Source organism: Schistocerca piceifrons, chromosome 5 (assembly GCF_021461385.2).
Source record: "Schistocerca piceifrons isolate TAMUIC-IGC-003096 chromosome 5, iqSchPice1.1, whole genome shotgun sequence".
Lineage (NCBI taxonomy): Eukaryota > Metazoa > Arthropoda > Insecta > Orthoptera > Acrididae > Schistocerca > Schistocerca piceifrons.
In genome coordinates, this window is record NC_060142.1 from 161,047,555 (window position 1) to 161,191,733 (window position 144,179).

General features: G+C 41.7%; 1 protein-coding gene across 1 annotated transcript; it reads left to right on the forward strand.

Moving 5' to 3' along the window:
• Positions 1-18,391: 18,391 nt before the first annotated feature.
• On the forward strand, positions 18,392-111,935 carry LOC124798219 (probable cytochrome P450 6a13). Its single transcript, XM_047261526.1, has 8 exons — positions 18,392-18,474; positions 43,616-43,912; positions 58,530-58,768; positions 72,246-72,508; positions 79,065-79,258; positions 94,405-94,626; positions 107,429-107,680; positions 111,585-111,935. Exons 2-8 carry the CDS (start codon positions 43,693-43,695, stop codon positions 111,749-111,751), a joined length of 1,557 nt encoding a protein of 518 aa, XP_047117482.1. The 5' UTR covers positions 18,392-18,474; positions 43,616-43,692; the 3' UTR covers positions 111,752-111,935.
• The last annotated feature ends 32,244 nt before the right edge of the window (positions 111,936-144,179 follow it).

The window sequence follows — 144,179 nt, forward strand, 5'->3', positions numbered from 1 at the left end:
ATCTGAACCAGTTATTTAGGGTGCCAAAGTTTCTATTTTAATAGTGCGCTACTGAAATTAGCAAATCATAATATCAAATACTAAAATTTAGTGAGGAGTACAAAGCATGCATTAATCTTTAAAAATATCGATAGTTTCAATATCACTAATTTGTTTTTCTACTATTTGTTATTTAGTGCTGATTTTCATTTTTAAAAATGTGGCCAGAAGTATTGTGACATTACACAAGCCTTCATCTAAATCATATGTAAAGATAATTTGTCTTTTTCATGCGAGGAGGAAGTTGGAATGAGCAGATGTGTGCATATGGCTTGTCCACTCTGTAAAATGCCTTCCAGGAGACAGGTTTTTAAGTTTAGTTTTCATAATTTCATTTTAAAGAGATATGAATTATAATGGACAATATCTTACATAACTTTTCTGTAACTAATACTTTATATATACACACATCTAAACGGTAGGTAACATAGATAGTAGGAAAGAGATATAACACAAACAAAGGATTTTTTTTTAATTGATTGAAGCAAAATTTGTTCCTTTTGCAAGTGACATACTGATAGTCGGCAACAGAACAAGGTGTATTTTGGTATTGACAATTCACTTGCTAGAGTGGTTTCCTTACGGTTCAAAACGTAAGACTTATATGGTCACAGTGTTTCAGGTAAGTTTTGTTTAATGAATTATTATATCATGTAGGTCAAGATAACTACGTAAGTTATGAAAAAACAATATTTATAACGTAATCGTATCGAATTATATTTCATGACGGGCGTCACTTTTCAGGCACACCAAAGATCGCTAAGAGGAAGTTATAGAACAGTTTGTTAAATACAAAATTAAAATCGTGTCTGTTACTGTTCATGTCAATGCAGATTCAGTGGCAGTGGCACACTTGTTTTTAGAAGACGAGAAGAGGATTCCTTACGTTTTGGACCTACTAAATTTTGTAGTCGACTGCGTGCTACACTACTGACCATTAAAATTGCTACACCAAAAAAAATTGCAGATGATAAACGGGTATTCATTGGACAAATATATTATACTACAACTGACATGTGATTACATTTTCACGCAATTTGGGTGCATAGATCCTGAGAAATCAGTACCCAGAACAACCACCTCTGGCTAATAACGCCCTTGATACCCCTGGGCATTGAGTCAAATAGAGCTTGGATGGCGTGTACAGGTACAGCTGCCCAAGCAGCTTCAACACGATACCACGGTTCATCCAGAGTACTGACTGGCGTATTGTGACGAGCCAGTTGCTCGGCCACCATTGACCAGACGTTTTCAATTGGTGAGAGATCTGGAGAATGTGCTGGCCAGGGCAGCAGTCGAACATTTTCTGTATCCAGAAAGGCCCGTACAGGACCTGCAACATGCGGCCGTGCATTATCCTGCTGAAATGTACGGTTTCGCAGGGATCGAATGAAGGGTAGAGCCACTGGTAGTAACACATCTGAAATGTAACGTCCACTGTTCAAAGTGCCGTCAATGCGAACAAGAGGTGACCGAGACGTGTAACCAGTGGCACCCCTTAGCATCACGCCGGGTGATACGCCAGTATGGCGATGACGAATACACGCTTCCAGTGTGCGTTCAGCGCGATGTCGCCAAACGCAGATGCGACCATCATGATGCTGTAAACAGAACCTGGATTCATCCGAAAAAATAACGTTTTGCCATTCGTGCACCCAGGTTCGTCGTTGAGTACACCATCGCAAGCGCTCCTGTCTGTGATGCAGCGTTAAGGGTAACCGCAGCCATGGTCTCCGAGCTGACAGTCCATGCTGCTGCAAACGTCGTCGAACTGTTCGTGCAGATGGTTGTTGTCTTGCAAACGTCCCCATCTGTTGACTCGGGGATCGAGACGTGGCTGCACGATCCGTAACAGCCATGCGGATAAGATGCCTGTCATCTCGACTGCTAGTGATACGAGGTCGTTGGGATCCAGCACGGCGTTCCGTATTACCCTCCTGAACCCACCGATTCCATATTCTGCTAACAGCCATTGGATCTCGTCCAACGCGAGCAGCAATGTCATGATACGACAAACCGCAATCGCGATAGGCTACAATCAGACCTTTATCAAAGTCGGAAACGTGATGGTACGCATTTCTCCTCGTTACACGAGGCATGACAACAACGTTTCAGCAGGCAACGCCGATCAACTGCTATTTGTGTATGAGAAATCGGTTGGAAAGTTTCCTCATTTCAGCACGTTGTAGGTGTCGCCACCGGCGCCAACCTTGTGTGAATGCTCTGAAAGCTCTGAAAAGCTAATCATTTGCATATCACAGCATCTTCTTCCTGTCGGTCAAATTTCGCGTCTGTAGCACGTCATCTTCGTGGTGTAGCAATTTTAATGGCCAGTAGTGTACGTTTTCAGTGCTTAGAGTTCATTATAACGTATTTTAAACAGTCAGTTGCAGCTATGGACCTACCAATAGCTGAGCAGGAAGCATCTGGAAAATAAAAAAAAGAATCGAAGTGTTGTCTTCAATACAAGCTAACAGCGCAAGATGCTAGAGAAATTATTGCTTATCAGCAAATGTAGTTAAAATCTTTTCTACAAAATGTCGGTAAATAGGAACACACCTGATATGGTTACAGCTTACAGCTTAATACATAAGAGATCTTGTTGATCTTCTTGGCCACTCCAAACAAGCCACTGAAGATGTTAGTGGCGCTAACTACATGCAAGCTTAGGCATCCCTATAGCAAGCCTATTTCTACAGGAAAAGGAGCATGTAACTCCTTCAACTGTTTTGCGATCGTCTGTGAAAAATATTCTCTTCGCAGGACTATAAGACAGGCTACTTCCTTTGGAAAGAAATAATTTCCTTGCCGTAACTATAGTTTTCGATCCCCGGCTAAAGCGTATCTACTTCGACTCTCCCCTTTCAGTGTCAGCTGCAATTGCCGAAATAACTAAGGAAATTCATTCCGAGCATAGGCGGATGGGTCAATTGTCTCCTGAACGTAAAGCTTCACATGTAACACAAGAAGATTCTAACAAGCCTTCAATTTTGTCTTGACATGAGAAGCTATTGACCCAGAGCTCAGAGATTTGTCGACCTGTAGAAAAATAGGGAGAGACGAGTAATATACAATATGTACAAGAACCAAGGTGGAACAGTAAGAGTGAAAGGCCAAGAACAATGTGCTCGGATTATAAAGAGTGTCAGATAGGGATCTAGTCTTTCGCTCCTGATATTGAATCTACACACATCGAAGAAGCAGTGATGGAAATGAAAGTAAGGTTCAAAAGTGGAATTAAAATTTAGGGTGAAAGGATATCAGTGATAAGATTAGCTGATGACAGTGCTATCGCCTGTGAAAGTGAAGAAGAATTACAGAATGTGTTAAATGGAATCAACAGTCTAATGAATATAGAATATGGTCTGAAGTGAAATTGAAGAAAGACGAAAGTAACGGGAAGTAGCAGACATGACAACATCGAAAAACTTAATATCAGAATTGGGGATCATGGATTAGACGAAATGAAGGAATTCACTTACCTAGGCAGCAAAATAATCCGTGAGGACATAAAAAGCAGACTAGTATGGGCAAAAAGAGTATTCTTTGTTAAAAAGAAGTTTACCATTATCAGACATATATCGCTATTCGCGGAATAGATTTTGCAGAATACTTGTCTCGAGCATAGCATTGTATGTAAGTGAAATATAGCCTGTTTGAAAACCGGAAGAATACAACTGAAGGAGAAGGATGAATGGAGTAGCGTTTAACGTCCCATCGACAACGAGGTCATAGGAGACGGAACACAAGCTCGGATTGGGGAAGGATGGGCAAGGAAATCGGCCAGGGGCTTCCAAAGAACCATCCCAGCATTTTCTTGAAGCGATTTAGCGAAATTACTGAAAACCTCGGTCTCCCCGGGCGCGGGTTTGATCCGTTGTATTCACGAACACGAGTTCAGAATGCTAACCACTGCGCTACCTCCCTCGGTAAAAGCATCGAAGTATTTGAGATGTGCGGCTATGTCATACATGGTGTGATAGATAATTGTTTGCAACATAGCAGAGAAGTCTGTGAGAATTCGAGGCGAACTGTCGAAATATCGCGCGATGCGCAAGCGCCGAAGCGTGGCATTTGTAGGCCAATTTGAAGTTTTTACCAAGCTTAATGGACTACAAGAGCATCATCTATCAAATTCTTGGTCTGAACTTTCACTAAACTAATATGGTATGTTGTAAACAATTATCGCTTACATCCTGTAGAACGACGTGAGGTAAGCAATGAAGAGGTTCTCCAGAGAATCGGTGAGGAAAGGCTTTGTGGGATAAGAGTGAGTAGAATTATAGGATACTCATTAAGGCAAAAATGAAAAGTTTCCATGGCACTGGAGAGAGCCATAGAGAGGAGACGACAGACATTGGAATATAAAGAACAAAAGCTTGTAAATTAATCAGAGGCATTGTTCTCGTGCACAATTGAACACCCCGCACGGCGCGCATAAGCTTTGTTTCAGCGTTTCCAATGCGAGGTTTTGGAAGCATCTGTCATACGGTTCAGATCTTACACAATGTGATTTCCATCTTTTCGGAAAGCTGGAAAAATATTTGGAGAGAAAGACATTTTCGAACGATGAGGGCGCTAACATAACGGTTCTAGAATGGCTCCTTGACCTAGGAACGGATTTCTATCTTCGGTGAATTGAACGTCTGGCAGTAGGATCCGATCGTTGTTGTGGTACTTTGAAGTCTAGTCCAGCATTCAATGTTACTTGGGCTGCCATATAAATGTGTAAATTACACTCTAAGACGGTAAAAAAGACGACGCACCATGAAGGAATTATCCGAATGGGACGGGAATCGGCAGATGTGATGTACATCTACAGACAAAAAAATTATAATTTCAGAAAACTTGGATGACTTATTCAAGAGAAAGTGCTTCATAAATTGAGCAAGTCAATGAAGCGTTGGTCCACCTCTGGCCCTTACGCGAGCAGTTATTCTGTATGGGCTTTGACAGAGTTGTTGGATGTCCACCTGTAGTATATCGTGCCAAATTCTGCCCAGTTAGCTCGTCGAAATCCCGAGCTAGTTGGAGGGCCCTGCCCATAATGCTCCAAACTTCCTGAACTGGCGAGAGGTCCGGCGACCTTGATGGCCAAAATAGGGTTTGGTCATCATCTAGCGGAAATGTAAGAAGCCGAGGACGGGTTGCCACGACAGGCAAGAAAGTGGGGAGTAGAGTATTGTCGACGTAGCAGTGTGCTGGAAGGGTGCTGTGGATGACAACCAAAGGGGTAATGCTTTGAAATGAAATCGATCCCAGACAATCACTTCTGGTTGTCGGTCCATAGGGCGGGACACAAAAAAAAAAAAAGGTTCAAATGGCTCTGAGCACTATGGGGCTTAATTTCTGACGTCATCAGTCCCCTAGAACTTAGAACTGCTTAAACCTAACTAACGTAAGGGCATCACACATATCCATGCCCGAGGCAGGATTCGAACCTGCGACCGTAGCGGTCGCGCGGCTCCAGACTGTAGCGCCTAGAACCGCTCGGATACCCACCGGCCGGCTGCGGGCGACAGTCAGGATGGCATTCCGCCGCAGTCTGAGACGTCTCCAGACATGTCGTCTGACTGGAATAGAATTGTCTTCACTGATGAGTTCCGCTTCGAAATGAGCACTGATGACCAATGAAGACGCGTCTGCAGACGCCCGAACGACAGTAGGATACCAGTCTGAATGTCGCCGCCATATGGCTCGAATACTGGGAGCGATGGTCTAAGGGTGCCATGTCATTTCATGTACAGGTCTCCTTTAGTTGTCATCCGCGGCACCCTTACAACACAGCGGTACGTGGACGATATTCTACGTCCCGTTTTCTTTCCCTTTGTGGCAAGCCGTAACGGACTTACACTACCGGCCATTAAAATTACTACACCACGAAGACGACGTGCTACTGACGCTAAATTTAACTGACAGGCAGAAAATGTTGTGATTTGCAAATGATTAGCTTCTCAGAGCATTCACACAAGGTTGGCGCCGGTGGCGACACCTACAACGTGCTGACATGAGGAAAGTTTCCAACCGATTTCTCATACACAAACAGCAGTTGACCGGCGTTGCCTGGTGAAACGTTGTTGTGATGCCTCGTGTAAGGAGGAGAAATGGGTACCATCACGTTTCCGACTTTGATAAAGGGTGGATTGTAGCCTATCGCGATTGTGCTTTATCGTATCGCGACATTGCTGTTCGCATTGGTCGATATCCAAAGACTGTTAGCAGAATATGGAATCGGTGGGTTCAGGAGGGTAATACGGAACGCCGTGCTAGATCCCAACGGCCTCGTACGGTCGCAGGTTCGAATCCTGCTTCGGGCAGGGATGTGTGTGATGTCCTTAGGTTAGTTAGGCTTAAGTAGTTCTAAGTCCTAGGGGACTGATGACCACAGATGTTAAGTTCCATAGTGCTCAGAGCCATTTGAACCTACGGCCTCGTATCACTAGCAGTCGAGATGACAGGCATCTTATCCGCATGGCTGTAACGGATCGTGCAGCCACGTCTCGATCCCTGAGTCAACAGATGGGGACGTTTGCAAGGCAACAACCATCAACACGAACAGTTCGACGACGTTTTCAGCAGGTGGACTATCAGCTCGGAGACCATGGCTGTGGTTACCCTTGAGGCTGCATCACAGACAGGAGCGCCTGCGATGGTGTACTCAACGACGAACCTGGGTGTACGAATGGCAACACATCATTTTTTCGGATGAATCCAGGTTCTGTTTATAGAATCATGATGGTCGCATCCGTGTTTGGCGACATCGCGGTGAACGCACATTGGATGCGTGTATTCGTCATCGCTATACTTGCGTATCACCCGGAGTGATGGTATGGGGTGCCATTGGTTACACGTCTCGGTCACCTCTTGTTCGCATTGACGGCACTTTGAACAGTGGACGTTACATTTCAGATGTGTTACGACCCGTGGTTCTACCCTTCATTCGATCCCTGCGAAACCCTATATTTCAGCAGGATAATGCACGACGGCATGTTGCAGGTCCTGTACGGGCCTTTCTGGATACAGAAAATGTTCGACTGCTGCCCTGGCCAGCACATTCTCCAGATCTCTCACCAACTGAAAACGTCTGGTCAATGGTGGCAGAGCAACTGGCTCGTAGCAATACGCCAGTCACTACTCTTGATGAAATGTGGTATCGTGTTGAAGCTGCTTGGGCAGCTGTACCTGTACACGCCATCCAAGCTCTATTTGACTCAATGCCCAGGCGCATCAAGGCCGTTATTACGGCCAGAGGTGGTGGTTCTGGGTACTGATTTCTCAGGATCTATGCACCCAAATTGCGTGAAAATGCAATCACATGTCAGTTCTAGTATAATATATCTGTCCAATGAATACCCGTTTATCATCTGCATTTCTTCTTGGTGTAGCAATTTTAATGGCCCGGACATTACTTCTGTTTCACTCAGTGACCTTCCGTTAATTATTACGAACTGTGACCTTTCTGACAGAAAATCATGAATCCAGTCACACGACTGAGACGATACTCCATGGGTAAGTAATTTGATTGGAAGTTACTTCTAGAAGCTAGTATCATTCATGATTCTGGAGGTGAAAATTTTTCCTATTTGCTAGTACTTGCCTGAAGATAACATGGGGTCTCAAAGATTGGCTTCTGCTCTTCGTAACATTCAACTGTCCTACTGACGGAACTACTCCTCTCACGATATTGAACGGATTTTGTTTTATTTTCGAGGTAATTCAGGCAATCGTGATAACAAGTTTTTAATTCCGCTACACTTGCACAAACAATATCGTCGCTCACCGTATGTGCAAGGATACTAACGAACCAACATTAATTGAAAGTTTAAACCCTAATTATTTTGGTAATAAACACTTTTAAGTCGCGCGGTGTGGAGAACGCTTGGGATTCTGGACGACAGTACGGTAGCAACCATTCCCCTATGGACTAATTTCTTAGCTAAGAAGCAATACTCGTATATTACTCGGATACTCTATCAGAGAGGTTTCTTGGGGAATGTAATTTGATAATCATTTAACACTATGACAGTTCTAACAGGAGTGGAGAACGTGAAAAAGGTGAAGCAACTACGAATGAGTTCCAGCAATTGAACGTTTCTTATATTGAATTCCGTCTCCACACTGAACAGGTACATTACATCAGAACAAACGTAACTTCACTAAGGTGTCTTACACAACAAAGTAGTTATCTAATTAATTAAATGATCAGTAAGAATTGTGGGATTTCATAATCTTTAAGCTAAAAGGAATAGGCTCGATTCGGTCCAAATAATCAATCACACAATGCGAGGAGAAATACTGAATTCATCACACCTAGCAAAATCCAATAATTTCAGTTATATATGGATTAGGGAACAATCATCACGCACATAGAGATTCGTTGCACTCAGTGTAATTAGTACCACGTAATTAAAGAAGGAACCTGGGGCAAGACAAGGGAAGGACAGGGCCACTCTGCAAAGTAAAACACATTTAGTCCAATAAAACTGTTTTACGGAGGATCGTAAGCAAACAGGCAGGGATTCGTTACAGTCAGTGATTTTTGCACTATCTAACAGAATGGTCTTTTAACTGTGGAACCCAGAGTAGAAAACAAATAGTGGACAGAGCCACACAAAGGATGTGTTTGAACTACCGGACGTATGAAATGGTGTAAGGAACCAGAAAGAAAAAGATCCGCAACATTGGAAATGAATCATTCACATAGCACTCCACGACAAAAGCCTCAGCGAAGAACTGACACTGAACAGTCACATCGAAAGATGGAATATTAAACTTAGCAACAACTAACATACTAAGCTCACGTGGCCGGTAACTAAGGACAAAGAATATCTGCACGATCGCACGTAATATACGAAGTCAATTAGATTCAAAATGCGAGCCTCACTAAAAGCGTTAATAATTACTAACTCAATATGGAAACGTTGATTTACTCATAATTACTAACAATAACTGCCCACGTCGAGTTGTGCCGACTCCACTGTAGCTTGAATGGATTTTTAAGTTTGTATTATATGCCCGACTTCTAATTTCAGCACACAAGTCTCCAGGGTTGAGCAGTTATTGCCCGATGACGACACGCAATACAGTTTGTTAAAGCGGAGTTCGCCGTTATTAATTATGTTTTTAGATTTAATTTTATTACTCGTACAGAGACTCAACGTTCCTTTGTTTAACAGCGCGTCGTCAAAATAAGTGTGAAATGCTAATGTCTTTGCAATACATAATGTCGACTATTGAGTTAAGTACGTACCTATTTTGCCATTTTAGAGTAGAAAACCTTAAGCTCTTCCGCTTCTATAGTCTCAGTATCAAATGTTCACTAATTTCAATTTACTTCCTATCTCAGTTCAGTATTTAACACAAATTATATATCAATGTTATTTCAGAGATATTACGTCGGTTCCACACTAACGGAATAACACGTAATTGTCATTTCACTTTTGTTAATAATCCTTTTTCTTATGACGTAAATGTTAATGAATGATCACTATCTAGGAGGAAAGAGGGATTGATCCTAACCATGAGATAATAGCTTTTAATGAGCCCGCAATCGCTAATTAAATAAAAAGTCGCGTTCAAGGATGATATGCGAACAACTTTCGTTACGTCCGTTTTCACGTATCTGTCAAAACTAATCCTGTCGCCCACAATTCAAATTAACACTGACGTTAACCCCTTTCCTAGGAACATCGAATCGTAACTATTACGTGAAAGTTTATTATAGTCCCCGAATTAATTCCTTTCAGATCATAAGTTGGCCAGCTCCCCATGTGAATGATATCAGATTTTTGAGTTTTTAGAGTCAGCTGCCTGTTTTCGCACCAAACAGATGTCTTGCCTGAATCATTTTGTAATTTTTTGATCATCTGATGATTTTCCAAGACGGTAAAGGAAAGGATCATCTGCAAACAATCTAAGAGGGCTGTTCAGATTGTCTCCTAAGTCGGAATAGCCGTTAAAAGTCGGCACCATTCGAATCACTTTCGGTTTGAGATTGTTGCCATCCTCAGCGACCCCAACGTTGTGACACTGTATTTACCTAACGAAGTGTTGTTGTGTTATCTGTGTGAGCGATTGATTAATTGGTGCATAACAGTAATTGCACTTATGTTTAAATGAATTATCCAATATGAGACATTATCACACATCTTTACAAAATTTTATGAATCCCATTTTTCTTTTACTCATTGCGCTGTCTTACAGAAACCTTAATTCAATTCCTTGTTACAAATATGTACCGCGTTTTTTATGGCGTATGTATTTCGAAGACTAGTCTTCGAAGTCACATTTCACAAAAAAGGCATACAATCCAGGTTATGCATGCATCGATATATCTGATTTTCTATACGTCGAGTGCTTAGGGGTAGAAGGTGATGTTAATCAGATGTTGAAACTCAGGTAAATAAAATAAAATAACAACTTCTGAAAACATACGGCTGTTTGGTGATTTTTCTTTAGTAAATATCTTACCGGCCGCTGTCCCATACCCCCGAAGGATCAACTGAGAAATATCAACTTCCTTCCTTCAGCAAACAGACTATGAGTATTATTAGACGAAATTCTAAATTGGACTGGTCACATGACTGCAATGTGCAAGAATTCATCAGCATTTCTCCACGCTATACAAAAATATGAAAAGCTCTTCCCTCTTGACCTGAAAAAGAAACTTCCTCGATCACTTATTTTTCCAATTATTGATTACAACGATGTGATCCTGCATTTCCTTTGTCAGGAAAGCTCACAGAAGCTTAAATTGGTTATGAATGTCTTTGTTAATTATATCTGTGATGTTCGAACCTTTTACGTATTTCATCATCTTATGAACAGCTATCCTGTCTGCATACATACAAGTGCAGAGAGTTCCATAGCCTTTGTCTTCTCTACTGTATCATCCACGAACACTGTCGTTCTTACAACTCCTCGACCTTACCGCTTTTGTGTGAACAACATGGCACGCATGTCCAAAGGAACTTCGTATCGTAATTCAGGATAACACAGCCACTGCAATATCGTGTTCATCCAACAACACCGGGCAAGCCGGTTTTGAGTAAAATGTTTTGCCTCTATGGGAATACACATAATAGATGTACGAGTACAGGTTATCAACCCATGGTTGACGACAAATGGTGAGAGGTGACAGACCACTCTCTCACTTTAGCAACACTCTCCGTCAGATTAATATTCATATTTTAGGTCGTGAACTCGGTGTTCCCCAGTACTACATTTGGTATGTGTGATTTATGATGTTTTGAAATGAAGAAATTGTGGTCAGAATGTTCTTATAACTGCATGTGTAGCCTGTAGAGAACTTGTACCCGAGTGCCTTAGTGGAGACATTGGAGAACAGGGAGAAAGATGGATTACAGGCCATAAATGCAGCCTCCAGCGACCTGGCTGTGCAAGTGATTCTGGGAACCAATGCTCTGTGAATTGTACCTGAAGAGGACTTTGGGCCATGGCACTCCCTCATCCCACTTAGGTTAGAGCAGGAGGGCTCTAGTTCGCAAAACATTTTATCTGGGCCATGCAACAGACCCTCGCAAAGGCAGCCAGTGGACGCAAAGTGGGTGGAAGAAGCCATTTAAGAGAGACTGTTGTAATCTGAGCTTTTGTGCAAATGGTGGGACGGTCGCAGTACTCCAGGCATTCCTGTGTTAGAAGCTGGGATGATACGGACAGAGTGGCTGGTGTACGAGTTTAGTGGAGGCAAGACGGTAACTCGCCTGACGCCAGGAAGTCGCCAGGTTCTTTAGCTAGCGCCGAAAACACGTATTTCATGTGTACGACTGTCTAGGAAGCTTAACAGCTTTCCTTCAGAAATTGGAAATGGACGACCTGTAAAGATTAGATCCCTCTGTAAATGAGGGTCTGTGGTCCCGTCTAGGTAGACGTTTCTTACCGGAACATGACCACACGTACCGTGAGAACGACGCCTCCCTCGTCTAAAATCTTCTTTTTTCAGACAAGAGAGATTTCGAGTTGCGGGTTGGCTCCTCTCAGGATATGCAAAGTAGAGGCTTGCTCCCCCAGCGTGGGAACCCCGGTGCTGTGTCTGGACTGGCTGCCAGACCAGTAGATCAGTTAAGTGGGGAGATTCAATCAGTAGAAAGTACACTACTGGCCATTAAAATTGCTACACCACGAAGATGACGTGTTACAGACGCGAAATTTAACCGACAGGAAGAAGATGCTGTGATATGCAAATGATTAGCTTTTCAGAGCATTCACACAAGGCTGGCGTCGGTGCGACACCTACAACGTGCTGACATGAGGAAAGTTTCCAACTGATTTCTCATACACAAACAGCAGTTGACCGGCGTTGCCTGGTGAAGCTTTGTTGTGATGCCTCGTGTAAGGAGGAGAAATGCGTACCATCACGTTTCCAACTTTGATAAAGACGTTTGCAGCAGCATTGACTATCAACTCGGAGACCATGGCTGCGGTTACCCTTGACGCTGCATCAGAGACAGGAACGCCTGCGATGGTGTACTCAACGACGAACCTGGATGCACGAATAGCAAAACGTCATTTTTTCGAATGAATCCAGGTTCTGTTTACAGCATCATGATGGTCGCATCCGTGTTTGGCGACATCGCGGTGGACGCACATTGGAAGCATGTATTCGTCATCGCCATACTGGCGTATCACCTGGCGTGATTGTATGGGGTGTCATTGGTTACACGTCACGATCACCTCTTGCTCGCATTGACGGTAATTTGAACAGTGGACGTTACATTTCAGATGTGTTACGAGCCGTGGGTCTACCCTTCATTCGATCCCTGCGAAACCCTACATTTCAGCAGGATAATGCTCGACCGCATGTTGCAGGTCCTTTATGGGCCTTTCTGGCTAAAGAAAATGTTCGACTGCTGCCCTGGCCAGCACATTCTTCAGGTCTCTCGCCAATTGAAAGCGTCTGGTCAATGGTGGCCGAGCAACTGGCTCGTTACAATACGCCAGTCACTACTCTTGATGAACGGTGGTATCGTGTTGAAGTTGCATGGGCAGCTGCACATGTACACGCAATCCAAGCTCAGTTTGACTCAATGCCCAGGCGTATGCAGGCGGTTATTACGGCCAGAGGTGGTTGCTCTGGGTACTGATTTCTCAGGATCTATACACCCAAATTGCGTGAAAATGTAATCACATGTCAGTTGTAGTATAATATATTTGTCCAATGAATACCCGTTTATCATCTACATTTCTTCTTGGTGTAGCAATTTTAATGGCCAGTAGTGTAGTTCGATTCCTTTGTACAACATGTAGAGGATTTTTTATTCTCTAATTCGGCTCCCGTACCAAGTCTTGGTGGAGAGTGATTGTGATTCTTTGGCTGTTATCATCTTCTAGTCTTCACCTGCTGGAGTGAGACTTGCGCACTGCAACTTGTGGTGGACTAAGAACCAGTAGCAGTTTCCAAATGTGCCGGCAGTGGAACTGTGTATCGTGTCTGACATATTGTGCGTCACGAGGGTGAAATTATTCGTCCTGAGTCGGCTGTCCGTTGTTTGACAATTCTAGCACGCACCGTCGCGCCTGTGAGTCACATTGGTTTGGTCAGACGTCACACTGAAATCTGCTGGAATTTCGGAGCTCTGATGGGGAAGTTCCCCGCTTTCTAATAATCAGAACGCCAGTCCGCGTAGTTTACAAATTTTCGTGGACGCGTCAGAACATTACAGCTGACTCAGCGCGTCGCTCCTCGCTCACAGTGTACCGTTTTCTGCTGCCACAAGAATCGAGGTAAAAGGGTATAAGGTATTACTGCAGCGGTGTATGGTTGTTAAATGATATTTACAGCTCCATGGTCTCCAGAGAACCATAGTTTGTGGTGTTCTTGGTCGTAGTTGATTGGCCAATCAAGCGCTGTCCCTTCCTTATTTGTGTTTGTCATCTTTTCGTAAAATTTATCAGCCCATTGCAAGTATAAAAGGATTACTAAAAATTAGTCATTATTTTTGTAAACTTAAATACACTATTGTTCTCATTCATACTCCCTCAACTAATCATTGTTTTTATTTTATTGTGGGGATACATGAATACACTAGCAATTCAGAATTCAATCGTATTAAATTATTTAGTTTGACTATTAATCTGAGTTCTGAAAGTGACCGCAGACATAGGCAACAAAAGTGCCATGAGTAAATTCACTAATTTCAGAACATAAAAACTAAGGGTGTAGCTCACAATTTGAGAGTTATTGACAAGGTAATACTTTCATTTATGTAAATATAATAATATTTAGCATCCTTGGACATATATTTATGATTAAAGCAAGTGGCAGCTTGCAATGGAATATGACGTTTTTTGTGCTCATGTTTATCTTTTTAACAGATCGTCTAATGATGGGCAACGCCTGAAACTTGTAATAAAGAGTTTGGATTCAATACAACAATTGGATGGAATACCCAAGATCTCTTATTACCGACCAGTCAGAGTTGTATAGTTTATTAACTTAGGTGGATTTGAGCTGGCCGGTGTGGCCGAGCGGTTCGTGGCGCTAAAGCCTGGAACCGAGCGACCGCTACGGTCGCAGGTTCGAATCCTGCCTCGGGCATGGATGTGTGTGATGTCCTTATATTAATTAGGTTTAATTAGTTCTAAGTTCAAGGGACTGATGACCTCAGAAGTTAAGTCCCATGGTTCTCAGAGTCATTTGAACCATTTTAGGTGGATTTGGTGGGATCGTCGAGATTTCTGGGGTGTAGGATAGAAGGCGAGGAAAACGAGTAGAAGGCGAAGAAAGCGGTGTCATCAGCATAGTGAAGGAGATAGGCTGGTGGGAGTGGATTGTAACCTCCCGACAGAAAAAATAATTGTATAAATATATAACATTCACATTTAGTGTATCCTCCCAACAGTTTATTATACCGTAACCTTGCAATAATAACGTGACTAACCTCCCAATAAAAAATGTGACTCATATATAACCTTTCAATAATTAACTCACTGCGAATCTAAACTGGTAAATTTGGACGTCGGCAGTGCTGCGTCATAGCCCTGAAAGATCATTCTGAATAAATTGAAAATTCTTACCTCAATGAAGTCGCCGGATAACGCGTATATGTCTACTCCTATAAGAAATTTTTCTGGCACAGCCCAGGGCAATGCTGGCTGCTAGATTTGTCATGTATAAAAAGAAACAACTGATTTTTCTTTACGAAAATCGGGATGACCATGGATTGGAGAAATTAGTATATTCTTTAAATTCAGATGAATGATTGTCAAAAGTTAATTTTTATAAGAAAGTTTATTATTAAAATGCTTTTTAAAAAACATTTACATGTTACTTGATATGACAATAGTACAAATTTAGTTGTAACAAATTAGATATGCGCGCAGCTGCTTTTACCTTATATTACATCACTCAGGCACGACCGGCCCAACTGCCCGACTGCGAGCTACCACCACTACTGCCCACACATCTCCTACTGCAGCCGACACTGCTCTCTGCAGCCGACACTGCTCTCTGGTCTGCGATTCTCTTATAGCTTACATATCGCAGGCAGCACGTGAGCAATCCATCGAAATTACATCTGCTCGAGTGCGCTATCAATAGATTCCTTGGTCATTGACCTCTTACAAGTTGTATAAGTTTATTAACTTAGGTGGATTTGGTGGGACCGTCGAGATTTCTGGAGTGTAGGGTAGAAGGCGAGGAAAGCGGTGTCATCGGCTCAGTGAAGGAGATGGGCTGGTGGGGGTGGATGGGCATATCAGCTGTGTACGGGAGATAAAGGAGAGGAGAGGGGGCGGAGCCTTGCAGGACACACAGTGGGATGAGAGGTATGGAAACTGGTATTGTTCGTAGTGAGAAAGGATGGGCGATTAGAAGGCAAGAATAGTGGATTTATGGGAGTTGAGTTGGAGGGATAGGAGATGGGTGAGGTGCAGGAGCAATCAGAGGAGAAACTGGAATGGAAGCTAGTCTCATTAAAAGCAAGAAGGTGGTGTTGGTTCTTCTGTGCCGTCTCGTTGTCACTGTAATCTTGTACCACGGGAAGCAAGGAGAGGATGTTGTTTGGTGGCCGGTATCCTCTTTCTGTAACATAACTGCATACATATATTAAAACGGTTCTTTATTCATAAGAGCAAGAAGTTAATTAACTTAAGATAGTCCAGATGTTGTGGTACTAATCTGACTGATTCTGAGCTACAGGCTGAGCTAACTGCGACTGGGACTCCCACTGGACTGCGAGTGATGACTCGACTCATTGACTCACGGATGACTGACTGACTGGGCCCCGCAGTCCGCGGCGGCGATCTAAATACCGGTGGCAGAGAGGGCATTGGAGGCACGTTTCTTGTGAGTCTGACATTGGCCTCACTCCTGACAGGCTCGCTTGTTCCGATGCCTACTATCGATCTTCTCGTAACCTCTTTGCTGCCCGGTGGGCTGGCGACACAGATTCTGGTGTTGGTGGAAGTCTCAAAAGGGGATAGTTTGGAAGACCTTGCTGAACACTGAAGCGAGTCAGGTAGGGTAGTAGGAGGAGGTATCAGTAGGGCATAACTCATTTGGGAATAATAACCCCAGGCTATGATTACGCTTCTCCTACATCTGAGAATAAAGTTCCTGGAGACAAATGTGAGGTATTTCCCGCATTATTACATGTAGTAGTTGACAGTTTATTAGTTTTGACACCAAAATCTGTAAATTATAGTCGTTATATATAGGATACTCATACAGAACATTTTAAAGCAGGAACATTCCTGGCCTTTCGACATGCTACTGATGACGTGACGATTTATAGCACTAATCTCATCTATTCCAACTCCATTAACTGTACATAGTATGTAGGACGAGTTTAATAAAATTTTTATTAACTTATGTATTTGACCAAGATGGTTCAAAATGGCTCGAAGCACTATGGGACTTAACATCTGAGGTCATCAGTCTCCTAGACTTAAAAGTACTTAAACCTAAGGACACCACACACCCATGCCCGAGACAGGATTCGAACCTGTAACCGCAGTAGCAGCGCGGTTCCGGACTGAAGCACCTAGAACCGCTCGACCACATTACCAAGTTGTTTTGAATTTTTAAATTATATTCAGTTGTAAATTGTGCATCATTAACTGCCGCCACTGGCTAGTTCACACAGTTACCACCATGTGTAGCCGTAAAACATTAGTCGGCGGTTTTAATTACGACCGCCTTACTTGTTTCATGTACATAAGTTTTTTAAAGTATAAACTAATAATAAAATGATACTCGTGCGACTGATGATTTGTCTTTTTATTGTGCAAAGCGTTTAATTTTGTCAGTGACCATGATCATCTTCTCTATTACGTTGTTTAGAATTATATTTTCGTGTAGCTGAAGAGCTGCATACTGTATGCGCTGAAGTAACAATAAAAGAAAGATTAATAAAGTGATAAACATACTAAGTGTAAAATAAAGTTAATACATGATTTCAGTGCATCACACATGTAAGGAGGATGCTGTAGATTTGTATGACGTACACTGAAATCAGCTGTGTTGTAATTGTAAACAGCGACCTCAGTGTTAACTCAACCTCTGACATGAATAGTCCACATATAAAAAAATATTTTTAATGTTTTCAAATGGTTCAAATAGCTCTGAGCACTATGGGACTCAACTTCTGAGGTCATCAGTCCCCTAGAACTTAGAACCTCTTAAACCTAACTAACCTAAGGACATCACACACATCCATGCCCGAGGCAGGATTCGAACCTGCGACCATAGCGGTCATGTGGTTCCAGACTGACGCGCCTAAAACCGCACGGCCACACCGGCCGGCCTTTAATGTTTTAATTTGCATTTACTGGTATGTGTTTTATGACTGAGTCACATTTAAAGCTTATGCACGTTACCTTATTGTAACTGGTTCTTCTGATGTTTTCTTAGCACTGAAGATGGGCACAAAGGGTTCAAATGGCTCTGAGCACTATGGGACTCAACTGCTGTGCTCATAAGTCCCCTAGAACTTAGAACTAGTTAAACCTAACTAACCTAAGGACATCACACACATCCATGCCCGAGGCAGGATTCGAACCTGCGACCGCAGCAGTCATGCGGTTCCAGACTGTAGCGCCTTTAACCGCTCGGCCACTCTGGCCGGCTGAAGATGGGCACATATGACCGAAATCCACATACGTAATAAACATCATTTGCAACTTCTTGCTGTGCCCTTTCCTGCTTGATAAAATGATTTACTTTACTTTTTCGAGGTGATAATTAAGATTTTATGACTGCGTCTCGTTGTGGAAACAAGTGTGAAGTGCACCATTTTTCAGACATCACCGTGAAGAATGTTCGCTGAGCGTCTGGCGCAGCGCCAGCGTGTGCGCACGTGATGACGTGACGCGCCCGCTTCATTACAGCAGCGCGCGTCCTGTGGTAGGCAGTCGACTGGGAGCGTTGCGCTGCACAAACACTACGCCGCCGCCTGCTTTCCGAATGCAGCTTAGGTGAGCAAACTCTTTGTTTACACTCAGTTTTCGGGTGCACAGTGATCTCAGGACGGTTGAATACAGCAGTGTGCGCGCTACCCGCTTTGCAGATTATCTGTGAACAATAAAAAAATCTTAAGAAAATCGAAACCTGAAGTATTCTTTTATAACACGAACAAGTACTTCCATTTATAATACACTATTCGTCATATGACTCATCTCTTACTTCTAAAACATCGGAAGAGTTATACGAACTTTGTTCTGCGTACTCCAGTAACAGACCAATGCATTTCAGCGCCTCGACGTGCGTGGTAATGGTATCCTCTCTATTGCCTCCACTTCGCTCTCTTCCTTCGCCGAATTCACTTTGTTCGCACTATCCGTGATACCTACCTGCTCAAATCCCGTTTCACAGAGATCGCTGTTTAACCACTTGTGGATGCTTCCATCATCTACTTATTCGTACCAAGGAATCTGTTTCAAAACGTACGTCAGACAAGAATAGTATCACATTCCTGACTACTTCACCGATGTTTTGACCGTTAGAAAAATGACACAGTCGGAATATTAGTGTATGGAAAAAGGGCACGGAAGAAAACTTGACGATTATCTCCCGAAAGTGAACAGAAAGCAACTGATAGGAATTGCAATTTTGTAAATATGTTCTCCCTTTCTGGCGAGTAACGCGTAAGTAATGCACTGGACTTTCAAATGCGACATGTGATAGTATTTTTTAAACAGCACTTTCCCGTAAAACTATTTGCACTCTGCATTATCTGTGTTTTTCTGTCAGCCACACAGTCTCGGCCCGCTTAACCTGAAAAATCGGGAGCACTGTGTACCTAACTTTTCTTCTTTATTATTATTTAATTCCCCTAAAGGAGATGGACTGGCAGATTTAAAGTATCTGCTCGTCAGCCGTACTGTTATTGAAAGTAATTAAGCTGGGTATAAACTTACTTGTACGAAAATGTGGTAAAAGAGTGCGAATTTCAAGAATTGAATTATACGATCTCCATTTGGCGATGGATATCTGGGATGGCGATTTAATGCAGCTGGCGATGTCGATATTGAAAGATTTTTAATTCGGTTCCACTACTTCAAAGCCGACCAGTGTGGCCGAGCGGTTCTAGGCGCTTCAGTCCGGAACCGCGCGATCGCTACGGTCGCAGGTTCGAATCCTGCCTCGGGCATGGATGTGTGTGATGTCCTTAGGTTAGTGAGGTTTAAGTAGTTCTAAGTTCTAGGGGACTGATGACCTCAGATGTTAAGTCCCATAGTGCTCAGAGCCATTTGAACCACTACTTCAAGTAAAAAAAAAAGAAAAAGAAAGAAAAAAGAAAATCGGCTCTAATGGAATTGCGGAACAGAGAAAAAAGGTGGGAAGCTCGGTTGATCGCATAGGATCTTACTGCGATAATAGTGTAGAAGAGTAGGGATGCTGTGCAATATGGGATGGAGTTTGTAGAAGCTAGAGGGGGAAAAGTGAAACGGGTGTGATTCTGAAACTATGTAACTGTGGCAACAGTGTGAAATATGGAACGGTTAGTTAGTGTAGGTTGCAGCAAAATATGGGGTCGCTGAAAGAGATGGATGTTTTGGCGAACTGTGGTTAAGAAACAGATTATATCTTCGGTGATTAATAGTTCGTTAACCTGTTAGATCTCTAAACTATTCAGTTTGTCGCAGGTTAATCGAAATACATATCGTTCGATGATAGTAAACGACCATCGCACCAGTAAATGTCGCGGTTGACTGGGATGTTCCGTAGAACTTCAGTCGCGTCAGTGTGAAGACTTCATTCACTCACATGAGTTGCTCAAATTTCCGTGGTAAACTAAGGGGAATGAGAGTACTGTGTCGTAAATACAAATAAATACGCGTCTTTTGAATGCGCGGAGAATATTTTTTTGTGTTCGCGTGGTTGATGACAACGATGTAGGGAAGGGAGGAGTGAAACCCGGTGTTTACACATCAGTTCGTCTTTCCAGGAACGGCTTAAGTTGGTACCCAAATCAGAGGGCTGATCACTGTATTTGTTTCTCACGGGTGCCATGGAAAAATACAGGACCTATTAATAGTTGCTTTCAGGACACCAACATTAATTACTTATGTAGAAAACTTCAAGGTACCCGCATTCGGGAGAACGACGGTTCAATCCCGCGTCCGGCCATCCTGATTTAGGTTTTCCGTGATTTCCCTAAATCGCTCCAGGCAAATGCCGGGATGGTTCCTTTCAAAGGGCACGGCCGACTTCCTTCCCCTTCCTTCCCTAATCCGATGAGACCGATGACCTCGCTGTCTGGTCTCCTTCCCCAAACCAGCCAACCAACTTGAAGCTATCTATACCACACTCGCTTTTCTGTTTCCTGTAATAGTACGGCACGTAATATTTCGGCATCTTGTTGTCATCTTCAAATGTTCATACGTTATTATTATCGTTATTATTATTATTAGTGTAATAAGCATCCTATCAAATATTGTGCTTCTGCCGAGGGCGCCATTTAGGCTAGGTGGTAAGTTTTTGCTCGTAATAACAACAATTTAATATACATCAGTTCAATCTATCGTTTGTATGATTTGTACATTTCGGCACGAGATGTGAATAGGCATCCGGTCGCAGGATCGAATCCTGCCTCGGGCATGGATGTGTGTGTTGTCCTTAGATTAGTTAGGTTTAAGTAGTTCTAAGTTCTAGGGGACTGATGACCTCAGAATTTAAGTCCCATAGTGCTCAGAGCCATTTCAACAAACACAGCTTCACAATTATTCTTTACAAATGCCTTTTATTGGTCAAATGTTGTTATGTTATTCAGATGCTATCGATTGGTTCAGGCGTTAATATTACCAAAATTTACGTTACGATAAGTTATATGGACTACACAGATGAAAATTTTTTCAGAGTACTTTGTGCTTGTTTATGAAACAATCTTTCACCAATGGAGCACTGTTTGAAGAAATTTGCTTAGTTACTTTCTAATTAGTATAACGTGTCATAATGAATATTTTTCCCCTAATCTAATTAACACTCCCAGCAGAAATATTGTATTACAAAACAGCCACTGCTGCACAAAACAATGTAATGGTAACCTCTGATCACCTAAAGACACCAGCGAGCTTCCGAAACGCTTCGTGACAAACTATTTGAAATAAAACAAAATGCCAAAAGCAAAAGACGTGTGGATTCCTACAAATTTCGTTGACAGACACGAACCTTAACTAGTACTGTTGTAATATGCGTAAATTTAAGTAGAACATTAATAGTATCTTCTTGAGACACATATTCATGGTTGCTGTTTACTATTTTCTACGTATGTTGTGCTATACGTGTCAACAGACCATAACACCCCGAAAACGTAATGAAATCTGATACGTTATAGTTTAAAAAAAAAGTTTTATCTTTTTTGAATATTATCACCGAATTCTCATTCGAAAATTATAAATAATATCAAAAAACATCTAGAAACAGACTTTACTTGAAAGCAGCATCTAGCAAGAAAATACTGACGAAATGTTGTGTATAATAAACAGTGCTGCACACTCTTTCCAGCGAGATACCTTTATAAAGATATATCACATACAGAATATCTCACACAATGGTAGAACCTACATACATTGCACAGACAATGCAATGTAGGTAGTCGTCAGTACCAAAGAAATAGATGAAAAAAAGTGATGGTTCAAATGGCTCTGAGCACTATGGGACTTAACATCTGAGGTCATCAGTCCCCTAGAACTTAGAACTACTTAAACCTAACCAACCTAAGGACATCATACACATCCAAGCCCGAGGCAGGATTCGAACCTGCGACCGTAGCGGTCGCGAAAGAAAGTGATGCGTACTTTGTGTTCACATTTTGTGTAATTCTGAAGCGTAGAAACACTTGAGCTCTACTATCAATAGATACAAAACACATTAAAATGTCAAGTGTGAAACGGAGAACAGATTCAAATAGACTGTGTGTTAGCTCAGTTGTTTTATTAATCGGTTTTCTTACCAACCTCTACAAAGCGTTATTAAACAGTGACTCTGCATTCTTGGTACGTGATGTTTCGCAGGAAAACGAATGTGCATGCTATTGTGTTGGAACGAGAGTGGAGTGTAGAGGGGAGAGACGAAGGTTATCTCGTGGACCTGTCCCTCAAGGTCGCCATGAACACTAGCGGCTGAGGCTCAGGGCAAGCTAGCTGCGGAGTCCAGGCACGTTGCCGCAAGAGCTCGTGTCTTGCTTTAATTCTGACTTAACACTGGTCAGTTCCTATGACACAACGCCCCTTCCTTTGCGAAATGCAGAAAATTGTTAACACATGAACGAAGTATTCTGGTGAACTTACTTCCATGGGTGTTGTGCAGTGACTATTCCACAATCACAACTACTATTCGGGGCGGATGGGAAAAACCGACCAGTTAAAACCCATACCACTATTTCAGCTCTGAATAACCAGTATTTTTCGATATTTGTCTTGTCCCAGTTATAACAGGGTTTTTGGTCATAACTGGCAACAAAACCGCTATATCAATTTGCCATAGCACAGCAGCGCAAATATTTTAGATTCTTTTTTAATGGGTAATGTTCATTCGTATAATTTCCGTTGCTTAGAGCTATTGGGTTGCTATAGAAAACGGTGAAGGCTACCAGTGTTATTTTAATAACAATGCTGACAGGTAGAGAAGTGCAACAAACACATACCTTAAGAATCGCTGAGAAATTAATGTACCTCTTGCCATGTAGCGTGGCCGATCAAATGTGTGGACGGTATGCCTTTAAGTGCACTGAGCAAGACTAGGCAAGTCTTGCCTGGTCTATACTGTAGTTTCATGCCATCTACTATCTAAATTGTTCATTTCAATTTTTTGAAAGAACAGTTTTAGTTTTGTCAGCAAAAATTCCTATTAAAAAGTAATAAATGTATATGGCTGCAAAATGTGTTTTACATTCAGAATAAAGAAATTAACGCTACAAATTCTATGCAAATATTATTATCTGGCATTTCTGTAGAATAATAAGAAACGAAATTTTAAACATGGCTGAAGCAGCAACTGTTAAAAATCTTCAAGGTAAACAAACACACCTTTAGAAAAGGATTGTTTAGAAATAGGAATAACTTGAGTAAAATCCATAGCTATCAACAATGGAAAAGACCCTATGTTAATTGACCAAATTGTTAGGAAAAAACAGCTGTAAAATGTTCAACCTCAGGAGATAACAGGGCGATAAGGAGTGAGGGTAAAAACTATATTTCTATTCCATATTTGGGGAACGTATCATACAAGATAAGGAGACTTCTACAGAAGGAATACGATTACAGAGTTGCCTTTTCCGTAAATAATAGTTTGAAACAAATAGTGATTCATATCACTGGGACACGGGAAGAACATGGTATTAGATGCGGAGTTTACATAATTACTTGTAACTGCTGCCCCAACTATTAAGTTGGACAGACAAGTAGACCCATTAAAGCAAGATATAAAGAACACATGCTAGGTAAAAATGGGGAAAACGTGTAAAATTCCACGTTTGCTGAACATCTGTTGCTCTTACAACATACGCCATGTGAACTGGATGACGTAGAATTGCTCCACGAAGTGAGTAAGGGTTACAAGCTGGACCTGTTCGAGGAATTAGAAATTTCTAAACATCTATCTCAAAAAGATGGATTTATTCTTAACAAACAGGTGCAGCCTAGAAACAAAATTTTTTTGGATAGTTTCAAACCCCTTCTTGCTCTGACATAATATAGTCTGGTTGACTAGAAGCTAGTTTTCTTGTCCGTTGATGCTGGTGAGATGCTCCTTTCCTGTCTTGTTGGGATTTTACGTATTTTTGATTACTGTTGTTCGCGATTTTCGATGTGTATGTCTGATTTAAATAATTCTGTTATGTTTTTTATTTATGATGGCAGGATGATTTTAATTTTCTACAGCATCTTGTTCGTTTTCGTTAGTATGTATCCTAGCCTTTAATTTTGCGCGAGATTCTTGCGCGTAACACGGGTGCCCTCTCTCGTTGGATATGTTTCTTAGCGCAACCTTCACCTGCTTGACACTAGGACACAGCCAAATTGATGTTCATATTTTCTATTGTATGCAGGTGTTTTCAATGGTTCTGATATGTTTTATTTATTAAGACAGAGGGTTTGAACTAGCACAACCTTCAAAAATTTTGACGCGCATAAGTATGTATCCCAGGTTTTAATGTGCGCGACTGTCTCGCGCATACCACAAGTGCCCTCTCTCGGTGAAACTGTCTGCCCTAGTGCTTCCACACTCTCTTCACGCAAGTTCACAGGATAAATACTGGTAGTGTGCTGCGTTCGCATCGACCATCTTTTCATAATTTTGCTGTGCAGATGGAGGTGATATTTTAATTTTAACTAGTGGTGCCGCCATTCGCACGATTGTTTTATGCATACCCACTGCAGGATGTGATTTTAGTAGTGACTAAAAGGTTTTGTGTTTGTAATACTTCAGTAATTTTCACTGTTACTTAAAGCTATAAGTGTTTGTTTTTCTCTTCTATCTCTGTTATGTTGCTAAGTTTTTTGCTAATGAAGGTGTTTTCCTGTTCAGGTGTAATTTTGCTTCTGATGAAGGTATATTTAGGTATACCCAAACCGTGGTCAAGGATTTCAGTAAATCTTTATCCTGCATCTGTTTGGCTGTTATCTTTTACCATGAAGATAATAAAGAAAGAAAATTATGGCAACATCAATAAATTACAAACTTAACAATTCATTTAAAGTTTACAATACAAACAGAAAGCAGCCGATCTGCCGCCTGTGTTCAGATGATGTAGTACGTCATGTTCCTTTATCTCGCTGTATTCTTAATGTCCAAATAGTGGTATGACCTTCGATTACAACGTGATTTTTTAGTGTAGTTTCAAAAAAATTAGAAAGAATAAGAGAATACAGATTTCTTGTGGTATTCAACTCATCACTTTTCGATAAAAGCGGCGGACAGTGCACAGACTGAATTTTATTTACTTATTTGATTTGTTATTATGATTCTACGTACCTTGAAACGTATAATACAGATGTCTGAGGAGTGTTAGAATTTTTCAGTCTTTGTTTGGTGTCTATGTTTATTTCTGAACATAACAGCAGTAAAAAGCCGAAAACCGATTCTTTTAATGATAACAGCCATCGCTATTGTTCTGGCGTACCAGCTTTCAGGCCACAGACGTACTCCTTACAGAACCCTCTGATACCAGACATTTTGGACAGAAGATGTTAACGGAAATGAATGTACTTCACATGGTGGGATGATTACTTTTGAAACTGACGCAAATGCAGAGATGTAAAAGCCCGAAGCTCGCTCACTCCAGCAAGAAAGAGTTATTAAAAGATATGTCTTCTGGTGTTCCGAAATGTTTGTACTGTGACCATTCTGTAGTTACCGTAGGAAAAAAAAAAACATAACCGGAGCATTCAAGGCTATGTGTCATTCAGATTAAACATTCGATATAATAGTCTGTTTTTAGATTTTGTTTTATCGTGAGTCAAGAACTGTTATTTCTTTTACGTCAGAAAGACCATTATTTATTAAGTAAATTGCTGTATGGTAACTTGACAGTTACAATCACATAACTATTTTTAGCCTTCCGTGCAATACACACACACATAGACTCAGGAGACAGAAGTCATGGGCTACCTTTTAATTTCTTGTCGGATCTCCTTTTCTCCGGCGTAGTGCAGCAACTCGACGTGGCGTGGACTCAACAAGTTTTTGGGAGTAACCCGCAGAAGTATTGAACCACGCCGCCTCTAGAGGCGTCCGTGACTGCGAAAGTGTTGTCGGTGCAGGATGTGGTTGTGCACCGACTGACCTCGCGATTATGTACCATAAATGTTCCAGTGGATTCATGTCGAGCGATCTCAGTGGCTAAATCATTCGCTCGAATTGTTCGGAATATTCTTCAAATCAGTTGCGAACAATTGTGGCCCAGTGATATGGCGCAAAGTCGTCAATGGAAAGTCAACCATTGTTTGGCAACATGAAGTCCAAGAATGGCTGAAAATGGTCTCCGAGTAGCCATTTCGATTCAATGATCAGTTCAGTATGACTGTATTATAACGGCCAAAAATAGCCGAGACTCCGCCCATTATTGAAACCCATTTCTGAATTTACCAAGTTTCTCAGAACTTTCTTAGAAATTCTTCCCAAAAACATCGTTCAAGAAGGCACTTCTGTAGTGAAATAAGATGTTTCCCTGCGAGAGGAGTCTAATGTCATCAAAGAAATAATGAGCAGTGATACAGCACCTCAGCAAAATGTGTTTCTGCATTTGGAACCGATGGGCAGTTTCCAACATCCTTCGAATATTAGTTGTTTATAGTTGTATTTCACTTTAAGCACTGAAGCTATTTTTTTGTTTTGTAGCCAGCCCACGAGCAAAACGTAAACAGGCATCTCAGTTTACCCAGCTTATTACAGTGCAATGATCTTCATTGGCGAAATGTGCACCATCTTAAAAAATTTAGTTTCGAGTTGTAGCATAACTTTCTCCTCACAAAAATCGAAGCTAATTGACAATAGAGAGCAACATACATTGTCAAAACTTGGACATAATAAGAAAGGAAACCCACAGGTAATGACGAACAATCATTGTAATTTATAGTGTGATACGGAGTATGTCTTACGGTAATTTTATTCACAATATCACCATAAATAACTTCCATATGAGACTACTTCGGTCGTAAAACATAACCTATTTAAAAATGGTACTTAAAGTTGAAAGGGATACGATTAAATAGAAGAGCGATTCATTGTAACATTCTAGAGACGGGCAGAAGTGAATGGAAAAAGGAGTGGGAGACTGAAGATCTCCATAGGCGCACCTGTCAAAAGAAACAAAATTGTATGCTGAAAAATATTGGGATATGAATCCTTGCTCTACTGGCAAAGAGGACAAGAGACTGTTCGTAATGACCCCCGCCAGACTGAAATTCAACCACTGCTGCTACTGTCGACAGTTCCACAAAATCCACGTTTACCATCATCATACTGCGTTTATGGGTTTTGTGGGGAGATCTAAGACGTCAACCACACACAAAAATGCCATACGACTTTACTTTTTTCTCTGGCTACCCCAGGCTGGAAAGAAGTAAGATTGGCTAAAATGAATCCAAACAAGAACTTCCCTCGCATATATTGATGCTGTTGGTAGCAACTGTAAACTGCACTTAGGACTCCTTTTAAGAGTTGACATTAAAATATAAACCACCAGTTGTGCGCGTGAGTGGGTATTTTATTTTGATCATTTACAAACTAGCTTTGTTAATGTAAGCCAACGGTCTTGCCGCAGTGGTAACACCGGCTCCTGTCAGATCACCGAAGCTAAGCGCTGTCGGGTTTGGCTACCACTTAGATGGGTGACCGTCGTCGTCTGCCGAGCGCTGTTGTCAACCGGGCTCTACTCAACCCTTGTGATGCCAGTTGAAGAGCTACTTGATTAAAGAAGTAGCGCCTCCGGTCAAACTGACAACGGCCGGGAGAGCGGTGTGCTGACTATAGAGTGCTGCAGCGCTCAATGTTTGACCGGTCACTGCTCGCCTGTTGACGTGGGGACCGAGCCGCTCGTGTCCGGCCCCACACGACTCGGCTCGGTCACGTACTCGCCCCATGTCTGATGTCCGGATTCCGGACACGCGGATAACCGAGCATGACCAGTCACCGCTGACGTCTCACCTCGCCTCGCCCCGGCTCGCTGCACTGTACTGTACAAATCTAACGCCTCTCTCTCTCTCTCTCTCTCTCTCTCTCTCTCCCTCTCTCTCACACGCACGCACACACACACACACACACACACACACACACACACACGCGCGCGCAAACAATGTATTTATCTCTGTATCCTCTCTTGTTGTTGTATCCTAGCCAGTAATGCCACCCGAGCCCGCTGCCAAAAGGTTGGCAGCATCAAAGTCCGGACGCCGTCCGCATAAGCAGCGCCAGCGAGACAGCAAATCGCCGCAAGTCTGCGCGCGCCACCGCTGGCTTCTGGCTTCTTAAGCGCTGGAGTCGCGAGCCCTAGGACAGTTCTGTATTCGCCGCTCAGTTGTATACTCGCCTCCGAATTGTGTACTTGGTAGTCAGTTGTGTGTTCATCGCAGCAGAGTTGTTGTTTGTCGTCAGCCGACGCTGACCTAGCCGCTCCGACTCGAACTAGACAGATTTCTGTAGACACCGAGTTCACTATTGTGTTTCTGTATCTTCACCAATAAAGATAAGTACCGACTTTTATTTAATCAGAGTGTTTGGGGTTTCATCTTTCTGTTTACTGTTCCAGCGGACCGGTCGGCCCGCTATTAAAAGTGTGGCGGTGACTTCGTAAGCCATTTCTACAGCCAAAGTGTTTGTCGCTACGAACACCGCCACAAAACTTGTTAATGCAAAAGTAACGTTTCCAAGAACGGGTACGTGACACAGCTAAATTTATAAAGCACTTCGAAAGTAAAATGATATTTCATGATATTTCAATACAATCGCGGATAGAAGACGAGTCTCATTTCCAAACGGAAGATATATTTTTCCTTTCATTTAGGAAACATTAAATAAGTGCTGTCCCTGTCATCTAGAAGACAACCATCTTCATAAAGAAAGCATACAAAGAACATTAAACATTTACAGACGTAGCTTGTACTTTTCGCTTGTTTGGAAGAGAAACAAAATTTTAGTTATTGTTGAACGGCAGTAAATCACTAACGTGTTCCGGATTTAATTGGCTGCGGCGATTTGTTAGTAACATGCCGGCTTTACTAAAGCATCTTCCACTAGGTGCACTTGTTGCTGGGATACATAAAATACGTCTTGCAACTGCAGACAGGCCTGGCAGGTCTGTTTCATGTCTGCTCCACCACTTTAAGATGTCATCATCATCATCTCTGGGGTGCATTAAAGTGCAGAGATCTACTTCAGCTGCTGCGTATGATCTGTTGTTCCTCCATTCCTTGAAACGATCTCTCTCTCTGGGTGGTGCTGACTCAGTACTTGAAGGATCTATGATTATAAACAAAAGAGACAAGTAATACAGAATTGATGTGGAAATCATCGAAACGTTCCCGTAAAAGCGAGGTGTTTTACGTTAATGAAATATTATACGAATAATAAAATTCTCGTTCCTCTATAGTACAATATCCACTAACTATGCAAAAGCGATTATGTTAATCCATCTGTGGCCTCTTTAAATGGTCTCAGAAAATCCGTAATTTTTCCTGCAAGCTTATTATCATATCCTTGCAATCTGTAAGCAGAGTCCTTTTCCGTCAGAAAGTAGCAACTTCGTTATACTGAGTGTATGAGGATTCCAGCATAGTGTACAAGCTGTTCCAGTGTGTGAAGACCTCTTGTTTCAACGATGATTTCAAAGACGAGCAGACGCCACTCTTCTTAACGCACTTTACAATCGTTTTACAGTATTTATTGTTCATGCGATGTTCGTGGTATGATTTAACAAGAAGTTATCTTCATCGAAAGTATGGGTAAGTGCTGTGTTTATGCAATCAGCAGCACAAGGAATCCTTTCGTGATTTTCCAAAGCGTTTACTACATTGGCACCCTGGTCGGAGACAAAAACAAAACTGTGCAACATGTCCTGCGAAATGTCCCAATCAGCCATCCGCTCTTCAATTTATTTCATAATATTTACTCCCGTCTTCTTAACGTCCGGGAATTTTGTTATAAATAAAATATTGTTCACTAGAGACCAATCTGTGTTAATGTAATGTGTTGTAAGCGTCCAATAGTGCACCTGATTATGCGAATTAGTCCACATATCAACTGTCGCAGCATATGATTTATTAATAACTTCTGCAAAAACAGAAGGCATTATGCTGCTTCGTATTGCATCGGCTTGTTCTTTGACATGTCTCCTCATAGTAGAGTGATGTGGCATGACATCTGCCACGTTAACTTCTCCATAATGCGCACCTAGATGTATTAATTCTTGGCCTAGTTCTCTGAAACCTTCGCCTGAAACAGCATTAAAAGGTCTCATATCTTTAGCACACATTGCAACACATCTTGCTGTAATTCTATTTTTTATTACTGCCGGTATCTTTGTGAGGTTCCTTGCAACTGTGTTTCTTTAAATGAGTGGTTTACGACTGGAAACACAATAATGTGGAACAGTTTATGCTTCGATACGTACCCAGCAGACGCACTGTTTTCGTCTACAACCAGCAAAAATATGCTCCCTGCTTGGCTTTTTAGACCTTCCCGTTTCTTCAATGTGTAAACATTGGTTTCAATCTTACGTCTTACTGCACTTGCTTCCTCGCACTGCATGATTACAGAGAGAGAGAGAGACACACCGCAAATGAGAAGCCCGTACTGGCTGTAGTCTCACACGGATAATGACACGTGTAATGTGATTGAAGTTGCGTGCTGCGTGTTCGGTCACGGCTTGTATGCTCGGTCACTAGAATTAGTGCGGGCAGCCTATCCAGTTAGGGTGTGCTCGCCCCATCTCGTATTCACTAGAATTAGTGCGGGCAGCCTATCCAGTTAGGGTGTGCTCGCCCCATCTCGTATTTTGTGCTCGCTTACTCGGTCATGCAGGACTCTAGTGCTTACTCGGTCATGCAGGACTCTAGTGCTGACCACATGCCCCTCCATCCGGTGACGACTATGGACAGAGGATAACACGGCGGTCGGTCAGTACCGTTGGATCTTCCGAGGCCTGTTGGACGGAGGAGTTTGTTAACCTGATATGAAGAGACCTTTCAGACATTGTCTTTATTTAAGCATTATCGTCAGTGTCAATGAAATTTGTTATTAAAATACTTAACAACTTTTGAAAAAGACAGGCTGTAAAGGCAACCCTAGAAGTTTGAAATTGCTATATCGATGCACCCAATACAATTAGAAAGTATTTAAAAAACAAAATGTAAGTTAATAAAATTTTCTCGGGCTTCCAGCAGCGTCAGGTGGCTAAAATCCCACGAGCTGCCGACCGAGCTCTCCTCAGTCGTTGTCAGTGCTACCAAAAATGGCTCTGAGCACTATGGGACTTAACTTCTAAGGTCATCAATTCCCTAGAACTTAGAACTACGTAAACCTAACTAACCTAAGGACATCACACACGGCCATGCCCGAGGCAGGATTCAAACCTGCGACCGTAGCGGTCGCGCGGTTCCAGACTGTAGCGCCTAGAACCGCACGGCCACCCCGGCCGGCTCAGTGCTACCACTTGACAATGACTGAGGAGAGCTCGGTCGAAAGCTCGTGGGATTTTAGCCACCTGACGCGGCTGGAAGCCCGAGATTTTATTAATTCATATCGCTGCGAAACCATGCATTCATACAAAATATAACTTATATATTTTATTTTACATCTAAAAACAGCAAGATAAATTCCCATTTTCATTTTTGGTATTACATACCTCAATCGGTAGAAACGGAACCCGTGTAAGACCACTTTGTTGTCTGTCTGTCCGACTGATAAAACAATTTTTTTCAGAAACTGATAGACGTATCAAGTTGAAGTTAAGTCACATATTAAGATCTACGGTCCCTTGGCGGTGTAAAACACTCAAAACTTCAAAGCAAATGCAAAAAAAAAAAAAAAATACAGCCATTTATATCACATTATTTATACCCAGAAACTCACTTATGCAAACCTAAAAGGCACTTTCCGTTGATCTAGAACCATAAAATTTGGCAAGAAGCAAGGTTTCACAGTACAACCAAAGGAAAAAATCCGGAAACTATTAATTTGTAATTATAACGTAAGTAAAAAATTATCCGAGTATCTATCACGTTAACACTCCTTTTTCTTAGGATTGGGCAGACGTACATCTTGCCTGTATCGGTAACAGGCAAAAATCGTTGGGATTCTCAATTTCCAGGTTGGATAAATCACCTATTATACATAATTAGGTTTATATGGAACCCTCGGTGCGCAAGTCCTGCTCGCCCTTATCCTGATTTTTTTCTGTACGGTAAGGATACTTCTACCTAAATTTCACCGTTTACTCCCTGTTCCATGTATTTTCCCCCCTTTACTCACCTTCCCATGCCAAATATATGACATTCACTAGAACACAAAACATAATTACTGCATATCCTATATTTCATATGGTACCTTTTTATGACAATCGTCAAAATTCAAGAAGACAATGCTTTTGAGGAAATAGTATCTAAGAAGACAAGCATTTCTCTTGTATCAAACCCAAAACCAAAGTAAAGGCAAAAAATTTTCACCATGATCCCAAAAGGCAGTGATCAACACAGTCCGTTAAATGGCAGTTTTCTTAAGTTTTTAATAAACGGAACGCATAATTGCATTTCTGCAGTGGTTAGAGTGCAATTACCGCGTATGTTGTTCGGCGTAACACCAGTATTTCTGATCGGCACTGCGGCGACGGCTTTCTGTGTTGCGTCCGGCGTGCGCAACTGACTGCTCAGCGTGTCGTGTCGTGCTGTGACACAAGAAGCAATTAAACGCATCCGCCTTGCCAGGGCCACTCATTCCGCACTTCCTGCCGAGCGAGAAAATAACCGTTCACCACTGTCACGGATACCGCGGAACTTTTCATGCGTTTTACATTTTCCTATTTTTGTGTTATTCAGACAAGATTTGAAAATCGCTCATCTACATCTACTCTACATACTCCGCAAGCCATCTGACGGTGTGTGGCGGAGGGTACTTTTGAGTACCTCTATCGGTTCTCCCTTCTATTCCAGTCTCGTATTGTTCGTTGAAAGAAAGATTGTCGGTATGCCTCTGTGTCGGCTCTAGTCTCTCTGATTTTACCATATCCTCATGGTCTCTTCGCGAGATATACGTAGGAGGGAGCAATATACTGCTTGACTCCTCGGTGAAGGTATCTTCTCGAAACTGCAACAAAATCCCGTACCAAGCTACTGAGCGTCTCTCCTGCAGAGTCTTCCACTGGAGCTTATCTAGCATCACCGTATAGCTTTCGCGATTACTAAATGATCCTGTAACGAAGCACGTTGCTCTCCGTTGGATCTTCTCTATCTCTTCTATCAACCCTATCTAGAACGGATCCCACACTGCTGAGCAGTATTCAAGCAGTGGGCGAACAAGCGTACTGTAACCTACTACCTTTGTTTTCGGGTTGCATTTCCTTAGGATTCTTCCAATGAATCTCAGTCTGGCATCTGCTTTACCGACGATCAACTTTATATGATAATTCCATTTTAAATCACTCCTAATGCGTACTCCCAGATAATTTATGGAATTAGCTGCTTCCAGTTGCTGACCTGCTATATTGTAGCTAAATGATAAGGGATCTTTCTTTCTATGTATTCGCAGCACATTACACTCGTCTACACTGAGATTCAATTGCCATTCCCTGCACCATGCGTCAATTCGCTGCAGATCCTCCTGCATTTCAGTACAATTTTCCATTGTTATAACCTCTCTATATACCACAGCATCATCCGTAAAAAGCCTCAATTAACTATTATGATCACAATTGCGAAATAAACTCTATTATTAGAGATTTCAGTCGTTGTGGACCACTTCAATTTTTTTCATTTTCTTTACAATGTGATACGTCAATTTCCTCCCTCTATATAAATCTCGACATTAAAGTTTCAATTAATTTTAATGCTGAGACTGCCGTACACAACGATGAAGCTGACGAGCTATACCGGAAGGAACCTGAAAAGATTAGGTGGGCCGTAACGGCCAAATACGGTGAGCATACATTCCATTTCGCAACTGTGACTAATTATAATTATTATTATTAAAATATTTCACTGAGAAGATATATTTCTTGTTCGCTGTGGTCTTAACTTTCTGTCAATGTTGTAATATACTATTTTGTATTTATCAATACATATCTAGCATTACAGTATTTTAAACATAGCTGCGCTACAGCAATGGTTCCACGTAAATCAGACTAAGAACAGCCGACCAATTGCAAAGGATAAAGTAATCTTTACCTAGGTTTCAATAGATATAAATCTATCTTCTTCAGAAGACACCTGGGGACAATGAACATCGTAATATATATTAAGGTATGAAACATGAGTCAAGAATAAAGTTTAACATATATTAGGAAAATATTGTATTACAAGATGTGAGAAAGATTCTTGGTACTTACAATATTATAACAACATGAAGTGATATGTCCTTATCGTTTAGGCAAACATCTGCATAGTTACATTAATCATATAAAATATAGCCCTGACACCAGGGTTTGTCAAACAAATAAAATAGGTACATAGAAGTTGCAGAGCGCCTAAGCGACTGAGTAAAATCGGCCAGCGTAGTAGCACAGCGGCCAGGGCAGGTGGCGCTCATGTCGCGGACTATGTGCCGATAGGCGTACTGAAGTAACATTTGAAACATCAATTTCAAATGCGTTCTTAAATAGAGTGATAATAAATAAATTGGCAAGCATTTGACACTCCCGTTATGACATTGTGGGAGGTATAGGAACAATAACGTAGATACATACATCAAAAAGACAGGTGGCGCTTCCGCCGTGAGTTACATGCAGTGGTCTATATAGCCAAATTATAAAGTTATATTACCATATTAGTGAAGCCCATAGAACGTATATAAGTCAAACCATCAAGAACAATCAGTAATGGCTTTTAAGAAAATTACGAGAGCTGGTCTACAATCCAGTTACTACGTAATATAGAATAAGAGAAAATTACATGAGGGCCGCTGTAGTGGCAGCCATATATCGTGAAAAGAACACATTATATAAACGATAGTAAACTGGAGGATTTGAAAGTGCATTATAGCTTCCTGCGGAAATAGACTACTGAGGTTACTAATAATAATGTTATATATTACACAGTATGGGTTTAAAGCCTTCGAAAAATTGTTTACAGGCAAGGTTCAACTGATCATTCAGAATATTGCCGTCTTTGAGCTCTAGATGTTTAAAAATAAATAGCTCTTCCCACAGATCTAGTCTCCGTCCTTTGACCTGTCTATGTAGGATAACCGTGTCTTCTAACTGTTTAGGCGTACGGCCAGTTAACAAGAGGTGTTCAGCAAAGGTAGAGTTGCGAATATTCGTTCCTTTTTTACCTAACAGATGTTCTTTATATCGTGTTTTCACAGCTCTGCCGGTTTGACCAATATAATAAGAGGGGCAGTTATTACAGGTTAGCTTGTAAATACCTGAATTCGAAAACCAATCGCTGGCAATCTCTACTGACTGTACAAGATTTCTTTTTAAACTGTTATCTGTAGAAAAGGAGACGTTACAGTTATATTTTTTATTCAGAAGACGTTTAATCCTATACGATAAGTTACCCAGGAAAGGGATGGAAATAAATTTTTTAGTTTCTGTGGTATCCGTGGGGAGAATATTTCTCAAAGTCGAACATTTTTGGGAGATTTTCTTATTGAGCAGGTAATCGATCATATTCTGGTTATACCCATTATTAACCGCAATCGCTTTGATGACATTCAATTCCTTTTTTTGATCCGCAGGTGATAAAGGAGTGGTTACCATTCGGTGAAGGGCGGAATGAAAAAATGCCAATTTATGAGCTTTTGGATGGGTTGAGTCAGCAGGAATGACATTATCAGAATATGTTTCCTTGCGGAAGATATTAAAATGGAAGGAATTATCTTCTATAGAAATTGTTAAATCGAGAAAATTAAGTTCACGTTTATCATTTTGAAGTTCTTTTGTGAAGGAAATTTTTTCATGCAAACCGTTGAAAGTGTTAAAGAGATGCTCTAGCTCATGATCAGTGCCATCAAAAGCAATGAAAATGTCATCAACATACCGTGCATAATAGCGGATCTTGTGGCATAATTCTGAACTTGAATTGAAGAACATTGTTTCTAGGGCGTTAATGAAAACCTCTGCTAGAATACCGGCGAGGGGGCTACCCATAGCTAGACCATCTGGTTGTACATACATTTTCCCGTTAAATGTGAAGTAATTGTATTTTAAAATGACCTTGAGCAAATCAATGAGTTCGGCAATCTGAGTTTCACTTAATTTTTTTGTGTTTAAGAAGATTCTCTTTTACAAGGTCTATGGTTTCATCAACCGGAACATTTGTGTAAAGGCTGACGATGTCAAAGGACACCAGCCTAGTGTCAGGTGTGAATGGTATAGGCAGTCCACATCACACACTTGCTAGGCACCTCCATTTTAAAATTAAAGATGCTTTCACTTTTGAAAATAATTTTTCTGTAAAAAACAGTAAGGAATTAATTCACAATATTCAATCTATAAGTTGTACACCTGACACTAGGCTGGTGTCCTTTGACATCGTCAGCCTTTACACAAATGTTCCGGTTGATGAAACCATAGACCTTGTAAAAGAGAATCTTCTTAAACACAAAAAATTAAGTGAAACTCAGATTGCCGAACTCATTGATTTGCTCAAGGTCATTTTAAAATACAATTACTTCACATTTAACGGGAAAATGTATGTACAACCAGATGGTCTAGCTATGGGTAGCCCCCTCGCCGGTATTCTAGCAGAGGTTTTCATTAACGCCCTAGAAACAACGTTCTTCAATTCAAGTTCAGAATTATGCCACAAGATCCGCTATTATGCACGGTATGTTGATGACATTTTCATTGCTTTTGATGGCACTGATCATGAGCTAGAGCATCTCTTTAACACTTTCAACGGTTTGCATGAAAAAATTTCCTTCACAAAAGAACTTCAAAATGATAAACGTGAACTTAATTTTCTCGATTTAACAATTTCTATAGAAGATAATTCCTTCCATTTTAATATCTTCCGCAAGGAAACATATTCTGATAATGTCATTCCTGCTGACTCAACCCATCCAAAAGCTCATAAATTGGCATTTTTTCATTCCGCCCTTCACCGAATGGTAACCACTCCTTTATCACCTGCGGATCAAAAAAAGGAATTGAATGTCATCAAAGCGATTGCGGTTAATAATGGGTATAACCAGAATATGATCGATTACCTGCTCAATAAGAAAATCTCCCAAAAATGTTCGACTTTGAGAAATATTCTCCCCACGGATACCACAGAAACTAAAAAAATTTATTTCCATCCCTTTCCTGGGTAACTTATCGTATAGGATTAAACGTCTTCTGAATAAAAAATATAACTGTAACGTCTCCTTTTCTACAGATAACAGTTTAAAAAGAAATCTTGTACAGTCAGTAGAGATTGCCAGCGATTGGTTTTCGAATTCAGGTATTTACAAGCTAACCTGTAATAACTGCCCCTCTTATTATATTGGTCAAACCGGCAGAGCTGTGAAAACACGATATAAAGAACATCTGTTAGGTAAAAAAGGAACGAATATTCGCAACTCTACCTTTGCTGAACACCTCTTGTTAACTGGCCGTACGCCTAAACAGTTAGAAGACACGGTTATCCTACATAGACAGGTCAAAGGACGGAGACTAGATCTGTGGGAAGAGCTATTTATTTTTAAACATCTAGAGCTCAAAGACGGCAATATTCTGAATGATCAGTTGAACCTTGCCTGTAAACAATTTTTCGAAGGCTTTAAACCCATACTGTGTAATATATAACATTATTATTAGTAACCTCAGTAGTCTATTTCCGCAGGAAGCTATAATGCACTTTCAAATCCTCCAGTTTACTATCGTTTATATAATGTGTTCTTTTCACGATATATGGCTGCCACTACAGCGGCCCTCATGTAATTTTCTCTTATTCTATATTACGTAGTAACTGGATTGTAGACCAGCTCTCGTAATTTTCTTAAAAGCCATTACTGATTGTTCTTGATGGTTTGACTTATATACGTTCTATGGGCTTCACTAATATGGTAATATAACTTTATAATTTGGCTATATAGACCACTGCATGTAACTCACGGCGGAAGCGCCACCTGTCTTTTTGATGTATGTATCTACGTTATTGTTCCTATACCTCCCACAATGTCATAACGGGAGTGTCAAATGCTTGCCAATTTATTTATTATCACTCTATTTAAGAACGCATTTAAAATTGATGTTTCAAATGTTACTTCAGTACGCCTATCGGCACATAGTCCGCGACATGAGCGCCACCTGCCCTGGCCGCTGTGCTACTACGCTGGCCGATTTTACTCAGTCGCTTAGGCGCTCTGCAACTTCTATGTACCTATTTTATTTGTTTGACAAACCCTGGTGTCAGGGCTATATTTTATATGATTAATGTAACTATGCAGATGTTTGCCTAAACGATAAGGACATATCACTTCATGTTGTTATAATATTGTAAGTACCAAGAATCTTTCTCACATCTTGTAATACAATATTTTCCTAATATATGTTAAACTTTATTCTTGACTCATGTTTCATACCTTAATATATATTACGATGTTCATTGTCCCCAGGTGTCTTCTGAAGAAGATAGATTTATATCTATTGAAACCTAGGTAAAGATTACTTTATCCTTTGCAATTGGTCGGCTGTTCTTAGTCTGATCTAGCATTACGGTCTCCAGTGTAACATTTTGTGTATTATTATCACTTACTGATGTCTTTTATGGGCTACATTTAGTAAGTTTTTGCCTGTGTGTTTCCCATTCTTATAGTCAGTTTTCTGCTATATTAGCCGAAATTCTGAAAACAAAAAGAAAGAAAGGAAGCAAACATATAACAGCAAAAGAGTGTCTGTAACTAAGAAAATAAAAAAAAATTGACCATATGTGTATCTGAACTTTTTTATTTCTTTTGAAGTCCACTGTCCATCCCCCAGAGGATTCCCACATATTAGTAAACACCCTACGAAATTTGAAAATGAACATTTTTTTGTCACCATGTATATAGTTCGCAAACGTTTTCCAAGAACTTGAGAAAAGAAACTTTCACGACTGTCGCTTAAGTGCCTAAAGGCCTAAGGCTCTTCAACAAAAGCATCTCTGGCCGAGCGACCAAGACAACTGGATGGGAAGCGAAGGACCCATGTTCGATTCCTACATACATTCTATGTTTTTTTCATTTATATTCTTCCCAGTGTCAAAATATGTGGGAATAGGAGATTTAATAAGATAAATAAATCCAAAACAACGTGAGTAAATAAAATTCTCAAACAATATGGATGAGTGATGAAGAGAAATTGTAATCCTAGTAGTTTAATAATCGACCTTCTATTCACTCTGTTACATATTCTCACATTCCTTCGAATAACTAGGTGAATGATACTGATCATATAACCATTCGAAGCAAATATATTCGCTTCGTCAAGAAAATCTGAGGAATACCATCATCTAGCAACTACATCGTTCCCAAGATTCGTTGGAAAATGATTCATGTTACATTATTTTTCTCTCTCTTTGCCGCTAACCACGACTACGATAACATTGGAGTATCGATGCTAAAACTTGATCATAAATGATGCCATGGATCGTTATTGTCTCCGCGCAGTTTTGCAATCCCCACTGGGTTTCCAGAAGCGAGTTGTAGTTATGAAACCACGAAATAAAGCAGTCCGTGGTCCCATGTGATGAAATTTGGAGGCATCTTCCTTGGAGTTGTTTTCGTACAATGAGGATTAAAATCATAATTCTTCAGTAACCGAACTTGTTTGAAAAATTTGTTTAACTACCACTGAAGGGCTGGGGAGTTGGTTGGGGAGTGGTAAGTTGCTGGGTCAATAACACTGTATACATTTGAATAGTAGTTTATCATAAAAACACAGTTGAACTCTTTACAATCAGTAAAATAAACAATTTAATAGCGAGAGCAATGATAAGTAAATCAAACTGTTAAACCCCAAGGCTCAAGACGTCGATTAATACAATCCTTAAATCGCATGGTTGCAAGGTCGTAACTAAAAGGAAACTCTCCCCACTTTCGCAGACCTACAAATGAAATCGCCTTCCTTTTCTTACCAAAATAATTTAAAGTACTAAGCAGTATCATCACCAATTATTAGTTGCCACACAGCGTTCCTAGTTAACAGATACACTCCTGGAAATTGAAATAAGAACACCGTGAATTCATTGTCCCAGGAAGGGGAAACTTTATTGACACATTCCTGGGGTCAGATACATCACATGATCACACTGACAGAACCACAGGCACATAGACACAGGCAACAGAGCATGCACAATGTCGGCACTAGTATAGTGTATCTCCACCTTTCGCAGCAATGCAGGCTGCTATTCTCCCATGGAGACGATCGTAGAGATGCTGGATGTAGTCCTGTGGAATGGCTTGCCATGCCATTTCCACCTGGTGCCTCAGTTGGACCAGCGTTCGTGTTGGACGTGCAGACCGCGTGAGACGACGCTTCATCCAGTCCCAAACATGCTCAATGGGGGACAGATCCGGAGATCTTGCTGGCCAGGGTAGTTGACTTACACCTTCTAGAGCACGTTGGGTGGCACGGGACACATGCGGACGTGCATTGTCCTGTTGGAACAGCAAGTTCCCTAGCCGGTCTAGGAATGGTTGAACGATGGGTTCGATGACGGTTTGGATGTACCGTGCTCTATTCAGTGTCCCCTCGGCGATCACCAGTGGTGTACGGCCAGTGTAGGAGATCGCTCCCCACACCATGATGCCGGGTGTTGGCCCTGTGTGCCTCGGTCGTATGCAGTCCTGATTGTGGCGCTCACCTGCACGGCGCCAAACACGCATACGACCATCATTGGCACCAAGGCAGAAGCGACTCTCATCGCTGAAGACGACACGTCTCCATTCGTCCCTCCATTCACGCCTGTCGCGACACCACTGGAGGCGGGCTGCTCGATGTTGGGGCGTGAGCGGAAGACGGCCTAACGGTGTGCGGGACCGTAGCCTAGCTTCATGGAGACGGTTGCGAATGGTCCTCGCCGATGCCCCAGGAGCAACAGTGTCCCTAATTTGCTGGGAAGTGGCGGTGCGGCCCCCTACGGCACTGCGTAGGATCCTAAAGTCTTGGTGTGCATCCGTGCGTCGCTGCGGTCCGGTCCCAGGTCGACGGGCACGTGCACCTTCCGCCGACCACTGGCGACAACATCGATGTACTGTGGAGACCTCACGCCCCACGTGTTGAGCAATTCGGCGGTACGTCCACCCGGCCTCCCGCATGCCCACTATACGCCCTCGCTCAAAGTCCGTCAACTGCACATACGGTTCACGTCCACGCTGTCGCGGCATGCTACCAGTGTTAAAGACTGCGATGGAGCTCCGTATGCCACGGCAAACTGGCTGACACTGACGGCGGCGGTGCACAAATGCTGCGCAGCTAGCGCCATTCGACGGCCAACACCGCGGTTCCTGGTGTGTCCGCTGTGCCGTGCGTGTGATCATTGCTTGTACAGCCCTCTCGCAGTGTCCGGAGCAAGTATGGTGGGTCTGACACACCGGTGTCAATGTGTTCTTTTTTCCGTTTCCAGGAGTGTAGTTACGGGTCAAGAACTTCAATTAATCAAATAACTTAGCAACTCCACAAATGGCTTAAGGCCCAATGATAAATGCTTACCACGGCGAAACCCTTTCAAGTAATTAAATTTTACGCACTTCATTAAGAAACAAGATGCCTCGTCCCTAAACACCAGCTTACAGCAACACTAATGGTCTTAAGTGATTAAAATTTAACTTCTCAGAAAGCGTTAACCATATTTAAGACGGATACGGGATAACAGAAGCAGCGGCCGGCGGCCTCGCGGACAAGTTTTACGATGGGTGAAGGAGCTTCAGGATTTACACGAAATTTGGTTACGAATACAAGAAACCTATTAGTAACTATCTTACGGGGCTTTAAGCTTGCATACGAGGGTTGACTGAAAAGTAATGCCTCCAACTTCGTAACTCTCAACAGTTGGCAGCATTGGTGTGCGGCAGGTACTGGCTTGTTCCGTAGCCTCTTCTCTACAGCTCCAATTGGCGAGAAGCTTTAGCATTGAACAGTTGTGTTGTTACAGTGTAAAGTATGCGACCCTGCGCAGACTGTCGGTCAATGCGATTTCAGCAAAGTGAAGTCATTGAATTTTTGACAGCAGAAGGTGTCACCCCAAAGGAGATTCATCAGAGAATGAAAGCAGTTTATGGTGATGGTGTTGATGTGAGTACTGTGCGTCATTGGACGAGTAAGTTTAAAGTTGTTGAGGTGGGAACATATGACCTGCGTGATAAACAAAGAGTTGAACGTCCTGTGACAACAACCACCGAGTTTAACAAGCAAAATGTTGGCAGTGTGTTTCAAGACGATCGTCGGATCACTCGGAGAAAATTTGCAAGCACAACCGGCACTTCATAAGAACGTGTGGGTCACATTATTGCTTTGCTTGGCTATAGACAGATCTGTGCACGATGGGCACCCCGGATGCCGACTCCTGAAATGAAAGCGCACTGAAAGTCGATCTGCAGGGACATCATTATGCTCCTGATGAAGACGTTGAGAACTGTGAGACTGTGGTTGCGCAAACAGTGTGTCGACTTCTTCCGTGACGGCTTCAGAAACCTTGGTAGAAATATATCCAATTGACTGGTGATTATGTGGAAAATGAATATTGGTAATTAAATATCACATTCTAAGGATTATTTCTGCGTTTGACTTACTAAAATATTCCCATCCAAACCCAATTAACGAAGGTGGAGGCATTGCTTTTCACTCAACCCTCGTACAAACATACCACCGCGGGCAAGCAGGCTATTAGCCTTATAACCACAATGAGCCTTAACGCGCAGTGGCCGATCAAAACTCCAGGTACGAGGCGTGAAGTCTGTGAGACTCTCACGGCAAGTTGCCTACGACATATGTATAAATCGCAGGGGAAACTAATTGTAAATATTAAACTCCCTTAGCCGATATCATGTAAAATTGAAATACAGAACGCCAAAGTACGACAAACAATCTTAGAAGATACAGACAAGCGAACAACAGCAGTAGCCGATCAAATACAAATGAAGAATTAGCTAACCCGGCGTGCAGAAACACCAAAAAACAAACACAATACAATTATTGCACAGGTGGCTAGTTGGACAAACAAGTAATAACAAGTAATGCAGGTCTGCTAGATTCAGTTGGCCAGCTGTCTTACGAAAATAGACACCATTTCTACAGATTTACGAGAATTTACATTATTACAAATGATCTGCCATAATACGAAGTAAAGCACGCATATGTGCTGTTGCGGACTCTATATCAGTCTCTGATTGACTACTTTGGGACTGCGGACATTATGTTAAAGGATGCTGATTCAGAGAAATCTGTTGTAAACACTATAGCACAACGGTATGGCGTGTCTCTTCGTGTTTTGTTCACAGAATTGCGGGAGCAGTCAAAGCTCGCCGTCCGTCCACGTAAAGGTTAGCTGGAGGCGTGTTCCTTGGAGGCGGCCATCATGAGCGTGGTACTGCAGTCGTGGCTGGGGGACTTGGCGGCCGTCGCACTGGTGGTGTTGGCAGCGGCGTACGTGTGGTTCTCGCACAGCTTCACCTACTGGACCAGGAGGGGCGTGCCCCAGAGACAGCCGCAGTTCCCCTTCGGCAACGTCAGGCAGAGCGTCCTGGGGCAGACACGCTTCGAGTTTGTGGTGCAGGACATTTACAACGAACTCAAAGGTACTGGACCTTGTCGTGCTTTTATATTGTCACAAAGCAGCCACTTCTGATCCAATGAATACATGCAGCTTAAAGCAACAGTACACCGAGGAGCTCTCGAAAACACGTCGTTCTTGGTAGGATTTGTTGCAGCAAAATTGCGGGAAACTGCATGTATCTGGTTAAAGAATTGCTATATTACTACCCTTTTCACCACTTCTTCAACCACTTATGAGTTAGACACATATATTGAACACACCTGCCCCTTTCCTTCTGTGTGGTTACCTCTTTCTCCCCCTGTCTGTCATTCCCATCTTCCCACCTCTGTCTGTCTATCTCCTTCTCTCCATTGCGTCTACTCCCACTCTCTTTGGCCATTTCTTCCACACCCTCTCTGACCATATCTCCCTCAACCATCTCTCTGTCTGTATCCTTCTCCCCATCTCTCTTTCCATCTCCACCTCCCCCTCTTCCTTTTCCATCTACCCACTACCCCTCCACACCTTCCACCTGCATCCCCCCCTCCTCCCCTTTCTCTGTCCATTCCTCCTTCACCTCAGTCCATCTCAAGCTGTCCCTAGCCATGCTCAGTGGCATGTGTAGCCCCTGGAGTAAAGTACTGGAGACAGCCGCGACTTATTTCGCTACAGCTCCCACAACATGCCTGTCATGCAGGACAGGCTACACATCAAGGGCTTGAATACCATTTATTTCACCCTGATGTACGGGTCACCACTCAAATCAGGTCGATAAAGCAGGCCCATACTATTCCAACACAACGTGCATGTCATGCAGGGAAACCTACATGTCAGGGCCAGGGAAACCGTTTCTTGACCCTGACAGGTAGGCTGTCTTGCCAAACAGGCACATTTCTCTCCAAAAGGCATTGTTATTGGTAGGACTGTTGTAATAAAATTACAGAAAACATATTTCTGGTTAAAACTTTGAAACGTCCCCTTTTGAAAAATTATATACGACTGTGCTTAAACTGACACACAATATTTTTTAGCGCAACGCAATCTGACTTTCAATAATCCCTACAAAAGAATGGCCCTGACTAACATTAACCTATACCTTTCACAAATCACTTACCTCACAAAAATCTTCGTTACTCGAACTACTGCAATACAGCGAGCGCCACTACTGCCAGCTAAATAAAAGATTCAACTACAGAAGGCACTAACTACTGATAGGCATAGTTAGCAAAATGAAAGATTTTAATAGAGAACAAACAATGTATTTACCTTAATAATGTTGAAAACTCATAATATACATATCAGTTCATGACATCCAGTTTTAAAAATTTCAAAACTCCGCCATCTCTTTCCCCACATCCACCACTGCCGGCGACTCACCTCCAACTGCGCAACGCTACGCGCTGTACACATCCAGCTGCCCAACACTACAATGGCAGACAACAATGCAAACCAGCCACAGACTGCACACAGCACAGCCAGTGATTCTCACACAGAGCGCTACGTAACGTTGCCAATAAGAAAACATAAACAGCGTACTTACAACTTATTAGCCTTTTCCCCAGTGCTTTGCCTGCGTATGAACTAGAAACATATATTGAACACAACACCTCCTACCCCTCTGTGTGTACAGTTCTTCCTCCCTCTGTCTGTGCACCTCACCCTTCCACCTCTGTCTCTCTCCTTCTCCTCGCTCTGTGTTTCTTCATCTCATCTCTGCTCCTGCCAACACAACATGCCTGTCGTGTAGGACAGCCTACATACCAAAGGCCGGAAAAAGTACTTTTTTTCCTGTATCTCCGCTCCTACTGGAGCCTGGAGGTTATAAACCTCACAGTGCTGATACTCAAGAGGCCTACTGTTTCTGTGTCACATTTGGTTACAATTGATCTGGGAGTTTGAGAGATCACAAACATACATATGTACATATATACACTCCTGGAAATGGAAAAAAGAACACACTGACACCGGTGTGTCAGACCCACCATACTTGCTCCGGACACTGCGAGAGGGCTGTACAAGCAATGATCACACGCACGGCACAGCGGACACACCAGGAACCGTGGTGTTGGCCGTCGAATGGCGCTAGCTGCGCAGCATTTGTGCACCGCCGCCGTCAGTGTCAGCCAGTTTGCCGTGTCATACGGAGCTCCACCGTAGTCTTTAACACTGGTAGCATGCCGCGACAGCGTGGACGTGAACCGTATGTGCAGTTGACGGACTTTGAGCGAGGGCGTATAGTGGGCATGCGGGAGGCCGGGTGGACGTACCGCCGAATTGCTCAACACGTGGGGCGTGAGGTCTCCACAGTACATCGATGTTGTCGCCAGTGGTCGGCGGAAGGTGCACGTGCCCGTCGACCTGGGACCGGACCGCAGCGACGCACGGATGCACGCCAAGACCGTAGGATCCTACGCAGTGCCGTAGGGGACCGCACCGCCACTTCCCAGCAAATTAGGGACACTGTTGCTCCTGGGGTATCGGCGAGGACCATTCGCAACCGTCTCCATGAAGCTGGGCTACGGTCCCGCACACCGTTAGGCCGTCTTCCGCTCACGCCCCAACATCGTGCAGCCCGCCTCCAGTGGTGTCGCGACAGGCGTGAATGGAGGGACGAATGGAGACGTGTCGTCTTCAGCGATGAGAGTCGCTTCTGCCTTGGTGCCAATGATGGTCGTATGCGTGTTTGGCGCCGTGCAGGTGAGCGCCACAATCAGGACTGCATACGACCGAGGCACACAGGGCCAACACCCGGCATCATGGTGTGGGGAGCGATCTCCTACACTGGCCGTACACCACTGGTGATCGTCGAGGGGACACTGAATAGTGCACGGTACATCCAAACCGTCATCGAACCCATCGTTCTACCATTCCTAGACCGGCAAGGGAACTAGCTGTTCCAACAGGACAATGCACGTCCGCATGTATCCCGTGCCACCCAACGTGCTCTAGAAGGTGTAAGTCAACTACCCTGGCCAGCAAGATCTCCGGATCTGTCCCCCATTGAGCATGTTTGGGACTGGATGAAGCGTCGTCTCACGCGGTCTGCACGTCCAGCACGAACGCTGGCCCAACTGAGGCGCCAGGTGGAAATGCCATGGCAAGCCGTTCCACAGGGCTACATCCAGCATCTCTACGATCGTCTCCATGGGAGAATAGCAGCCTGCATTGCTGCGAAAGGTGGAGATACACTGTACTAGTGCCGACATTGTGCATGCTCTGTTGCCTGTGTCTATGTGCCTGTGGTTCTGTCAGTGTGATCATGTGATGTATCTGACCCCAGGAATGTGTCAATAAAGTTTCCCCTTCCTGGGACAATGAATTCACGGTGTTCTTATTTCAATTTCCAGGAGTGTACATACACCCTGATTTGTATTTACAACAGATAACTTGCATATTATGAAAGTATACCCTTTCATGTCATCGGCGCATTAAGGATACATTAAAAATGCATTGTTCTTGGGATTATTTGTTAAAATCAAACGTATCAACGATTAAAGCCTTCAGGATATTGTGACATATAATACATGGCCGAAAGTTGGATAAGTTCAGTGTACTTCAATGAATAGGAAGGCGGAACTACGAGGCAAAGAATGCTGTGTACTGCTCGTTCGCATCCCACAGAATCCAAAAAAAAAATTATTCCTCTTCGTGTTTTCTGAAAGGTTCTGGGTCTTCCTCATTCATGTAAGAGAAGTATGCACTGGAATATTTTATGTAATGTAAATATAAGTGATCTCTCTCTCAGCAGCGAGTTTGCTCGACTGCCTTTATGTACAAGACAACTTGCTCTACTGCAGTAAGAGATTTTCCACTTTCTTATTTCATGTGTAGTATTTCACAGGTTCTAAAGATTCAAGTAATAATGACATTGGGGGTTTACTGAAATGTGAAAATGGTGAGAAACTTTTATCTCATGTGGAAGACAAATCTGTATTGCGCAATTTGTAATGGAACTTTTATAAGCTGAGATTCTTATTGACAGGAAATGGAACTAACGTTGTTGTGTTATAACATATTCATAGATATTGAAGTTTTAATTTATGTATGCTACAGACCGAATAACGTGACTAATGTATGGATAAGCGAGCAAATGTGCATTTTAATAGAACTAACATAGGAATTTTACACCTGTACAGTCACTAAACAAACTGTCTGATTTGCTAGCCATCGCGTACCGTTTGCACAAGCCGGGCTGTTTCTGAGCGTTTAGCAGCACGGTGGAGATCAAGCCACGTCGAATGCTACGATCCACGTGACGGCGGCTTTGGGTTAAGCCAGGTGGAGTGCTGCTGGTGCTCTGTCACGCTGGTGAGAAGTGCGGCAGACCCACATCGAACCCAGGATCCTCAGATTGGCTGGAGTGTCCGGCAGTCGCACCCACTGAACTGTCTCGCCGCAGCGAATCCAGTTATGGAACCATAGGGGAAGGTGACGACTCGTAGATCAGCCGCTTGACCTAGTGTGTGATGTTGCTCAAAGAGGCTGCAGTAGTTTACCTGTGCGGTAGGCTCCCGCCATTTAATCGATTCTGGCCATGCTGTGTTATCCTAAGCCACGTAGCAACACAGTAAACCACTGAGGCACAACAGTGCATTGCAGGGTGTTGCACCAGCTCTATTGTGGTGTCCAGCCACAGAAATAAGTCGGTAGCTGGCCAGCATAGCCCTTGGCCACTTGCGAAGATCTGCCTGAAGCTCAGACCGCATCAGTATCCTCGGTTATATTCGTCTGCACTCATGTCATGTCGTTTTCAAACACCAGGTTTTCGAAAGACGTTTGACGCTGTCCACATTGCCCATTACTAACGAAGACACGATCACACGGGATGTCTTTGCAAATATGCTAATGGCATGATCAATGTTTGACTAATAGGCCCTGTAACTACATTGCAGTTACTGGGCGGCGAGTGTTACACAGACACAATTGTAAGCGCAATTGGGCCCCTAATGTTTTCGATATACGTAAACGGTTTATCTCTTGAATCAAAGTTTATGAAGTTTATTCTTAATCTCATGCCACTGCTTAACATGCACCGAACTATAGCACCTAAATTTACTGTCTACCTTCAGCAGCAATACCAGTCGTAGTGAGCTGTTATTATTGTCACTACATGAGTCTCAAAGCTGCAATCAGCGGAACGCTTCTGCCATTTGTTTGCATGCTTTTTAGACCAGAACGAAATTCGTCGTCAGGAGGTTCAAATGGCTCTGAGCACTATGGGACTTAACATCTGTGGTCATCAGTCCCCTAGAACTTAGAACTACTTAAACCTAACTAACCTAAGGACATCACACACATCCATGCCCGAGGCAGGATTCGAACCTGCGACCGTAGCAGTCGCGCGGTTCCGGACTGCGCGCCTAGAACCGCTAGACCGTCGTCAGGAGATTCACAGAGAACTGTGTGAGGCAATCCAATTTTCGGAAGTAGACATGTAGCACATGTAAGTTAATAACGAAAGGCACATTTCATCGGAATATTTAATCGGCACGGAGGAATATGATAAACCACATTACTTGTGTTTGTTGGCAACTGACTAATGTAACCCTACTCCTCATTTACTCTTTTTTACGTATTTGTATGCCTTATATAAATTAGAGGATGCTGAAAGTATTCTGAATAAGGCAGAAGGACACAGGCTGCCAAGGCAGTAAACATGCTCACAGCCATTTCGCAGAAGGATGCCTGAGGAAGGCGTTGGTTAATAGCGCACTGGGATGTCCAAAACATCATAGATTAACACAAATAGGATCTCTTGAGATGCAAGCCCCCTGCCATAAAACATTTTACAGCCCAGGCGAATGGGAAGAAGAGGAACGTTTTTAGCAAAAGGCACTACTGAGTTTTTCTCCGTAAAGTACCGCACGCGACAGACACACCATGTAAATGGAATGGGAACTCGCAGTTTTCGGGCCTTTGAAGGCGTGAGATGCCACTGGGCATGTTGACTCAACAAAAACCAAATGTTTAGTCGAAATAAGAACCATAGGGACTGGCTGACGTAAATAAACAAGAGGTTAGGTAAAAAAGATTTACTGTACTGACGAAGACTATCTTGTTGGTCACAGACAGAAGAAGAAGAAGAAGAAGAAGAAAGAGAGAGAGAGAGAGAGAGAGAGAGAGAGAGACTTTGTTCCGTATAAAATGATAGAACGCGCGTTGCTGGTTAACCAAATAGAGGATGGCTCAGGGGAGGGGACTAGCATGTTCTGAGGAGCAATTTTATAGGTCGGTTCTTGGAAAATTTAAAGCCTAACCTGTTGGGTCCACTCATATAGCTTGCCTAAGGGATGCTGCGTTCTCGGAATGCTATACAACAATTCAAATGGTTCAAATGGCTCTGAGCACTGTGGGACTCAACTGCTGAGGTCATTAGTCCCCTAGAACTTAGAACTAGTTAAACCTAACTAACCTAAGGACATCACAAACATCCATGCCCGAGGCAGGATTCGAACCTGCGACCGTAGCGGTCTTGCGGTTCCAGACTGCAGCGCCTTTAACCGCACAGCCACTTCGGCCGGCACAACAATTCAAGCAAATAACAATAGTAGTTTTATGTCAGTAAAGCAGATCTGACAATACTTAACTTGGAGATTTATAAGGAGTAGGCGCAAGCGATGGGCGACATGCGAACAGTCGTATTTTTGGCTATGCAATGTTCCTGCAAGTTTTACACGCGTCACTGATAACTAATGCCCGTATACTGAGCCAATCTGAGCGGCCGAGTCTGGCACAAGCGGTGCTTATATTCACTTCGGTTTGAGGGCGCTCCTGTCGTGGTGCGGTCCTATTCCGTGCACCATTGGCCGATGTCGTTTCACCGCCTTCCCTGGTCTTGCAATCTTCGTCTTCGTTCTGGCGCTTGTGGTTACGCCAGAACATAACCAATGTGAATACAGTACAAGGATTGAAACATGGCAATGATTGATTTCCTTGTAGAAGACATTCGATCAGAAATCACTTCATCCTACTCTTCATCTTGCACTTCAGACTTTGCCGAGAACTTGTGACGGCACGCCACCACCAGCGTTGATGTATCCAGAAACTTACAGAAATTTTGAACTGATTTTGCACTTTTCCACTTGAGAACGTCGGTGATGTCTCCAGTGACTGATTCTGAAGCCACTTAAGCCTCCGCTTGCAACACTGTGGTGAGATAGAGCCGCAATCGCGAGGAGGAGCGGAAAGAAATTAGCGTCATTTTATAACATTTTGATCATTTCAGGCTTCGCTTTGAAGACTTGCATTTTAATTCATTGAACAGTCTGCTTTTCAACTCCGCCTTAGATGCGACGTATTCCCTTCTGTGGTGCTATTTACCTTTGTAATAACATTACGACAATCATTGAGATCATTTTGATTGTTGTTAGTCACTTGCGCGATTATCAAGATCCTTCACCATAAAGTATTTGTCAAATGTGCCAAGGTCTTCTTGTTGTTGTGGTCTTCAGTCCTGAGACTGGTTTGATGCAGTTCTCCATTCTACTCTATCCTGTGCAAGCTTCTTCATCTCCCAGTACCCACATCCTTCTGAATCTGTTTAGTGTATTCATCTCTTGGTCTCCCTCTACGATTTTTACCCTCTGCGTTGCCCTCCAATACTAAATTGGTAATCCCGTGATGCCTCAGAATATGTCCTAGCAACCGATCCCTTCTTCTAGTCAAGTTGTTCCACAAATTCTCTATTCCCCAATGCTATTCAATACCTCCTCATTAGTTATGTGATCTACCCATCTAATCTTCAGCATTCTTCTGTAGCACCACATTTCGAAAGCTTCTGTTCTCTTTTTGTCTAAACTATTTATCGTCCACGTTTCACTTCCATACGTGCCTACACTCCACGTAAATACTTTCAGAAACGACTTCCTGACATTTAAATCTATACTCGATGTTAACAACTTTCTCTTCTTCAGAAACGCTTTCCTTGACATTGTCAGTCTACATTTTATATCCTCTCTACTTCGACCACCATCAGTTATTTTGCTCCCCAAATAGCAAAACTCATTTACTACTTTAAGCACGTCATTTCCTAATCTAATTCCCTCAGCATCACCCGACTTAATTCGACTACATTCCATTATCCTCGTTTTGCTTTTGTTGATGTTCATCTTATACCCTCCTTTCAAGACACTGTCCATTCCGTTCAACTGCTCTTCCAAGTCCTTTGCTGTCTCTGACAGAATTACAATGTCATCGGCGAACCTCAAAGTTTTTATTTCTTCTCCATAGATTTTAATACCTACTCCGAACTTTTCTTTTGATTCCTTTACTGCCTGCTCAATATACAGATCGAATAGCATCGGGGATAGGCTACAACCCTGTCTCAATCCCTTCCCAACCATTGCTTCCCTTTCATGCCCCTCGACTCTTATAACTGCCATCTGGTTTCTGTACAAATTGTAAACAGCCTTTCGCTCCCTGTATTTTACCCCTGCCACTTTGAGAATTTGAAAGAGAGTATTCCAGTCAACGTTGTTGAAAGCTTTCTCTAAGGCTACAAATGCTAGAAACGTAGTTTTGCCTTTCCTTAACCTATTTTCTAAGAGAAGTCGTAGGGTCAGTATTGCCCCACGTGTTCCAACATTTCTACGGAATCCAAACTGATCTTCCCCGAGGTCGGCTTCTACCAGTTTTTCCATTCGTCTGTAAAGAATTCGTGTTAGTGTTTTGAATTAAACTGATAGTTCGGTAATTTTCACATCTCTCAACACCTGCTTTCTTTAGAATTGAAATTATTATGTTCTTCTTGAAGTCTGAGGGTATTTCGTCTGTCTCATACATCTTGCTCACCAGATGGTAGAGTTTTGTCAGGGCTGGCTCTCCCAAGGCTATCAGTAGTTCTAATGAAATGTTGTCTACTCCCGGGGCCTTGTTTCGACTTAGGTCTTTCAGTGCCTTGTCAAACTCTCACGCAGTATCATATCTCCCATTTCATCTTCATCTACATCCTCTTCCATTTCCATAATATTGTCCTCAAGAACATCGCCCTTGTATAGATCCTCTATATACTCCTTCCACCTTTCTGCTTTCCCTTCTTTGCTTAGAACTGGGTTTCCATCTGAGCTCTTGATATTCATACAAATGATTCTCTTTTTTCCAAAGGCCTCTTTAATTTTCCTGTAGGCAGTATCTATCTTACCTCTAGTGATGGACGCCTCTATATCCTTTCATTTGTCCTCTAGCCATCACTGCTTAGCCATTTTGCACTTCCTGTCGATCTCATTTTTGAGACGTTTGTATTCCTTCTTGCCTGCTTCATTTACTGCATTTTTGTATTTTCTCCTTTCATCAGTTAAATTCAGTATCTCTTCTGTTACCCAATGATTTCTACTAGCCCTCGTCTTTTTACCTACTTGCTCCTCTGCTGCCTTCACTATTTCATCTCTCAAAGCTACCCACTCTTCTTCTTCTGTATTTCTTTTCTCCATTCTTGTCAATCGTTCCCTAATGCTCTCCCTGAAACTCTCTACAACCTCTGGTTCTGTCAGTTTATCCAGGTCCCATCTCCTTAAATTCCCACCTTTTTGCAGTTTCTTCAGTTTTAATCTACAGTTCATAACCAATAGATTGTGGTCAGAGTCCCCTGGAAATGTCTTACAATTTAAAACCTGGTTCCTAAATCTCTGTCTTACCATTATGTAATCCATCTGAAACCTTTCAGTATCTCCAGGGTTCTTCCATGTATACAACCTTCTTTTATGATTCTTGAACCAAGTGTTAGCTATGATTAAGTTATGCTCTGTGCAAAATTGTACCAAGTGGCTTCCTCGTTCATTCCTTACCCCCATTCCACACTCACCTACTATGTTTCCTTCCCTTTCTTTTCCTGCTATCGAATTCCAGTCACCCATGACTATTAAACTTTCGTCTCCCTTCACTTCCTGAATAATGTCTTTTATCTCATCATACATTTCAACAATCTCTTCGTCATCTGCGGAGCTAGTTGGCATATAAACTTGTACTACTGTGGCAGGCGTGGGCTTCGTATCTATCTTGGCCACAATAATGCGTTCACTATGCTGTTTGTAGTAGCTTACCCTCATTCCGATTTTTTTATTCATTATTAAACCCACTCCTGCATTACCACTTTTTGATTTTGTATTTATAACCCTGTATTTACCTGACCAGAAGACTTGTTACTCCTGCCACCGAACTTCACTAATTCCCACTATATCTAACTTTAACCTACCCATTTCCCTTTTTAAATTTCCTAATCTACCTGCCTGGTTAAGGGATCTGACATTCCCCGCTCCGATCCGCAGAACGCCAGTTTTCTTCCTCCTGATAACGACGTCCTCTTGAGTAGTCCCCGCCCGGAAATCCGAATGGGGGACTATTTTACCTCCGGAATATTTTACCCAAGAGGACGCCATCATCATTTTACCATACAGTAAAGCTGCATGCCCTCGGGAAAAATTACGGCCGTAGTTTCCCCTTGCTTTCAGCCGTTGTCAGTACCAGCACAGCAAGGCCGTTTTGGTTAGTGTTACAAGGCCAGATCAGTCAATCATCCAGACTGTTGTCCTTGCAACTACTGAAAAGGCTGCTGCCCCTCTTCAGAAACCATATGTTTGTCTGGCCTCTCAACAGGTACCCCTCCGTTGTGGTTGCACCTGTGGTACGGCTATCTGTGTCGCTGAGGCACGCAAGTCTCCCCACCAACGGCAAGGTCCATGGTTCATGAGGGGGTCTTATTATATTAATATTGCCGTTGTTAGTTAGTTGTTTTTATAAATAAATTTATCAGAATAAACCAAAGTAATTGTGATTTTTGTCTAATTTAGTAGATGTAGTACTCCTAACCAGTTGCTTTGGAGAGTGATTAATTAACGTATATCAGATACAGGGCCGACTTAACATGCCAAACCTGGGTTCACTAACGATTGGTGGAATATCACTTTATTTACGACGACGTTACTGTGTCTTTAGATTTCAGTTTTCTAAACAGAAAAGGCTGGGTTACCAGACTGGCAAATGGGACGGCCGCAGGCACGGCCAATCGATTCGGCTCGTATTTGGCAGGTCGGTTGCGTACAGCCTAAAATGAAAGACTGAGATATTTGGCCTAAAGCCCTTCGCTTTTGAGAAAACCACCCGTAAATTTCATTATACGCATTGTGTTCTAAATTGACGGGATCGATAGATCATTAAAAATTGTACATTTTTCATCAGTATTTTCTTAGAAACTATTACGGCCGCCACTTGCGTACCCGTAGGCTAAACTCGCTGTTCAAAGACTGCGCCGCTGGCGTAGCAACCAAGGCCTCTGCCTGCGAAGCAAAGAACCACTGTTCTATTGTAAAACACATTCTGCAGGTCTTTTTGTTTGTATTTCTTCCCGTGTCGCCATTGGTACGAATACTATGATTATGAAGATAATCAATAAGGAATAATAATGAGGTTGACAAGCACGTTTCTGAAACGCGATGAATTAAAATTGTAAGTCTCGTCGTATGAAAACAGTTCAGAGTGACGATAGTGTGAATTCGTCGCGAGAGACCACAGAGTGGTGACCGCAGTTGGTGAATCTGGGCCCTTCCAGTGCCTGGTTTGGCGCCTAGTTTGTGGATCATAGCTCAAAAACCAAGATTGGTCACATCTTGTCACTCTTTCCAAGAGATTAGGATCGTTTCCAATTGTGTTCGAAGCGTCAATATATACATTTTCACCAACTTCTTTTGTTCTACAGTGAAAATTTTCAGCAACAGTTTCGCATGCAATTTAAATGGGTTGTATAAAATTTGCCTTACGCATTCTTTATCAGCTTCTAGTTTCAGCAACCGATCGAATACTCAACAGACTGTCAGATCGAATCAGCTTACTTACTTTTTCGAGATTGTCATCCACTTTTGACGTTGAAGGGTGTCCCTGACGTGAGTCATCTTCAGCGTCTTGTCGGCCATCTTTGAAACGCTTGAACCACTCAGAAATTCGCGAACATTATAAACAGCCTTCGCCATACACTTCTTTCCGTAAAAGATAGGTTTCAGTAGCACTTTTTCCAAGTTTCATGTGAAACTTCACAATTCGTTGCTTCGGTACTACATTTAACATTTTCCTGCCAAAACCGAATAACAACTCTTGCTCAAACGAAAGTCACGGCCACACTGGTTTGTCTACAGACATCAGAGATGCTGCATTCAACTGAGAAAACGTCACGCTACATAGTTATTGCTCATTTATCTTTGGTGCTTGCGTATTTCCTCTATGACAGCATCAGTCCCGTTATTTTATGTTCACGCCGCGTGAGCCTCCTTTGTCAGCTGCATTTTCGTGTCTACTCTGATCAGTAGGTTCACCTCGGTTGTCAATGGACTTGATTCCTGCTTTTAGGTTAGCTAATTCCCTCTGAGTGGCTTTTTCCACGAACATAAGGTTCAGATCAATGTGAATGTGCTGCCTACTTTTTTTTAAAAAAAAACTGTTTCCTAATTAAATAATTTCTGCCACTTAGAGTTCGCTGTATCTTGTTCATGTCATTAAGACGATGGTTTAGTCCGTTGGGCAAACGGTGTGTATTCTGTTTCGTAGTAACACTAGCAAGTAATTCAATGTGCTAAATTCCTAGCTTTCAGTGTGTGTGTCCCTAATAGTAAGACTATTATAATTCGTTTCGTAGTTAAGTGTTTTCAATTAAAATTTAAATGTGATATGCTTAAAGAAATCTCTTTCTCTTCTCACCTTATTTTAGTAGAATGCTGAATATAAACGATAACTTTATGCAGCAACAGCAACAGACAGCAGGCCGGCCGGTGTGGCCGAGCGGTTCTCGACGCTTCAGTCTGGAACCGCGCGACCGCTACGGTCGCATGTTCGAATCCTGCCTCGGGCATTGATGTGTGTGCTGTCCTTAGGTTAGTTAGGTTTAAGTAGTTCTAAGTTCTAGGAGACCGATGACCTGAGATGTTAAGTCTCATAGAGCTCAGAGCCATTTGAACCATTTTTTGAATAGACAGCAAGGAAACACCGTGCTTTTGTACTTCTTTAGCTGATAAATCGATGAATAGTCTTTTCTGATTACCAGCTGCCTTCATTACGGTAATACCAGTAATTATACGATATTTCCAGAAATAACACCGTTGTTCCCACCTATAGTCTGAAATTGCTTGATAGTTGACACTTCTCATGTTAGATCTGATTTCCTCCAATCAGAGCCATTGCCAAACTGACACAACAACTGGTCAGTTCACCTAGAAGTCCTTGTCCTGCATTCATTCTTGATGTTTGGATCCTGAGTCACAGGTCTGGCATTTTTATTTAGTATTTCATCATACATTATAACCACACCAAAAACAGCACACACACATAATGATGCTAATGAAATACTCACGTTTCATACACAGCACTATCTAAACACTAATGGATATTCTCAAAAGACGTGATTGAGCGTCACATATGCGGTTATCATAATCACAGAGGTCGGCTCACGTTAGATAAGCTTCTCACGACCTTGCGTGAAACCAAGTTTTTGAAGCCTGCAATTCATGGTTGCGGCTGGATGATCAGAGTCAAAAATATAATGCCTTGTTTCAGTGTTGTATTGTAACGCTATGGTTAGAGTATAATCCTGCCATGCTTGGGGTTGTAGGTTCGAGTCTCGCCAACCGTCTCAAATTTTTTTCGTTTCTAAATCTAATCAGAAGAATTTGACTATCATTTCTGTTCAGTTAGTTGGTTTAAATGTAGCGTTCTTATTTCTGATTCTTTGCCACGTCATTTTAATCATCGTATTGAATTTTTATTTGCTGTTGTTTTTCTACCTATCTTTTTTTTGTGTCTGTAATCTACCTATGTCGCCTATAATTTGCAACCAAATGCCAACGAGGACCGCTCACCGTTTGCTAACGCGGCAGCCTGTGACCCAGTCAGAGCCATAGTTTCAAGTAACAAACAATAGCGAGAAATTACCGATTGCTTCTAGCGCTGAAGCTAGACTTTTTCTGTCTTCAGTTTGCTTGTAGAGGTTAGCTTTAATAGCCGTGAACAAAGCGACCGTCATTTTAGTTGTGCCACAGATTGTTTACCACCGCTTTCTTGTGTACATTTCACATCTTGAGATTGTGCTTAGCTTAGGATAAGAGTTTAAATACAGATCTATAAAACGTGTCTCCTGTAACAGTTCTGTCATTGGTCGCTTAAAATCAGCTGTCGAGAGAGCATCTCGCATTTCCGACTTACCTCGCGGCGGGCATTTCCAACATTGTTCCACGTTACACATTAAGAACATTTGCGAAGTGATTCGCCATGTTTGTGTATCGCCTATAAGTGAGCAGTAGCCGGCGGCCGATGTGGTAACACTATGGCAGCCGTCAACCATCAAGTAATTTTAAACGAACTATAGCAAATAGAGCTCCGTGTACACAATGTAAAATAAATATTGCTAGCACTTAGGTCACATTTTTACTGTTCACCAGACATCATTCGCCTAACACAATCACACTGATGGAAAGTAGCACACTGAGAAATAATCTTATTTCGTATTAGAAACTCCGATGACAGACATTCTAACTACTGTACTGACCGTTTCTGACTCTTGTCTTCTGTTGTAGGTGAAAAATATTTTGGAATGTACGGATTCAGCAGACCACTCCTTAGAAACTCCGATGACAGGCATTCTAACTACTGTACTGACCGTTTCTGACTCTTGTCTTCTGTTGTAGGTGAAAAATATTTTGGAATGTACGGATTCAGCAGACCACTACTTGTCTTGAGGGATCCAGACCTCATTCGACTAGTGCTGGTCAAGGACTTCGATTCTTTCAACAACCGAGGCGTTCCTTTCAATGATCGGGAGCCACTGAACCATAATCTGTTCTTTTTAACTGGTGTCAAATGGAGGAGGCTGCGAAACAAGTTGACGCCGACATTTACGACGGGGAAGCTGAAGATGATGTGTCAGGTAAGAAGGTGCTTTGCCTCGAGATACGACAGGTTGTAATTATTAACAGATTACAGTTACACGACCGTTTCCGTTTTACTTACTTCTGGAAGCTTTGTTGGTTGCTGTGAGGCTTACTTAGTCTATGAGGTCTTTGCTTTCTTTTATTGTTCCTTTCTTATACGAAATGTTAAGTGCGGGTTGCTGTACTACGTATTTAGTTCATTTCAGCACGATTCTAGTAAAACACTGATGTCACCACAAACCAGGATCATGTGGCGATGAATTACGTTGATGGTTAAAGAAAAAAGCACTGAAATCTAGGTGGGATGCGCCAGATTTGTGCCTTTTTTATTATTTTTTTTTTAGCTGCTACATTAATATTACACCACTCGCGTGTGTCAGAAAACTGTATTTGTGTTGCAGAATTCGCCCTTTCATTCCCTCGACATATACTCAAGTGTAGACAGTGAGTGATTTTTTTTCACTTTTTAATAAACTATGGTCGATTATTAGGTTGACTGAATGATGGTGTCAGTGACTGCACAAATAACTGCGATGAACTTGTTTTTTGATAAGTGATCTCTGTTCTACCTGGATACAGAACTCTGGGCTTGGAGTATAGAACTTACGCTTATCTACAGGTTCTTGTCGTCTACATCATATGTCATGTTGCGGTAAAGAAGAAAAGTTTCAGTCGTAGCGTAATTATGGATCATTTGCATATTTCTGATTATAAACGTGTCTGAACCTGGGTCGATCAGATAAACGCAGTGTTAATGCGCTTTATTAGAAGATCTCCGCACAATCAGAACACTTCCTTCCGTCACATAAGATGCGAATTTTAGTCTCTCTTGTGGATTTGTTTCTACAAATGATGGCAGAAAATTTAGTTCTAAAAATGGTTCTGAGCGCTATGGGACTTGACTGTTGAGGTCATCAGTCCCCTGAAAATTTAGTGCTCCAGGAATATTACGTATGCTTTGTATCTTTAGGAGGCATTCCCTGCTAAAAATTTACAAATTTTTTCCAGTATTAATACAGAAACCCATTATCTGTCACCTAGTCTATGTTGTACAAGCCTTATCTCTGTATAGCGGCAGCAACCTCCATGCACTGAATCTACTTTCTCTATTGAAGCCAAGTGCTCCCTTTAAAATGTTTAACCCCATTTTCTTCTTTTCTTTTAGTCAAGTTGTGCCACAATTTTTTCCTCAATTAGATTCAGTGATTCCTCATTAGTTACCCAACCAACCCATCTCATCTTCAGCATTCTCTTGCAGCACCACATTTCAAAAGTTTCCATTTTCTTCTGGTATGAACTGTTTATATTGATTATGTTTCACTTTCTTATAGGGCTACACCCCACTGAAATAGATTCAGAAAAGAACCCCCAGCACTTACATTTATACTCAGTGTTGCACTGTTTCTCTTGTTCAGGATTGCTTTTCTTGTTATTGTCAGTATGAATTTCATATCCTGTCTGTTTTCACCATCGTCACTTGTTTTGAAATATCAAAACTCACCAACTACCTTTAGTGTATGCTTTGTTAATCTAATTCCTTCAGCATCGCTTGACTTTAATCCACTACTTTTCACTTTTGTTGGTTATTCATCTTACAATATCTTTTCATGCCACTATCCGTTCAATTCAACTGACCTGCCACGTCCTTTTCCGTCTGTGACAGAATTATCATAACTACGTAGAATGCATAAATAAAGACGATCCTAACAAATGAGTTACGAAAAAACAAATGCGCAGTGGACGCACACTGACTGCCTGATTGCACCAGAAGAATGGGAAACTACCACAGGCAGATGACATTACTGACCGAGTCGTGAATGACCTTCCAATTACTTGAGTAAAGCATAAGATTCGTGGAAGCTGCTTGAGCCTAATAACGTGCTTACAAACTCTGTTTCGTACCCTGCTCATCTAAGGTGCAATTTCTCACTATATTCTATATTGATTAGTGGGGCAATTTTCGAGCTCCATGATCCGCAGCAGTCAGCAACACATCAGCTGCCAACTGTGGGAACATCCCTCTTCAGAAACTGCAAACCATGCGTCTTCTCCAGAATCCGCAGTGCAACTGTTCTCTAGTGAAAAAAATTTCTCCTTCCTCTCTAACAGTCGCTGCAAATATTGTGCACCAATGAAAACGGCTCTGAATAATTTTGGACAATGATATTGTCATTAAGAATATAACTAGCTCCCCGTCTAGCAAACGTCTTACGACATTAACTAATCTTTAAATATCCATGCAGGCAGTTCCTAAACAATGTTACTCTTCACTCCCCTGCTAAGTTTGCGACTTCAACCAATACACGTCTCCACGTCCGAATTTCTTGAAAACTGGCGTCCTGACGTACCCAAAATTTTTAGATTCAGCAATGAGTTTTCTTACAGCATTTTAGAAAAGGGGGTGTTCACCCTGCCTAAAGTGGCACCAGGAAGTCGACCCAACACTTTACAAAGACATAAAGGAATCTCTGAACGGAATTCTGCTGTGTCACTACTCACGGAGCTCAAAGGTCAGTATCTGTGGTGGACTTCCACTCTCACGGCGTTACAGTAAGGCAACCCGTCGGCGAAAAAGGAAGCTCCTTCCAAATGTGTTTTGACCAGATGCCACAGCTTGTAAAAGCCGAGATTTTGTACCAGCGCAGTTGCTCTTCACGGGGCGTTACGCGAATTGTTTGAACAGTGACCTGTACTCCATATTGTGCAGGGTGTATAATGCGAAAACCTACCGGAGTGACACTCCTAGGCGACCGGGCCAAACAGTGCTTCTAGTTGTCAGTCTACATGCTGCGACCTGACACTTCTCCTCACGTCTTTCGATTTCTCTTCTGAAAGGCGAGCCGCAACTGCCATGTCGTCCGACCGGATTGCGAGTCATCGCCTTGGCCGTCTCTGGTTACTCTGGCTCATCGTGGAACCAGGTATACAATGGAACATATCATGTGCAAGTCTGCTACCAGAAAAGATGCAAAAATAGACTACGTCATCCTGGCAATCACTGAAGTTACTCATTACAACCGTTAAATATTAATTAAATGACAGGGATAGAATTCAGGTAGTGATGAATTTAAATCAACTCTGATTGAAACATGAGCTGTGACATTCCAGAAATGGACTGAAGGGTATCAGTGACTTCCTATGATTTTCTGTGTCTAGAACACAGGGTTCAGCACGCTGCTCGCAACAAAATCTACAAAATGGTAGTAGTGTTTCCAGATTTGTAATCCTTTTTAATATAAGTAGCAACTTCGCCTTTAGTTTCACTTTTCAGCTTGGTTCGTGCTCCCTGAACAACCATAAATTCTAGCGGAAAGACCTGACTTTCCGTGGGCTTAGTGAAATGAAACAAAACTACACAACCACACTTAATAACTAGACAAGCAAGTTTCAAATACGCAGCCATATTGCCATATGTGACCGATTCGTCACATGCGATCCATCAAATTGCTTTGGAACTACAAGTGAGCAGCAATTGACGACCCGATCTTAAAATTTATGTCACGTTATGTTATGTTAACCGGGGACCTAGAAACGATGGAGAGGTTCCGTCCCCGCCATAGCTGCAGTGGTCCACAACCCCACGACGACTACCGCAGTCCACTTCACCCCGCCCAACACCGAACCCAGGGTTATTGTGCGATTCGGTCCCCGGTGGACCTCCCCAGGGAACGTCTCACACCAGACGAGTGTAACCTCTATGTTTGCGTGGTAGAGTAATGGTGGTGTACGCGTACGTGGAGAACTTGGTTGCGCAGCAATCGCCGACATAGTGTAGCTGAGGCGGAATAGGGGGAACCGGCCCGCATTTGCCGATGCAGATGGAAAACCGCCCAAAAACCATCCACAGACTGGCCGGCTCACCGGACCTCGACACAAATCCGCCGAGCGGATTCGTGCCGGGGACCGGCGCTCCTTCCCACCCGAAAAGCCGTGCGTTAGACCGCTCGGCCAACCGGGCGGGCTGATCTGACATTTACCGACACAGGAATGGTCTAAAGACAGATAACACGCCATTGCTATTGACAGCTGTGATTCGATATGGATGCTTATGAAATTATTTCTGGCAGCATGTCAGAGTGCTGAGACTAGTATTGCATCTAGCGTTTAGGCTCGCTCGAATTTTTCAGCCCAGGTAGTGCGCATAACGCCCGGTAGTTATCAGTGCAGGCGCTCTGGACGCGGGAAAGAACTGTATTCACGCTCGTTCGGGCAGGCGATGATGAAATGGCCCAGCGGTCTAATTACCTGGTCGTTGCTCCATTGCAGGCTGTAGGATCGTATTGTGTGAACGTGAACCTGAAGAAAACGTGAAAAGAAAGCTAGATTCCAAAGAATATGTAAAAAACGCCCGTCTCAGCAGCGTCTGGGATCGATTTTCGCTAGTGATTATAAAAAGGATGTGATTCATGTTGCTTCCGTATAGTACTTCAGCTGTTCTGCACTTGTCTCTTCCAGTTTCACTGTGCAACCCATCTGAAGGCACACATCTGCCGACACGCGAAAGCGTGAGTTCTGACTCACTACCATTTTTAATGGAAGATGTCTACATCTACATGGATACTCTGCAAATCACATATAAGTACCTGGCAGAGGGTTCATCGAACCACCTTCGCAATTCTCTATTATTCCAATCTCGCATAGCGCGCGGGAAGAATGAACACCTATATCTTTCCGTACTAGCTCTGATTTCCGTTATTTTATCGTGGTGATCGTTTCTCCCTATGTAGGTCGGTGTCAACAAAATATTTTGGCATTCGGAGGACAAAGTTGGTGATTGGAATTTCGTGAGAAGATTCCGTCGCAGCGAAAAACGCCTTTCTTTTAATGATGTCCAGACCAAATCCTCTATCATTTCTGTGACACTCTCTCCCGTATTTCGCGATATACGAAATGTGCTGCCCTTCTCTGAACTTTTTCGATGTACTCCGTCAGTCCTATCTCGTAACGATCCCACACCGCTCGGCAGCGTAGTGAAGGCAGTCTTCTTAGTAGATCTGTTACATTTTCTAAGTGTGCTGCCAATAAAGCGCAGTCTTTGGTTAGCCTTCCCCACAACATTTTCTATGTGTTCCTTCCAGTTTAGGTTGTTCGTAATTGTAATACCTAGGCATTTAATTGAATTTACAGCTTTTAGATTAGACTGATTTATCGTGTAACCGAAGTTTAACGAGTTCCTTTCAGCACTCATGTGGATGGCCTCACACTTTTCGTTATTTAGGGTCAACTGCCACTTTTCGCACCATTACAATATTTCTTCTAAATCTTTTGAGGTTTGTTTTGGTCTTCTGATGACTTTATTAGTCGATAAACGACAGCGTCATCTGCAAACAACCGAAAACGGCTGCTCAGATTGTCTCCAAAATCGTTAATGTAGATAAGGAACAGCAAAGGGCCTATAACACTTCCTTGGAGAACGCCTGAAATCACTTCTGTTTTACTCGATGACTTTCCATCAGTTACTACGAACTGTGACCTCTCTGACAGGAAATCACAAATCCAGTCACATAACTGAAACGATATTCCATAAGCACGCAGTTTCACTACGAGCCGCTTGTGTGGTACAGTGTCAAAAGCCTTCCGGAAATCCAGAAATACGGAATCGATCTGAAATTCCTTGTCAATAGCACTCAACACTTCATGCTAGTTGCGTTTTACAGGAACGATGTTTTCTAAACCCATGTTGACTGTGTGTGTCAACAGCAAGTTTTCTTCGAGGTAATTCATAATGCTTGAACACAATATATGTTCTAAAATCCGGCTGCATATCGACGTTAACGATAAGGGCCTGTAATTTAGTGGATTACTCCTACTACCTTTCTTGAATATTGGTGTGACCCGTGCAACTTTCCAGTCTTTGGGTACGGATCTTTCGTCGAGCGAACGGTTTTATATGATTGTTAAGTATGGAGCTAATGCATCAGCACACTCAGAAAACCCTAAAAAGGGGTTTACCGAATTTTCACTGTTACCAGAGCACCGAAATGCAGCCGCGGATTCCAAGAGGGCTACGCACAGAAAATGGCTAAATTTTTACAATATATTCCTAGGATCCCAATCTCGAACAAGCTTGAAACCTTTCTTGATTCTTTATCCTTTTCTGAGATAGAGAGTTTCAGAATTACCCTATGTGTACCCTTAAATTATGCACCTAAAAATTAAATAAAAAGATACATGGCTGGTATAACCCTGATGAACCCATGATTTACCTAAACTAAAGAAATGAAGAAATGAATGAATGAATGAATGATACATTTGCGTAAATTCATTGGCGATTCTTGAGGCAACCACCCAAAAAAGGCGTTTTTCGCCATTTTTTCGCCGTCCGTGGCGGACCAAATCCCAGTCGCGAATTCAAGACGCCTATGCACAGCCAATGGCTGTAATTTCTACGATATATTCCAAAGATTTCCGCGATACAGAAGTTCAAAGTTACCCTACTTGTACACGCATAATGAGGTGTGAGGCGCGAGCGTAGTTTATAAAGTGACGTAGCACGGAGAAATGAGATGTAAAGTGTCTCCGTTACCATCGGAAGGGTTCCGTGAATTCCACGTTTTAATACTGAAGCACACGCAAAATTTTTGTGCACTTACAATCCGGTCTGAGATGTGAAATTAGTTTTGCGTTTTTTAAATTTCACATAAGTAAATTTTCGACGTTTTACTGACTCATCAAGTTTTTTTCATGAGTAATATACCCTGCTGTGGCAAGAAAAAGAGGAGAACCAGCGGAAAAATGCTCCTATCGCAGCATAGACAAGATAAATATGCTCCTCTTTACTAAAGCACTCTGACTGAAAATCGTGGTATCAGCTGCCTCAGTCTACCTTCCTCAGTACCTTTTAAACTTTTCACAAAAATATTGTCATGCAAAGTTATTCGCTTTTTTATGCTGAGAGAGAAGGAGACAGAGGCAGCGAGAAAGAGATGGAGAAGTAATAAATACCGAAAGATTGTAGATAATGGTTGTAGTATAGCAAGAGCGAAGGAGACAATGTCAGTGTTCGAGAAATAGAGGGACCCAGTGGCAGTGGAACATAGTAGACGGTGAGAGAACAGTAACAAGAAAAGAGTGAACGAGAATGCCAGTGGGAGAGGAATAAAGAGAAGGAGAACGTGTAAGTCGGTGCGGGCCAGTGATAATGATAGGCAGAGTCTCTGACAATGTAAACGGGGAAGGGAGAGATAGTGACAGTGAAAACGGACTGCAGCAGTGGGAAGTAATGAATGAGATAGTACACTACTGGCCATTAAAATTGCTACACCAAGAAGAATTGCAGATGATAAAAGGGCATTCATTGGACAAATATATTATACTAGAACTGACATGTTACATTTTGATGCAATTTAAGTGCACAGATCCTGAGAAATCAGTACCTAGAACAACCACCTCTGACCGTAATAACGGCCTTGATACGTCTGGGCATTGAGTCAAACAGAGCTTGGATGGCGTGTACAGGTACAGCTGCCCATGCAGCTTCAACACGATACCACGGTTCATCAAGAGTAGCGACTGGCCCGTACAGGACCTGCAACATGCGGTCTTGCATTATCCTGCTGAAATGTAGGGATTCGCAGGGATCGAATGAAGGGTAGACCCACGGGTCGTAACACATCTGAAATGTAACGTCCACTGTTCAAAGTGCCGTCAATGCGAACAAGAGGTGACCGAGACGTGTAACCAATGGCACCCCATACCATCACTCCGGGTGACACGCCAGTACGGCGATGACGAATACACGCTTCCAATGTGCGTTCACCGCAGTGTTGCCAAACACGGATGCGACCATCATGATGCTGTAAACAGAACCTGGATTCATCGGAAAAACTGACGTTTTGCCATTCGTGCACCCAGGTTCGTCGCTGAGGACACCATCGCAGGCACTTCTGTCCGTGATGCAGCGTCAAGAGTAACCGCAGCCTTGGTCTCCGAGCTGATAGTCCATGCTGCTGCAAAGGTCGTCGAACTGTTCGTGCAGATGGTTGTTGTCTTGCAAACGACCCCATCTGTTGACTCAGGGATCGAGACGTGACTGCACGATCCGTTACAGCCATTCGGACAAGATGCCTGCCATCTCGACTGATGGTGATACGAGGCCGTTGGGATCCAGCACGGCGTTCCGTATTACCCTCCTGAACCCACCGATTCCATATTCTGCTAACAGTCATTGGATCTCGACCAACGCGGGGAGCAATGTCGTGATACGATAATCCGCAATCGCGATAGGCTACAATCCGACCTTTATCAAAGTCGTTAACGTGACGGTACGCATTTGTCCTCCTTACACGAGGCATCACAACAACGTTTCACCAGGCAACGCCGGTCAACTTCTGTTTGTGTATGAGAAATCGGTTGGAAACTTTCCTCATGTCAGCACATTGCAGGTGTCGCCACCGGCGCCAACGTTGTGTGAATGCTCTGAAAAGCTAATCATTTGCATATCACAACATCATCTTCCTGCCGGTTAAATTTCGCGTCTGCAGCACGTCATCTTCATGGTGTAGTAATTTTAATGGTCAGTAGTGTAGAATGAGGCTGCTGGTGCCCCACTTTTCAGTCGGAGTCTTTTAATTAAGAGGAGTATATTCGCCTTTTACGTGCTCCGATAAGAGCATTTTTCTGCAGGTTAATTATTTGTTTACTACTGACTCTGTTTGCAACGTATTTTGAAGGCAGTATTCACATATACCATTGAATATGCATAATTCAGGAGCTATGATTTCGTAAACAATGGGAATCTTGAAAAACTAACTTTTCTTAAAACGGAGAGTATATGTCTGGCTGACACACACCACAAAATTACAGGCCCGTTAACATTGGCATGCAGAAGGATACTGGAACGTATATTGTGTTCGAACATTATGAATTACCTCAAAGGGAACGGTCTATTCACACGCAGTCGATACGGATTTAGAGAACATTGTTCTTGTGAGACACAACTCGCTTTTAACTCACACGAAGTGTTGAGCGCTATTGACAAGGAATTTCAAATTCATTACGTATTTCTAGATTTCCAGAACGCTTTTGACACTGTACCTCACAACCGGCTTGTAGTCAAATTGCGTGCTTATGGAATATCATCTCAATTATGCGACTGGATTCGTGATTTCCTGTCAGAGAGGTCACAGTTTGTAGTAATTGACGGAAAGTCATCGTGTAGAACAGAAGTGATATGTGGCGTTCTACAAAATAGTGTTATAGGCCCTTTGCTATTCCTTATCTATACAAACGATTTAGGAGACAATCTGAGCAGCCGTCTTAGGTTGTTTGCAGATGACGCTGTCGTTTATCGACTAATAAAGTCATCAGAAGATCAAAATAAATTGCAGAACGATTTAGAAAAGATATCTGTAGGGTGCGAAAATTGGCGACTGACCCTAAAATTGAAAAGTGTGAGGTCATGCAGATGAATGCCGAAAGGAATCGGTTGAACTTCGGTTACACGATGAATCAGTCAAATCTAGAGGCAGTAAATTCAACTGAATACCTAGGAATTACAATTACGAACAACTTAAATTGGAAATAATACGAGCACGTGGATAATGTTGTGGGGAAGGCGAATCAAGGACAGCGTTTTATTGACAGTACACATAGAAGATGCAACAGATCTGCTTAAGAGACTGCCCGCACTACGCTTGTCGGTCCTCTTTTGGAGTACTGCTGCGGGGTGTGGGATCCTTTCATATAAGGTTAACGGAGTGCATCGAGAAAGTTCAAAGTAGGTCAGCATGTTTTGTGTGATCGAGAAGCAAGGAAGAGAATGTGACTGACATGATACAGTACAGGCGGTGGACATCATTAAAACAAAGGCGTTTTTCGTTGCGACGGAATCTTCTCACGAAATTTCAATCACCACCTTCCTCCTCCGCAAGCGAAAACATTATGTTGGCCCCGACCTACATAGGGAGAAACGATCATCATAGTAAAATAAGGGAAATCAGAGCGTGCACGGAAAGATATAGTTGTTCGTTTTTCCGCGGGTTGTTCGAGATTGGAATAATAGAGAATTGTTGTGAAAGTGGTTCAATGAAGCCTCTGCCAGGTACTTAAGTGTGATTTGCAGAGTATACATGTAGCTGCAGATAAAAAGAAAAACTTTTATCACTTGTTACATTTTCGCTGTTCGTGCAGTAAAACTTCAACATCAGACGTGATGTATTAATGTATTATTTCTTTCCTGCTCACGCTTACATTTTGCAAATTTATACACATACACAACTGAACGTACCTGCAAATTTATGCAACTGTACGACATACAGTTCAGGATATTGAGCCGTGTGTCGGTTCTCAACATTATCGCGCTGTTAAGATTGTTCTGAGTCCTTCCATTCCATCGTTAATTGATTCTTTCATATTTATAGTTATGCTGCGCACGATTCTGTTGAGATTCCCCTCTGGCGGCGTGTCTGGTCTTATCGATCTTCGAGTCGTTGCTTCCTGTTAGCCTTGTGTAAGGGAATAAGATCTTTACGGGGATGGCCGGTTGGTTGCCTAGCGCTGACGAGTCGGTCGGTCGGTTTCTAAAATCGGGAATTAGAGAATGTCGTACGATGAGACCGCGGCGTGGCGTGGCAGTGGAGAGTTGGCTGTTGTTCCGAGAAGCCGCGTGGTCTATCCTGGCGGTGCGAGACGAGTGGGACGAGTTGACTGGACAAGGCTGTAAGCTCTTGCTGTGAGCACCCAGGGGCCACGGCTGTGGTTCCGAGTCACTACTTGGTGGCAGCGATAACGGATGTCTTTAAATTTTCCGTCTGGAGGCGGGAGTGATGGACTAGCAACTCGCCTAACCTGAGGAGTGGTATTTCGCCGCCGTGGGTGCAGAGAAGACGAGGGCTCCGGTGACAGGGCGCGTGGCTGCGTGACTGTGCCCAGTTGGGTACGCTGGCGACGTGGACACGGTCGGGTGTGAGGAACCTTTGCATCGGAGTTCACCTGCTGCTTCTCTGATAAACTGCAAGTTAAGTTGGTTAAAGGTTTAGATGTTAATTGAAGAATTTTGGTTTGTGCAACCAGCGTCTTTTCTGCCTTGTGGCCTCCTTCGTTCGGGTTTCCTGTCCCTGTCACCGGTGTATTTATAGGCAGTGATCTTTTCCGCTTCTTATTGGTACTGCCTGGGAGGAAGTTTACTTTTGGGCAGGGATTATGGTTCCTGGTTTGATTCCTCCTCCTCCCCTGGCTTCGTGTGAGGTCGATGTGATTGCTGAATGTGAGGCGTTGTGGGTCTGTTAGTCCGCTTGTAGCCTGAGCATCCTTCGGGAGACAATTGTGGCCGCCCTTACACCCGGTCGGTTACTTATTTCTATCCCAGGACATTTTGGTGGCAGGACATGGTATTTAAGTTGTTAGTTATTATAAAATGTTAAATGGTTGTATTTTACTCTGGTTGTTTTTGGCCACTGTTTAAAAAGGTTAAGTTTGCCTTTCATTGGTGTTTTTTTTAATTACGTGGCTTTAAAATCGTTAGTTATTGTAAAAGGTGAATGACTGTATCTTTACTTTGTTTTAAACTACTTGGCATTCTTTGAAAATGCTAGGTCTGCCTCCCTGTTAGCGAGTCCTTGTAATTTAATATCTTGTTGTGGCAAAATTTAAAAGAAGTGTCTCCCTACATGTTCGGTAGCGAATTTGTATGCAATTGGTGCTTTTTGTTTCATTACTTGGAAAGTTTTAATTTTGTTATTAAATGCTTTATCAAAGTCTGTTTTAAGTAAAATGGCTTGGATATTAACGGTAAAGTTTTTAATATCGTTACTTGGAAAATTTTGATTTGTTACCAAATGTTTTATCAAAGCCGGTTTTAAGTAAAATGGCTTGGCCGTTAACTGTAATCTAAATTGTTTTGAAAAGGCACTCATGCCTGCTAGCTTTTGGATCTGTTCCTGGTCAAGTGGTAAAGAAATGACTTTTAATGATTGAAGTAATCAATAAAGAAATTGTAAATTGCAACTCGACAGTAACCACTAATTTTGGCCCCGTTTCCCAACTGGGGGTTTTCCTTGATTAATCGTAGTACCCGTCTCAGATATATGACATCATAAACGTTGAGATGCGGGAAAAGCTATCTGTTGCGTACAACGGAGCGCAAATTACGCAGACTACACTAATTCAGTATTTGATGGTGATAGATAGCTTTCAGTGACTTCCAACGAAATTTAAAGATAGTTTCAAACCTTTACTAACATTTTTCTCTCGCTTACATGCTTAACGTCAGATATTTAACACTTTAATTCATTTGTAATGTAATCAAAAGCTTGAAGCTGCTTTATACATGAGGGTTCAATTTTTTTTTAAAGAATCAGGAGTTTACTTGTTATTTATAAACGTGTATAGTATACCTCAACTCCTTGGTGGATTTGCGTTCTGGGGAGAAAACTTTGTGATCGTTTCAGGAATGAGTCGTTCGCTGTGCGAGCAATGTTTCGAAAAATTCCTGGCCGATTAAACTTGTATACTGAGCCAAGACTCGAACGTGGAACCGAACTGAGGGTCTCGATCGCGCCTGGATAGCTTGAAACGTCCCCTTAGAAAAATTATTGAATTACTGTGCTGATAAATCTCTTACATTATTTGATTTTCAAACAGCTGAGCAAAACTGAACGTACTCAGACATTTCGCTCTTTACCTATTCTGATCAACACTAAACCGACACAATAGTTTTTAGCGCAACGCAATCTGACTTTCAATAAGCCCTACAAAAGAATGGCCCTGATTAACATTAACCTATACCTTTCACAAATCACTTACCTCACAAAAATCTTGGTTACTCGAACTACTGCAATACAGCGAGCGCCACTACTGCCAGCAAAATAAAAGATTCAAACTACTGAAGGCACTAACTACTGATAGGCATAGTTAGCAAATGAAAGATTTTGATAGAGAACAAACAATGTATTTACTTTAATATTGTTCAAAAGTCATAATATATATAGCAGTTCATGACATCCACTCTTACAAATGAACTGTTTCTGATGGACACACGTCCAGATCATCCGCTCTCAAAAATCCATCTCACTTCCCCACATCCACCACTGCTGGCGGCTCACCTCCAACTGCGCAACGCTACGCGCTGTTAACAGCCAACTGCCCAACACTACAATAGCAAATTCCAACAATGCCACCCAGCCACAGACTGCACACAGCACAGCCCATGATTTTCATACAGAGCGCTACGTGGCGTTGGCGTTGCCAATATAAGAACCTAAACAGCCTACTTACAAGCTCAGTCATAAGAACATTTCCCGCGAAAGATAAGGTTCATAGTTGGTGTTCAGGTGCGGCGCATTGTTTCAATCCGTCAGGAAGTTTTAGAAGAGGGCTTTGCACTACAGAGTGATTGTTGCATTCTAAGAAACTTACACATCTGGCTATGTCTCTCGACGCTTGCAATAGATGTTTCTGTCGACTTTTAAGATTCAGTTAGTGGAGAAACTGTACAAACTGATACACTGACGGCAGCCGATTTCAATCTTGCAGACGATGCAGGACTGTGGCCGGGAGATGTTGGAGGTGCTGGAGGAGTCGGCATGCCGAGGCGAGGTGTTGGAAATGAGGGAGGTGTCCGCCAGGTACGCCACGGACGTCATTGCGTCCGTCGCCTTCGGTGTGGAGTGCAACTGCCAGAGGAACCCGGAGGCCGAGTTCCGACAGTGGGGGCGCAAGGTGTTCCAGCCCAGCCTCAAGAACAGATTTTCTATGTTCATGCACGATTTCCTTCCTACTCTGGCCAAGCTGTTTGGGTAAGACTCTCACGTGCGCCTTACTGCATCTATTAGTGCCCATTTACACGCTCGTTACAGCATATAACAAAGTGCACGCTACAGCGAAAGGGAAAAGTCGCTTATAGCTAGACATTCAAAAATCGCACAACAGTACTGCACACACACACACATGAACAGAACTACCATGGGGTCCAATGCTAAAAAGAAACCAGCAATTCTTGCTTTCTCTGTGGCACTGCATTATACACTGAAGAGCCAAAGAAACCGGTACACCTGCCTAATATCGTGTAGAGCCCTCGCGAGCACGCAGAACTGCCGCAACAGCACGTGGCATGGACTCGACTAATGTCAGAAGCAGTGCTGGAGGGAACTGACACCATGAATCCCACAGGGCTCTCCATAAATCCGTAAGAGTACGACGGGGTGGAGATCTTTTCTGAACAGCACGTTGCAAGGCATCCAAGATATGCTCAATGATGTTCATGTCTGGGGAGTTTGATGGCCAGTAGAAGTGTTTAAACTCAGAAGAGTGTTCCTGGAGCCATTCTGTAGCAATTCTGAACGTCTGGGGTGCCGCATTGTCTGCTGGAATTGCCCACATCCGTCTGAATGCGGAATGAACATGAATTGATGCAGGTTATCAGAAAGGATGCTTACGTACATGTCATCCGTCAGAGTCCTTTCTAGAAGTATCAAGGGTCCCATATCACTCGAACTGCACACGATCCACATCATTACACAGCTTCCACCACCTTGAACAGTCCCCTCCTGACATGCAGGGTCCATGGTTCAAATGATTCAAATGGCTCTGAGCACTACGGGACTTAACATCTGAGGTCATCAGTCCCCTAGAACTTAGAACTACTTAAACCTAACTAACCTAAGGACAACACACACATCCATGCCCGACGCAGGATTCGAACCTGCGACCGTAGCGGTCGCGTGGTTCCAGACTGTAGCGCCTAGAACCGCTCGGCCCCTCCGGCCGACAGGATCCATGGATTCATGAGGTTGTTTCCATACCCGTACACATCCATCCGTTCAATACAATTTGAAATGAGACTCGTCCAACCAGGCAACATGTTTCCAGTCATCAACAGTCCAACGTCGGTGTTGACGGGCCCAGGCGAGGCGCAAAGCTTTGTGTCGTGCAGCCGTCCAGGATACACTACAGGGTCTTCGGCTCCGAAAGCCCATATCAATGATGTTTCGTTGAATGGTTCGCACGCTGACTCTTGTTGACGGCCCAGTATTGAAATCTGCAGCAATTTGCGGAAGTATTGCACTTCTGCACGTTGAACGATTCAGTCGTCGTTGGTCCCGTTCTTGCAGGATCTTTCTCCGCCCGTAGCGATGTCAGAGATTTGATGTTTTACCGGACAGCTGATATTCACGGTACACTCGTGAAATGGTCGTACGGGAAAGTTCCCACTTCATCACTACCTCGGAGAGATGCTGTGTCCCATCGTTCGTGCGCCGACTATAACACCACGTTCAAACTCACTTAATCTTGATAACCTGTCATTGTATCAGCAGTAACCGATCTAACAACTGCGCCAGACACTTGTCTTATATAGGCGTTTCCGAACCCAGCGCCGTATTCTGCCAGTTTTAAAGTCTCTGTATTTCAATACGCATGCCTGTACCACCTTCTCTTGCGCCTCAGATACATCGTGGCAGGAAACAACGCGAAAAAAGAAAACAGACGTTGTGGGCGAAAAAATGGATGATCAGGCGGAAAGGGAGGAGCAGCATCATATTTCTTCGAAAATAACTTCTTTGTCAGAACAAATATTCGTTTCGAAATTAACTGAGAATGAACAAGGATGATTATCGATTCCTACTGGATCCTGTGCAACGGAAATTAACGTAGTACGATACTGCGATAATGAGAGCAATTACTTCATCTGAGAAGTTATCGGTTACTCAAACATTCCACCCCACTGGTGAACTGACGTCTATCAAGAAACTATGCTTTTGATGCGCGAACATCCTCACTACCAACACTACTTCTCTTTACAGTCTCGATGACGTCATTTTAGTAGTGGAGCGAAAGCAGAATTTTTACTTTCTTTTCAATTTCCTCCACTGTTGTCTGTGGCCTATGCTATTAACATAAAGCATATTTTGTTTAATGCTCTATCACCTTTGCCCCTGTTGTGATAATCTTTACTCCTGATGACATAAAGACATAGCTTCAGTTCCTATTGTTCAAGTAAACCATACGACCATTGATTCTTTTCGAAACCATGTTGTGAGTGCGCTACGGGAGCTGCAGACGTATTCGTCCTTTTTAAAGCACGTCTGTGAGTGAACGCTTCAGTTTATCAGCGACATTCATATATCATCATAGGCGCTTTCACGCACAGATATAAACTTCCTTTTGCTGCAACGTGCAGCAGTAGGTTGTGGGTAGCGATTTAAGACAGTCCGCACAACTCCGTGGTCTCTTGGGCACTTACAGTGTGCGTCTCGTCTTCACAGCGACAGACAGTGATAGGGAAGTTACATAGGGTACTAGGTTTAATTACACGTTATGGCAGAGAAGGGCAAGACGCCGTCCACGTTGCCAAGCCTTACGAAGTATTACTGCAGATAACAAAGATTAAAAATTGCATGCCACTGAAGTGGGGCCACGTTGCAATTTGGAGGACACCGTTTATGGGCGAAGCTAGTGTCACTCGAAGCTTACCGGCAACGGATGCCGAAATAACGTGTCTTCCATAAAACTCTATTCGACCACGAAACTCGATTGGAGTCGACAACTGAAGAACATTGGACATACCATATCGGATTAGGCCTTTTTTACATATGCATTTGGTTGTTTTCGTATCTTCTGACAGGATGCTATTTCAAGCAACGGAGTATTGAAAATTTGTCACTAACATTTGCTCGTGATGCGCTGTTTACTCTCTCCGGAAAAAATGATACAGTTTATCACAGATTGCCATCTCGGGACGAAAACTGAAAGTTTTGCACGGCATGTAGGCAAGGGAAAATAAGGTAGTGTACATTGTTACATTAATTCTAGAAAATTTGTAATACAATACGATCCTTTATTGGACAAAATTCAAATAAGTTGAAGGACCAACACTGATCACTTACTGTTACTTTCAACACCTAACGACAATGCGATTTGCTATGTAATAAGACTTGCTGCGCTACAACTACACAATGTACACTGAACAGGCGACACGTTATGACCACTACCCCTCGCTGCGTCGGTTTCCGCCTGGTGGCTTTGCGGGCACGTGACGCGGTAATAAAAGTATGCCAGTAGAACAGACATGGATGGGGGATCATCCCAGCGAAGATATAGACTTTGTGTTGTCGCGTGACTAGGGCCTCCCGTCGGGTAGACCGTTCGCCGGGTGCAAGTCTTTCGATTTGACGCCACTTCGGCGACTTGCGCGTCGAGGGGGATAAAATGATGATGATTAGGACAACACAACACCTAGTCCCTGAGCGGTGAAAATCTCCGACCAACCCGGGAATCGAACCCGGGCCCTTAGGATTGACATTCTGTCGCGATGACCACTTTCTTTCGTTATTTATCGTTGTGTTTGGTCGTTGCGGACGTCGCAAGACATCTTGTTCAAGTTCGGTGGTTGATCCTTCCACACAGTTTTTTTATTACAGAGGCCAACCGGCTCTCTGACCGAACACGCTGAGCTACCGTGCCGGCGACCACTCAGCTACCGGGGGCGGACAAGATATGGGCTGCAAATGAGGAATGCCATAGAGACAAACGACTTTGACAAAGGGTAGATTATTCTTACGCGGAGCCTGTGAACGAGTATCTCGAAAACGGCGCTGATGGACGAATGTTAACGAACTACTGTCGTGTGCATCTACGGAAAGAGGTAGGACAGTGAAACTCCACTAGGCGCCAAATAGTTGGACGTCCACGACTCTTCCCAGAACGTGGGGTTTGGAGACTTGTTTGGTCTGTAAAGTAGGGTAGATGGGGATCTGTGGCATCTCTGCCAAAAGAGAGCAATGCGGTGTTTCGGAGCACATAGTTGGTTCAAATGGCTCTGAGCACTATGCTACTTAACTTCTGAGGTCATCAGTCGCCTAGAACTTAGAACTACTTAAACCTAACTAACCTAAGGACATCACACACACATGCCCGAGGCAGGATTCGAACCTGCGACCGTAGCGGTCGCTCAACTCCAGACTAGCGCCTAGAACCGCACGGCCACTCAACTCCGGACTGTAGCGCCTAGAACCGCACGGCCACTCCGGCCGGTCGGAGCACATAGTTCACCGTACATTGTTGAACATGGAGCTCTGCAGCAGACCACCCCTACCCATGTTGACCCAGCGACATCGTCAATTACGATTTCAGGGGGCACTGGACTACCGGGATTCGACTATCGCTCAATGGAAACGTGTCCGCTCTTAGAGTGAATCAAATTTTTTCAACTCTTTGTCAACGATCGTCTTCACAAACGCCGTCACCGAGGTGAACGGTGGCTCGAAACGATCAGCGCGCCACGGATGCAGCCTTGTGGGAGCAGTTTTATGCTGTGGGAGACATTCTCCTGAACTTGAATGGGACCTGTGGTAGTAATCAAAGACAGACAGCTGCGAACCACGTGCATCCCTTCATGTTTGATGTCTTCCCCGTTGGCAATGTCATCTCTCAGCAGTGTAATTGTCCGTAATTCGGAACCAGAAACGTCCTACAGTGGTTTGAGGAGCATTATAGTGACCTCACGTTGATTTCTTGGCGACCAAATTCGCCAGATGTAAGTCCTACGGAATCCATCTGATTCGCTATCGGGTGCCATCACAGCTTAGCAAATCAGCGGCTCTATATTTACAGTAATTACATACCTGTACGGAGACATCTAATGCCATATATCTCCAAACACCCACCAACATACTATCGGACCCCTGACACTCAGACTTAGTGATGTATTTCTTTCCAAAGACGGACAAACAAGCTTGTAAGCAGGTGGTAATAGTATTTGGCTAATTGGTGTATATCGTGAGACTAGCACACTTACACCATACTTTCCACACCACTCGTCGCCATAGTCTTCAGTATCGCAATGATATCAGGAGAGCATACATGTTTATTATTAACAACTTGGCAAAAATGCCATGTAGACTGTAATATCCTGCCCACTCGTCTAATATAGGGTGCCTAGGAAGCTGATTTCTCGGATCACTAGGCAACAACTCAAGCAAATCGTATTAATGGAGTTTATTACAGTAAGTTAAACTGACAATACTTAATACTCTAATTTCCGTTATCTTTGAATGGTGATCATTGCGCGATTTGAAAGTTTGTGATAATAATATATGCTCTACATCCTCGGCGAATTTTGGAATTTAGTAAGCAGCCCCTTCCGTTAAGGGCGTCTTATATCTGTAAGTGCATCCCACTTGAAACTTTCTATGAGATCTGTAACGCTCTTGCGATGGCTAAATGTACCAGTCACGAATCTTGCCTGTCTTCTTTGGAACTTTTCAATCTCTTGAATGAAACCCAACTGGTAAGGGTCCCACACAGACGAACAATACTCTAAGCCTGGACGAACTAACGTATTATAAGCAATTTCCTTTGTTGAAGGACTGGATCGCTTCAGGATTCTACCAATAAGCCGCAATCTAGAGTTTGCCTTGCCCGTTACTTGTGTAATCTGATCATTCCATTTGAGATCATTTCGAACAGTCACACCCAGCTACTTGACGGATGTTACCGCTTTATTTTGTACTCGTACGTTAGTGGAGATTTTCGCCTTGTTTTACGCAGTAGGTTACACTTACCAATATTGAGAGATAACTGCCAGTCATTTCACCACGCATTTATTTTCTTCAAATCCTCATTGATTTGTTCACAACTTTCGTGTGATACTACTTTCCTGTAGACTACAGCATCATCGGCAAACAGTCTAATGCCAATGTCAATCAATCAACCAGATCGTTTATGTAAATCGTAAAAAGCAGCGGACCTATTACGCTGCCCTGGAGCACACCTGAAGTTACGCTTGTTTCTGTTGAAGCCACCCCCATTCCGGACGACATACTGCTCTCTTTCTGTTAGAAAACTTTCTATCCAACTTTACTTTCTACTGGCAAATCCGGGACAGTAATCTCATTTTAGAGCAACTTGTAGGTATCTTGCGTTTCAAATGTTAAAATAAACAGAAAGTAACTTAGTCGGTAAACAGTCAACTTCCTTTTAATTTGAGTTCAGTTGTTACTTTATGTCTTTTGTAAATAAGAAAGAATGCTACGGAAACTACATTTCCATTTTTCGACCTACACTCTCGTTTAGCTATATGAACTGTCCCCATTGATGTATATCAACGCCTGTCGACAGCTTAGGGTCTTGATTTAATTATCATTTCACTGTTGTTAAGGGTGTTTCCTGATTCCACATTGATTAGTCAAACTTTAGTTAAATCGAAAAGTCAATTATTAGACGTTTCCGTTAGGTCTTTGGAACTTCAATTTCTCTAGAGTCGACTTTATTGTACTGCCTGAAATGAACATATATGCATTTATTTTAGCGCAACAGCTGTCGCTGCAGATGTGGTGGTTTCGCTCTTACTTTCAGGATTGGTGGTGGAACGGAGGAAGTGTCGCAGTACTTCCGAAGCATGGTGAGAGAGACGGTGGAGCACCGCGAGAAGAACAGCGTGACACGCAACGACTTCATGCACCTGCTGATACAGCTCAAGAACAGGGGCTTCGTTGACGAGGAGAAGACGCATGCTGCCACGGATCAAAACAAGGAGGTCGACAACTGGAGTGAGTTTAGGTTCACTAGAAAGCCACGTGGATACTCACAATTTGATCTTTGAGACAGTATTACATAACAAGCAAAGATTTTTACATAAATCAAATTAGAAGTAGCTCACATAAAAGAATTGTATTTTAATGAAGCTAAAATATATAAAAGTTTGCTAGTCATACAAATGTATCCTGGCATGTTAAGTACAGAACGTTACCACGGATTCGTTGAATCAAATTTCGTCCTTCGCCACGAATATAGTCACAGATCTGACCTTTTAATATCACTGAAACGCATAATATCCATATTTCTGTATCGTAATTACTGCAAGTGTGAATTGTGAGGATAACATGCCACTCTTCTTATCTACAGGTCAGAAACGTACAGCAGAGATGTCCTACCACTACATTTCATAATCCTATGGCTAATTCTGTACTACCATCAACAATATCTAATTCTGAAGCCTCTCCATCCTCCGCTGATCCAGCCGTGTTTCAGTATATTTCGCCACGCGGGATTAGCCGAGCGGTCTCAGGCGCTGCAGTTATGGACTGTGCAGCTGGTCCCGGCGGAGGTTCGAGTCCTCCCTTGGGCATGGGTGTATGTGTTTGTCCTAAGGACAATTTAGGTTAAGTAGTGTGTAAGCTTAGGGACTGATGACCTTAGCAGTTAAGTCTCATAAGATTTCACACACATTTGAACATTTTCAGTATATTTCGGTTCGATTCCCTTAATACAAGGATCGAACACAGACTACCTGGCGTCGTGTGTTTAAGAGTCCTCATATGTACCACTTTCCAGCTTATTTGGAACCCATTTATGATCTCGTCATCGTCTCATATCAAAACATCTTACTCTGCTTTCCATTACTTCACCTGGAATGAATGTCATTCTGACTCTGCTACGAATTTGTATGTATGGGACACTGATGTTGTATTTCTAGCCCTCTACTTCCTCCTAGTCTGTTTTTTACGTAGACCACTTACATATTGTAACATGATGTTTGACAAGTGGCCAATATTAATTTACACAGACGTCACTAATAAACAGCCAAACGAAATCAATAGCTAGGACGAAATGGTACACTTTCAAACTAATTTGAGTTTAGTTAGTCTAAATTACTTTAGGTACTTGAATGTTCCGTAGACGATATTTACAACTTCTCGCTATGGTGTGGAACGAGTCAGTAGGTTTACAAATGTTATAATTTTCTCGTTGAAAACATGGGTATGTGCTGACCATTTACATAACTAGATTTTTAATTTAATCTTAACCTGCAAAAATTAAAATGTAATAAATATATCCCTAATTATATGGGTATATAGATGTATTACGTTACCAGATAGCAGGAAATGTCCCAATAACGGAGTCGAGATGGGTAATGACGAATATACACTAGTGGTCATTAAAATTGTTACACCACGAAGATGACGTGCTACAGACGCGAAATTTTACGAGCAGTCGAGATGACAGGCATCTTATCCGCATGGCTGTAACGCATCGTGCAGCCACGTCTCAATCCTTGAGTCAACAGATGGGGACGTTTGCAAGACAGCAACCATCTGCACGAACAGTTCGACGACGTTTGCAGCAGCATGGACTATCAGCTCGGAGACCATTGCTGCGGTTACCATTGACGCTGCATCACAGACAGGAGCGCCTGCGATGGTGTACTCAACGACAAACCTGGGTGCACGAACGGTAAAACGTCATTTTTTCGGATGAATCCAGGTTCTGTTTACAGCATCATGAGGGTCACATCCGTGTTTGGCGACATCGCGGTGAGCGCACATTGGAAGCGTGTATTCGTCATCGCCATACTGGCGTATCACCCGGCGTGATGGTATGGGGTGCCATTGGTTACACGTCTCGGTCACCTCTTATTCACATTGATGGCACTTTGAACAGTGGTCGTTACATTTCAGATGTGTTACGACCCGTGACTCTACCCTTCATTCGATCCCTGCGAAACCCTACATTTCAGTAGGATAACGCACGATCGCATGTTTCAGGTCCTGTACGCTCCTTTCTGCATACAGGAAATGTTTGACTGCTGTCCTGGCCAGCACGTTCTCCAGATTTTTCACCAATTGAAAATGCCTGGTCAATGGTTGCCGAGCAACTGGCTTGTCACAATACTCTAGTCAGTTCTGTGTTGAAGCTTCATGGCAGCTGTACCTGTACACGCCATCCAAGCTCTGTTTGACTCAATGCCCAGGCGTATCAAGGCCGTTATTATGGCCAGAGGTGGTTGTTCTGGGTAGTGATTTCTCAGGATCTATGCACCCAAACTGCGTGAAAATGTAATCACGTGTCAGTTCTAGTATAATATATTTGTCCAATGAATACCCGTTTATCATCTGCATTTCTTCTTGGTGTAGCAATTTTAATGGCCAGTAGTGTACTTTATTCAGAAAGCGCGATACGTCAACAAGTCTACATCGTATCATAGCTCAGAGTGCAATGCTTTCTTTCACTCGCCAATAATTCCTGTGCTCTTTGGCCAGTGACGCGTGGCGCTATCGATATTCCCATATAGTGTCGCTCCCCACCCCCTACCCTCCCCCCGTAGTGAGGAGCAGTGAAGGAGAAATGTGAACGGGGTCGTCGGCGTTTGGCAGTATTGGCGAAAGCAAGTGTGCGTGAGAAGCCGTGTCATTGCTGGCTGCAATGCAGGACACAGCTGGGCCGCTTCTCATAGTCGTGTTGTGTGTGGCGCTGGTGGTGCTGCCAGTTGATAGGCTAGCAGTGGCGTACTGGCACTCTGGTGGTGTGGCTGAGGATGAAGAGAGTGGCGGCAGTTGGGTAGTCTCTGCAATAGAATCTGCCCCAACCTGTAGTGGAGGTGTAGATTGTGATCGTGCTAGAGGCCTCGGGAAAGTGACGGTTAGGATGCTATCTGTTGAAAGGCGGGATGATATGGACGCATAGTCGATGTCACTGGGTAGTACGTACATGTGGCTGAGCCGACGGATAAACGGAGCATCCCGTATCATATTGTCATCTTTCCAGACAGAGAGGCATAGATCGTTACAATGAGTTTGACGGTACTGTCGTTCGAGATGAAGTCTCTGAGGTCGAACCTAATGATAACAGGGTGTGCCACATTGGGGTTGGCCGCCTGCGCATTGCGTAGTGGCTGGTTGTAGCCGTCGTTTTTGTGGCATTCAGGGCGATATTCTCCCGGATATCCCATGCTGATTTCAAGCGGTTAACTGGGACAGTCGTTCGTTTGTCATTCAGGAGTGACGTTTGAGAAAATACATGAACATCTGTAAGCTAATGTAACTTTTACTGTTTGGGAGGTAATTGAAGCAAATTTTACTCAGGTTGTCATAATGTTATTGACTATAATCTGTAGTTTCAACTTTTTGTCAAATAATTATATCAGGATGCTGCTGTATACTTTTACAAACATTACATCACATGAGGAACATTTTCTCAATGGTTACTTTACTTTTTACTTTCAAAATGTAATCGGCTGTTCTTATTAGTTAGATAAAGAAGCCTGAGTAACAGTGTCTTAATATCAGTCTAGGAACTCTCACAAGAATTTTTTAAATTTATGTGTATAATATATAGCAATTTTTACTTCATAAAAATTTAAGTAAATTTGACAGAGATGCACTCTGACACTTCTGTAGCAGAGGAAGCTGTGGTGTAGTATATGCAAAGTCTGCAGCAAATTTCACCTTTTTATATGCAATGGTTCAGCAGAAAATGTTCCTTATACACTGAAAAATGAATGTTGCATTTTTGCCACAAACAAGTACCTTAATGTGGATTATGACCATAAACTTGGTCTTTTTGATCTTGATGTACCTCTTTTCTTCTATTCTGATCCTTTTGGCATGCCGTTTTTGGTAATATCCTCCGCTGACATTTCAGGACTAACATTACACACATCAGTCTTCTTCAACAGATTTCTGTGAAGCAAACTGAATCAAACCCTAGTCCCAAAAGGGTCCTGGCTCTTGGATTGTTACCATCGCTGAACATCAGACAATCATCATATGAGTAAATTTTAGCAGTAGTAGATGCACAAAATGTTATCTCCAGGTGTTTCTTCAAAATGAGCTTATTATAGCTTGCATTCAGGTAGTGTGTCCCAACACGTGTAGATTTCTTTAATAGATCGTAATTAATCGCATCTTAAATGAGCTCACAGATGTCTTTTGTGATGACAGGAAATAATAAAATAACGCAAACAATAACAGAATCGTGGAGCAAAGGAGACATGTCACTGCGCCTAGGTTGAAACAAGGTACCTGTTACATCATTTGTAGCACGAATTAAACTCTGAAAGCTGCAGGCAATATTTCTAACATACTACAGAACCATCTAGTGAAAAAAAAAATTTCAAAATTTTTGACCAGATTTACGTACATCCCCTTTTACCAGAATGTCAGATGCATGTGTGCCTCTCTTGAGAAATTTGAAATGTCCTGCAGCATCACCTGGACCATGTCATCCTGTAGCATGATGTGTTCATAGTGTCGAACCACTTTTTGTCTACAAAGATCTTGGACTCCCAAGTGTGGACGGGAGGTGGCACTTGGATATGTGTAATGTGGTACTTTACCTGCTGAACCAGTGCAGGTAGGTCCATTTGCTCCGGGTCTTGAATGGGTAGAACAAAATCTGTAAGAAGTAACAGAAATTCTACGTATAGTATCTCGGTGACGGACATTTGCAAATCCTCCTTGAAAGTGGTTCAGACGCCTGCTGAATAGTACCGATTTTAATGCTTCGTTTCACAACCTGCCATGGCACATAACGGTGACAATGAGAATCGTATGCCACGTCTCGACTAGCCCATTACTCGGGGGTGATAGACTGTAGAGCTATTGCATTGTTTCCAGAGAGGTTACACAGTGCGACAAACCGTTCCAACTCAAACTGCTGACGCTTATCTGTTGTTATGACGTCTGTTGTGCCGAAAAGCACTATCCACATTTCTACAACGGCACAGGCAGTAGACTTTGCTGTAATGCCCTTGAAGGGGGCCACTCCCATCCACTGCGGCACTCTATCGTTAAGAATTTATACTTGAAGCCCTCTGGCTCTGAGAGAAAGGTAACGAGATCAATGTGTACATGGCAGAAGCGAGATTTTGGAATTTAAAAATGACGTAATCATGGTTATGCATGTCTTCCGACTTTATCACATTGGCATGGTGCACATGCCTGTGTCCAGGTGTGGCACTCTGACTTGATGCTGGGTCACACAAAGCAGTCTATAATGATGCAGACTGGCCGTCTGATGCCCTGAAGGGACTGGCTGTAGAGTTGTTCGAAAACTGCATGATACATTGTTTGTGGCACGAAGGGCCATATGCTGTTGAGAGAGATGCCACAAAGGATCGTCGTTTCAGCCACCGGACTGGGACATTCTATCTGTAAGCCGGTAGCGTCTTTTTTATATCAGTTCTGCTATGCTTGCATCGCTGCACTGGTCGATGGCTACCTTCTCATAATCGAATTGGAAGGAGATGACATTCACTCACCAGCGAGAAATTGTCAGCCCCGTGTAGGTGGCGGAAACCCATAGGGTACTGAGCAACAAGATCCATGTGTCGGTAGCTCTAGGGGCTGATGTCCTTTCACGGATGCTGTATGGCATCGACAAGTGGTTTATGGTCTGTCATCCTTCAGTATCTTCACAGAAGTATCTCACTCTGCCTCGTAAATAGTGAGAAGTTCTCGGTCAAAGGATGGCTATTTTAACTAAGGGGATATAAGTTTCCATGCGAAGAATTATAGTGGGCTGAGCGTCTCCAGCCATTAGCTGTTGCAGTACGGCGCCAATATCAGTGGCGCTTGTGTCAGTGATGTCTGTGAGCGCGTGTCTGAAATGGGATGCACCAACGTGACTGCTCGTGCAAGGCAATCTTTCGTTATTACGAATTCATCGTTCGTCTTTGCAGTCCACTGAGTCCTCCTTCTAACTTCCTTGTTAGATCCTGCAAATATGATGGTGAGGGCTGCTTCTAAAGCCGCTGTTTGTAGCAGGTGATGTCGGTAAAAGTTCAAAATTCCTAAGAATCGATGGAGCTCATCATAATTGTATAATTGTAGGGGGGGGGGGGGGGGGGAAGCTGTCTTACGTTGTTGATTAGGCCTGGGGTCAGTCTGATCCTTGCAGAGGCACCTATGTGCCAGATGAAGGTAACTTACGTCTTCTGTAACTGATCAGTGTCCTTATTGATCAACGCACCTCCATCTTTTAAGGCAGTGAGAACTTGTTCCAGGTGTCAGTTCTGGCTTTTGGGGAATAGCTGAAAAATGGAAAACGTTATCCAAATAGGCGTAGCAGAAATCATACCGAAGAAGTATCCCATAAATGAAGACCTGCCGCATCTGAGCTGCATTCTTCTACCCATATGGCATGAAAAGATACTCAAAGAGACATAACAGTGTGATAATCCCAATTTTTATGATATTGTCTTGGTGTGTGGGGATTTGTAGGTAATCTTCTTTACAGTCAGTCGCACTGAATGAAGTGTCACCCACTAGTGAGTGCATGAACTCGTGTGTGTTGGATACCAGGCAGCCGTCTTAGACTATAGTCACCATACAGTCTGGAGGTTCCATTTTTCTTCGTTACTAATTTGATCAGCGACACCCATGGGTGTTGGACGGTGAACTATGCCTGCCTGTAACAGTTCATCAATGATCACCTTAGTGGCACGGAAGTTAGCGGAGGCCAGTTGGTACACCTTGTGATGTGCTGGCGATCCGGCGGTTGATAGTATACGATGCACCATGCCGTTAATTACGTATCGCACAAGCTTACACCTTTGTGTGAGGTTGAGTAATAAGGGTTGTGAAATCTATGTCCAAAGCGCTGCACGTCGAGGCAGAGTTTGCTGCACTAACCTTTGGTTGTGCTGATTCGTTGGCCGTGTAATTGCTGGATGTGTGGGTGGAGGTGCATGGTTGGTCGGTGAGAGCAAGGTCAAGTGCTCTCTCTCACATTCGTCAGAGTAGCAGGTGCTTGAGATGACCTTGAGGTGCTTGTGTGTTGATGCAAGTACAACAGATGAGTCCTCAGAGAACTGTGTTCTTGCGGAGTGCTTCAGAAACTGCTCAGCAGCCATTGTAGAGCTGATGTGCCGGCAGTAGTTTTCTTCCGTTGTTAGACACTGCCTCAGAGTGTTAATGTACTCAAAATAGGCGTCCTTCTGCATGGATGGTCAGCGTGTTGTGTTGTGTTGGAATGGGGTTGTCAGAGCGAAAAGTCCTGGGATGCGGTGCAGAAGTGAAGCACATTGTATGTCCAGAGAGATGCAGGTGATTCAGGAAGTCAGTTCCCACTATCTATTCTGTCACGTCTGTGGCATAAAGGGTCCATGTGAGTCGGTAATGAGTCACAGTTGTAAGTTGTGTGTGGTAGATCCATAAATTATTAACCATTTGAAGTTGTAGTGCTGACATTATTTGTCGAACGTTGATGTGCTCTCCTTTGGTACTGTGCTAATGTCACATCTGGTGTGCACACAAAGAAGTTCTTTCCTTCATTGAGGCAAAAGATGTACTGTTGGCCTCCCAGATGTGTGGTTGAAGGGGTGTGTGCTTGAGTCACCTGTAGTGACTGCGGGGCCCTTGACAGTACAATGCGAGCCGGCCCACCTATTGCAGCCTGCATCTGGAGTTCAGGAACGCATATGGGACGTGACAGTTACGAGTGATAGCGCCAAACTGAAAATGGTACAAGCATAGCTACGACCTTGAGGTGTCTGAGGTGCTGTGGCCTTGTTGCAAGGTTGCTGTGGTCTGTGGGCTGCCAGTTGCTCTTTTGACATGTTGGGTGGTGACGTCCTCATCGTTCGTAGTCGTGGAGAATCGAGTGGGGGCGCTTGGCAGGGAGCCCAGTTGTGGTCGCATATTGTGTGGTGTGGAGTTATTCGTGGTGTGAATTTTCTAGCAGTCCAACAGAGCAAACCATTTTTTCAGGGATTCAGTTTTGTGTGATATTATTGCCAGATGTAGTTGTGGCGGAATTTTAACAGCCAAGAGTGTCCGAAGGGCAGCATCCGGCAAGAGGTTAATGTTAGCGTAGCTCGAAGTCATCGCCAACTGTCAGTCATGGGTAGCTTGTTTTAACTGTCTCGAATCATTGTCCATGAGAACCGTCGTAAAAGTGCGAATTTGGCTGCGTCGTACTAGTTGCAGGTAGACAGTGCTAATATAACGTCACTGATTAGGCCAACGTGTTTTGCGAAATGACAAATTGCAAATGAGGGTATCAAAAGGAGTATCTTCATATGAAATGCGTAACGAACTGAATACATACTCAACAGTGGCGAACCATAAAGTGGGCCGTTTTGCTCGAAACGGTTGCAGTTTAAGCTGGGAGCTGAGTCTGTGAGGTAGGTATTGTGGCCCAGTTACGGTAGGCCAAGCAAGTATCACTAACGAGAGACCGTTCCGAGATCGTGGGTTGGTAGGAAACAGCTCCCGAATTTTCGTAGTACCCATCCAATTGTGTAGGTGCGTAGGAAGTGGTGAACGTCCAGTCACATTACATGGTGAGGGTGTCGAGATGGCTTGAGAAGCTCATCACTGTTTGAAATAAATTCTGCTTGCTACTTTTGTGCACGTCATTGTAAATTTGCGGTAGGTTCCTGTTTGAAGTACAGCAACAAGTTGTCTGTTTGCCGCCATTGTCATAGCATAGTAGGAATTGTGTTGGTTGCTAACATTACTCTCTTAGCCATGGTAAACTCATGTTTTATTACAGGTCGATGGTACACCCAGTAATTGCACTGTCAGTACACTTTACTCGCGTTAATCCCAGATGCGATGTTCCGTGGAGCTGGCAGAGCTATATTGACAACAAAAGATGGCCGGATTGATAATGTGCAGTAAAACGATTCTAACGAAAACTTGTTCAACCCACTTCAAGGTTGATGTGGGGTCAAAACTATGGATGTATTTCACTACCGGGTGACGGAGAACGTCCTAATAACGGAGCCGACACTGTTTATAGCGAATATGCTTTATTCACAAAGCACGATACTTCAATATGTCTACATCATATAATGACTAACAGTGCACTGCTCTCTTTGACTCGCTAGCAGGTGTTCCTCTGTTGTCTGGCCAGCGATACGTGTCGCTAGCGATGTCCTCAACGGTAATAACCATTCAGTAATTCGTCTGTGAAGCATAAACAGTTCTCATACAGAAATTCTTTCGATTTGTTTCTAAAGCTTTGTCCACCATTACTTTTACTTCGCAAGAGAGATATCCAGATATGTTTTTATAGTTGCAAACATTGCTTCTTTCTGTTGAACGCTACAGTTAACCTACGGAAAGTCTACGCTATTTTTAGTCCTAGCGTTATTTTATGAATACTACTATTATTTTCCGATTGTCTGGTTCTTCACTTAAATTTATCAAGAGACTAAATGTATTGTGAGGTTGTTAATAAGTCAAGTTTTTTAAAATAATTGCCTGCATATGACACAAGGACGGTATCCATATAGCATGTTTCGGTATAAGTGTGGAATTGCCTCAAAAATTATTCCTTATGACATTAATGATTGGAAGAGTGTAATGCAGTGCAATTTGCTGATTTTTTCGTTAGTTATCGTATACAGAGCAAATTTTGCTTAACACAGTCATTTGAGAAAATCTCCAGCATTCGCTTTCGAATTTAAGTTCTGGTCTATGTGCAGATACGCAATATGCCCGATCGTCATTGTTTCTTCTACGTTTGTGTTTCTCCTCCAGACAGGGCGGTTAATACAGATAGAAATGTTGTACTCCATCATAGCCAGGCATTTGGTTTGCATTTCTGGATGTTTGATCCAAATTTTGCTTATCATTGAAAATCTACGTCGCACTTGCGCATAAAAAATGTTTAGATGTGTATGAAATCTTATGGGACTTAACTGCTAAGGTCACCAGTCCCTAAGCTTACACACTACTTAACCTAAATTATCCTAAGGACAAACACACACCCATGCCCGAGGGAGGACTCGAACCTGCGCCGGGATCAGCCGCACAGTCCATGACTGCAGCGCCGTAGACCACTCGGCTAATCCCGCGCGGCACTTGCGCATAGGAGTTCCATTTTTCCAGGTGTCTGAAAACGAATCCACAGCTCTTCTTGTAAGTCGTTACTTTGATTCATGCGAGCGCTATCGTGTATTAACATACTTAACAGAAATTGGGCGACCAATGAGGGAAAGTGCCAGTGGCAACACTTGGTTTCAAGCTATTGTTGTCGGCCTGCACATCAACCGCTTGCAAGATGCTATGAGAATGTATTAGTTGCCAATACTCACTTTAGTTGAGCACTAAGCGTAATTTTAAATGCTGCAGTAAACAGTAACTCTGTAGAAAGTAGTAATTCTGGTGAGCCATATCGAGCAGTGCAGCCTGTTTACTCCTGGCATGTGACTCATCAAACCCTCTTCCATTCACAGACTGAGTAGTTGATTCTTCAGATGCGATTGGTAATGATTCGTCGGAGGGGTGAAGTGGAGAGGCGTGCGGTAAGATGTCAGTGATGTTTCCGTTCAAGTTTCATTCGGTATGCTCTCTTTTGTCAAATGACCAGAAAGCAGACAGTCTTCAGAGTTTTCTGATTCCGAAACGCAAAGCCCATCATGATTTAAACCTTTCAGAAAACGATAAAAACCCGCTGGCACAATCATATTCTGTACACACAAGTTCTCTAGTGCCACTCTCACAGTTGACTACGCATATGTCTGTAGCTTCGAATGCAGCCTTTACAGCTTTACTAAACTCACAAAGAACTAGACAGAACTTTCAAATAACTTCTGGGAATTCAGCCAGGTAACACTTTCAGCGACCGCCGATGTTTCGGCGGGAGAACACCCCGCCATTTTCAAGGCAACTGCAACGGACAGGCGACGTACATGCAAATTTAAAACCTCGGTTCTCGGACTGATGCAGGGAAGATAACACACACACACTGAATACCAGTGCCACTTAAGATGACCAAAGTCAGAGCTATCGATAGTGAGACTACAACAGCTCTGACTTTGGTTATCTTTGGTGGCACTGGTGTTCGGTGTATGTGTTGATCTTTCCTGCATCAGTCCTAGAACCTAGGTTTTAAATTTGCATGTACGTCGCCTGTCCGTTGCAGTTGCCTTGAAATGGCGGGGTGTTCTCCCGCCGAAATATCGGTGGTCGCTGAAATTGTTACCTGGCTGAATTCCGGGAAGTTACTTGAAAGTTGTATACGTCAGGAGAAACTCAGGTCTCACAACTTGACGGAAGTGTCTAATTAATTGTTTCCACTTCACACTCGGGGAAAATCTGGGTTGTTTCGTATTTCTATGGTGAGTTATTGACTTCGGTCACTCTCTCTATTATCTACACAACATTTGCAACAGACATTACCATGGGAGTGTTAGATTTGGAAAGCGCATAACATTGTAGTACAAAGTCGTCACTGGGTTAATCAGAGTGAAGAGGCGAGGCTAAAACTTTAACCATTTATGAACACGATTACGTTAACGTTTTCCGAGCACTTAGCGTGTTGTTAACTGCTTGTCGCATAACACTACTACATCTGAACTGCGACAAAGGAGTTTTAGTGCAACATTAACTACGCCGTTCTGAGCAACGTCAGAGCACTTTCCAGATGCGTCTACCCACTAACAACTCCACAAAAAAGTCTTACAAAACACGCCAATGACGGCGTGTGACCCTGCTTGGGCAGTGCAGCGACATCAGTGGGAGTTGGACACATATTGTAACTATTAGCGGCCAGATTAGTAATGAAATTGATCCACAAGCAGCACTGCGCTATCATGCTGTTATTAATATTTTATTGTTGATTATACTTCATGTTGGTCCTTTGATGTACTAGGATCGTGCGTTTGGCTTGGCTAGGAAAATCCCAGTATGTTGTGTTAAAGTGGTGCCCCATACTTCGTTAAGTATTCAAAAACGTCATATTTCAGCTACCTTGAGCTGCTGATAAAATACGCCGAAAGTGTGAAATTTAATGATCAATGCCTCAAACAGGGCCATTTCGAGAACATTTCTGTACACAGGCGGCATATCATATGCCCCCACACCTACCTATCCCTCAAGCATTAGTTACCATTCCTTAGTCTCTTGGTAAGATCTGCAAATTTAAATCCCGTGAGCGTGGAAGTGGATTCCCTTTTCTTTTAAAATTAGTGCTAACAGATCGTCCTCCGTCAAAGAAAAAGTTCTTAAACTTTTTCTTAGCTAAACACATTCCAAGAAAAATCGGTGCTCCAGGAAGGTATTATCCAAATGGCACAGAAATCGATAGATGTGATGTACAAGTACAAACAAACGATTACAATTTCAGAAAAAATTGTATGATATATTCAAGAGAAAGCGCTCAACAAACTGAGCAAGTCAGTAACGAGTTGGTTCTCCTCTGACCCTTATGCAAGCAATTATTCGGCTTGGCTTGCGGAATATCAGACCAGCTGTGTGGCTGGATTGAAGAGTTTTTAGCAAACACAACACAGCATGTTGTTCTCAATGTAGAGACGTCTACAGACGTTAAAGTAACCTCTGGCGTGCCACAGGGGAGTGTTATGGGACCATTGCCTTTCACAATATATATAAATGACCTAGTAGATAGTGTCGGGAGTTCCATGCGGCTTTTCGCGGATGATGCTGTAGTGTAAAGAGAAGATGCAGCATTAGAAAATTGCAGCGAAATACAGGAAGATCTGCAGCGGATAGGCACTTGGTGCAGGGAGTGGCAACTGACCCTTAACATAGACAAATGTAATGTACTGCGAATACATAGAAGGATCCTTTATTGTATGATTATATGATAGCGGAACAAACACTGGCAGCAGTTACTTCTGTAAATTATCTGGGAGTATGCGTGTGGAACGAATTGAAGTGGAATGATCATATAAAATTAATTGCTGGTAAGGCAGGTGCCAGGTTGAGATTCATTGGGAGAGTCCTTAGAAAATGTAGTCCATCAACAAAGGAGGTGGCTTCAAAACACTTGTTCGACCTATACTTGAGTACTGCTCATCAGTGTGGGATCCGTACCAGATCGGCTTGACGAAGGAGATAGAGAAGATCCAAAGAAGAGCGGCGCGTTTCGTCACAGGGTTATTTGGTAAGCGTGATAGCGTTACGGAGATGTTTAGCAAACTCAAGTGGTAGACTCTGCAAGAGAGGCGCTCTGCATCGCGGTGTAGCTTGCCGTCCATCTTTCGAGAGGGTGCGTTTCTGGATGAGGTATCGAATATATTACTTCCCCCTACTTATACCTCCCGAGGGGATCACGAATGTAAAATTAGGGAGATTCGAGCGCGCACGTGGGCTTTCCGGCAGTCGTTCTTCCCGCAAACCATACGCGACTGGAACAGGAAAGGGAGGTAATGACAGTGGCACGTAAAGTGCCCTCCGCCACACACCGTTGGGTTGCTTGCGGAGTATAAATGTAGACGTAGATTGATTGATAGTGTTACTGGATGTAGTTCTGTCAAATTGGTGGTTTAGATCGACTAAATCCCTAGCTGATTTGAGGGCCCTGTCTTTAGTGCTCCAAACGCGCTCAATGGGGGAGCGATCCAGCGACCTTGCTCGCACGAAGACAAACTCTCGCCGTGTGCGGGCGGTCATTATCTTGCAGAAATGTAAGCCCAGGTTGGCTTGCCATGAAGGGGAAGCAAACGGGGCGCATAATATCGTCGACGTACCCCTGTGCCGTAGTGGTGCCGCGGATGACAACCAAATGGATCCTGCTGTGAAAACAAATTGCACCCCGGACCATCACTCTTGGTTGTCAGGCCGTATGATGGATGACAGTCAAGTCGGTATCCCACTGTTGTTCGGGGCGTCTCCGGACAGATATTCGGCTGAAATCTCATTGACTGGAGTAGAATTGTCTTCAGTTCCTCTTCGAACTGAGCCTCGATGACTAGCGACGACTTTTATGGAGAATACGTAAATAACATGATCATATGAGCCTGTGACACTCTCATCTGGGTATTAATATACAGGACAGTAATAATTGTAACATTCAATTCACGACTTACTTACATCAAATCTAAGGCAGGCGTTATTCGCTGTTCAATTTTTGGCGCAAAATTCTCAGCAGCGTATGAGTAAGTTCCATTGTTGTGCTCTCAGCACGTTTGCGGTGGGTAGCGAATTCAACGAAGCCAGCTAATCTATTTCTTCAGGTCCGCAGCTCGTGGTCTTGCGGTACCGTTCTCGCTTTCCGCGCTCGGGGTCCCGGGTTCGATTCCCGGCGGGGTTAGGGATTTTTCTCTGCCTCGTGATGACTGGGTGTTGTGTGTCTTTCATCATCATTGACTAGCAAGTGGCCGAAGTGGCGTCAACTAAAAAGGACTTGCGATACAGCGGCCGAACGTCCCCGAATGGGGCCTCCCGGTCAACAATGCCATACGATCATTTCGTTTTCATTTTATCTCTTCAGACATTATTACGATCAGCGGGCAACGGTGGATTTTTGTCCGCACAGTCAGTTATTACTTTAGTTAAACTGAATTCATCGTGTTCCGTGGATACCATCAAGAATGAGTACCTTCAGGGATACGGACTGAATCGAGATATATATTAACAAAAGACGAAGAAATAATAGCAACTTAATGTGTATACCGTATTAAGGATGAACTATTACTAAATTGCTTAATGCTATTCATGATGATGACAGCTAAATTTAAATAAGTAAATTAGACATAAAAATGCTGGTGCTTCCTCATTTATAATGGATGGCTTCTGCTTATCTGCTAGTGGCAGATTGATAGTTAGTTGATTACAGTGGTATTTTCCAAAGAAAATATTTGCCACTCGGTTCACAGCTCAGTTTCAGAATTCTCTGGTTATCCTGTATTCGTGCTAGGTCAATAAGTATTTTTTCAGTGCTCAAAAAACCATGTCATCTCCACACTAATGCAAATACAGTACCCAGCAGTGAACGCTTCCTAATTAATAGGTTCATTTACAAAACCACTTACTTTCTTTACCTTACAAATAATACAAACTATCTAAGACTCTGCAAAATTCAAAGGTACTGAAAGCTCAACACTCCACATAATAAATGGAAGTTGATAACAGTGTCCAAGCAACATACCAGTGTAACCAGTAAAAACATGTCAGTCTAATATTGAGGTTATAATGGGTTGCTTTTTCTGTTTCCTTCTCAGAACTGTCACTGGATGATGTAGCAGCACAGGCGTTTCTTTTCTTCCTCGCTGGCTTCGAAACGTCGTCGACGACAATGAGCTTTGCGCTGTACGAGCTGGCCCTCAACCCGGACGTACAGAAGAGACTACAGGAGGAGGTGGACGCCACGATGAAGAAGAACAACGGACAGCTGACGTATGAGGCCATCTCGGAGATGTCGTACCTCGACAAGGTCGTCGCAGGTGAGTCGCCAATATCTACGGCCATTCATCTGAGCTACTATTACAGGTGTTCCTCAGACCAGAGCCAACTACTTCGTCTAATGCAGTGGCTCCCTCTCCGGGGTTAGTTACCCCCTCAGGGGTAAAATGAAATTTTCTGAGGACAAAAGAGTTCAGGTTTGTTTCGGTCACGAAACTAAATTAATTTTAAACGATTATTACTATTATCACTTTTCATAACACTGTAATAATGGTTACATAAGTTCCCAATAGCTAAACTTGTTTTTCAAATACTAACATTAATATGTGAAACAATGTGATGGATGTTACAACTCCGCGTGGTTTGAGGCGCCATGTCACGGATTGCGCGGCCCCTCCCGCCAGAGGTTCAAGTCCTCCCTCTGGCATGTGTGTGTGTGTGTGTGTGTTTGTTCTTAGCATAAGTTAGTTTAAGTAATGTGTAAGTCTAGGGACCGATGACCTCAGCAGCTTGGTCCCTTAGGAATTCACACATTTCTACATTTTGAACATTTGGATGTTAGAGCTTGTGAAACGAATATATAAATACCATGATCTTCACGTAATCCACCCACCACATACATACTCTGTTCTTTGTACCATCATTCTACGACGGTAAAATGGAGACAAACAGACTATGTATGCTTAAATATCCCACGCAAATGGCTTCTCTGAGTTGTAGATAATTCCCACAATGGATCATACGTTTTTTCATTGTTTACTTCGCAATAGATAAATGAAGTAATTGGCAGTGCGACACAACAGTAACTATGTAACAGCTACTAAATTTCTCTGGTTGCCTACACACTATTATCATTCTCATTACCATCTTATTATTGGTGGCAATGACTGGACACAAAAGGGTTGCCAGCCCCAAGTTTTCCACTACCCGCTATTTCAGAAGTACGGAGTCCAGCAGTCAAGTGATTTACAAACAATAAGTGTAGAGTCCTCATTCTAATTTGTTTAGTTTTAAATGAGGGTGTGACGTCGGGACGAAGGAGATGACTTTTTGGGCAGGAGTGTTGCAGAGAAAGCATGTCTTGTAACAATTATCTACCCTCAATGCAGATAGTTAGCTTTCCTATCTCAGAAGGTGTTGTGGGCAACACTCGCATCCCATTAAGAATTGTATCATTCTGTATAAAAAAAGTTGTTAGAAATAAGCAGTACCAATTGTCTCACTGACTCAGTAGTTCATTGTTTAATAAAACACTACAAAAACGAAATATCATTTATCTTTCGTGATTTTAAAAATAAAAATGTTGAAAGAAAGTTCTTTTTCATTCTACAGTTACACACCAATGTCAATTATCATGATAGTAGGGGGTAGTTTTATGTCTAGGATACTAACTAAGACCTGATTACACTCAGGGATAATGGTCTCAGAAAGGCCGGGAACCACAGGTCTAATAACGCCATATAGAAAAAATTTCAAATGACATTCAAACAGTAATGGGAGCTGTGGCACTGTGTTGGATGCTTACAGTTTGTTCAAACCTCATTAGTTTTACCCTACTGTGACAGATTTTGATATCACAGTCATAATGATAGCTTGTAACAGTTATTCATAACACAAACAATTACAACAATATCAAGTTATTATACATGAATTTGTCCTTCATTTATGTACCAAGTCTTACAAAACTAGCACTGAATATAATTAAAACGGTTGTCACTATTTTTGTGTCCACCTAATAAGATACTACTTACTGAGTATGTCTACATCAAAGCAGATAAACTGTAATATTATTGGATGAGATTCACCAGAACCATCAAAACACTAATCTTTTTCCTCCTATTACTCCAAAAGAATCATCTGTCTGAATAGCATTGCTGTCTTTGGCAAATCAAAAGTCGGGACACTATAGTAGTAGCGCAAACTGCATTCAAGGGATTTTATTAGTGTGGGTTGCATACACTCAGGGGCAAACGTGATTGATTTGACCCCCTCCCATTAATCCACTGTTCTGTCTATGGTTTATGGGCCACCTGAGGGGCTCATAAACCACTTAGCAGAACAATAGGTTGAGGAGAGGGAGGGGTTCATAAATCGATCAAGTTTGCCCCTGAATGAATGCAAGCCACACTAACAGAACGACCTAGAACACAGGCTGCCCTGCCACTTATTAGAAGTCAGAATGTAATTGGGGTCGAAAATATGTACAGCTTAACTGAAAGCATTGACAGTATGATGTGTTTTGCTCAGTCACCACTGTACTTGTTTCCCGTAACATCACTCCATGTTTCCAATAATGGACAAGTGCAGTAAATCATGGCTGACTAGTAGCATGAGCTCTACGAAATCGGGACAGATGGCATCCCTACGTCTGAATGTTAGTTGCATTTGATTATGGTTCACCAGAAATGCACGTAACATCACTGCTGGCGAAAAACTTATGCAGCTTCACTTAAATAAATGCAATAAGCAGTAATCTCACATTATCCTATTTTTGTAATACTAAAAATTGACCTATAACTTTATTACCTAGTGAAAAACTCAACTGGGAGAGTGCCTCAAAGTTTGGAATACGTTTTATTGTGTTTCTATTTATTGTTGTCATGCTGGATGACTTCAAAGTTGAAAAGTGTTTAAAATATCCCAAAAAGACTGGAGCTTTTTCCAGTACAAGGTTAAATATGCGCCAAGCCTACAGTATGTATGAATTATCACACATGCTCATAGGGGTACCCTACCATCATCGCTGCTGAAATAACGAAGACATTTTTGGTCGGTCAGCTTGAACTTCAGGTGTTTCAAATCAGTTTTATATTTTTCTTAGCACTGTGGAATTTCTATAATCCCCAGATCGTGCTAGTGATCGTATGCTGCAACCTAGATATTCTATTTTTATGATGGTAGGTAGCAATAAATCATTACTTTCGTCTCAAGAAAAGGTCCCTAAATTTGTGCCATTGCCGTTTACAGATTTTCAATTAAAACAGATAGCCAGAAAAAACATTACATTTTCATAATTTTATAAATATCTTTTCTAAACGATTTCTTTCAAAATCACCACACCACATATAACCTATGTAATAACGACTGTTTTTGAATGCACAAAATAATTATTTTCTCCATGATTATTTCTTAATTATTAAATGTAATGAATGTGCCTTCATGTGTGAGAATGCGCACAGAATGGAAATATCCGTGTGATATTTTTCGGTCAATTTTCTGTTCTAGTTCGTTGCTCATTGCAGATGATCACTTCGTTCTTCCACTCCTAAGTAAACAACGCAACTGACACTCAACATCTTCACTCATCACATCTGGTCCACATACATCACGAGTTTTTCAACGAATTTCGACTGATTTGAGATATTTTTCGACACTAAAAACCATATTATAGAGGGAATTTCATAAATATCGGGATTTACAATTGCAGTTTTCATTTCTAACGTCTGGTGTAGGCGAAGATAAACAGTCCAGCTTTCTCGTTGTTATTACTCTGCACAAACTGACCTACTACATGAGCCAGTGCAATGTGTAGCAGCCATTTACAGGCGAAGGAAGATTCCAGATGAAGGAGCCTCATAATTTGCCATCTGGTATGTGTATTAGCGCTGCAAGCAAAGCGCAAACGTAGTCTGTGGGCGCAGAGGGCACCGATTGAATAGACAGACAGAATATCGTAGAGAGACAGCATCGCGATGATGATGAGGTAAACTGAACAATCCGCCACTACGTTTTATGTCGATAAAATAAACGGAGACGCTGCTGGATAGGGTCAAGTAACTTCAAAGTAACATACAACTGTTAATGTTCACCAATAGCAGTCACGAAAGAAATTATAATTATTGTCTACAAAAAAATGGTTCAAATGGCTCTGAACACTATGGGACTTCTGAGGTCATCAGTCCCCTAGAACTTAGAACTACTTAAACCTAACTAACTTAAGCACATCACACACATCCATGCCCGAGGCAAGATTCGAACCTGCGACCGCAGCAGTCACGCGGTTCCGGACTGAAGCGCCTAGAACCGCACGGCCACCGCGGCCGGCTATTGTCTACCAATACTTGATATATGAGGAGCACTCAATAAGTAATCCTACACTTTTTTTTCCTCGGTCGGTTTCGGTTGAAAGAATGCAGAATTTGTAGTCTGATGTCGTAGACCATTCCTGCTTCAACACCTGTAGTTTCATAAAGTTCCGATGGGTGGCACCGCTATACATAGACTTTTAAATGGCGTCTCTGATGGAGGTGCGTTCCAAGCAGAGAGCTGTCACTGTGTTTCTTATGGCGGAAAACCAGAGCATCACAGCTATTCGTAGACACTTGCAGAATGTGTATGGAGACCTGGCAGTGAACAAAAGCACGATGAGTCGTTGGCCTAGGCGTCTATTATCATCGCAATAAGATCGCGCAAACCTGTCCAATGTCCTGTGTGCCGACTAGCCGTACACAGCTGTGACTGTTGCAGTGTTGAACATGCAGACACACTCATTCAAGGCCATCCATTGATCACAGTCAAACACCTCGCTGCTCAACTGGACATCTCTGTTGTGTGGTGCTGTTATTCTCGTCCACCAGTTTGGGTACTCAGAGTTGTAAGACCACTGCATTCCTTGCCGCCTAACAGAAGACTATAAAGAGCAACGAAGGGCCGTCTGTGAGGAGCTGCTTGCACTTTACGAGTCTGAGCGTGACAATTTATATCGAACATTGTCAAAAGCGGTGAAGTATGAGTTCATCACTTAGACACCAGAGAGAAAACAGCAATCCTTGACGTCACACAACCTCTCCTCCAAAAAAACAGTTCAAAGCCGCACCTTCAAGTGGTAGAGTCATGGCGACTGTCTTCTGGGACTGTGATGGGGGTTATTCTGTTTTTGTGTCCGTTCTCACGGTGCAACTATCGACTCTAAAGTGTACTGTGCTATCCTCAGAAACCTAAAGAAACGGCTTCAGTGTGTATGTCGCCAAGAAACTGCAAACCAACTTCTCCTTCTCCATGACAACATAAGACCTCACACAAGTCTACACAACCAAGGGAAGCTCACGAAACTTATTGGAATTTTCTTCTTCATCCGCCCTACAGCCCGGATCTTTGCATCTTGCGACTTCTGACTATTTGGCCCAATGAAAGATGCACTCCAAGGAAGCAGTGTGTGAATGATGGGAGGATTACTTACGCAGCAACACGCTGGCTTTGACGTCGACTAGTAGAGTGGTACCATGCGGGCATACGGGCCCTCACAATGAAGTGGCCTAAGGCCATTGCATTCAATACAGATTATGTCGGAAAACAGGGTTCTGTATCCAAAAGAGTGTGGAATAATATTGTGTATTATAATCCTGCATAAAACAATCTGCTTTCAGAAAAAAGTGGTACATTACGTATTGAACGCCCTTCTGCAACGAGTGTGAGCAATTTGTGTTTATAGACGTCACATTCATTGCATTCACCAACAAGTATTGATTAAATTCTCCACTACTGTCGCATCACCGAGACCATTTAGTTCAGTACTGAATGCCAAGACCCGATGGACAACTCCTTCTTTGACCACTTTCGCCACAGAAAACACTGGGCCAATGTTGAAATGTCATATGAAAATATGACTACTTCGCTTCGAAAATTTGGTCATACAGGCAGCATTCTTTATGTCAAATGCCGTGAAAAAGTGCTGTTCAAAGCAAATATGTGACTGAAAATCCCGGTGAGAGATATATCATGGAGGCAGAACTGGCATATCCTGTCCATACCCTTTGAACTGTCACTGTGTCCGGAGTACCCAGTCCTGCGCAGTGGTTCCATCTCAAAGGTGACGATGACAGTGAGGAACAAACAGAGATATGTCGTGAACTACAGAAATTTCCAGCAGTGTTTCAGTTCGGAAGTGGAAATTATTCAGCTTACTCAACTAGGGATGAGACATGGCTTTACCCTACCGCCACATCATTCAGTCTGTAGAGTGAGCAAGCAGTATTGGGAAACAAGGGCAAATTTTCCCAAGAATAAAACAGCTCAGAAAAAAGAAACAGAAGCTTCTAAGATTTGCCGATGACTCTACAATACTATCACAAACGGCAAAGGACTTTGTCAATGACTTTACAATACTATCACAAACGGCAAAGGACTTAAAGGTCTGTCAGACGGAAATAGTTATTCCAGCTGAAGATGTACATAGATGTCAGTACTGAAAAGGGAGCATTGCGACGTGTGATTTCAAAAAGCATTTTTCAAAATTAATGACCAATTTAAGTTTTGGAAAAACTATAGAAATTTCGAAAAAGCGTCGCGAAATTTATGGTGTCATCCTAAGAACTAGGTCAAACTTGGTACCTCATGACAGAATGATCTCCCTGAGGTAGCAACGAATGAGACACACCAGTGTAGCCACACTCTCAGGAGGTGTCAGAAGATTACCTACGTCAGAACGCAGTGACCCTCAGCCCACTCTGCAGTCATCGCTTGCGACGACATCATCATCGTAGTCAGATGCAGCAGTGCGAGCTGTATTAGAATCCACAACTGTATACTGAAGTTTACTGTCAATTGTATGTTGAGAGGAGAGTATCATTTTGTACTGCATTAAGTGATACATTATGGAGTTCGGCGACGGTAACAAATACATGTGTCATTCCTGTGGACAAGTATTGTTTCCAAGTAAAGTATTTCAGATTATTCAAGTTCTAATAGAGTGCTCTAATATTTGGTGTGTGTTGCAGTATCTGCTCAGTCTCCTCCAGAAGTAAATCTAGGCTTGCTACGACACACCATAGTGTCGCAGCGAATGTGTCAAGTGTTTCTTTATCTGGTTCATTTAGTTTACCATTGGGATGGGCGTTAATCCTCTAGACATTACATCACCAGAACAAATACAAGAAGGACCACTACCCTCCATCAAGGATTAGTCTCTCCGGTGTTGGCTAAGGTTTTGCTGGGGTTCATGAAATTTGTCTATGTCATTATGTGTGTACTGGACCTTTCCAAACTCCAATGTACCACTTCCACTATGAGTTTGAAAAACCAAATTTTACCGATCCTGAGTTACTTTCGATTAATGGCTGTGATCCATATCAAGTAACAACGTACGATCCCAAAGCATTCGAACGGTCGGATATGCAGAGGATAATCCTTACAGCACGACTTGTCAAAACAAGAAGGTTATTAGCCTGACAAAGGACGAGGTGAACTCTCATAGATTGTGGAATTTGTGAGGCTGAGGTCGAAAATGTATGTATACCATACAGATATAGAAGCCACCCAAAGGTGGGCTAAGATTGTACACTGTGCGGCGTCAAAGGATTTATCAGTCGAAGATTACAAGAGATGCCTGCTAAAGGATGGTGGCGCTGCTATGGACGTGCACCAAGTAGTCTATACATCGTTAGGTCATGAGATCCATACGGCACGGCAGCTGAAAGTTGGACTGTCACATCATGACAACGAACAGTTCATCTGAGGGAAAGTGATCAGCACTTCTTATATTCACACTATTCACTTTTATGATAGTGTGAAAGAGAAAGAGAGTGGATGTACACTACTGGCCATTAAAATTGCTGCACCACGAAGATGACGTGCTACAGACACGAAATTTAACCGACAGGAAGAAGATGCTGTGATATGATAATTATTAGCTTTTCAGAGCATTCACACAAGGTTGGCGCCGGTGGCGACAACTCCTACGTGCTGACATGTGGAAAGTTTCCAACCGATTTCTCATACACAAACAGCAGTTGACCGGCGTTGCCCGGTGAAACGTTGTTGTGATGCCTCGTGTAAGGAGGAGAAATGCGTACCATCACGTTTCCGACTTTGATAAAGGTCGGATTGTAGACTCTTAGCAGAATATGGAATCGGTGGGTTCAGGAGGGTAATACGGAACGCCGTGCTGGATACCAACGGCCTCGTATCACTAGCAGTCGAGATGACAAGCATCTTATCTGCATGGCTGTAACGGATCGTGCAGCCACGTCTCGACCTCTGCGTCAACAGATGGGGACGTCTGCAAGACAACAACCATATGCACGAACAGTTCGACGACGTTTGCAGCAGCATGGACTATTAGCTCGGAGACCATGGCTGCGGTTACCCTTGACGCTGCATCACAGACAGGAGCGCCTGCGATCGTGTACTCAACGATGAACCTGGGTGCACGAATGGCAAAACGTCATTTTGTCGGATGAATCAAGGTTCTGTTTACAGCATCCTGATGGTCGCATCCGTGTTTGGCGACATCGCGGTGAACGCACATTGGAAGCGTGTATTCGTCATCGCCATACTGGCGTATCTTCCAGCGTGATGGTATGGGGTGCCATTGGTTACACGTCTCATTCACCTCTTGTTCGCATTGACGGCACTTTCAGCAGTGGACGTTACATTACAGAACTGTGGTATCTTGTTGAAGCTGCATGGGCAGCTGTACCTGTACACGCCATCAAGGCTCTGTTTGACTCACTGCCCAGGTGCATCAAGGCCGTTATTACGGGCAGAGGGGGTTGTTCTGGGTACTCATTTCTCAGGATCTATGCAACCAAATTGCGTGAAAATGTAATCACATGCCAGTTCTAGAGTAATATATTTGTCCAATGAATACCCGTTTATCATCTGCATTTCTTCTTGGTGTAGCAATTTTAATGGCCAGTAGTGTATTTACACTCTATGGGGTGGGGGTGGGGGGATATTTGAATGGACTATTGACACAGATGTGTCTATGTGTATGCCTATATATACTGAGTACTACATATTTGTCGGTGTGATCGTGGTTTTTCCTTCATCTGCTGCAAATATCACCAGTTAATCTTGCTTAACCTAGAGGAAATGCAGTAATATCTCTCTGCTGTATCTCTATTTGTATATAAGTTTTCTAATAGAGTTAAGAACAGTTATATTGTAAAGTACCTTCGCTAAACAATGTTATATGCATTTTGTTATTCACAAAGAGAAAGACCCTGGCGTTTCCGCAACTGTTTGCAGACCTTGAATGAATGAAGAAACACAACTGGGATAATAAGCAGAGGGAGGGGGAACTTGATCCCTATTGACCCAATGACCTCAGTGCACAAGAACAGCCGGCCTGAGTGGCCGTGCGGTTCTAGTCGCTACAGTCTTGAACCGAGCGACCGCTACGCTCGCAGGTTCGAATCCTGCCTCGGGCATGGATGTGTGTGATGTCCTTAGGTAGTTAGGTTTAAGTAGTTCTAAGTTCTAGGGGACTGATGACCATAGTTGTTAAGCCCCATAGTGCTCAGAGCCATTTGAACCATAGGAGGAGGCTTAGCTTATCAGTGACCTCAACATACTAAAACAAGGCCCTGTCCTACTGCTCGACAGTCCTGCTGGGTGATGCCATTGCCATTCTGGATGACAAGAAATCTGAAGGGATGCAGACGGTCCTCAGTAATGTTCACATTGTCCACAGCTTTCATGGTGCCATCAATTACTACCACTGGTCACAAGGAAGCCAAAATCAATGCCTGCCATAGCACAACACTGCCCTCATTTTCCTGTGCCCATGGTGTGGTGCATGTTTTAACAAGGAACGTGATCCACCGGTCAGGCAACACGTTTCCATTGCTGCACGGTCCAATCTTGATGATCTCGTGTCCACTGCAATCGTAATTTGGCCATGTTGTTGGATGAACGTGTGAACATGTAGAGGTCGTCTGCTGCTGAGCCCCATTTCCATGTGCCTGCATAGGTGCTGTATTCTGTCGCCAGATCTCCCGCATATCTCTGCGTATCCTACTTCACAGAGCGAGCAAACCCCCAACATTCACATTAAGTGATGAGGCACTGATGTCCAATAACCTGTTGCCAACTCACGCTTTCACTATCCTTCAACAACTTTCCATAGATGCCCTCGACAGTAGCATGTGAATAGCCAGACCAACTCAGCCGTTTATGAGATGACAGTTCCCAGGTGCTGGACCATAAGAATTTCTCATTTGTCAAAGTCGCTTACATCAGTGGGTTTCGCCATTTACAGCCTCTGTAGAAACTAGAATGTTCCTTCATTCATTTCTGCTTCGTACTTTGTGTTCATTTCCCTAATTACTTAACTATGCATTACAGTATACAGTGGTTAGCACACTGGACTCGCATTCTGGAGGACGACGGTTCAATCCCGTCTCCGGCCATCCTGACTTAGGTTTTCCGTGATTTCCCTAAATCGCTTCAGGCAAATGCCGGGATGGTTCCTTTGAATGGGCACGGCCGATTTCCTTCCCCATCCTTCCCTTACCCGAGCTTGCGCTCCGTCTCTAATGACCTCGTTGTCGACGGGACGTTAAACACTAATCTCCTCCTCCATTACAGTATATTTCCTCTGCAACCTAAGAACTATTTAAATAATTATATTCGTAATTCCATTGTAAATTATTTCAACTTTCTCTACACGCAAAATCGTCTCTGTCCTGCATGGTTGTCAATATCAAAATCCCAAATCAAGGCTTTCAACTGTCTCATGGAAGACTGGTTTCATAAACTTAAACAATGATTTCTAGGCATGGCTCTTTATTCTCAAAAATAAAGACTTTTCATCATTTGTGTACAAAATAATAAAACGTTGACATAAATTTTCAAGATGCGCTCTAAGACAAAAAACCTCTCCACGAATTGGTCACAAATTGATATTCACACAGAAATCGACGGAAAATGCGAAATTGTACATTTTGGCGGCCACTGGATGACTGGGCTCTGCAACGCAACCAGCTATTTTAAAGCCATTTTCGTCGATGTTTTCAAATAATTTTTCCGTGACAAAAAAAACTGCTTTTGACATATACAGAGTCCGCCTAAAAATGGATACACTCTTTGTCAGGTTCTATCGAGATATCGATATTGTCGTTCGATTTGAGTTACGAATGCGTTGTAGTGTGGTCTTTGGCTCAACACTTTAGTACTTTGATCTCGGTATTGACAAAACAAGATGGCTGTAGCACGCTTGACATTCGAGCAACGGAAATGTATTGTAAGGCCGTTTTTCAAGTTTGATAATGCCGTTGAACTGCAACGTCAGTGGAGACGGGAGTTTGAATCAGAACCACCAACCCACCTAACAATTAAACGAATCATTGAGACGTTTGAATTGGATGGATCGATTTGTGATATTTGCAAAGAAAGGTCAGGAAGACAGTGTACAGCTACAAGTCGTGCTTCGTTGGCTCTCGTGTTGGCAACGTTTGTTAATTCTCCACAGAAGTCTGCTATGCAATGTGCATGTGAAGTGGCAGTTACCAGGACAAGCATACGAAGAATTCTGAAAACTGCAAAGTGGGAAGTTTACATTCCACGATTGCTGCACGCGATTATTGATGATGATCCTGATCGCCGAATGCAGTTTTGGGAATGGTATCAGCAAATGGTAACTGATGACGAATAATTTGTGACGAAATGTGGAGTCACGAAGCACAATTTAAACTAATGGAACCATGAATCGGCATAACAATGTGTGCTGGGCACCTGAAAATCCGCATGTTCGTATGGATAAAGCGCTCAATCTACCAGAGGCTCATGTGTGGTGTGGGCTATCATCTACGGGCTTAGTAGGACCCTTTTTCTTTGATACTACTGTTTCTGGAGAAGTGTACCTGGAAAAGTTACGCACATCAGTTTTGCCAGATATACCTGCACTTTATAGAGCTGATGAAGAGGTCTTCTACCAAAAGGATGGGGCGTCACCACACAACCACCTAGCTGTATGAGCTTTCCTGGATGACAATTTTCCAGGGCATTGGATTGGACGAAGAGGGCCCATTGAGTTCCCTCCACGGTCGTCAGATTAACACCTATGGACTTTTGCTTGTGGGGAACTGAGAAGGACAGCGTCTATCAACGCAACCCACGCAAGCTGGAGGAACTTCGCCAGGAGATTACAGCGATATATGCAGCGGTCTTCACTGTAACATTGACTGACGTAGTTGCGGCGATCTCTCGTTGTTCTGTTATGTGTATAGCCGCCAACGGTGAACATTTTGAGCATTTAAGGCAACCATGTGCTAATCTAAAGGTTTAACAACATGTGTGATCAATTATTACACCTACCATAAACACGTAAGTAATACGTATCGTTCCTTGAAGTGTGTATACGTTTTTCTGGCGGACTCTGTAATAAATAAATTGTCAAAGAATAAGTGACAAATTGGGATCCTAATAACAATAATCTTCAGCAGAAAAGTAAAGCAGGGCAGCTTATTTCATGGCACACCGGTATTTTTTTCCATGGTTAGCTTTCTATTGGGCGTCATATGCAAATGTTGCCTTATGAAGAATATGACACATTTGCTTATTCCTGTCATTCTCGATTCTCCCCATATACAGAACAGTATTGCCAATATGTTCATGATGTGTGGTTAGTGGAAAGGATCAAACGAACGCTTACTATTCTTACATCTTCATTAAGAGCAGTATGTACGGTGTGAGCGTTTTAAAGCTTATTTTTCTTGCATAAAACGGCAGTGAACGTTACATATTATCGTTATGTTTGCAATTAATCATACCATGGAGTATTAAGAGCGACAGGCTGGCATCTGTGGCCGAGCGGTTCTAGGGGCTTCAGTCTGGAACCGCGCGACCGCTACGGTTATCCTGTCTGAGGCATGGATGGGTGTGATGTCCTTAGGTTAGTTAGATTTAACTAGTTCTAAGTTCTAGGGGACTGATGACCTCAGATGTTAAGTCCCATAGTGCTCAGAGCCATTTGAACCATTTGAAGAGCGACAGAATCTAAACATTATATTGATAGCATTAATAACACTGCCGTTAGAATGTGCCCACGGTTTTATTCTTGCTAAAGAACCAACCTTACTGTTTGATTACTGAATTTTTATGGACATGATCTTGTGCTTACAGAGACACTGAGGAAGTATCCTCCGGGTGCAATACTTGTTCGCAAATGCAATCGCCAATACCAGTTTCCGAATGGCGGCCTTGAACTCGACGAAGGGATCCCCGTTATCATACCGACCTACGCAATGCACCATGACCCCGAGTACTTCCCAGAACCTGACCGTTTCGATCCGGAGAGGTTCTCGGATGAGCAAAAGGCTAAGAGACACCTCTACGTCTACTTGCCGTTCGGGGAAGGTCCCCGCAACTGCATTGGTAAGTCCAGATATCTTCGTTTTTTTCTTTGATTCAAGCATGTCAGAATATAACTAGATGGAGAAATGTATCTTCAGATTTAGGGTTTAACGTGTCATTGATGATTAGGACTCATTAGCTGGGAATGACGACGGGTAGGGATGGGAACTGGCCGTTGTTGAAGGGCGAGTGGTTATATTTCATTTCAGTTTTCTCCTGATACTTACTGTCCACCTCGCACCAAGGGCCAATAAACTACTGAGGTAGGTGTTCTGGTAATAGTCGTAACCGAGTTACTTGCTCCAGTTGCCCACATTTCCAGTTCCTCATAGCAGGAATAAGACTACCACTTAATAGCTAGTGTGAGATTAGAGGAAGTAGCCACTGAAATTACGTAACTAATATTTTTGGACAGAATCCGTATATTAAAATTTCCTTCGTCTCACATGCACAAAATAACATTTCAGCTAATTTGTTTTCTTCTTCCAGCACCTACCACAGTTCAGAATCAAAATCCTGTTCACAATTCTACAAATCCTATCTCTATTAGCCAGCAGCCGGGTCAGTCAAAGGTAGTTTAGCTCACCAAATGGAAAGTTTAATGCTCAACTCGACATCCGAGTTTAATATGGACGCCACAAACACTCGCTAAACTGGAACTGATGAAGCAAATAATTATCGAACATTCACACGAGAGTTCAGTTTTATACAACGATAATCAAGTACGACCAGAGACGCTTTCACGAGTTCTGTCGTATGTAGCCATTCGAGGTTCACGCTCACAGTTGCAACTACCGTCACAAATGGACACATCACGAGGTTCGAGCCAACTGGCACACTCTTCGTGACCGACTTCACTCACTCACTCTTGACTTCTGAAGGTGTCTCTGGACCTTGTTCCGCTTAGTTTGAACATTAATAATACCTAGCCTACATATAATCTGGGATTGGGAAATTTAGACATCGCGTTTCTTTGTTTGTATTTTCTTGTTGTCACCCAATTTTGTAAAACTGCTCTTGCTACTTGCCACAGAATTGCTGTTCAAGTAGGATGTCCGGCCATCGAGTGGTCGGTCGCCGGTGGACAGGGTTGCCCAGGTTGGCAATGTACCTATTCTCTGAGTGCTGCGCCAATGCGTAAAATTGGTGAGCTGTCTGTTTAGATCTGTCTTGAAGGAATGGTATGCCTGCTATCTCATGCACTTCTCTAGTGCTCGGTTCTCACCTTGGGAGATGTAGTGCAAGGCGTAAAGCTTTGTTTTGTATCCACTGTAGTGCGTCGATATGTTTATTGACTGCACTGTAAAATGCCACCCTTAATTGTGAGAGGAGAGAAACATTTTAGTTACCACTGATGCTGAGTGAGGAAACTATACAGTATCTCAAATTCTGACTATGGTTGGACACTGCTAATAGCGAATTCTCAATCATACCATAGGAGCAATTTAATAGTTTGGGCCTCCACCATTCGCAAGTACGAAGACGAGTGAAACAAGAAAATTTCAATTACAGTTAATGAAAGTTCACTTAACCATTTAGCTGCTCCGTATTATGAGATACTCAGCTTTGATATCCTCGGGGGGTCCTTGCGTCGCTCTAGTATATTTTTGAAATAAAACACAGAATAGAAAACTTTAATTACTAAGTACGTAGGTGCAATATTCATTGACCGTCTGACAGCCTCCGAAAGACTCTTACACAAACTTGCTTCTGAAAGACAATAATGCAGACTGACCACGTGGTTCATACGTCTCTTCCTTTGGTATAAAACAAAACAATCGAATACTTTAGTGAACGTAAGATTCACAAAATAACAGTTAAAAGTCATGAAACGATTTTAGTTACTTGCATCAAACAATTACCCTGCATGTTCTGATAATCAATTTGGAAACGTTTGCTTAATTTCGTATATAATTTCAGTGAATTTACAGTACAACAATTCAAATTATTTTACTTAATTATAAACAAATTACTTCGAATGAAATATTATTAACAGTATTTCGGTTTGTTCTCAAGTAGAACTACCATTTTAAATTACCATAATGAATAAAAATCGTAGCTTTTCAGAAATATGAGAGAGGTAAACATGTGGTGCAAAATGACTGGATATCACGAAATTTCAAAGTTGGATTGTTAACGAACGGCTTATTCCCCTTAGCTGCTAATATAAATCGCGTAATGTATTAAAGTGAAATTTAATCTGAGATAATAAAGTCATTTGTACTAATTGTTAAAGGGCAGTTTACTACTGGAACTGGGTATAGACATAACAGTATAAAGTCCAGAAAGTTAAAAATTCGTGCTAAAGTGACCTCTCCAGAGGCTGTTAATATGAGGAAGGAATTTCAGATAGGGGTGGGTAGGTAGGCTCATTTCAGTTGCCCCATGCCACAGCGGCGTATCCAAGAACAGGTAGTATAAAGGCCAGATACAATGTTACCCCCTGATGTGTGGGTAGAGTCGAACTGAGATTTAGTGGGGGTATAGCGTTTCCATGCGTCCCAGTGCTTTCCCCCTGCCCTCTCGGACGTGCGGTTCCCACGTTAGATGTACATCGGGGTGTCACGCCTAGTTATTTTCCGGACACACTGACTCTGTACGCTCTGCTGGGGTTGCTAATATATCATCGGTGCGTACAGTAAACGAAACACTCGCTTTTCGACCGCCAGCGTACTTTACTACACGCTTGAAAAGCACCGTTCTTGGCGCATTAATTTCTGATAAGACTTCCAGTTGGACTGCCTTGTTTTTTCTACAGTAAATGATTGGTTCAAGAACATGCTACTTAACTTATGAATCTCTGTTCCGATAAATGAAGCTTGTGTGATTTTTTAGCCTTTGTCCACTGAAATACGCTTTCTATGTCTGCTGTACTCATTTACAAAACATTAGTTTCTTTGACGTTTGATACGTATTTATTATTTTATAACCATAATATAGTGCTGTAATATCTAAGCCATAACTTAATTCAAAAGGGTTACATTTTATTAATTTTTCTGTGCTGCAGGCCAAAATTTACTAATTTTGGCTGACAGCTTGGGGGGGGGGGGGGGGGGGTACTTTATGCTCACCTTTTGAAAGTATTGTAATATGGTGAGTTACTTTATATATTAACATTCTGCAAGAAATATTTTTTTGTTTTTAATGAATTCTCCTACCATATTCCATCTATGATTTAAATTTTTCACTTAAACTGAATCCAAAATTTTAGCTCTCAGTGGTAGTTACTTTTCCTGGTGAATTTTGTGTTCAAAATTTCTGTGTTCAGGGCCTTACTCAGATAACAGTATCCATCTAAAAAGTATGTTGAGATTAAAAGTGAATAACAATGAACGAAATTTGCATTTTTTTATACTTTTTGCTGGTCATCATAAAGTCAGTGGTACATGTTATTGAAAGTGCCTTGATGTTGCTAAGCGTGTGCTAAAAGTTATTTTCAGCTTCTGCCACCTCCTTACAAATCAGTATTTCTTTAAAAATTGTCTTGTGAATATAATTCAACAACAAATTTTTTTTAGGGTGATCACGAAGCACTCCCCTGCCCCCTCAGTATTGCATATTATGGAAAATACCTCGATATTACTAGTGTTAGTGCTCGTCCAGTGTTCCCTATAAATTTCTGACTAAGGAACAGAAGGTCTTTCTTTTATTCTTGCTTAAGAGGCTATGTGAGACACGTGGAAGAGTAAATTAATATATATTTGATTACCTTGAGAGTTATGTTGTTCCACTTCACTTTCCAGTACAAGTATTGGAACAACTCTTTTGCATTTACTGAGATGTATTTTTTGATAGCAAGTATGTATAAAAAGTATTTCCTTTTTCCCTATGGCACTTTTGATTGAATAATGTATTATCATTTTACATATATTTTTGACGAAGATGTGACAATGGCAATGAACTTGATATTATTCTTATCTTCCAGGTATGCGACTGGGCCTTCTGCAGGCCAAGATAGGACTAGCATATCTTACATCCAAGTATGAGGTGCAGTGCTGTGAACACACCACAGTGCCTATTGAGTTCAATAAGGTATCCTTCATCCCTATGCCTGCTGGCGGAGTACAGCTGCGCTTAGCCAAAAGGGCTTAGGCACAACAAAATTCATGTACCATAATTTTTTAATTTAGTGGTTGTAAGAGGTGAAGACTGCTTGTTTGGCTTTAATTTCCCACCTTATATACATATTCTACCTAATAAAAAATTGCATGTCCATTGCTTTTATTCCAATTAGTATATATAACAACATGCAATAAATAATTACTGTTTCTTTTTATTGCATTTTTTTTGTCTTCACCCATAACACTTTCACCTTCTTTTAGATGTTACGAAAAGGTTGCTAGAGTCAGAGGAAATGATTTAAGAAAATTGTACTTACATAGCTTCCCTAAGACAGTTTTTAAAATGACATATAAAAGATTTAGAGTAGCGGCAAATATTAACAGTAAGGTCTGTATACAGTTTATGTTACCTTCTTCATAAACGTCAGTCTTCTTCGTGGTTTGCATAGAATCACGCATAACATTATCCATGAATTTCCTACGGGGTATTTCTGCCTTTCCACACCATTATGTGCTATGAACAGCAAATTTGTGGGACTTACACATGTCACTGAGGTCATTCTGCATTGTTCTTCATGTGAGCATTCTACCGAATTACAGTGGAGGTAGAGAGAGAGAGAGAGAGAGAGAGAGAGAGAGATGAGGTCCCATACTCCAAGGAGCTTAGGGAACGATGCGGGCGACCCGCACCGCTGACTAGGCAAGGTCGTAGTGGAGGTGATTTGCCATTGCCTTCCTCCGACCGTAATGGGGATGAATGATGATGATGATGATGAAGACAACATAAAAACACCCAGTCATCTCGAGGCAGGGAAAATCCCTGTCCCCGCCGGGAATCGAACCCGAGACCCTGTGCTGGGGAAGCAAGAACGCTACCACAAGACCATGAGCTGTGGACTCAGTTGACGTAGAGGTAATGATAAATGTGTTTCTTGGATGGTCTGACATCGTATTTGAAAGTCAAAAGATACATTTTTTTTTTTTTTGCAAGTCTTAGGAATTCTTCCTCATTTTCACAAAAATTTAGTTATGGAATATGAATGACATTAGATTCAATGAAACTCTTTATTTCAGCCATTTTCCATTGATGTGAAACATATTTAATCCAAGAACATTCAGTATAATTTGACTCTGGTAAACACAATCATCAATATCATCAAATTGGAAGAATGTTTGTCTTAATTATTTGGCCATTACTGTGTGAAATGTGTGTGAAATCTTATGGGACTTAACTGCTAAGGTCATCAGTCCCCTAAGCTTACACACTACTTAACTTAAATTATCCTAAGGACAAACACACACACACACCGATGCCCGAGGGAGGACTTGAACCTCCACTGGGCCATTAATGGACTGTTTATAATCACCATTGTATGAGAATAAGCTTTGTTGTTTTTCGCAAGCAATTTTTTCGAGGGGTGGGGGATGCTGGTGTGCTCTGGTGGAAGGCTGTCACCTCAAGATGGTAACATTTTGTATTTACAGTCTAATTACAAATAAACATTCTTTCACTATGCTTGAAGCTTACACTATTTGGAAAAAAATCTTTCACAAAAAGTCCTATACATAATGGCAATGCTAATGAACATATTCAAAACTAGCTATCCACATTCTTATTGATTACCAGTAGTCGTGGTGTTGAAATCAAAAGTGATGCACAGGATGTGAACATATTATTTTCACACCTGGAAAGAAATTTTCACATAATTTTCCTACTACTGCACCAGTCTGTGACTGTGGCTCTCAACTCACAAATGGAATAAACATCCTCATATTTGACAGATAGTTGAAAGTACTCAAAGTGGAATGTTTCAGATGATACTTACAGAATTCCAAACATTTTTTACACTGGATTGAGAATCTATCAAGTGGTGAATAGCCCCAGGATTACTGTAAAAGAACCCGGGTAAATCCCATTCATGATTGACAAAAGGTGCAAGACTGTATCCACAGAATTACAGACACACATACATAACAACCATCTGTTGAATTATTCTAGAATATTTCCTGGCCACAAACATCATCTGATTTCTGAATAATAATAATCTTTGTGAAAGAATTAGCATGTTTTCTTGAAAAAGAACTTCTTGTGTGATACACAGTTCACATTTCTTACATGCGATGTTTTGCATCTTTGCAGTACTTAACATAGGTGAAGAGATACATTCTAAAAGTGGTTGCAGATGTGTTTAACTGGCATGTAGCTCAGGGCTCTGAGTAGTGTGCACTCTTGATCCATTTCTGGCCCTACCCTAAGAATTCCCCCTGCAGGTCCGGGGGTTAGAATAGGCCCGAGGTATTCCTGCCTATTGTAAGAGGTGACTAAAAGGAGTCTCACATGTTTTGGCCTTTATGTGATGGTCCCCTGTAGGGTCTGACATCCATTTTTCAAGATTTTCCCGAATTGTGAGACAATATGGGAAGAGTGCCTTACATGGTGTGTAGTGTCCATCCTGCGCTGAGACCTCTCGCATCCTTCATTGACGTGGATCTGCACTTTTACTCATTCTCCAGCTGTTTGGTGAGGTCACCCTCCTGTTTGCATTTTCCTCCATCCTCTGTGCAACATCGCTTGCTGCACTGTCGATGATAATGGACATCTTAGCTTGTTTGTGCTTGATATCCAGCACGGTAGCCAGTCCGTTGTGGTGGGGTCGTCATGTACCATCTTGGTGGTAGCCCCCTGACCACACAAGGATCACTCTGCTGATGACTCCGCCGTTAGCTCCCTACCTACACCAAGCAGTAGATGCCCGTCACCCTTGGGCATTGGGACTCCTGGCAATGGCCATCCTGCCAGGGAAGATGACATGCCATGAAGCATAGTATGTCATCTCTTGCTGGTGGTCAAACACCAGCATTCTCTAACTTGTCAAGATCTAACTTAATTGCTAAGAAATACGATCCCAAATGTTAACTCCGTGCCCCGCTTCCCTGGTCACACCATGGAAGGAACGCTAGGCTGAGGATCGCAGTGAAGCTTATTCACTCCGATATGCACGAGAGTTGACGGGAAATCTTTCTTATCAATGAAACTTCAGCTTTTGTGGAGCATTTAGAGGACAAGCTTGGGGAGGTGGAGGGCTTGTCCAAAATGCAGTGAAGATCAGTATTGATCAAGTGTCCAGTCACGAGCACTACTCGCCTGTTTCCATCACCCCCCATAAGAGCTCAAATATAGTCCAGGGTATCATATTTCACAGGGATCTTCTTTTACAGTCTGATGATTAGCTGCACGCCAATGTAGAGTGGCTAGGTGTACATTTCGTGCAGCACATCCACCGGGGTCCGAGGGATAATCAGGTTGCCACCAGTGCCTTCATCTTGGCCTTCGAGGGTGACACAATACCCGAGAAGGTCAAGGTGATGGTCTACCGTTGTGATGTAAAGCCATATATCCCTCCCCAAATGTGGTGCTTTAAGTGCTGAGAGTTCGGCCATATGTCTTCCCACTGTACTTCCAGCATCACCTGTTGGCATTGTGGCCATCCTTCACATCCCAATACAACCTGTGCACTATCTTCCATCTGTGTCAACTGGGGAGAGCACCATTCACCGTGCTCACCAGACTGCAGGATTCTTCAGAAAGAAAGAAAGAAAAATAATGGAATACAAGCCCCTGGACCGACTGACCTAAAATGAGGCTGAGAGAAAATATGAGAGGCTACATCCTGTGCATATGACGTCAATCTACACCCCCGCTACGACAATGGTTCTACCATCTTCTGTTCCGCCGTGTAGAGGCTCTCAGAGCTGTCAGACTCCACCTTCCCCCTTGATGTTGGGGGGGGGGGGGGGCACTTCCCTCCCTGTTGCTCCTGCACAGTCTACTTCAGGAGCAACCATCCCCCAACCATCAGGGACGTCAGTCTCCACTTCTCTGCTGGTAAAAGGTAAGGCTTCTTCTGCTCCTCTCGCCAGGAAGGGATCCCTTGAGTCACTCCCTTCCCAGGTTCCTACCAATGGCAAAGCTGACACCCACCAGTGGCTGAAGCAACCACATGTTGCTGGTCATAGGGATTCATGATCCTCCTCAGTCCCCGAGCCTGAATTGGTGAAGCCCTCCCATTTGGACAAACCTAAGGAGCAGCATGAGAAACAAAAAAAAAAAGTCTCCCATGAACCAAGGCACTGCAGTGGCATACACACCACCACTACCTACAAGCTCTGTGTCTGAGGATGAGGTGGATATTCTGGTGTCTGTTGAGGACCTAGATCTCGATGGAACCTCAAACACAATGGATGTCGATCACACATGTACTCATCTGGTGGCAGCAGGTGACACTGAGGCGTTGACTGCCTCACTGAGCTTTTCATACCTTCCCAGTCTCTCGATCACGTAATCCTCCAGTGGAATTGTGGCGGTTTTTGCCACCACCTGGCTGAGCTATGGCAACTGTTAAGCTTTACACCTGCTTTCTGCATTGCCCTCCAGGAAATTTGGTTCCCGGCAATGCGGACCCCTAACATCTGTGGCTATAAGGGATATAATAGGGTGTCAGGTGGAGTTTGCATCTATGTCCTGAACTCAGTATGTATTGAACCTGTGCCCCTTCAAACCCCTCTTGAAGCTGTGGCTGTCAGGATATGGACGATGCAGGAAATAACTGTCTGAAATGTATATCTTCCTCCAGATGACGATAATTTCTGCGGCGGAAAACACGATCCCTCGTTCTTTAGGATGCCCCCAGCGAAAGACAGCCCCTTGGTGGTCGCCAGAAGTCGCTCAGGCCATTAAAGAGCGTCAGCGAGCTCTACAGCAACATAAGCGGCACCCTTCCCTAGAGCATCTAATAGCCTTTAAGAAGCTCTCTGCCCGCATTCGCCATCTTACGTCACCTTACCAAGTCTGCACCAAGATCAGACGTCTTTTTAGGTACCAGACCCCAACAGGTGTCCCTGGCATTAACATCAATGGCATGTTATCTACCAATGCAAATGCAATTGCCGAGCACTTTGCTGAGCAGTATGCCCCAGCCTTTTCGCAACCTCAAAGTCCTCTCGTTCGCTACATGCCACCGTGAACCTTATGAACCTTATAGCGCCCCATTTACAGAGTGGGAGATCCTCAGCGCCTTTGTACATTGCCCCAACGCAGCTTCTGGGCCAGATCAGATCCACAGTATGATGATTAAACACTTCTCATCTGACTACAAGTTACATCTCCTCATTATTGTCAACCGAATCTGGTGCGATGGTGTCTTTCCATCACAATGGCAGGAGAGCACCATCGTTCCAGTGCTCAAACCTGGTCAAAACCCACTTGATGTGGATATCTACCCACCCATCAGCCTCACCAACTTTCTTTGTAAGCTGCTGTAACAAATGGTGTGTTGGTGGTTGGGTTGGCTCCTGGAGTCATGTGGCCTACTGGCTCCATGTCAGGGTGTCTTCTGCCAGGGTCGCTCTACCACTGTTAATCTTGTGGCCTTAAAGCCTGCCATCTGAACAGCCTTCTCCAGCCGCCAAGATCTGGTTGCCATCTTTTTTTACTTACATAAAGCATACAACATGACATGGGAACATCATATCCTTGCCATATTGAATGAGTTGGGTCTCCAGGGCCGGCTCCCGATTTTTATCCAAAACTTCGTGTAACTCTGTACTTTCCATGTCCAAGTCGGTGCCTCCCACAGCTCGCCCCATATTCAGGAGAATGGCGTTCCGCAGGGCTCCGTATTGAGTGTGTCTCTATCTTTTAACGGTCTAGCAGCAGCTATAGGGCCGTCAGTCTCACCTTCTCTGTATGCGGATGACGTCTGCATTTCATACTGCTCCTCCAGCACTGGTGTTGCTGAGCGGCTCCTATAGGGAGCCATTCACAAGGTGCAGCCTTGAGCTCTAGCCCACAGCTTCCAGTTTTCAGCCGTGAAGTCATGTGTCATGCATTTCTGTCGGCGTTGCATCGTTCATCCAGAACCAGAATTTTACCTTAATGACTATCCACTCACTGTAGTGGAGACATATCAATTCTTAGGATTTTTTTGGATGCCCGATTGACTTGGCTTCCTCACCTTCATCAGCTTAAGTGAAAGTGCTGGCAGCACCTCAATGCCCTCCATTGCCTGACGACACCAACTGGGGTGCAGATCGCTCTATGCTACTGCAGCTCTACAGAACTCTTGTTCAATCCTGCCTTGACTGTGGGAGTCTGGTTTACGATTCGCCAGCACCCTCAGCGTTGCATTTACTCGATGCAGTGCACCACTGTGGCATACACCTAGCAACGAGAGCTGTTTAGAACGAATCCAGTGACCAGTGTCCTGGTGGAGGCCAGAGTCCCTCCATTGAAGGTTAGGTGTGCATAACTGCTTGCGAGTAACGTTGCACATGTTCATAATTCTGCTCATCCGAATTACCATCTCCTTTTCCCAACCACAGCGGTTTATCTCCCACGTCGGCAGCCCAAGTCAGGGCTTACGATTGTGGTTCGTGTCCGGTCTCTTCTGACTGAACTGGAATCCTTCCTGTTATCATCTCTCCTTGAAGTCCATTCGCATACACCTCCATGGTGTACACTTAGGCCACAGATTCTTCTGGACCTTTTGCATGGCCCTAAGGACTCCGTTAACCCTGTGGCTCCCCGTTATCACTTCCTCTCGATTCTCGACATGTACCAGGACCATTAAGTGGTTTACACCGATGGCTCAATGGTTGATGGTCACATAGGCTTTGTGTACGTTCATGGAGGACATATTGAACAGCACTTTTTGCCAGAAGACTGCAGTATTTTTACTGCAGAGCTGGTGGCTATATCTCATGTTCTTGAGCAGATCTGCTCATGCCCTGGAGAGTCATTTCTCCCGTGTACTGACTCCTTGAGCAGACTACAAGCTATCGAACAATGCTAGCCTCGCCATCCTCTAGGAGCGTCCAGTCATGAGTCCATCTATGCTGTGAAACAGTTCCATCATTCAGTGGTGTTTGTGTGGACCCCAGGACACGTCAGAATCCCAGGAAACGGACTTGCCGACAGGCTGGCCAAACAGGCTATGCGGAAACCGCTTCTGGAGATGGACATCTCCGAAACTGACCTGCATTCTGTTTTACACCACAGGGTTTTTCGGCTTTGGGAGTTCGAATGACGTAACAGTATGCATAACAAACTGCGTGTCATTAAGGAGAGTATGAATGTGTGGAAGTCTTCCATGCGAACCTCTCGCAGGGACTCAGTTGTCCTCTGCCGGCCCCACATTAGCCATACGTGGCTAATGCATGGTTACCTCCTCCGTCGTGAGGACCCACCTCAGTGTTGCTGTGGCTCACAAATGACAGTTGTCCACCTCTTGCTGGACTGCCCACTTCTAGCCATTCTGCAGCAGACTTTTAACTTTACCAGCAACCTTCCTTTGGTTTTGGACGACAATGTCTCAACAGCAGCTTTAGTTTTACGTTTTATTCATGAGGGTGGGTTTTATCATTTGAACTAAGTTTTAGCACATGTCCTTTGTGCCTCTGTGTCATCCACCTCAGTGCTTTTAGGGTGGAAGTTTTAACGTGTTGCAGAGTGGCTGGCTTCTCCTTATCATTCTCATGGTCAGCCAGTCATGGTAATCTGTTCTCTTGTTATGACCACTTCTACATGTTTCTTGCATATCTCTGTGGTTTTCTTGTCCTATTTTGTCCATTTTTGTGTTTGTTGCCTTTTTGTCATTCTTGTGGTTTTCTCCATTCTTCCAGCTGTTTTTTGTATGTCTCGATTATTTTGCTCTCACCCTTGAGGAATTATTTTAATCGGAACGAGGGACCGATGACCTAGCAGTTTGGTCCCTCTACCACTCTTTTAAACCACCAACCCTAAGAAACAACGAGCCCAACTGGAGCGAAGTGAGGGGGCAGTCATTTAACTGTAAAACATCTAGCTAGTGGATCAGGTTAATGGGTGAATAAATTAGAGTTCCTGATTAATGTGCTCCTTCTGGTTGTCTACAGTCCTATCATAGACCAAGAGGGATGTGTCATATGACGAAAGACTGGACGAACATAGGTAATGTGTGCTCTGACATACGTTATGTGTAATACAGAGAGCAGGTATGTTGAAGTTTATACAGATTCACATATTCTTCTTACTTAAATGCTTTATATGAGAATATTATTACATTTATCTTTAAAAGTAAGTAATTTTTGGACATGTCAAGATGAAGCTCAGATGCGTTGCAGTTTGTCTTGAAAGAATGAACCAAAGACAAGCTGTATTAGCATGTGTGGGCAGTCCTGTAATCAACTGTGAGTAAAAGATGGCACCGGTAGGATTGTGATAGGATGCTCCAAAATCAGTTGAAATTAAATGGTTCTTCGTGCAGAAAATGTAAAAAAACCTGTAGTCAAAGGCATTCGGTGCAACTGTTGGTTACACGATAAAGTGCGCAAATGTGTGTCTGAAATTTATAAATGGCGATATTCAGTAGACATGCCTCGACTATATAAGTGATGAAAATGTGCGATTAACATCCGCACTGATTTCTAAGGACGAATTTATTCATTTTCTTCAAAGTGACATTGATGATCTGAAAGCAGAACTGACGTTGCTAAAGCAAGAAAATATTGCATTCAAACGTGAAAAGTGTTGTGTATGTGAAAAAAAAACTCAGGTATTAGATGGACCTATTTCGGCAAATACGTGGAGTGATACAACTGACAAACCACGAAAAAAATTCAGCCGCCATTACGAAAGGAAAAGAAACTGAAGCTAAGGAAAAACCAAATAAATATAAGTGGACCAACGTAACGTACAAGAAAGACAGAAAGAAGCATTACAGTAAGACAGAAAGTGAATTCATTATTATAGGTGACTCATTGTTGTAAAACATAGTCGTTCCGAACCCCGAAATCGACGTTCGACCTAGAAACAGGATGCATCAATTTCATCCACAACTAAACAACGTATTAAACTCAAGAGAGAACGCAGCAGATAACCGTAGCAGAAATACACAAGGTGTTTTTATCCATATGCGAACAAATTCGCTTCGAAACAACCACGAGGAAGAAATTGTAAACCACCCTAGGAACGTCATCCAAACGGCCAGATAAGAAAGACTGAACCAAACACAAGCTATTTAGGCTTGTGTGGGCAGTCCTGTAATTCTGTAATTAACTTTGAGTAATAGATAGCGCCGGTAGGATTGTGTGGTCATAGGATGCTCCAAAATCAGTTGAAATTAAATGATTCTTCGTGCAGAAAATGTAAAAAACCTGTAGTCAAAGGAATTCGGTGCAACTTTTGGTTACGCAAGAAGTGCGCAAACGTTGTCTGAAATTTATAAATGACGATATTCAGTAGAAATGCCTCGACTGTATAAGTGACGAAAATGCGCGATTAACATCCACACTAAGTTCTAAGCACGAAATTATTCGTCTTCTTCAAAGTGACCTACTCGAAATCCAGAATAATAATAAGTGGCTTCGTGTACAGAAGATCAGTGGGTGACAGCTATGTGCAGAGAATATATGGCAATATTAAAGAACAGTGCAACAAACTAGGAGTCGTTTTCATTGGTCCCAACAAATTCCTAAGTGCAAAGTGACTTGCCAAAGATGGTCTACATCTGAACAGGTTGGGCTCAAAAATATTCAGTAAGAAGTTCATAGATAACAGTACTTTCGCCGTGCAGTTCTAGGCACTACAGTCTGGAGCCGAGCAACTGCTACGCTCAAAGGTTCGAATCCTGCCTCGGGCATTGATGTGTGTGATGTCCTTAGGTTAGTTAGGTTTAATTAGTTCTACGTTCTAGGCGACTGATGACCTAAGAAGTTAAATCGCATAGGGCTCAGAGCCATTTGAACCATTTTGAACCAGTACCTTCCAGGTCATAAAAAACAAGGGAAACTGATAAGTAGTGATGGAGGTGAAAAAACTTCTGTAGCATTAAGAAAGACGAAACCAAACCTTTATCTGGCAAGAAATGTGCTAAAGCCCATACTGTCAAATGGGGGTAACTTGAAACAGTGGGGTTACTTGAAATGCTTGTGTCATGCTTCTACATTGTTGGAAACACTGATCTGTAGTGTATTTCATTTGTTGTGTATTCAGAAGTTGAAGGAAGCTTTGCATGTGATTTCTGGAAGAAATTCGTCATAAACTAATACAGTAAGTACTTTTTAAGAAATTTTAATCGCAGAGACATTTCTTTACCTAAAAATAGACATGTGTAAACTTCTGCTGTAAAACGAAATACTGAGGAGTAAGGTTATTGAAACTCTGAAGGGCCTAACTTGTCAAAATGGCTGCAGTAACAATCACTCAATAGCTCTCCATCTTTTTGATATATATTTCACTTCAAATTTTAATGACAGGAGTGGGGTAGCTTGAAATGGATGTTTAAAGTATCCCTATACATTTCAAGTTACCCTAAGTTGAAATGTAAATACTATTTTACCATGTAATTACATAGGTATGTCGACAGAATATGGTTATTTTATATTTCTCTTTTGTTTTATTTTAGACAAAGATGCCAAGTGTGTATAAAACTACCCCTGGTGCTCGAAAATACAGAAATTATTCCTCCTTAGAAGAGGCTTTGAAGGAAATACACAGTGGTGCTATTTCATTGAATAAGGCAGCACAGAAGTAAGGAAAATCTGCATGAACTCTCAGCAGAAAATTACATGGAAAACATATGAAAAATGTTGGCTGACCAACAGTATTGACACCTAGGGATGAAAAATGCCTTGCAGAGGGAGTTATTCTGGCAAGTGAATGGGGGTTTCTGTTGACCCAATTATACATTTGTCTCATTGTGAAAGGGTTTTTAGATGGAAGAGGCATTGTAGAGAATCATTTTACAAAAAATATGCCTGGCATTGATTGGGTCAGAGGGTTCCTTGATAGACATTGATCAGTTCTGCCAGAGCGTTTGTGCCAAAATATAACTCGAGCAAGAACAGCTCTCACTGCAGAAATGATTGTAGAGTATTTTGAGGAACTGAGAAAATCACTGGATGGGGTGGCTCAAGGTGCAATTGTAAATTATGATGAGAGCTACATGACCATTGATACACAAAGGAAAAAAGTTATTACTTGCAGAGGATGTAAGCATCCAGACCAAATAATTGATCACTCAGAGTCTAGTGTATCTGTAATGTTTAGTGGTTCAGCCTCTAGAGTTCTTCTACCAGTCTATGTTTGTTACACCAGTGAACACATGTATGACTCACGGACTGAAGGGGGCCCTACTGGCTGTCGATACAACAGATCTAAAAATGGATGATTCAATGGGATTGATTTTGAGGACTGGTTTCGAAGTCTTGCCTTGACATACTTCAAGTAGTCTGATAAAATGTCTCCACCGAGATTATGCCTTCAAATAAAGATAATGTTCTGAAAAACCTACCAGAAGTAAATTAAGATACTGCAGATGGGGTATCTTGGTCTGACAGCTTAAAATAGTTTTTGAATGAATTTAAGAGATCTGAAACCTCACACACCAGTGCAAAACCTTCAGTCACTCAGTGCTCCAAACCACAGTCCAGGAAGAAGAAGTGCCTTGCTATATTAACAGGATGATGTGTTTTGGTGGATGATGTTCAGGAACTACAGCACACTGAGATGAAAAATGTGCAGCCTTCTGGTTCTGGTACTGGTAAACAAAAGAAGAGGAGACTGAAGAACCCATCTGAGGACCAACAAATACAATCTGGACAACATCAGGTCAAGAGCAGTAATAAAATGAGGGAACAGAACAGAGCAAAGATGATTTGCACTGGCTGTGATGCTAGCAGTAATACTGATGATTATCTTCCACCTGACTCTAGCAGTGACCTAGCCTTTGATGGTAGTTCTCCTGAACACGAAAATGAAGAGTATTATTACCAGGACAAGTATGAAAGTCAGTTTCATCAGCATACAACACATGCAACTGCAGGCCCTGGAAATATTAACCACAGACAGTTAAAGCCAAATGATTTCATCTTGGTGTGTCTTACATATGATGAAGGAATGAAAAAACATACTCTGAAACACTTTATGGCTCAAATACAGAGCATTAATGGAGACAAATATGGTGTGAAATTCTTGAGAAAGTCAACAAAAGCATCACACATGTATATATATTCCCTCAAGAAGAAGGTATAGGCTCCATTACCATAAAAAATGTTATCTGTGCTGCCATCCTTTTATTTGAAAGAAGAGGACATTACTGTTTTCCATTGGAAATATAACTTTTTACTTTAATTTGGAAGTAATTCTGTCATCATTTTGAAATTTGTACTGCATTTCACCCTCATGTATTACATCAATAAGAGAGTTTCGTTAATGTTTACACTTTGTACACAATTTTGTATTTTTGTTAGATGAAAATATATCACACATCTTCTTTTGTAATTAGTTCACTGTTGCAAGTATCCCACAGAAGTTCAAACTTGCAAAACTGCAAGTTTTCAGCATAAAAGTACAGGTGTTTCAATAACACCCTTCCATGGGGGAACTTGAAACATCAACTTTTTGTAAAAAATCAGCATAAAGAAATTTAAGAAATAATTTTTCTTCTGCCAGCAGGATCTCCACTACAATGTGATCTGTACTTTAAAATTCATTCATTCAATATTTTTGTAAAACAGAAAAAGCTAGATGCTGAGGAAATTCAAAAGTGTTTCAGGTAACCACCATTTTATGATAATTAATAGTCAAAGCAGGTATGTTATCCACCGAAATATAAGTGGTTTAAACACTGATGCTTCAAACAATAAAAGCTCCAAAATAGATGAATTGGAAATCATTCTGTCAGAATGTGCAGATATTAGAGTTGTTTGTTTAAATGAGCACTGGTTTGTTAAGGACACAATTAAAATTCTAAACAAAATAGGGAACTTCAGATTAGCAAGTAGCTTTTGCAGAAGAAACAAGTCACATGGAGGCTCATGTATACTTCTATATAGTGATATAAATTATGAGACCAGAAACTGTTTTAATTATTTAAATAAAGAATGTATCTTTGAGCACTGTCATGTAGAAATAGTGGGCCCACTAGCAAATGTTGTAATAATCTCAATATACAGAGTTCCAGGGATGTCAAGAACAGAACTATTCTTATCTAAGCTTCAAATTATGGTAGAACACCATTCTAGAGAAAAAAGAAAAAAATGTAATAGCTGCTGATTTTAATATTGATATCACATGTGATAGAAACTGCACTTCAACATTCACTGACTTAGTAAAGAAATATGGTTTCAAATTGAATTTCTTTGAATCTACAAGAGACAATGGGCAATCAGCAACATGTATTGACAATGTTCTAACTAATTATATACTGGTATATGAAGATGTGTATAAATTTTGTCTAGATCTCGGTATTTCGGATCATTGTGCATTGTTGAGTGAGCTGACACAGACAGGAACATTTCACATATGAGAACCGATATGAACAGGAGATTTAGCAAAGAAAACTTGCTAACAGTTAGTGAGAACCTAAAAGAGAAAACATGGCCTTTTGATCATTGTAACTCAAGTGACGAAAACTTTGAGAAATTCATAAATAGTTTTCTTGGCTTCTTTAATGAAACATTTACACCTAGACTCTGCAGCAATAAAATAACAAAGTAAAGTGGATTACCCAGGGCATAAAAATTTCTGGTGTAAGGAAAAGCTAACTGCACAGAGAACTAAAATATAATAAAGATAGTGATTTCAATAAATATGTTATACTCTATAAGACCATATTTAAAAGAGTTGTCAGGGCAGCAAAGTAACTCGTAAATAACAGGCTAATTTTAAAACATAAAAATAAGACAAAGGCTGTGTGGTCAGTCATTAAATCAGAGTTAGGTGTCAATGTGTGTAACTACAAAATTTAAAAAATTGACATTGAAGGAAATACTATTGTAAATCCAACTCAAATACCAGAGTTCCTTAAGGACTTCTTTATAAATGTAGCAAAGTCTGATGTAGATGTAACAGATTATCACAACAAAGTAAATCCCTTTGGCCTAAGTGAAAACTCTGAAAACTTTACAAAATTCTTAAAAGTTTCTGTGGAGGATGTAGAAAATGCTATTCTAACATTAAGTGACAAAAAACTGCAGGTTGAGATGGAATACCCACCAAAGTTATTAAAGTGGTACACAATAGAATGACAAACCCACTAGCTCAAATAATAAATCAATGTTTTGAAGAGGGCTGCTTCCCAGAAGTACTGAAATATGCTGAAATCAAATCACTCTTCAAGAAGGGATCAAAAGCGATCATAGGAAATGATCATCCTATCTCGATTCTCCCAGTCCTATCTAAAATATTTGAAAAACTTGCTGTTGCACAAATCCAAAACTTCAATGCAAAATATACTGTTATTCTAAACAATCAATATGGTTTCCAGCAGGGGAAAAACACTATAGATGCAGTAAACAGTTTCACTGAGAAAATAAGTACATCATTAGACAAGAAAAACAAGATGGTGAGAATTTTCTGCGACCTCACAAAAGTGTTTGATTCTGTAAACCATGCATTGCTTATTTACAAACTTGAAAAGTATGGCATTAGCTGCAGTGCCCTACAATGGCTTAAATCCTACTTATCCAACAAAAAGCAAAGAGTAAGCATCTCTTCAAATGGTGCATATTATTTTTCTGAGTGGAAAAAAAAAATCTCAGGGTGTTCCACAAGGCTCCATATTAGCCCCAGTCCTATTTCTCTTCTATGTTAATGACTTACCATTAAATATCAGCTCCACATCAGTTTTGTCTGCAGATAATATTTCTGTCTTAGTTTAAGATCAGGATTCAGAAAAAAATTCCAAAATCTGTGATCAGTGCACTCAGTACCTTAGAAACTTGATTGCAGCTAAATGGGTTGAATCTAAACATATCTAAGACTCACATGATGCAGTTCAAAACCAAACAGTCAAAATGTGAGCAGATTAAGATTGTGCACAACAACCAAGATGTAGAACAAGTTGACTCAGTCAAATTCTTAGGTTTAAATGTAAATAAAAATGTGAGCTGGCAGGCACACATTGAATACCTGGCAAACAAACTGAGCAGCTTTGCATTTGCTATGCAAATATTATCAACTGTAGCTGACATGGACATACAAAAAGTAGCGTATACAAGCTACTTCAAATCCATTATTAGGTATGGTATTGTTTTTTGGGGTAACTCAACAAACATAGTGCGGATACTAAAAATACAGAAAAAAATCATTTGAAGTATGTGCACTGCAAACCACAAAGAACCGTGTTGACCATTATTTATAAAACTTAAAATATTGACTCTGCCATCCTTATACATATAAGAGATTATTATAGTTTTGTACACCAGACATGAATTACTTCAGGGAAACCGTTTTGTCCATTCACATGATAGTAGAAACAAAGAAAATGTTATGCTCCCCACCCACCACCTCAGACTGTATGCCCAGGGACCTCAATACGTGGGAAAGAAAATGTAATAAATTAAAAGGGAACAAGTTGATGCAGATGAATTTAGGTTCACTTAAAAGAAAGCTATATGAGATACTGACACTGAAGTGTTATTACTCAGTGGATGAAGTCATGCAGGACAAATTGGATATTTGAGCTGGATACTACATGTTACACATTCCAAGAAATATCCATATAGTATTATTATTTATTGTACTGCTATTATTTATTAAAGTAAAAATCATTATAACTGTATTATAAATTTTTGACATGTCTCCTGTACGCAAACCAAATGGATTGCAAATGTATGTCATGAGATGAATAAAACAAAATTCAAAATTCACTGAATAATACCAGTATATACAATGTGTTGTTAGTTTGTAAGATCACAGTAGTTGGAAACAAATTGGTATCATTTGTATAACTGAGCATCATACAACCAAGAAACAGAAAATCTTACAGTAGATGGCTAGAAATTAACCATATATTAATGTAGATCCAAAATGGGGAAAAGGAGAAGTTGTGACTATTTGGACCATTTGGTGATTCCTGAGTGACTGATCCAATGTTCTCTAAATGTTCTATTAACAAGGTCTCTTATAATCCAGGCAGAATGGGCAGGACATCTTTCATGCCATTATTGCATAGACTGCTTTATTTCCAATGGGATGTATTCCCCTAACTGCAGCAACATGTCTGTTAGGAACTGTAGATACTTATGGCTATGTAGATTCCCATCAATAAAACAAGAAACTGTGTTGCAATTTTTGAGAAACTGTCACCACATGTTGACACACCAAGGTGCTTAATTACACAGTTCTGTGAGCAACAGCAAATTTTCAAACAAACCATTATTATGATGAGTAATTCACTGGTAGCTTGATAATGGTGCTTCATTTATAAGCAAAATCTAGCAGAGATATATAACATCACTTTGCAGTTTTTGTAGATGCCATTCATAGAACTATAACTGAGTTTCAAAGTCATTGCCTTGAAGATGTTGACAGAGTGAAATGCGCAGAGAATATGAGTTCTTAGGCTGAGTCCACACATATATCCATGTTGCCTGATAGTTACAGGTGAACTGTGTGTTACCATTGCTACAATGTTAGTTGCACTTCTCTTGTGAGATGATGCTCTTTCTGTTGGCACGTATTACTCTTCACACTTCCAGTTTCTTAAAAGTATTTTTTTATGTTTAAACAGGCAGATCTTGAGGCCACTGCATGTCTTAATACCTTTCAGCAGACAAGCTGTACTGATTCATTACTTACCAGAGAGTAAAGCAATAGTGTATATGATAAAACTGATGTAAAATATGAGAACCATGTGATTTGGAAAAATAGTTATGTACAACTTAAGCTTCCTACAAATCTTGTCTTTTACTCCTCGTTCACTCTCTAAAATGGACATACAAAAAAGGAGAGTCCATATTTAATTTTGTGACATACATAATAATTAAAAGTGCACCTTGTTTGATTCAATTTCGTAATAATTATGATCCTGCCCTACTAATTATGAACCATTTATATATCTTCATTAATTAAGCCACTGCAACTGGTTGGTTTGATAATGCAATGATTGTTTGCCATCAGTGTGCTGTCGAATGTACTTTACAGTTTCACAAGTTGAGCTTGCAGACAAGTTTTCTTTTTACCAAATCTGATTATCATTGCTGCTGTCATGAAAATCATTTATTACATTACAATTTAATATTATCCTGGTGATGCTTCATCAAGCTTTTCCACTCTCCAACAATGATTACTGAGCCTGACTTTTACAAGAATTTGAGCATCTTAGGTAACATATTATTTGATGCAGTAGGCATTTCTGTTTCATCAATAATAAAAGAATATACATACATCCATGTCATTATTATTATACTCCTGCAGTTGCAATGCAATGTGTCCCACCTTTCCAACAATTAACATTCAAAAAACCACTTCATAATTTTGCTTATTTTATTTTTGAGGGACTAATTACAAAGTGAACCACTGCTCTAAGAGTTTGATGATTTTCGCCATACTCAAAAACCATATCTACTATTTCTGTTAAGTTTTCGGTGTTGCTGAGCAGCAGTCATACAATAATTTTTAAATGAACACACCTCCTTTAACCATATTGTTGTTTATTTAATGATGATCCAGGTTTCAGCCTTTAATGCCATTTTCAGGTGATTGGGTTTATGTCACTAACATATATTGCAGGACTTCAAGCTTAGATTTGCCGATAAATTGAGAATAACATTTGCCTCCATGAAATACCAGATGTAAAATCATCATATTGTAAAAAACTAACTAAATAATAGTGGGACCATGTCATATTTAACAAACTGGTTTACTCTGGTATATAAAGCGAAAATTTTTGTTAATTTATGGCCAGTTTTAAGCTTGATATCCTGCAATATATGTTAAATACAAGCTCAGTCACTTGAAAATGGCATAAAAGGCTGAAACCTGGGTCGTAATTGAATAACCAACAATGCAGTCAAATGGTCAGTTGTTCATTTAAACACTATTTCTGTTGTTGCATATGAAGGGCTTATTTCGATAGTGGTACAAGTCCAATTTAGTTCATTCTGAGATACTGAGTCCCAAAGTTAAATGAGTGCTGAAAAATCTGCAGTTGAGATGTATACTTGAATATGTTGATTTGGTTTTCAGAATGGCAGAAAAATCTGCAGTTGAGATACCAGAAATATTCTTGAATATTTCTAGTATCTGTAAGGCAGACATTTGTGGGGTATCTTCTGCTGACTAGGGGACTACAGTGTGTGGCATATAATACATATATACATACATTAATACTTGTACCATAGATCATTTGTAATGATGTGGAATGTGTCACTTTAAGATAAGTTTTCTTTACACACAATAATTAATTAATTAATTACTATTATTTTTTTACAGTTACTACTTCATATCTAAAAATTCATCTACTGAGTAGTAGTTGTCATTCAGAAATTCTTTTAATTTGTTTTTAAATGTTGGTTGGCTTTGGCTATCTGTCAGACTTTTAATGCTATTTGGCAAATGACCAAAGATTTTTGTGGCAGCATAATTCACCTCTTTCTGTGCCAAAGTCAGATTTAACCCAGAATAGTGAAGAACGTCCTTTCTTCTAGTGCTGTAGCTATGCACTTTGCTATTATTTTTTAATTGGGAGGGGTTATTAATAACAAATTTCATAAGTGCATTGCAAAGGTATCGTGAATATCCAGAGTTCCTTAAATAAATGTCTGCAAGGTGATCCTGGGTGGACTCGAGCTATTATTCTGATTACAGGCTTTAATGCAATGAATACTTTTTCTCTTAATGATGAATTACCCAAAAATATGCCACATGAAGGCAGTGAATGAAGCTAGGCATAGTAGGCTAATTTACTGATATGTTTATCACCAAAATTTGCAATAACCCCAATAGCATAAGCAGCTGAACCTAACCATTTCAGCAGATCATCAATGTGTTTCTTCCAATTAAATTTCTCATCAATGCACACACCCAGAAATTTTGAATATTCTGCCTTAGCAACAGACTTCTGTTCATAGTCTATATTTATCAATGGTGTTATGCCATTTACTGTACTGTATTGTTTATACAGTAATTTCTCAAAATCTAGAGAAGTCCATTTGTAGAGATCCACTTAATAATTTTCTGAAAGACATTTTTCACAATTTCCTCAGCTGATTCTTGTTTTTGTGGTGTGATTACTATACTTGTATCATTAGCAAAAAGAACTAGCTTTGCATTTTCATTAATATATAGTGGAAAGTCATTAATATATACCAAAAACAATCAGGGACTATTCTTGATACCTCCTCAGTTAGAGGACTCTGCTGATTTTTGCAGACTATCTGTACTGTTAAATTCAACCTTCTGCATTCTTCCAGTTAAATATGAGTTAAACCATTTGTGCACTGTCCCACTCATACCGCAATACTTCAGCTTATCTACAAGAATTTTATGACTCACACAATGAAAAGCCCTTGAGAGATCACAAAATATCCCAATGGGTGATGTTCAGTTAGTCAGTGCATTTAATATTTGATCAGTGAAAGCAAATATGGCATTTTCTGCTGAAAAGCCATTCTGTAAACCAAATTAACATTTTGCTAGGGCTTCATTTTTACAAATATGTGATGCTACTCTTGAATATGTTACGTTTTCAAAAATTTTGGATAAAGCTGTCAGAATTGAGATTGGATGGTAGTTGTTTGCATCAGACCTATCCCTTTTTTTATGCATTCGTTTAGCAATAGCGTATTCTACTCTATATGGGAAAATGCCCTGTTTCTGTGAGCTACTACATATATGGCTGAGAATCCTACTTATCTGTTGGGAACAAGCTTTTAGTACTCTGTTGGAAGTACCATCAGTTCCATGTGAACTTTAATTTTTAGTGAATTTATTATTTTCCTAATAATAATAATAATAATAATAATAATTTTATTGTCATTCGGCCATTACAGCAATAGACAACGTCATATACATACTAAAATACAATTAATAGTTTGAAAGAAACAACAGGTTTCTTGTTAACATTATAGTATTATATTACAGTTGATAAATTCTCTTATGTCATAGAATGGGTGGAGGACTAGCCAGTCGTGAATTGTTTGTTTGAATAATTGTTCAGGTAATTCTTGAACAGATTGAGGAAGTTTATTAAATAATTTGTACCCCATGATTTCGTAGCTGTTGAGTGACTTTGACAACCTGTGGTAAGGAATATAGAGGCACCTATTCCTTCTTGTATTGTGGCTGTGTACATTTTCTCTGGTTTTTGTTTCTGGTAATTTCTTCTTCGTATAAATTAGAACATAGTATATGTACAAGTTTATAACAGTCATGATTTTCTGTTCACAGAACAATGGTTTACAGTGTGCCTTATATGCAGAACCAGTGATTATCCTAATAGCTTTTTTTTGCAGTATTAATATGTCGTGTACACAGCTAGAGTTCCCCCACAAAATAATTCCATATGTTATTATACTCTGTAAGAATGAAAAATAGGATGTTCTAACATATTTTTCAGGAACACAATCCATAAGTCGCCTTAACAGGTAAATAACTCTAGACAATTTACCACTAATATATTGTACATGTTGACCCCAAGATAATTTATCATCAATGTATACCCCCAAAAATTTGACATAACTTGGATCGTCTGACAGAAGCTTGTCTCTAAGACTACAGACCATCTGCTGTGTTTTGTTTTCATTCAGCAGGAATCCATTTGCCTTGAACCAATAGGATGCTTGGTCAATTGTCTTTGCTGCACAAGTTTTAAGGCTATTGAAATCCTCACTATCATGAAGAAATGTTGTATCATCTGCATACAACACAGTGGTGGACTTGATAAATGACGGCAGATCATTTATCATTATCAGGAACAAAAAGGGGCCCAGCACAGATCCCTGCGGAACACCTACCTTGACTTGCTCTATACTCGACATTTCTCTCCCTACACAAACAACTTGCTTACGATTCTGAAGATATGATTTTATTAATTTAAGGCTGTTATGTCTAATGCCATAGAATTCCAGTTTTTCTAGGAGTGGCTTATGCTTTACACAGTCAAAAGCTTTGCTTAGATCACAAAATGTGAGTTGAGCATAGCCCTTATCCTCAAACACTTGATGTAAGTATTTGACTATAAAGTCTATAGCATCCACAGTAGACAACTTTTTCCTAAAACCATACTGAGATTCACTAATTATTCCTAATTTTTCAAAATAGACAGATAGCTGTTGGTAAATTACACATTCCAGTATTTTAGAAAAAGCAGGGACTATGGAGATTGGTCTGTAACTGCAAGGTGAGTCCATATCTCCCTTTTTATTTATTGGAATTACCCTAGCCACTTTGAGTTCTTTGGGAAAATATCCTTCAGATATGCATTTATTTATACAGAATGTTAAGGGGTACACAATATAGTCTATTACTTTCTTTAGTAAATTACAGGATATGTCGTATATATCTACACTGTCTGAAGATTTCATCCGTTTTACAATGCTTAGGACATGACTAGGTGAGACCTCGGAGAACATAAACGTACCTGTGTCTGTTGGTGTTCTGCAAACATTTTTAGAAAGTAACTCTGATGAATTGGTATGAGAAGTGGATTGAACTTCCGTTTTATCAAATTGCATAGGTATTGCCTCTTCCTTATACTGCCTTGCATTTTCTAATGAATAGCTGGATCCTATTTTCTCTAAAACACTTAAAAATGATTATTAAAAATGTTTTCTATTTCTGACTTCTTGTTAACAAACTTTTCATTGAGTTTGATAGAAATACTGTCTTCCTGTTCTCTCAGTTGCCCTGTTTCCATTTGAACACTATTCCAAATTGTTTTAATTTTGTTATCAGATGTGCTAATCTCAGCCATAATTCACACACTTCTGTACCCTTTAATAACTTTTCTTAACACAGTGCAGTAGTTTTCATAATGTTTCATTGTTTCTGGATCATTACTCCACCTAGCTATAAGATACATTTCCTTTTTCTGTTTACAAGATATTTTTATCCCTTTAGTAAACCATGGCTTTTTAGATGGTTTCTTACAATTATATTTCACTGTTTTCTTAGGGAAACTGTTTTCAAATATACTCATAAAGGTATCACGAAATAGGTTAATTTTCACATGAGGATCAGCTTACCTGTATACTTCATTCCAGTCTAACTGTTACAAGCTTTCCCTAAAATTTTCAATCGTGAAATTGTTAATTGAATGCACTATTTTGGAGGACTGTTTTCCATTACTATGTGGAGCTATGTCATGTATTGTAACTAGCTGTGTAGCATGGTCAGACAGACCATTCTTAACAGAAAAAGTTTTTATTTAATTAAATTTATCTTGGTCTGTAGAAACATTATCTATGAGTGTGCTGCTTTCCTGTACCACACAAGTAGGAAAATCAATAACTGACGTCAAATTGAAGGAACCAAGTAATACTTCAAGGTCAAGCTCTGACTCTTTCAGAACATCTAAACTGAAATCTGCACAAACAATAATTTGCTTCTCTCTGTCTGCCAGACAGCACAACAAAATCCAGATTTTTCAAAAATAGCTGAAAATTTCTCAGTGGGGACCCATACATGACTACAAATATAAAAGTACCATTATTTGGTTTAAGCTCACATGCACATGCTTTTATATGTTGCTCTACACAAAAAGTTTTAGTTTCCAAATTTTTCAGCCTGTGACAGATTTTAACATATATGGCAACTCTGCCTCTCTCCATAGTGTCTCTACTTACATGTGCTGGAAGCTTATATCCACCTACAGTAATCATTTCCGTACCTGTGACTGTATGATGTTCAGACAGGCATAGCACATCTATTCCACCCTCAATTTCTAAATCTTCTAAGCAAACAAGAAGCTTATCTACTTTGCTTTTTAATCCCCTGATATTCTCAAGCAATACACTAACATTATATTTCACTGTGATTTTATGAGTATCTTGTGACATACTAACATTATTTTTCATTGTAGTGTTACAAGAATTTTGTGATATTTTAACATCTCTAGAAACTGTCTGTCTGAATTTCTCATTAAGCTTAATTTCAATCAATGTTGGATGATTGGACACTGATCTTAGTCTAAAAAATAGGTAGTCTCACGAGTTTCAGTAGCCCCCGATTAAAGGTTTTGGTATCATCCCAGCCAGTTTACCCTTCCCTTTCCTACTGAGGTGCAGGCCATGTCTTGTGAAGTTCCACCTACTAATACCACCTACAGGAACCAAACCTATGTCTGACAAAGTAGCCACCCAAAGCAGCTAATTTAGCTCCATATTAACCCTCCTAACAGAGCTCTTCAGTTGGGGACGATCATACCGCATGAAAGCAGTTTCAAGCCAACATCTGTATAATTCATCGCAGATGCTATTTTTACTAGATCACACTCAATATCATTGCCTTGATCTCTATCAGTACTACTTCTCAATCCATCTTCTACCACAATATGATCCTGCTTTGTAAAACCCTTGCACAATGATCCCATATTTTTTTTTTATTTTTTAACAGGTTCCGTAGCTAAATCTGTTGAGTGTTGACTACACTTACATCCACTTGAGCTTCTTCCTTCGTTGACTGAGGTAGCAATACAAATCTGTTATTTGTGCCAATGATGAAACTGTCAAATACTACCCTCTTTCTGTGGCCCCTGTTCCTTGCTACCACTTCCCATCTGTCTTCATCGTGCCGGCCACGGTGGCCAAGCGGTTCTAGGCGCTTCAGTCCGGAACTGCGCATCTACTATGGTCGCAGGTTCGAATCCTGCCTCGGGCATGGATATGTGTGATGTCCTTAGGTTAGTTAGGTTTAAGTAGTTCTAAGTTCTAGGGGACTGATGACCTCAGATGTTAAGTCCCATAGTGCTCAGAGCCATTTTTTTTGTCTTCATCGTTCTCCCCCCTTAACCTCATCAGTTCCTCCCTAGCACTATCCAGTTCAGCCTAAAGGGCTCTAATCTTCCCTTCCTGTTCAGGTATCTTTCTATCCCTTGAACATACTCTGCAATACCATGGAAGAGACTCATTTACTATCCCAATTCCCATGTCACTACATTCCCCCCAATGTAAGTATCTGTCACAACAGCTGCACAGAACCCCAGAACTAACTATCCTGTGGCAGCTCAATCGCTTCTTGTTCATGGATGTTTACAATATTTTGCCAAAATTTATGTAGGCAATAACAGTACTATTCTATTAACCACAGATCACAAGAGTTGCTCAAGTTATGTGGTATGTATATTATTAACATAATAATTTAATGCACTTAAAACAACCATTAAAAACCAAAACTTGTGTTCCTGTGAAATTAGACCTAAGATTGCGTGTGCACAATATGCCCTTATGTATCTCGTTACTCTAGTATCAAGCTACACACTTTATGTTGTTGAAGTGCTCTTAGAGGCTCTGTCCTGAGCAACACAAGAATAATGTAGTCCCATTTAGGAAAAACAAAGCCAGCATCACAGTTTGGTAGCTACAGACATTGAAAGTTACTTGTATACATCAGAAAATTTGTCACATTATCCACTATAACTTAATGAACCTTGATATATTTACTCATGCTGGATATATTTGCTGTGGATTTAGAAATGAATCAGCTTATTACTACTACACATTTTGTTATTTCAAGGAAGTATTCTCTGAAATATCAGCTGATTATAAAAGTAAGTAGGGTGATTACTGCTGAGTGACCACAATTTTTCCATTTCAGTAAAAATATCGTCATAGGCTACCAAAACCTAATGGTTTTATGATCTCTCAAAAAAAAGTAAATAAACTTGATACTTGTTGTGTTTCCAATTTCTCCCTCCTCACTACCATCCCATTTGTTTTCAGCTTTTATTAGGAATAATTTATTGTTTTAGTGGCCAGTGATTTGATTTGACATGAATAAATGAAGTGTATAAAACTCTTTTAACATGGTAGGTTTGCTGCAGTTACAAAAAGGTGACTGGTTTCAACTATTTTATGCTGTCATCTTCAAGCAATACAATGGCTATAGCAGCAACTCTACAGTTATTTAATCAGACCTTAGCATACTCATTTAATTGAGATGAGATGACTATGTTGAGTTGCTGCTATAACTATTGTATGGCCTGAAGCTGCCCACATACAGCACTTGAAACCAACTGCCTTACAATAATTTTAGCAATCCATATGTATTAAAAAGTTTTATGCCCAACAAAGAGTGTGTCAGTTTCACGTTCATAATTACAAGAGGATGGTTTGCTACACTCTAAAGATGACATGTTGAGTTGCAGACAGACACAATGAAAAGACACAATAAGTATTTGGCGAAAGCCGTCTTCAGAAAAGAAAGAAAAATGCATACACATTCACAAAGCACCCACATCTCATACACACAAGACTGCAATAGAATAAATACATTTTTCACCTCAATTGCAATGTCCTAGAAGATTACGCATAGGACGTAACTGTCTGAAAGTATGCAAAATATCCTGTTTGAAACTCAACACAGTGGGAGAGATTTTTGTGTACAAAGTAGGAAGAACTGAGTTTTTTGGTTAATGTCCCCACATGCTTGTGCCACCTGAGTTCATTATCCACCTGGATTCCCAGGAGCTTCCACATGAAGCCTCACCAACTTTGTGTCCATTGATCTCAACTCATGGTACCTCTATGTCATTATTATATAAAATAATGTAAAGGCAGTCACTTACCATTAGTGGACTTATATGTGGAGCACAGAAACATGAACAGAAAACAGTATTCATACCAGCTTTTGTGCTCTTGCACTTTTTCTAGAAGAAGTGCACATATTCACACACACAACTATTCACCATAGCCATAGAAGTGAGATTTTAGGTGTCTGTATGATTTTGCATGTGAAAGTGTGTACTCTTACTAAAAAAAGAGCAAGAGCTCAAATGCTAGTGTGAATATTGTTTCCTCTTATGTGTTTCTATGCTCCATACATCAGTCTGCTACAGGCGAGTAGTTGCTTTTCCCTTAGTTTACATACTGTTTTGCCCAGGAATTTCCATTATTGTTATATTAATTCATTACTATAAGTTTGAAATTGCATACTATAAGTTTTTGTAAGCTTGTTCTGTCACCCTATTCTGTTATTCTTCTGGCTGTATCTGCTATGGGTGTATTTCAGCCCACTATTAGTATATTTATGTCACTGGCAAACACTGCAGATTTTGAAGTGTGTCCCAACACCCTGAGTAAATCATTTATGTAGACCATGAACAGAAACAGGGAGGGCAATGATTCCTGTCATATTACGTGCTAATGTGACCCTCTGTTTTCTATTGTTAAGATAGTTCTCTGTCTATTCAGTGGCTTGAACACCATAGCATTCCTGTTTTCCTAATAGAACTTTATGATTATACCAGCTCCAATGGAAACATCGTTTAATGGATTTTATTTGGTTTTACTGATAGTCATACATGTCATGTTAGTTGATATGAGCTTCTTTGCACTGAAATTTATCACCACTACCACATGATTTTATATAGAATCTGGAGAAGACAATTTTACAATTGTTGAAACCATGGTCAAGAGTTGTTAATAAACCTTTATACATGCAACTGAAAAATCTGAAAGAACAATAGCTTGAACAAGTGCAATGATCTGATCCGTTACATGTTTGTATGAGCCATACATAATTCACCAGCATGAAATTAGGTGCAGTCACTCAGTGTTTGTTTATTGTTACTTGAAATATTCAAGGTTTAACATACAGCTGGCCCAAAGTTATGGCCTTTGGGTTCTTAACAAGACTTTTGCCTATTAAAAATGCCAAATGTGCCAAATGCAAAGTTTCACTGTGATTTGAATCTAACATTAAATATTAAGCATCGATGGAACAAGTGAATCAAATGGTGTGTCATATCCGACAGGACCATTGCCTGAAGCAACTTCATGCAGAATCAAGTTTTCAGGTAGAAAACCAGCTTTTGTTTTCTTCAGATATAGAAAATTGAAATGCCATGACAGAAAATTCAGGAGGATGGAATGGGCACCTCAATTTACTATGTATATTGTAAGGTAAGTGTTTTGGAAAGGCAGCACTACTGAACAGCCATAGATTTAATTGCAAACATTAGTGTAGATACAAAAAAGCAGCTTGAATAACACAAAGGATATCAGTCATAGTACATTTGTACATTTTTGTCTAAACATTAGCTGCCTGTTAAACAAGTAATAAGAGCTTCTCATATCAACACAAGAGAGAAAAACATGAAAGCATTTCCACAGATGTGTTACGCACAGAAATAAAAGGGAACCAGTTCAGTGCCACAGAAAATGAGTAGATACTCCTACACAGATACATGTTTCTATCAGATCATTGCATCTGATATAAGGAAAGCAGGAATGACTATGTACATGAAAAGCGAAATAAAGTTCCAGACTATTGACTTAATTAGACTGAATTCAACAATTCTTTGAGTATTGTGCTTTGGTGCTTTGGTAATAGACTAATAAATGTACATCACAATGGTTCTAAGAGTGTACAAGCATTTACTTTGTATAATGTTGTAGAAATAACTGGGAACTTAATCTGAATAAAGTTTCATACTATTGACTTAATTAGGTTGCATTGAAAAATTCTTTGAGTGTTGTGCTTTGGTAATAGTCTATGAAGTGTACAAGCACTTACTTTGTAAGATGTAATATAAATAACTAGGAAGTTAGTCTGAATATTTCAGTATTGATTTCATCTTGTATGGAATTGGTTGAGGGTACCTAGTGTTATTGATGTCCAGCTTTAGATTTTTCCCCAGGAAGAACAGGATGACATAGTGCAACAGTCCAACAGTGATTAATTTCTAAATACCACTGTCTTTCATTAAATTTGTGTGAACCCCAAAATAAATGGTTTGTCTGAGTATAAAAGTTATATGGCAGCAATAAAATATCTCCATCAGTCAGGTTTAAATAGCAATGGAAAAATACAGTTTCACAGAATCATAATTGATGACTCAGTCTATAATTTGGAGAGTTTACTGCACAGATAAAAAGACAAATTATACATATGTCATGCAGTAGGAGGAGAAGTTTACTTCTTCCCTAAAAATACTCATAGTATTGTAACAACCCAGTATTCTGCTTGCATGAGACAGGAACAATTATAAAAACAGCTAACATAAAGGAGGAGTTTAACATCTGAGATCAAAGTATATGTAACTTGGAGAGACAGTTTTGTTTAATCCAAAGCAAAAGCTCTAATCAGAACTTAAAAGATGACACCAAACAGAATCGCAAAATTAGCAAAACAACATAGTGTGCACAAAAATTATAAACCCAAAGTACAACTGAAGACAATCTGGAGCATTATTAGGTATTAAATGAGTCAACTAGGTAAGGAAAATGATGTTCAACTCCTATGGGGACCAATTGATGTTAAATTCAAGTAACTGGGCACTACATTTGATGAATTCTTTCTAACAGCAGCGAAACACATGGAGAAGTTGACTATTGAAGGCACATCCATTAGATTTACTTATAGAGCATTACATAATCCACCAGCAGACATAGGCTTTGCCAAGTTAATTGTTAAAGAAATTACAAAAAGCATTTGGTCCTCAAAAGGCAGATACCCCCTGTAATACACTGAAGCACCAAGTAAATTGCTACAGGCATGTGTATTCAAATACAGAGATATGTAAACAGGCAGAATATGGTGCTGTGGTCAGTAAAGCCTATATAACACAAGTGTCTGGTACAGTTGTTAGATCGGTTACTGCTACTACAATGGCAGGTTATCAAGATTTAAGTGAGTTGGAGCATGGTGACATAGCAGTGGGTCACAGTATCTCTGAGGTAGCAATGAAGTGGGAACTTTCCCATAAGACCATTTCATTTGTGTACGAGTCTCATTTCAAATTGTACAGAACGGATGGATGTGTCCAGGTATGGAGACAACCTGATGAATCCATGGATCCTGCATGTCAGCAAGGGACTGTTCAAGCTGGTGGAGGCTCTGTAACAGTGTGTACCATGTGCAGTTGGACTGAAATGGGACCCCTGATATGTTTAGAAAAGCTTCCGACAGATGACATGTATGTAAGTATCCTGTCTGATCACCTGCAAGCATTCATGACCATTGTGCATTCTAGCAGACGTGGGCAATTCCAGTAGGACAATGCAACATGCCACACTTCCAGAATTGCTACAGAGTGGCTCCAGGAATACTCTTCTGAGTTTAAACACTTCTGCTGGCCACCAAACTCCCCAAACATGAACATTACTGAGCATATGTTGGATGCCTTGCAACATGCTGTTCAGAAGACTTCTCCACCCCCTTGTACTTATATGGATTTATGAACAGCCATGCAGGATTCATGGTATCAATTCCCTCCAACACAACTTTAGACATTAGTCGAGTCCATGCCACGTCACGTTGCCGTGCTTCAGTGTGGTTGCGGGGCCCTCTCTTCAGTGTAGTTAAACACATGAAACAGGCTATCTTGAATTTTTGCTGGAAAGTGTGTCAGATATGTCATTAAAATTTAATTGATAAATGTAGGTTATTTACATAGAAAGATCTGAAGATGAACTCATATAAATCTGACACTAAGGCCCATGCCCTTAAGGCTAACAAATGTTGTGTTGAACAACTTTCTGAATACTGTGCCACAATAGTTGATCAGAAAAAACGCTGACAGTTTACAGACCACAAACTGGAAGCATCTTAAGCTTCATGAAGTAGCTAGAAACTTTTTTAATAAGGTTATGTATACTTAACTGTATATTCAGTATTTGTGGATACTTTAATGTTGATATTCTGACAGATATTACTTACAGAGTGCAACTATAGTTGTTGACATTCAGTTTTGGATTATTTCTGACCATAAAATTCCCTTTGAGGATTGAAGGAATTACTGCAAAAGCTCAAAAGCTATTGACAGTTTACTTTTAGATCCAACAACCTGAACTGATTTAGTTCTAAGACCAATTTTATCCTAACATGAGGGCCAAATATTAACAGTAAATTTTACTGACTAGTTAGGTACAGGTTATAGAAGGAAAGTTGCTATAGAAGAAAAGTATTGTATAGTAGACTCAGAAAAAAAAATCATTCAGTCACAGTATCAAGACAGAAATTATGGGAAGGACAGTGTAGTCAAATTTGTGAAGCAGACAGTGTTGATGATGTAAACTTTAACTCTTTCTTAAACATACTCACACATAACTTTGTATCTTCTTCTCTCTAAAGCAAATAAGTCATTCATTCACTTTGTGAACTCCACCATCATCGACCACAGGAAATATCTGTTTGTTCCCTGATCTCTGTGTTACTGCCATTGTGAGGGATCATAAACTATAGTGTGGAAATAAAAAATGAGCTGAGTGCCACTTTTTTTTAGTTATACCTGAAAAATGAACCTAAGTGGCATTGCCAACAACCTGTAAAGTCGGCTAAGTACTACGATCATTTCTAGTTGTGTGTATAAGGCACCTAAGATAGCATGAACGGTACGTGCCGGCCCACTGGTGAGATTAAGTGCCACAAAGCAGCTTGTGACACAGACTTTGCCCAGACTGAAAAACATAAGAGGCTGGAAGAATGTCAGAGTGTCAAGTACCTAAGGACTTTGGAAAACTTATGGAGAATGTGACAGCTAAGAATCCATTTGTGATTACTATGCTCCAACCTGAGCACTTTTATTTTTAAAAAGCAGGAGATACACATATTAACACAATGAAAATAAATATTACCAAAATAATTTAATCACAAGATATTATATCTGTAAAATGTACGAGTAAAATACTGGGTGGCCCAAAAAGGATGGTCGGATTTGAACTGCGTAGTACCATTGAAAGGTGAGGAGGGGGGACCACTGCCAGCCGTCTGCAAGTCGGCCATTACACCCAGTTTGCCACGAGATGGCGCAGTGGACGGTCGAGCATCGTGTTTTTGCTGTGGAACAGTTTTTCAGAAATGATGAATCATTTATTACTGTGCAACAATTGTTTCGACAACGTTTTGGTGTAGCACGTGATGGACCCATTCCAGATCGCAGATCCATATCACGTTGGGTGACTGCATTCCAGACAACAGGGTCTGTCAAAAGTGGCAAATCTACAGGGCGTACTCGTACGGCAGTTACTCCACAGAACATTGATGATGTTAGAGCGTCAGTGCTGCAAAGCCCGTGTCGTTCCACTAGGCGTCGTGCTCAAACTTTAGGCCTCAGCCGTAGTTCGTTGCAGCGTATTTTAAGCCGTGAGTTACAGTTTCACCCATACAAAATTATGATCACGCAAAAGCTGTATGATCGTGATTTTGAGCAGCGAAGACGATTTTGTGAATCAATGCTTGACATTTTGTACTCTAATAATGATGTTGTGCTTCTTATGTCAGATGAAGCCCATTTCCATTTAGACGGCTATGTCAATAAACAAAACTGCAGGTATTGGGCAGCAGATAATCCCAGAGAATTGCACCAAAAGCCTCTTCATAGTGCTAAGGTAACAGTCTGGTGTGGAATTTCAAGATTGGGGATTGTTGGTCCTTATTTTTTTGAGGAGAACAACGCTACAGTCACAGTGAACTCGAAACGTTACGTTAACATGCTACGTAGCTTTTTGGTGCCGAAACTGCGAGAGTTACATGTAAATCGAGATCGAATTTGGTTTCAACAGGACGGGGCCACGGCCCACACAGCCAATGACTCCATGTGTGTTTTAAGGCGGATGTTCCCCCACCACATCATCTCGCGTTTTGGAGATGTCCACTGGCCCGCGAGATCACTTGACCTCTCAGCCTGTGATTTTTTTCTTTGGGGATACCTAAAGTCAAAAGTCTACGTAAAGAAGCCCCGAAACTTAATTGATCTGAAGGAGGCAATCAGTGCGGAAATTATGGCAATTCAAGAAGAAACAGTAGTGAAAGTGATGGAAAATTTCGAGGAAAGACTTGTGGAATGCATCACCGAGGAAGGACACCATCTTCCGGAAGTCATTTTCCGTACATGATTTTTTGTGGTTAGTTCTTGTAATTGGGTGCCTGGGAGCATTTAGTTACGTAATTGAATAAAATTAATTTGTAAAACTGATGGAGTTATAGTTATTTAAAATGTGACCATCCTTTTTGGGCCACCCTGTATTTGTTATTAACAAAACCGATAAATGCTTGAAATTTCTTTAATTGGCAGTTACATCATTTTTGCGGATACCATTATGGAATTTAGCATTTTCTGTGTTTTTCAGAATTAAATTTTTATTTTAATTGAGAAAAGGAAGAGAACTTTAAAAAATTGCAACAGTTGTGTGAATCTTTCTGTAGACGATAAATAAAAATATTGTTCAGATTTTCTCACTAAAATATTTTTGTCAAAAAAATAAGTAAATTAATTAATTAATTACGTAAATTAAAATAAATAAAACTGAATAACTCAGAATCAGTCTTTTGGCACTTAGAACTTAGACCATTAGTGATTTACACTTAACAACTGTATTTTATCTATGCAGAGTAGGACAGAACAGTGACGCTGAGGACTTTCTTACTGTGCACCTATTCCAGTGAAGTATGCGTCCTGAGTTTCTACAGCTGTGGGAGCAGCAGTTGCAGCTACAGCAACAACAACAACAATAGATGTAGCAACAACAGCTGCACC

What these genes read in the sequence shown, in the direction of transcription:
- LOC124798219 (XM_047261526.1), top strand. Translation starts at nt 43,693, where the DNA reads ATGAGCGTGGTACTGCAGTCGTGGCTGGGGGACTTGGCGGCCGTCGCA. An exon ending in AGCTGAAGATGATGTGTCAG is followed by an intron (nt 58,769 to 72,245) that starts GTAAGAAGGTGC and finishes TCAATCTTGCAG; the next exon opens with ACGATGCAGGACTGTGGCCG. An exon ending in ACTCTGGCCAAGCTGTTTGG is followed by an intron (nt 72,509 to 79,064) that starts GTAAGACTCTCA and finishes TCTTACTTTCAG; the next exon opens with GATTGGTGGTGGAACGGAGG.